The sequence below is a fragment of the Bufo bufo genome, chromosome 3 (assembly GCF_905171765.1).
Source record: "Bufo bufo chromosome 3, aBufBuf1.1, whole genome shotgun sequence".
Taxonomy (NCBI): Eukaryota; Metazoa; Chordata; class Amphibia; order Anura; family Bufonidae; genus Bufo; species Bufo bufo.
Genome location: NC_053391.1, coordinates 649,456,275 through 649,600,453, shown reverse-complemented (window position 1 = coordinate 649,600,453; position 144,179 = coordinate 649,456,275). Strand labels below are relative to the sequence as shown.

The window sequence follows — 144,179 nt, the reverse complement described above, 5'->3', positions numbered from 1 at the left end:
TTTTTCCTGCATATCTATACACAATAGTTTTCTCTTACGAAATAGCGCCAAAAAAATCTGAATATAGAAATTTCAAAAATCCCAACTGCATCAAATAATGAAATAATATACAAGATGGTGCTCAAATATACATGGAGGAACCAGACAAGCACTTTCTGGGTCAAAATTGTATTGTGATTGTCCATATTGCCTCCTTTTCTGGCTGGATCCATCACATTATACACTGCTCATTTCAAGAGGTTATGACTTCCCTGCAATCCATCAGTGATGGTCATGCTTGCACACTATAGGAAAAAGTACTGGCCTCTCTGGTGGCCGGGACCATGGGAGCGCACATAGGCCAGCTTTTTTTTCGTATAGTGTGCCAACACGACCACTGCTGCTGGATTGCAGGATGGTCATAACTAGACATGAGCGAATTTCATATTTTGAAATTCGTTCACGCTTCGTTTACTGGTAAAAGGTGAATTGCATTATGGATTCAGTTACCACGGACCATAACGCAATTCTATGTCGGAAAGCATAACGGAATGCCTTTAGAGGCATTCCGTTATTCATTCTGTTATAATAGAAGTCTATAGGCTGGAAAATGGATCCGTCCCGTTTCCGTTATGCAGGGGAGTCCTTTTTGGGGTAGAGTTTTTTTGGAGAAAAAACAGACCCTCTTTTTTTTCTAACCCTGGACAACTGCCTTAAAGAGGTTGTCCCCCCAAAATATTTTACATTATTCAAACCAGCACCTGGATATGAATACTTTTGTAATTGCATGTAATTAAAGCGAACCTTTCACCAGGATTTCACTTAATAAACTATCACCAGTACCTTATAGATCATCCTCATTGTGTTTCCATACAGTCTTGTGCCGCTTTCCTGCGATGTATATTCATGAAAAAAACAACTTATAAAGTCCTCGTCTCCAGCTCCTGAAGTCACGGTAGAAGTCAAGGGGGTAGCCCTTCCCTCACTCCAGGCTGTAACTCCCCTGCCCTAACCCTGCCTCTAAGCAGTGTAATTGACACCCGGCTCAGTCGCCGGGACCGCGCTTGTACAGGCGGCGCATGCGCCGTCGGCCTCAGTAGCAGCGCGATCCCGTCTATCGCGCGGACTCAAGCGTGATCCTGTAACTGAATCGCGCATGCGCCGTCCGTCCCCGATGCCTGCCTGTCTTCTGTTCCTCAGGCGCCACAGGCAGGCATCGGGGACGAACGGCGCATGCGCGATTCAGGATTTCAACTTGTATAGGAACCTCAAAGTTGTAGGGTGCACCCCTGGTTTTCACTCAATAAACAAAGACCATCAAAAAGTGACCATGTGGAAACAAGTGCCGATCAGAGCTCGTTACCTGAATATATATGCAGCAGCCATTGTTAGTATGGGAATGAAAGATCAATAATATGATGGTTGTCCCCATACAGTTTTAATCTGTTGGCAGCATATCCCCTATTTACTCAGGGCTTAATGCTGACGACAAATCAACATTCATAATTCCACTTGTTTGTCGGATTATCAGTGGCATGTTCACACGAGGCAATCATGTTTGTACGAACGTTCATTCCCAATCATCTGCCCAAATAAAAAGGCCTTTGATCCTCATTGACAACAAATGCATGCTCGGCAGAACTAAGCATGTATGTGTACAGGGGTTCAGGAGGTTTAGCTGAAAAGACCATTTGGACGACAGCTGTATCAAGTTGTATGGGCACCTTTAGACCAGAATTGCAGGTTGCTAACTATTGATGAACCACATGGCAAATATATAACTGGTCTCCTCCAACATCTGTAGTACAAACAAGTAAAACACCTCTAGAATTAGACTGTCTACAAGAATAGGGACGCCCCATCTGTTTGGTGACTTGTGTATATTGTTACAGCAGTGGCTGTGGAACCGCTGTGTCAACCAACAGATTTGGCTTTGGGCTGTTCCTAAAGGCCCTGAGGGATCAAGCAAAGCCGTAATCAGGGACAGACCGAGGTCAGAAAAGGCAGAATATGAGCAATCCGATAAACAGTCCGAGGTCAAGGCAGGCAGCGAAGGGTCCTCATGAAGGTCAGGCAGGGGTGAGTCAGTATCCAGTAAACGAGCAGAAGTCGGTACACGTGGCAGACAAATGAATACTGCAAACCTTCGCAAGGAACTAGTAAGCTAGACAAACTATTGCTGAAAAAAATAAACACCAATCATATATTGTGGGCTAAACCGTTGGTCCGGCACATGCCCTAATATAAACACCAAAAATAGCTGCCGGAGTCTCAAAATCATATACGCAAAATTCTTTATTATAATACAATATTAAAATATACATAAAACACAATAGTTAATGGTGGTGAAGAAAATCAAGGATAAGATGCCCTGACAGGTCACATGGATCAATTATAAGGGTAATCACATATTACAGGCTACACATAGTGAAAACATAGCGTATATACATATATACTGGATATAAAGTGCTTAGTGCAAACAGATAATAACCCCAATGGCTATGTCATCCCAGCAGCAGCCGTATCAGTAACAAGAGTAACAGCATATAAACGTATCATACCAGCCACGTGTCCTGTGCCCCGACGCAGGTTTCGCTCAAAGCTTCTTCAGGGGGTGAATGACCATCACCTGATGGTCATTCATGACAGTGATGGTGGGGGCCATGACCCCCGCCGCTCAGCTGTTTCGGTTTAGCGCCAGAGCCGGAAGCCACAACCAGAGCTACTGCAGAACAGCGGATCAGAGGAGGTGCGAAGTGTTGTACTATCTGATATTTATGACCTATCCTGAGTATACAGGTAGGCGTTGAATAGTAAAATTCTGGACAACTCCTTTAATAACCAGGATTCCCACAGTAGGTGAATAGATGCTAAAAACCAAAAAAGCTGACGTCACATAAGATCACTATAGGCGGTAGAGAAGGCAAGAAGAGAAGGACCCACAACTCAGGAAATAGACAAAGGAAGGCTAGGAAGAGAAACTGGCAAGATCTGGGCAAACTAGAATGATGACAGAAATGGGAACTAAGCCAAGAGCAGATATCTGTTTGGATACCAAGGAAGCGGCAGGTCTGGAGAAGAAAGACATGCTCTGTACCCACAGATGTAGTTACTTGTAGAGAGGTGTAAGACATCTTCGGTCCATATTCCATTTAAAGAGATGGGATGGAGGGAGCTCTGAAGCTTAAAGAGACTCTGTCACCAGGACATGCACTGTGAGGGTATGTTCACACAGAGGTTTTTCGACACTCCCAAAAACTGCTCTGAAAATGCTTGCAGTTTTAAAAACTGAGCCGCCTCAGGCAGCACCAGGTAGGGGAAAGGGGGTGTGGGGGCAGAAGAAGGGCCATGGACAATAAGCGCTTTCATTGTGGCAAAGGGTTAGGTTAATAAATTGGCATTGGGGGGCAAGGCGCCGTTTCAGTTTTCACCTCAGGCAGCAGAAAGGCTAGGTGCTCCACTGTTCTGCTCACACAGCTGGCTTTTGATGGGGACCGTTTATAATTATGGTTTTTCTTAGAAAGCATCCTTTAAAAACTGGCCTTAAAAACAGTCTTTTTGTCTTTTTTAACAGCTGTTTTTTTTTATTATCGTATGAATGTACCCTAACCATACAGCTTTCCGCTATTACCCAACTTTAAAGTAATTACAGTAATAATAGCACATTAGGGAACAGTTATTAATGCAAATCTGTAGTATATAAGCAATGGTCGTTAAGTGCGCTATAGTCATAAAGAAAATAGGTCTTTTAAATTGGTTAACATTTAACTGGGGGGAAATTGGCTCTGGATCTTATCTGCTGCAGAGAAACCTCAGAAGTAACACTGGTAGCTTCCTCCAAGGAAGCAAATTCCTTACAAAGTCAGATAGCAGAGTCCGGCTTTCTATAGGACAAGCAGTGTAATCTAAACATGAAGTGACAGGAAGAGCTTAAATGGCTGTGGATTCACAGAATCATCTCCAGATGTTACAAAAGTCAAGAGCCAAGAGCAGAGGAAGTAGTGGAAGGATGGGGCTCACGTATAAAAGGATCTAATGTCGAGCTACTGTGCGAGTATATAAAGGATAATGTGCAAATTATAGGAATATTACAAGCCACCGGAGTTTTGTGATCATATAAAAGTAGGAGGCTGCGGCTGAGCACATTTATGCAGCTCAAGGAACTCTTAAAAGGGTTCTCCTGGCTTTTTTTATATTGATGACCAATCCTCAGGATAGGTCATCAATATCAGATCGGGGGGGGGGGGGGTCCGACACCCGGCACCCCCACCGATTAGCTGTATGAGGAGATGGTGTGTGCAGTGTGCATGTGCCGTCTCCCTTCTCTCTCGCTGCTGCTTTGCCATAGACATACAGCAGCAGGAAGAGAGACGAGAGACGGCATGTGCACACTGAGCGCTCCTTCTCCTCACACAGCTGATCGGCGAGGTGTCAGACCCCGATGATCTATTGATGACCTATCCTCTGGATAGGTCATCAATATGAAAACGCCCGGAGAACCCCTTTAAGAGGCTATCTACTGTTCTTAAAGTGAGCATTCCCATCTCAGACATTGATGGTATATCGCTAAGTTTTACCATCAATGTCAGGTAGGTGTGGCATAAATGTCAGGTAGGTAGGTGTGACCTGCTCCTATCTCCAGAAAGGGACCCCCAAAGTGAAGGTTGAGCGCACTGTACGAGCACCGCCACCCTCACTGGTTTGGCTATTTCCGGCAGTTCCATAGTATCTGACATTGATGACATATCGTTGCAATGTACCATCAAAGTCTGAGATAGGTATTAGGGTACATTTGCATCTGCAGTAAGTCTGATCTGGCACAAATGCCGGCAGTTGAGCAGACAAAATTCTTTGCATACAATGGTTTTTGTCAGGCCAAAACCCATCATTTATGTTGGAAAGTGGCCGGATAACCACCGGAAACCATTGCAGTTAATTGTGGAATCTGGCAATGCCGGATGCAGCGAAATCCAGCAGGCTGCTCTGTGCTCGAACAGCCTGCCGAATCTGCTGCCGCAGATGCAAACGTACCTTACCCCTTTAATAAGTTACAGTGGGTACTTCATTGGGGTACATTTGTGGTACCCCAGACCTGGGGGTACTACTATTCTGAATATAGTTATTGTTTTATATTGCTATTTATTGTGTTGTAATTTGTATGATATGGCCATAACTACCAGTAAGGTTATGGACGGCAAGGTTTTAACTAGGAAGAGGGCTAACCACCCTGGTCCTCCCCTCTTGGTAGGCGTGGGCTGGCCCTTCTTCCTGCCAGGAGGGGGAGTTCTTGTTAAGCGACGGTGTAGAGAGGAAGCACTAGTCGGAGCTCCTGCTCCTAAAGAGCATTAACTTGACCAAGTACTCAAGTGAATTTTTAAGAAGAGATACAGCTCGGTGAACAGCTAAATCCAGTATTTAAAGACACTGCTGTGAGGTGAGGGACCAGGGTTAAGACACCCATCACCCAGAACATGAATAGGCCAGTACTACCTAAGTGCTAAATTGCAGTCATCCAACTGGTGCAAGGAGACTGCACTTAAAATCTGCTGCTATTGAATGTATTTGAAGTTCTACTCTTAGGGCTCATTCAGACAACCATAGTCTTTTGCGGATCAGCAAAACACGGATGTCGGCCAGTGTGCATTCAGCAATTTGCAGATCGCATATGGCCGGCACTATCATAGAAAATACCTATTCTTGTGTGCAATTGGAGACAAGAATAGGACATGCTCTATCTTTTTGTGTGGGGCTGTCGAACAGAACTACGTTTGCGGACAGCACACAGTGTGCGGACCCATTCATATGGCTGTGTGAATGGGCCCTTAGTCTTAGTCAAAAGACTTTGTTACATTTAATTCTGGGCTCATTTTTCAATACTACCTTTTCACTGCACCACTCCCCAGGGAGCAACGGCCTGAGGGAGTACACCCTGACACAACGCTTCAACAGTGCTGCTACCACTCCTATCCTCTCACCGGCTCTTTCGGGGCTCGCTGCGCATTATTCCATATAATGCACCTGAGCTGCTGCAGAACCTGTTTTTGAAGAACCATCTTTGATGGATTGTTATGAAACTCCCTCATCTATCTCATTAAGAAGATCTGCAACATCTGTGGCATGTATTATTATGTTGTGTTGCAGCAGTTGGAGAACGGGATTATATAATACACACTGCAGCTGCTGAAGAACCTCTTATTAAAGAGAGAGCATGACATGCCAAGCGGTTGCACGAGAGAAGGAGCTTCCTGCAAATGTAATTGTCACGGTACCTTCTGTGACAGAGGTTAGAAGATTGGAGAGACTGACTGCACGTGAGGTTAACTGACAGTCTCTTGATTCTCAGTGTTGTGGTTTTGTAATTACCATACCTCTTGGCAGGTGCAGCCCATGGTCATTACTGCATTCCCTACTTATTTTGGTCTCACACTTCATACCATGCGGTTGATATTCTCTGCTTGGATTTGGAAGAGTTGGTGTGTGGACCTTACCTGAGTTCCTGCTCATCCATTTTCTATAAGATAAGTTGTACTGCTCTTTGTATTTGGTTGTTCCCGTTCTTGTTACTAGGCCTCAGGGAGACGCTGGTTTGTTCACCCGGGAAGGAACTAGTAGTCTCATTCCCTGCCACTACCTAGGGCATTTTAGGGCTCCTAGGGTCTAGGTTCCGGCGTATGTATTTTCCCACCCTTAGGGTCTCTACATACTGACAGGAGTCAGGGCCAGGTTTAGGGGCTTCCTAGGAGATGACCTTTTCCCTCTCCCTAGCCTTAAGGCCTAGTTCTGTGTCCCTCCCCTCCCCTGTATTCGTGACAGTAATCTATGAAGCAGCACATGTAAGATGCCGCTCGTCGCTGTATCGAGGTCAGGTTTTCGTGTTTATATAAATATTTTTTTCAGAAGTGCAACATTTCTATTGATCTGTATTATATAAAATCAGCATCCTGTCCTGTGGAGACAGGGAACATTCTGTGAATACAGATCAATGAGTGTCCTCTTTCAAGGAGGTTTCTGCACATTGATACCGCTGGAATGCTTTACATGATCCACGTACTTTGGTCTATGCAACTAAATCTGAGTAGTCTCCAGGAGAGGCATTCATCACCGTCCAGGTCCCTTCTAAGGTTAAGTAAATGCAGGAATTCAGGTGACATTAGAGTGTATTACACATCACACATCCAAGACAGTGAGGAGCTAATATCAACTCTGCTGCATGTAATCCACTCAGTAAGGTTACTTTCACACTGGCGTTTTGGCTCTCCGTATGTGAGATCCGTTCAGAGCTCTCACAAGCAGTCCAAAACGGATCAGTTTTGCCCTAATGCATTCTGAATGGAAAAGGATTCGCTCAGAATGCATCAGTTTGCTTCCGTTCAGTCACCATTCCGCTTTGGAGGCTGCTTGCAGCGTTTTGGTGTCCGTCCAACGAAACTGAGCCAAACGGATCCTTCCTGACACACAATGTAAGTTAATGGGGACGGATCAGTTTTCTATGACACAATCTGGCACAATAGAAAACTGATCCGTCTCCCATTGACTTTTAATGGAGTTCATGATGGATCCGCCTTGGCTATGTTAAAGATAATACAAACGGATCCGTTCATAACAGATGCATGCGGTTGTATTATTGTAACAGATCCGTTTTTGCAGATCCATGACGGATCCGCTCAAAACGCGAGTGTGAAAGTAGCCAAACAAAAAGTAACACACCCAGATAGAACTTTTTGATTGCTGCCAAACTTAGGATGCACTTATGTCTCAGGGAGATATGTAAATGATTACAGGTGTGGTCCAATTAGACACTGAGTCTTGCCACAAGAAGGCATAAAAGTGCTTCCCCTGCTGCCCTATCAAAAGGTAGTGTACCACTTGGTGAGAGATCGTTGGCTGGTAGACATGTCTCTACGTCCAGTTGACAGACTTTAAGATAGAGCGCTTTATTGGACTGAGAGAAGCAGGATGATTGTTTCGACTCGGCTACTTTGATTTAGCTGTTAGGAGGTAACACATGGCAAACAGGCTCTGGAGGACCAAGACAGTTCACCAGTACAGAGGATCATTTGATCCGCTAATGAGCACGAGCAGCAACGACAGTTTTGTTTTCAACCATCCAGACACAAGTCTCTGCCCGGACCATTTCCAGGCACTTGGCAGAAGGAAATTTGGTGTCATGGTGCCCATGACATTTCCTGCCATTGACCAGCCACCATCATCTTCATTTGCAGTGGTGTCAAGAACAAAATACCTGGACTGCTATGTAGAGGAACAGTATCATCCTTAGGCTACTTTCACACCTGCGTTAGGTGCGGATCCGTCTGGTATCTGCACAGACGGATCCGCACCTATAAATGCAAACGATGGTATCCGTTCAGTACGGATCCGTCTGCATACACTTAGTCAAAAAAAGTCTAAGTCAAACTGGCGGTGCGGAGCCAAACGGATTCGTCCTGACTTACAATGTAAGTCAATGGGGACGGATCCGTTTACATTGACACAATATTGGTGCAATTGTAAACTGATCCGTCCCCCATTGACTTTCAATGTAAAGTCAGGACGGATCCGTTTACAATTGCACCAATATTGTGTCAATGTAAACGGATCCGTCCTCATTGACTTACATTGTAAGTCAGGACAAATCCGTGTGGCTCCGCACCGCCAGGAGGACACCAAAATGCTGCAAGCAGCGTTTTAGTGTCCGCCTCCAGAGCGGAATGGAGGCGGAACGGAGCCAAACTGATGCATTCTGAATGGATCCGCATCCATTCAGAATGCATTGGGGCTAAACTGATCCGTTTGGGGCCGCTTGTGAGAGCCTTCAAACGGATCTCACAGGCGGACCCTGAAACGGCAGTGTGAAAGTAGCCTTATGCATATGACTGTATGTTTAATCCGCATTTTTTGTAGATCGGATGTGGACCAATTCATTCCAACTGGGCTGCAAAAGAGGTGGACAGCACAGTCCGCATTCGTATGTCTGCTCCATGACACTATTCCTGTCTGTTTTGCGGATAAGGATAGTACATTTCTACAGGAGTAAAAAGTTGTAGTCATGCACACAGCCGGGATCCATGTTTTGTGGATCTGTGATTTGCAGACTGAAAAACATACTGTTGTGTGCATTAGGGCCTTAGTGACCAATCCAGGTTCTGTTTGGGATCCCACGACAGTCGGGTTCGAGTATGAAAGCCTCGTGGTGAGTACTTCAATCCTGCCTTTGCTGTGGAGCGACACACTGCCCCAGCTGCTGGTGTGATGATCTGGGGAGCCATCCCATACAACAGTCAATCTCCACTAGTAGTGATACGAGGGACAACAGCTCAGCATTTTTTTGTGGGATGATGTTCGTCCACACAAGAATGTCTCTGTCAGATTGCAACACTTCTTTGGCCTGCCCGGTCACCAGATTTATCACTAATTCAGCATTCATGGGACCAGCTGGCAGATGGCACCAGCTTCAGCAACATAAGAGTGTGCAGAATCTGCAGGCCCAGTTGCAACATCTGTGGACAAATGTGCCTTTAGGATACACATAAATCTGCTTGGAAATTCGTACGGATCTTATGTGCCTAAGGGTACGGCCGCGGTGTATTGGGCCAAAAAAGTCTGCAATGTTTGCATGTGGCCGTACCCCAAGGCTAGGCCTTCATGCCGAATTTGGTTGTGCAACGTCATAAGAACAATGATCGCAGTATCATAATAGCTACATCACAACATGATTAGGCCTCATGCGCACGACAGTATTTTTTCACGGTCCGCAAAACGGGGTTCCGATGTTCCATTTTTTCTTCCGTGTGTCCGTTTTTTTGCGGACAGTCAGAAAACAAGGAATGGTGAAAAAAAAGGAATTTTCATAACTCCACCCAGTATACTGGTATATATGCAGGTCACCAGAGTGTGGTTTTGTGGCCATTTTCTGTAGTCTTTACAGGGTACAGAGGTTCTTTTGGTTGTCTTTGCTGTTTCACCATGGCGGATGACTCTGAGGAAGACGTCTTACTGCATTGGCTTGTTTCTCAGCGATGGGGACAGTGCACTCCTTTGTTGGATAAGGAACCTAGTAGAAGGCGGCGATTTTGGGTCCATCCGATAGTTTCACAATGCTACCGGAAAGGACACTTTCATACCCTCTACAAAGATCTGCGCCAGCATCCTGAGAAGTTTTTTTCCTTCTGTCGGATGTCAGTGGCTACATTTGATCGCTTGCCGTCGTCTCTACGTACTGTCCTTACCTTCATGGACACCAATATGAGGCGCAGCATTTCTCCAGAGGAAAGGCTCATTGTCACGTTGAGGTAAGCAATATTTTAAGTTTATAGTTTGAACAGTAATGTGCAGTGCTTCTGTCAGGAGGAACATGTGTTAGAAAATGGCTGCTGTTAGACATGTGCTTTTGTTTGCTGAAGTAACCTTTCTTTGCCCATAATGTTTTGCGAAAATTGTTATGTTCTTTTTTTTTTTTTAAACTTTAATCCCTGACACATTACCTGGCAATATTTAAGCTTGTCATTTCTTTTTAGGAGGTTTGCAATTTGTGTTCAGCTATCTTCATCATCATGCATAATGTTCACATCATTCTTAAGGCGCCCATAACCTTCAGCATGTCAAGGGTCTAAACACAGTTGTCGTAACTTAGTTGTGGTAGTACTGCCCACACCCCAATAGCTGGTAGTGTTTGGTTCATACACCCAAAATCACTTTTTTAAATTAGGTTTAGTCGACAATGGACATAGTTTTAAATCATGTCTTGTATACAGCATTATAGGCGCATAAAGTATCTGATGTTCCCTTTTAGTTTCTGGTTACTGTTTTTTTTTTCCTACAAATTCCTTGCAACTGGGAACTCTTTTGCATCCCTGCATTTTGAGTTTCTTTTAGGAACCTCGACGATTTTTCGGATTGTACGTCACACTTGCCAGGTCATCTGACAGCAACTCAGCCCAAGACGTACAATTGGATTCACATCGCTGAGGGCTTTAATATTTCAGCACAGTTTCCAAACTGGCAAGCACATCCGTGTGAAGAAGCCTCCTCACTCAGGGTCCTGATTCTTCAATTATAAACATTATTTTTCGGTACTGCTGATGGCTGTTGCTGACAGTAACTACCGGTTTATAATGGTTGATATCGAGGCCTATGGAAGCACTGCGGATGCTTGCATCTTTAGTGCTTCTAGAATGGATGAGCGGCTTCGTGCCAACCAGCTTGCCCTGCCCGAGTCCAGAAGACTGCCCGGATATGCAGGTCCGCCAGCTCCATTTGTCATCGTGGCGGATGAAGGGTTTGCATTGACTACCCATGTTATGCGGCCCTTTCCAAAGCGTGGTTTGGATGTCCGAAGGTGTATTTTCAACTACTGGTTGACTCGTGCCCGTCGGTATGTTGAGTGCGCTTTTGGGATACTCTCTAGCAAGTGGAGGGTGTTTTTGTCATCCATACAAATGGATCCAGAAAATGCTACCCTGGTGATTCAAGCTTGTGTTGTTCTACACAACTTCACCAGGATTCACGAGGCTTCCTCTTCTGTTGACCTGGAAGATCTTCCTACTTCATCAGATTTGGGTTTGGAAAGGACCCTGCATAGACGACCTGGGACTGTAGGCATTGCAGTTCGGGAACTCTATGCAGACTACTTTTACAGCCCAGAGGGGTCCTTGCCATGGCAGAGGGATGCTATTCATGGCAGTTTTTGAAATCTTCTGGGCTCTTTAGTTGTTTATTATTTTGCAGATAGATTTTTTTAATTTATTGTGGTAGTTGAGTGTAGGGACTCGCAAGAGACTGAGGACCCTTGACGTGGGCTTGCGGGCTGAGTTTTTTTGGCCAGAATATTTTTAAAAGTACATATCCATACCAACAATAACATCATTAGTATTTTATGTAATGGTCCAAAAAATCTTCTAATACCTCATGTTCACATAAAAGCAAAAACAGATTCTGTCCCTCCCAATTAAAAATTATGTACATTGTGAACTGGTGTGCGTGTATATGTGTTTTTGAAATGTATTTATGAACTTTGTTTGTTGAATAAAAAATCATACAAGGAAATATACATTTTCAATACCAAATTTTTTTATGGCAAATTATATTAAAATAAATAATATTCAAAGAAGAACAAATAAAATATATAAATTTTTCAACAACATAATACATTTAAAGGTCAAAAAGGTCTTGTGTAAACGAGCCAGGCTGCAAAGCAGTTTGTGGCCGTACCTGGCCAGGATCTGTTGCCCGAGTTGCCATCCTTTGTGGAAAACTGGTTGGGGTCGGGTCTTGGAAGCGTTGGTAAGTGGTATGGGGGAAGGGGGGGGGGTGAAAGATGGCCCTTGAGGTGGGGCTTGAGGCTGGTAATAGCCGGGGACAGGTACATGTGGGGGGATATTTAAAATCTGCTTGCGCAGTTCATTGATTTGAGAGTGTATGTCTCCCTGGTAATTGGAGGCATACATTTGAATAACCAATGCAATGGAAGCTACGCATTCCGGATGTTTGCCAACGGGAACTTGTTTTAATAAACTGGCAAGGCCCCTCAGCGTCGACTCCTCAATGCCGTCACTCCTCCTCTGGGCAAGGAATTCAATGACTCGGGCATCTATAGCCTCCCGAGTTGCTTGCCCAGAGGAAGATTGAGGGACATTGCGGCTACGCCTGGGCTACGGCTGGTGGACAGGTGAAGGACTCCTCGGAGATCGTGAGGCCTCAGCCTGGGATGGCTGGTCCGGCTCCTCAGCGGGCGTTGGGGCAGGACTAGTAGTTGGGGAGAAAACTGCAGACGATTCACTTAATGCCCCCTCTGACTCTTCAGGCTCATCCAGACTGTCCACAGTACTGTATAGGAAAATGACATGAAAACATATATTACATCATTTGTCTACAACAGTTCAAAAGTAGATAATGTTTTTTAAAAAAACACAACTGTGTGTAAACTACATATACGTTGTGCATGCATACATCACAGATTTTTTCAGAATTGACAATTTTTTCAATAGATGATTGTGAAATTGTTAAATTTGACTAAATATATTTTTCAAGGTCAATTAGCTCAGAACGCAAAATATAAAACTACTTAAAAATATGATTGCCTTTTGAATCTGTGAAGCACAAAAGGAGGTATACACATTCATGGACCAAAAGCAGTGCTGAAATTTTGTCCGTCTCTTCTACATCTGGACTGCTTTTAACTTCCTACCAGCCATATGTAATGTAAACCAAAAATAACATCAATTACTAAAAAATAACATGGTGCACGCATCACAAGGCCATGTTGGTAGTAGTAGTTACTATTCAGCTGTACGGACACTGTTGGAGCATCAGTATACTCTATTTAATAAAGCGTATTATGTATGTGTCATTTTTTAAAATAAAATAGATTTTAGAGGACTCTATGTTGAGGTTTATAAATAATCATTTAAATTAGAGAAGAGGTACCGAAGAGGTACCGAAACCTAAAACCACCATAATAAAATTAGCGTGTATGTTCCAACAATTATGAACTTAACCAAACTTTCCAAAATGGGTATGCTAATTCAGGGCCACAAAAAGGAAACAGGCTTTTCTAGAAATTTTCTCATTTTTTACCTATACCCAGGATAAGTACACAAGATCATATTGGCCGAGGAACAACAGCCAACCACCATGACGAACAACTGTATGAGGAGACAATGCGTGCAGTGCGCAGGGGCCATCTCCCTTCTCGATTCCTGCTCTAATTGCTGAGATCTATGTGACTTGTTTATGAAAATAGTGCCAATCAGGGAATAAAAATATACAGGAGGCGGCATGTGCGCTCTGCACGTGTCGTGTCATCATACTGCTCCTCATCGGTGGTGGCCGGTGTTACTAACCAACAAAAATGATTTGGTTCACCGACACAAAGGATAGGTCAACAATTGTTCAACGCCCATGGGTGTAGCTCTAGGGGGTGCAGAGGTAGCAGTCGCTACCGGGCCCAGGAGCCTGAGGGGGCCCAAAGACCCTTGTGCCACAGAAGACACACAATGCACTGAGGGAAGGGGGGCCCAAGCTGAACTCTTGCATCAGGGCCCATGAGCCGTTAGCTACGCCCCTGGCAACGCCACACAACTCGTTTCATTGTAGACCACTATGGCATAATCTAAAATTTGGAAGTAATAATTACCATGAAAAATAATTATTAAAACATCAAAAAAACTTACGGCCTCAAATCCATGACCGGACGCAGAAACTGCAATTGCGCAGTGTATATGTAAGGGCGTTTTTTGGAGCTGCCTTCCCCACTCCGGCCTTGTGCATTCAGCTCCCGCCGAAATTGGTCCCTGCAGCTATTCCACCTTGTTTTTGTCTGCTTGACTGAAAAAAAAATGAAATTTGTCATTTATTGTAAACAAATGTCAGTCTAAACAATAAAAATATATCAGTAGAAATAGTAAAGGGGAAAAAAAATACAAAATCAAGTTGCCAAGATAAATGTATGAATAGGCCGGATTATACAGCACATGGTACAGAACTGCAGGTGTGGGGATACTAATGTACAATAAGTTCAGGAAGGAGGAGATTAGTCGTGCAAGCCATTTGGCCTTAATGAATTTAGAATATGACATGGAGACAACTATATAGGATGCTTAATTACAAAAGGGACACGTGTGAGGAAATAACAAGTGCACATACAGGTTTGTGACATGAGTACTGTTTGCTGGAGCAAAGTGAGGCTCCCCCATTTTTCAAAAAACAAATGGGGTCTAGTATTTAGTGCACGACTGTTCCCAAAACCATATGCAGGTTTTTTGGCAAATGAAGCTGGACCACTAAATATACATTCTTCAGACCGCATTGAATTTATAGCTACATCATTTTATAGGGACAGACTAGGCAAGGACAGTACAACGACATTGATGGCACTTACCTAAAGCTGCACGGCCACGTCCATCAGCTTTGGCCCATGCTTGCCGCCTCAGATTACGGGCCACTTGCTCCCAAGCTGCATCTTTGCGGACACGGTCCTGATAATTCCTGGACCGGGTGTCCCACAGTTCGGGCCTCTCCTGCACCAAACATATCAATTTGTCCACATTCCAGCGTGGCATATTTGTGGCCTCCAAACAGAATATATCCTGAGAAAAATCTGAATAGCCAGACAGTAATGGCTCACCACTCTGGAATTTCACCACAGGTGCCTTGCAATTTGCATATCCTGTGACATTAAACTTCCTGTATCTGATTTTATTGGCACAAGTTCTGGCAGACAGTTTTGCCATGGCAAATAAGAGAAATAAAACGGACGAGGACGATAATCGGATGTGCTTCCGCGTTTTTTCGCGGACCCATTGACTTGAATGGAATAGGACAGGTTATATTTTTTTGACGGACTGGAACCACGGACGACAAACGGTGCATTAACCGAGTTTTCAACGGACGCATTGAAAGTCAATGGGTCCGCAGAAAATCACGGAAAATGGACACGGATGCACACAACCGTCGCGTGCATGAGGCCTTAAGGTGAAAGTGGTCACGTTGCGATTTGCAGCTTGCTGCAGAGCAGGCCATGATGTTTTGCGTAATCCGTCATGCAATGGAACCAAGCAGACCCTGACAGACCCCACTGGTGGCACTGAGGTCTGTCGTGGTTCTGTCATTTTGATGGCAAGAAGAGATGTCTGCTGCGCTAATCTTGCTGTCAAAAGTGACAGACAGAAACCTTAATGGAACCCCCGAATAGAGTTCTGCAATGCAGATGATGGATTACACTGCTTCAAGGCAGATATTCTTCAGACATTTGGGAAGGCTTGTTGATATGCTCAGGGAGGGGGGCATCATAGAGCGGATTGCCCGTGTGCGGCTAGCCAGAGAGCGCTGATCTTAAGACTGGCTGCCCTCCTGAAGGTGACCATCTAGACCAGCGGTTCTCAACCTAGGGGTCGCGACCCCTTTGGGGGTCGATCGGCCCTTTCCGGGGGGTCGCCTGAGGCTTCCTATTAGGGCTGCACGATTGTAGCGTTACATTACCCTACTTCGTGAGATTTCCCTACCTCCTGACTTCCCGTCGCACTGCTAATGACGTGAGGAGGCGTTCCTGAGTTTTGACGATCTGCGCATGCGCAAACCGACAGTTTAAGGAAAATCTCAGCGGAGTTCAGCTTCACACCGGGACACTGCGCATGCGCCGGCCGGAGTTAGCCGCGCTTGCGCACTGGGCCGTAATATTTCCCTACTAAGGCTCTCCTGTGCATGCGCAGTGTCCCGGTGAAAAGCTGAACTCCACTGAGATTTTCCATAAACTGTCGGTTTGCGCATGCACAGATCGTCAAAACTCAGGAGGTAGGGAAATCTCACGAGGTAGGGTAGTATAGCACTACAAATAGGAGATTGTTTCACACAGGAGTAACATACTTTACACGCAAAGACAGTTATGTGCGCAGTTTAGGACACATGAGATTCCCCATAACTGTGTCATACCCAGCAGCGTCAGCGGCTCATATGGGAAAATGTAATAGTTGGGGGTCACCACAACATGAGGAACTGTATTAAGGGGTCACGGCTTTAGAAAGGTTGAGAACCACTGATCTAGACCATGGTTGCTCATTAACTTCACTGGAGGCCGAGCAAGCACATCTGAGTTTTGGATTCTGTTTGGCGCCTCCGTCAGTAGTTTTAGCACTTCTGATGGCAAAAACATTGCAGCAGGTAATGGAAACTTTAACCGAACAGTCAGCCCCTTTGACTTAGGCCTCTTGCCCACAACCGTATGCCCCCAACGTCCACAGCATCATTGTAATCTATGATGCTGTGCACTCCCATGCGCACGATCAATGCCGCTCCGGGACAGATGGCTTGCTCACGGACCGTATATCTCGAAGGGCATACGGTTGTGGGCAAGAGGCCTTATAGATGTGCTTGGAATCAGAAGGCTCTGTGCCCTGTGTAGTTTCCGGTGCAGGCGTACGGAGGCTCAGCTCCCATTCATTTGAATAGGAGCTGAGCTTGGCCATTACACAGCCTTCTGCCTCCAGCTCCGTAGCAGCCCAAAAAAAACAGTTGATCAGCGGGGTACTGGGTGTCGGACCCCCACTAATCTAATACCGATTATCTATCCTGAGGATAGGTCATCAATATCTGTAGCCCAGAGAACTGTGGTTGCAATTTTCTGCATGGAAGACTATAGAGCACTAAACCATAATCCGCAGTGGATCTGTGGGTATTCCGCAGTCACATGTGGCTGTAACCGATGGGCATGTTCACACAAAAATTTAGATACATCATTTGTACCATATTTCCATGCATTTTCTGTGCTGTTTTTTCTTACAGGGGTTCTCCGGTCTCTTATATTGATGACCTATCGCAGTGATAGGCAAACTGCGGCTCTCCAGCTGTTGCAAAACTACAACTCCCACCATGCCCTGCTGTAGGCTGAAAGCTGTAGGCAGTCTTTGCATGCTGGGAGTTGTAGTTCTGCAACAGCTGGAGAGCCGCAGTTTGCCTATCACTGAGTCAGGTCGGTGGGCGTCTGACACCCGGCACCCCAGCTGTATAATGAGACCAATCCAGAGGATAGGTCAATATTAAAAGCCTGGAAAACAACTTTAAAGTAGAGTTGGTTTTAAGTGGTTTTTGGTGAGAATTGTGTCGTTTTTAGGCCTCCCATTGTTTCCAGTAGGAATTTCCACCCAGAATCTCTCATTTGTGTATTGCTGTTGCGGAATCTGCCAGGTCTGAACATGGCCTAACACTGTATTTCTCTATAGGAGATGCACAGGATCTAAGTGGACGTTCTGGATACACAGGACTGACGGGCAGGAAGCAGCACCTTTTTTTTTTTGAGCGATGCCAAATATATTTTTCCTCGCTGCCGCATGCGAGAATGTGACCTTGTGGACACGTCACAGGAGAGCAGTGCTGGGTGGGAGGGGGTCCACGGCTCTCTCCTCAGCAGATCTGACAGCCCCGTCCTGTGGATGCGGGCCCCTTCACATCACAAGTGACAGGTTTTCTTTATGGGATCCCCACAGTTAATATGAGCTGACACCTCCGAATGATTGTCTCTGTTAGGTCGGGTTCAGACACTGCGCGGGTCACACAATGTGGCGTCCTTTCAGTGCCCGTGGATAAGACGGGTGCTTCTGGTTACAACTGTAAGTTTTCCATGTGTCTGTTGTACATGATAAGGACAGGTGTTTATCCTCTATTAGCTTCCAGTCACAAACAGCAAGCAGAGATCTTGAAAACGGCCAGGAACTGAAACACAGAAAGGGATGGATCAAGCCTGTAGACCAGGCATATAAAAGTCACAAATTACTGCGCACGTGGAATTTTGAATAAAAATGTGTGACTTTTGGAATTTTCCTGCTGCTCTACAGTGACGTAGGAAATGCAAATCCTAAAAATGTTGCCCCAAATTATATTACAAATTTGCTGACCTCTGCACTATAGAAAGGACTTATCGCCTCTCCGGACACGTCTGAGTCAGTAATCACTTGTATTCCAGTGAAGTAGCAATTCAGCATCTCTGCAATGTGATGTTCCTGCATGGTGGGAGTTGTGGTTTTACAACAGCTGGAGAGCCGCAGGTTGGCCAGCCTTGTCCTAGCAACTGAGGTCAGACAACCCCTTTAAGGCCTCTTGCACACGAACGTTTATTTTTTCCGTTTCCGTGGTCCACATGCGGAACCATTCATTTCAATTGTTCCACAAAAAAAAACTAAATGTACTCCGTATGCATTCCGTTTCCGTATTTCTGTTCCGCTAAAAGATAGAACTTGTCCTATTATTGTCCGCAAATAACGTTCCGTCGCTCCATTCAAGTCAATGGGTCCGGAAAAAATAAATAAAAAATGCATACGGATCACATCCGTATGTCATGCGTATTTTGCGTATCCATGCCCACGTGTTTACTGATTACAAACATTACAGCAATGATTACAAATTTTCTGTTTCCATTTGCGATCCGCAAAAAACGGATCGCATACGGAAACCATACGAAGATGTTTTTGCGGAAATACAGAACAGATACATCAAACAGATCCGTGAAAAACGGGCCCCAAAATACAGAAAAAGCCATACGGTCGTGTGCAAGAGGCCTAATCGAAATGCCAGTATATATGGACATGGCAGGGCCGACACCTCTATTAGGCCCCTTTCAGACGAGCGAGTTTTCCGCGCGGGTGCAATGCATGATGCAAACACATTGCGCCCGCACTGAATCCAGACCCATTCATTTCACTATGTCGGTGCACATGAGCGTTGTTTTTCACGCATCACTTGTGTGTTGCGTGAAAATCGCAGCATGTTCTATATTTAGCGTTTTTCACGCAGCACTGGCCCCATAGAAGTGAATGGTGCTGCGTGAAAATCGCATCCGCAAGCAATGCGATTTTCACGGATGGTTGCTAAGAGATGTTGTTTGTAAACATTCAGTTTTCTATCACGCGCGTGAAAAACGCATCAATGCGCATTTCACCCGAGCGATAAAAACTGAACAACTGATCGCAATCATAATAGACTGAACTTGCTTGCGAACTGGTGCGAGTTTTCCTCCGGACCTAATCCATATCGTTCGCGCGCAAGAGGCCTTAGGCTGCAGGATCATGTAGCGCACAACCATTGTTTTTGTCCTCATCCGAGCCGCATTTTTTGCCGGTTGGATGTGGAACCGTTCACTTCAATGGGGTCACAAAACATGCTGACAGTGCGCTGTGTATAGTCTGCATCCGTATGTCCGTTCTGCAGCCCCACAAAAAAAAACAGAACGTAATATTCTTGTCAGTATTACAGACAAGGACAGGACTGTTCTATTATGGCCTGGACATTCCTCAAAATGCGGAACACACATGGCTGGCATCCGTGTTTTATGGATCCGCAGTTTGCGGACAACAAAAACGGCTACGGCAGTGTGCATGAGCCCTAAGGCACACAAACTATATGGATTATGTCAGGGTGCGTTCAGTGAAACTCGCACCATATTGCAAGCAAGTTCAGTCAGTTTTGTCTGCGATTGCGTTCAGTTTTTTCCTCGCAGGTGCAATCAGCTTTGATGCGTTTTTCACGCGCTTTAAAAAACAACATCTCTTAGCAACCATCAATGAAAAACGCAGAATATAGAACATGCTGCGATTCTCACACAACGCAGAAATGATGCATGAGAAAAAACGCTCATGTGCACAGCGACCTATTGAAATGAATGGGTCAGGATTCACTGCGGGTGCTGTGCGTTCACGCCACGCATCGCACCCGCGTGGAAAAACTCGATCAAGTAAAAGGAGCCTTAGGCCTCATGCACACGAACGTATTTTCTTTCTGTGTCCGTTCGGCAAAAAAAAAAACTGAAGTTACTCCGTGTGCATTCCGTTTCCATATGTCCGCAAAAAAAATAGAGCAAGTCCTATTATTGTCCGCATTACGGACAAGGATATTACTGTTTTAGCAGGGACCAGCTGTTCCGTACGTATTTTTTGCAAATCAGTTTTTTGCATACAGCAAAATACATATGGTCGTGTGCATGAGCCCTTATACCGTAGAAGCAGAGCAGATGAGACAATCTACACTGTGGAAATGTCAAAACGCACAGAAAGTCCATGTTATTATAGTGTTTTGCGCCTGTTTGTCTAGTTTTTCCTATTTTAAATGTGGGAGATTCAGTCAGCACAACCCTGTATGCAGGTGCACATCGCTATGGCGAAATACACATACAAACGCAAAAACACAAATGCAATAGCACTCTGCAACCAGCACTCTGCCCTGCCTCTATGCTGGATGAGGCATTGGTGTACATTTTGGCCAAAGCGTAATAAGCCACTCACCACGTCATGGTCGCCTCCATGAGTGGTCCCTAACACTAGTACCTACCTGTTATGGGCCATGATAGCCACACAAAGTCCAGGGAGCGCAGGTACAGCATGCACGCCAAGCACACTCTGCTTTTAACCCCGTCCGGTGCCATTACAGCTTTCATCGGATCCAGGGATGCAAGTACCAACATGCATGCTGAGCCCACTATATACTTCTACCTGCGCTCCCTGGACTTTGTGTGGCTATCATGGCCCATAAACAGGTAGGATCTAGTGTTAGGGACCACTCCATAGAGGCGACCTTGACGTGGTGAGTGGCTTATTACGCTTTGGCCAAAACGTACACCAATGCCTCATTCAACATCCAGCATAGAGACAGGGCAGAGTGCTTATTACGCTTACTGTTCTATCAGGGACCAGCTGTTCCGTTCCGCAAAATACGGAATACATACGGACAGCATACGTATTTTTTGCAAATCTGTTTTTTGCATACAGCAAAATACATATGGTCGTGTGCATGAGCCCTTATACTGTAGAAGCAGAGCAGATGAGAAGAGACAATCTACACTCTGTGGAAATGTCAAAACGCACAGAAAGTCCATGTTATTATAGTGTTTTGCGCCTGTTTTAGTCTAGTTTTTCCTATTTTAAATGTGGGGGATTCAGTCAGCACAACCCTGTATGCAGGTGCACATCGCTATGGCAAAATACACATACAAACGCAAAAACACAAATGTGATAGCACTCTACATCCAGCACTCTGCCCTGCCTCCATGCTGGATGAGGCTTTGGTGTACATTTTGGCCAAAGCGTAATAAGCCACTCACCACGTCAAGGTCGCCTCTATTGAGTGGTCCCTAACACTAGTACCTACCTGTTTATGGGCCATGACAGCCACACAAAGTCCAGGGAATGCAGGTCAGCGTGCACGCCAAGCACACTCTGCTTTTAACCCCGTCCGGTGCCGTGACAGCTTTCAATGGATCCAGGGATGCATGTGTTTTTTCCTATTTTAGCCTAATTTTTTTTTAGTTATTATAGTGTTTTGCCCGTTTTAGCCTAATTTTTTTGAGTTATTATAGTGTTTTGCGCCTGTTTGTCTATTTTTTCCTATTTTAGCCTAATTTTTTTTGAGGCTCATTTACTATTGAAAGTGAGCCTGTTTTTGAAGCATGGTACATCTTTTTCGGCCAATTTATGTAGGTGTATGTCTTTTTTATGTATGTCTGTAGTTCTGTTCGTCTGCTTTGCGTCGGGCCATGCCACAATTTCGTTAAAACAGTCGAATCGGGGGGTAAACATTGGTTTAAATGACGAAACGTCTCTCCACCTGCTAGTACTTCCCTTCTGCATCATGTCATGTGCTTAGGGTATGTTCACATGGAGCTTTTTTTTCTGTTACAAAAAAAATAAACAGATTCTACTTCAGGATTCCTCGCGTTCTTTTAGCAGTAGTAGTTTTAACACGTTTTTCGATCCTACCCATGTCAATGCGAAATTTGGAAGTGAATTCGACTCAGCATTCGCACCAAGAAAGAATCCGTCACTTCTTTCCTCCCCCCCCCCCCGCAGCAGTTTTAAAAAAACGAGTGCTGAAAACCCCCCAAAACACTTTGTGACGATTGGTCAGAATCCTCTGTGAACACCCTCTCGTCCGCCACTATATTTGTCTCCACGGTCGAGCGACAACCCCTGTACAAGGGCTCATGCACACGACCGTATAACAAACAGATGAGATCCGCGTTACATCCGTGTTTTTTTTTTTTTTGCTGCCCCATTGTAACAATGCGCGTCCTTGTACACAATACGGACAATAGGACATGTTCTATTCCTTGCAGACATACGATACAAAGTCATTTCCGTTATTTGCCCCCCATTGAAATGAATGGCTCCGTATACGGGCCACAAAAAAAAAATAAAAACAGACTGGACACAGACAAAAAATAAGTTTGTGTGCTGAGCCCTAAGCCCAAACGGCGGCCATGTTGCCATTAACCAGCTTTCCCCGTAAGGAATAATTCGGTTCTGTTGACCGATTTTACATTATTTTCCCACTTTTTAGCCCTAAATTCTGCCCAGACAGGCGACATTTGCACTTTTTAGGCCGCTCTGGATGCTCAGGGCGGAGAAGACGCACTTTTTCCTCACAAGCAACAAGTGTCGCCCTCTCTTTTCAGTCAGGATGTGGGCGCCGCCATTACGCCCGGCGCCACAGAGAAGGCGCAGCCCCGGCTATTAGACGTGAAGGGTCCTCCATCTTTCTAGAGCTAATATATAATCTGTCCGCCGGCTGTGACCTCCCCTCAGAAGCGGCCATATTGTGCAGCCCTCCCTCCTCTCTCCTCCTTCTCGTCTTCCTCCCCAGGGAGACTGCGCGGCCTCAGCCCACACAGCAGCAGCAGCAGCATCGCCGACATCCTCCGGAGCCGCCCGAGTAACGGAGCCTGCAGGAGGGAGGAGGCGGCGGCGGTAACGGGGGAGCCCGGGGCCCTCACACAGGTACGGGGAGCGCCCTTCTCGGGAAGTTTAGCGCCTTTTTCAGACACGACGTTGCGCTTTGACGCTGAGGAGTGAAGAAGTCAGAGGGGGGGGGATGAAGTTTACTCGGCGCTGGTCATTATAATCCTGGGGAGGGGGGCAAGTACATGATGGCGGCCGGAGGCTGAGGACTGTTACTTTATGTGTGTGTCACACAGAGGCCTCAGTGTCACTCTCCTGAAGTAGCAGAGCCGAGTGTGTGGTCACCTATATTCGGTGTAACACTCCGCGCTGACAAACTCCTCGCTGCTACATCACAGGTCCTGGTGAGGTGACATCACCCCCAGACTCCTCCATGGTATTCCTGCACTTCTTCTTATAAACTTTCTTGGACTCCTCTCTGAAGTTTGTCTTTTGGGGTGTAAAGGATTCAGTTTGTGGTGGTGGTGGGGGGGCACATCCAAAAATTGGGGTTAGTTTCTGCTGCCTCCTGTGTTATTACCTGTGCACAGTCCTGTCACGTCTGTGTGTGTGTGTGTAATATATATATATATATATATATATATATATATCTATCTCTATCTATCTATCTATCCATCCATATCCCCCGGGGGGGGGGGGGGGACGACTTGCTAAATTTGGTGCATTCCGACGTTCCCGCTGCCAATGCGCTCTATACGTATTTTGGGGCGTGGGCGCTGGCGGGCAGATCTCAGTAAGTTGCGGGTGATGCTACATTTGGGGCTGCACCCCCACGGTGTACGTTTGCTGCGTCAATGGGAGTCGACATGTGATGACCTGTTAACTCATTGTGGCCTGGAGGGTCCCTTGTGCCCCGGATGCGGGGGGTGCTGTCTTGCCTGGCGCCTATTTACATTTCTTGACTCCAGATGGGGTTTCCTGAAATCCCATGTGCTGTAACCATAACTTTTTTATTCTGCGCCATGAAAATATCCCCGAAAAGTTCCTGCACCAACCGCGGTGCCGGAGGGCGGCAGAGTGCGGTCTGCTGCAGGGCGGTGAGGGCTCGGGAGCGGTGACATGTTTTCACATTTATATTGCCACTGAGCAAAAGCCCGAAGTGGGGTTCAAAAAGGAACAGGAAATGTAAGGACTAGTTCACACAGGCGATTTTGCCTTTGTCAGAATCTGCCACGTATTAGGGCGCACTCGCATGACTGTGTGTTTTGCCGTCTGCAAAACATAGATCCGCCAAAAATACGCATGACGTCCATGTGACCTCTGTGTTGCACCCGTCAATGCCTGTCCTTGTCCGCAGAGGGGACAAGAATAGGACAAAGTTATATCTTTTTTTTTTTGTGGGGTTACGGAACAGACACACGGGCTGTCTGCGTTTTTTGCGGACCTGTTGAAATGAATGGGTCCGCATCCTATCCGCAAAAAATGTGGGCCAAAAATACAGTATTGTGACTGCACTGTTATGCGCGTGGTTTTTCAGTTTGAATGTAGCGGACCCTCTCGCAGTATAAACCAGGGGCCACATGAGCGCCGCGTCCTCCTATCCTGCAGCCCCCCCCCCCTGCTTTATGTTTTCTTTTTTGCACAGAATCTGCAAATAATTCTGCAGACGACAAACCCTCCCTGTGATCTCGTCCTAAGGCTGCCTTCACTCACTGCTTTAATGTGGCAGTTTGTTTTTGAACTATTAAAAAAAAAAGTGAATTATTTTGGTTATACGTTTTTGACATCTGGTTTCACAGATCCCCCCCCCCATTTAGAGAAGTGTATGGGAAACCACCTGAGAAGAGAGGCTGCAATGAGGGCATGCTGCTGCATTATTCCCTATAGAGAGGATGTCAAAACGCCAGGAAAGAAAAGCCTACCGCATGCTGGGTTTTTAAACACTGGAGGACCAAAATAATGCCACCTTATTAACGCAAACTCCAGCAGCAGAACATACCGTACTTGTGCGCCCCGCATTTCACGTTTCCCATAGACTTTCAGGTAATATTTGTAGCGGTCATCTTCACTGCAAAAAAAGCGTTAAAAACAACCTACGAGTGAGGCCGTGTATTCAGATGTCGTGGGTCGGTGTAGTTCATACTACATGCAGTTTTTCCATGGTTTTTTGAGCTGAACATATTAAATGAATGCGTTAGAACCGCAACATTGAGAACCACGGCTTTTTCTTGATGATTATTATATATATATATATATATATATATATATATATATATATATATATATATATATATATATATATATATATATATATATTTTTTTTAACTGCACCATTGAATACAGCCATGTATGTCCCCCCCCCCCCCCCCCCGGCAGGGCGCGCCCTCGCCCCATATCCCCCTGATCTCTGCCGGTACAGATCTCCTCACGGCCTGTGTGAGGTTCTGCAGTGATCTGTCAGTGATGGGTTTGCAGATTTCTTGCCCCCTATATTGTGGCAGGGATACTGCCTGGGCGTTTTTTAGTTTAAGGCTACGTTCACACTTGCGTTTACATTTTCCAGTATTGAGATCCGTCATAAGGTCTCAATACCTAAAAACAATGCTTCCATTTTGTCCCCATTCATTGTCAATGGGGACAAAACTGAACAGAACGGAATTCTCCAAAATGCATTCAGTTCCGTTTAGTTGCGATCCCATACCGGAGAGCAAACCGCAGCATGCTACAGTTTTCTTTCCGTCCTGGGTTGAGGTGCAAGACGGATCCGTCATGACCCACAATGTAAGTCAAGGGTGACGGATCCGTTTTCTCTGCCACAATAGAAAACTAATCCATCCCCCATTTACTGTCAATAGAGTTCATGACGGAACAGTCTTGGCAATGTTAAAGATAATACAACCGGATCCGTTCATAACTAATGCAGACGGTTGTATTATCAGTAACGGAAGTGTTTTTGCTGAACCCTGCCGGATCCAGTAAAAACGCTAGTGTGAAAGAGGCCTTAGGCCCCTTGCAGACGAGCGTATCCGGATGCGTCCCGGTGCATTGCGGCAAACCCGCTCGAGTAGGTATGCAATTGCAGTCAGTTTTGACTGCGATTGCGTTCCGTTGTTAAGTTTTTTATCGCGCGGGTGCAATGCGTTTTGCACGCGCGGGATAAGAAACTGAATGTGGTACCCAGACCCGAACTTCTTCACAGAAGTTTGGGTTCAAGGTTGTGTACATTGTATTATTTTCCCTTATAACATGGTTATAAGGGAAAATAATAGCATTCTGAATATAGGCCTGGAGGGGTTAAAAATAAATTTAACTCGCCGTAATCCACTTGTTTGCGCAGCCGGCATCTCTTCTGTCTTCTTTTGTGAGGAATAGGACCTTTGATGATGTCACTACGCTCATCACATGGTCCGTCACATGATCCATCACCAGCTGCGGACAAGAATAGGACATGTTCTATTTTTTTTGCGGAGCCGCAGAACGGAAGTGCGGATGCAGACAGCACACTGTGTGCTGTCCGCATCTTTTCCATCCCCATTGAAAATGAATGGGTCCGCACCCGTTCCGCATAATTGTGGAACGGATCTAGACCCAAAGTGCGGTCGTGTGAATGGACCCTAACTCTGCTCCAGCCGAGGAATAGACTTCGAGAGTTTACCTTATGTGGCATAGCCGGATGCTGCCGGATCCCCATTCACTATGGGGATCTGGACGCACGAATACCGCTGCGTAGATTTACGCCAGAAGGCAATCGGATACCATTGTAGTGAATGGGGATCCGGCTATGCCAGATATGGTAAGCTCCGGTAGTCTGTTCCTCTGCCGCAGATGTGACCGTCGCCTAAGATTTCATCCACTATGACTGCTAGCTTCGGGTTTTCCACCCACAAAGTCTGGAGGCCTCGTCGAAACTTTTGAGTTTATTTGTTCTTAGGGCCATTTATTTGTGGTGTTGTCACGGGTCTTTACCAGGATTGTCTCAGTTGCAACCAAAAAGGCTGCAGTTTCCAGAAAATAACTGCAAAATAAATCTGAACACATATGCAAAAACCGCAGCGGTGTTGATGTTTCTGCTGGTCATCTGTATGGTGGGTGTCAGTACACAGGGCCGTGCTGCTCTGTGTACACAGGGCTTTATGGCTGTGGAGCGAGTTATGCCGACACTCGAGCAGATGTTTGCTTTTCATCGATAGTGTTTGGATAAAGCCCGAGCGCCGGTCACTGATCATCTCTGAAGGTGTTCATGTATGCAGCCGGGGCGTCTCACGTACTCCAGCGGTATTATATTGCTGGGTGGTCAGGTCTATAGGTGCTGTCTGTTATATCCTGGGCTAGCGGAAATAAAGGGATAATCATTGACAGCAGAGTATAAAGATCACATTTAGATACACTACTGTATACTGATCAGCAGTTTTGCATATTTCAGTGAACTTGTCTGTGGTTTTAGGTAGGGATCGACCAGATAATCTGGGAACTTCCAGCCCGATAGCCGATAATTCATACCGTTATTCTGTGAATATTCTGTGCTTTGTGCACACAGCAGCATGGAGCTGAACATGGCAGCCAGGGCTTCAGTAGCGTCCTGGTTGCCATGGTAACCCATCAGAGCCCCAGGCTTACACTGCTGGGGCTCTGATGGGAACTGCCACTGAGGAGGAGGGGGAGAGGGGATCCTGTGGCCACTGCCACCAATGATTAATACTGGGGGGGGCTTAGGTGGGGGGTGCACTGCGCCACCAATGAAGATAACTCTCTAATTCATATACAGGAGGCGGGAGCTGGCTGCAGAATCTCATAGCCGGCTCCCGACCTCTATGAGCGGTAGCTGCGATCCGCGGCAGTTAACCCCTCAGGTGCGGCATCTGAGGGGTTAACTGCCGCAGATCGCAGCTACTTGTCATAAAGGTCGGGAGCCTCCTGTATATGAATGAATGCGAGAGTTAACTTAATTGGTGGTGCAGTGGCCAGAGCCCCTCCCCTCCTTCTCCCTCCTCTCATTGGTGGCAGCGGCACAGGGGGAGGAGACACGGCTTCCTTCTCCCCTGTGCTGCTGAGGGAACACGGAGAGCGCTGTCAGCAGCGCGTTCTGTGTTCCCCATACGTTATCGGAATATCGGCAAAATAGATGCCGATACCGATAACGGTCAAAATCCTGAATATCGTCCGATAATATCTGTAAAACCGATAATCTGTCGATCCCTAGTTTTAGGCTTAGTCAGGGCAGATTAAGCAGAGCCGAGACTGTTCCCCAAACTTCCAACCAGTGCCTACATCTCTAGCAACAAATGTCAGCCCCTCCATTAATTCACACCCCAGGCAGTACCCCTGAATTAATGTAGATCCAAGCTACCTATTTAGTGCAGAAGTGATGTGACAAACAGTAACGTTCCCCCTCCTGTGTTGCAGCTGGTTCGTTTATTTTTTGTCCCCCTTCCAAGAGCCTTAAAAGGGGTTTTTATATAATTTTTTATTTTTTTACTGATGACCTATCCTCTCATCAGTGGGCGTCTGACACCCGGGACCCCCGCTGATCAGCAGTTTGAGAAGGCACCGGCGCTCTCAGTAGTGCCACGGCCTTCTCTCAGCTCACCAAGCACAGCGCCGTACATTATATAGTGGCTATGCTTGGTGTTGCAGTTCAGCTCCATTTACTTCTATGGGGCTGAGCAGCTCCTAGGTCATGTGACAGAAAATACTGCAGATTGAGAAATTGTGCAGACAACTAATATTTGTGTATCACTTGTTTTCCTTTAAGGGATTAAAGAGCACCTGTCCTCTCTCCTGACGTGGAAAAAAACGCAGCGTAAGGGTGCATTCACGCGAACGTGGTTTGGTTCCGCATCAGAGCCGCGTTTTCTTTGGGTCCGCATCCGAGCCACTTCACATCAACGGGGCCGCAAAAGTTGCGGACAGCACTCCGTGTGATGTCTGCATCCGTTGCTCCTTTCTGTGGCCCCGTAAAAATTATAGATAATGTCCGTTTTGCTGGCAAGAATAGGCATTTCTATAATGGGCCGCCTGTTATGCAAATTGCGGAACGCAAACGGGCGGCATCTGTGTTTAGCGGATCTGCAATTTGTGGGCTGCAAAACACGGCACGTGCATGTGCAGCATGAGCCCTAATGCAGTTTCTGCAAAATGTATGAGATTAGACAAATCTCGTACAGTTTAATTTTTTGTTCTGTGTGGTTTTGAAATCCTCGGCATGTCAATTATTTTTGTGGATTTCACCCTATTCAGAACAAGGATGACATCTGCGGCAAAACTGCATTCAATCCGCACTAATAACCGCGAGTAACACATGTTGTTTTTGGTGTGGAATTTCCAGTGCAAGTAGCCTTAACGGGATTGTGCAGACTGTAAACCGCGACCGCTTTCTTCCGGTGCCATACCGGTCTGCAGGGTTTTATTGCTGTTGGTTTAGTTGCTTGTATTATGATTATTATTCTATTTCCTGGGTTTTTAGGCTGAATGTGGGTCACGTGTTTATCGCTCGCCGTTCACACGTACTGACGGGATATAGCGTGAAGCCGCGGGGGATAGTAGCATTCCTGTGTATAAATAGAGACGTGGACCTCTGCCATGTCGGGACTATTTACAGCCGCAGCTATAACGGGCGGCCTGTGAATCTCAGGGCCATGCCCTTTCTCTGCAGGAAAGGCCTGTCTGCCAAAGTTATCGTTTTCAGGTTTCATTTCCCATATCCACCACTATTTTATTCTAGGTGTACTTATATTTAGGTGACTCGGTTAGAGAGGCGCGGTAACCCTGCGATTTGTGTTCCCTTCACATTTTTAGAATGGAAATATTTAGAGCAATAGGGGGAGATTTATCATAACTGGTGCAAATGAAACCAGACTTGGTTGCCCCTAGCAACCAATCTGATTCATTTTCCAAAGGAGATCTGAAAAATGAAAGGTGGAATCTGGTTGCCAAGTCAGTTTTCCTTGGCACCCCCAAGTGTCCAAGCTTATAGATGTCTTGTGTGCTCCAACACTTTAAAACAGATTGCACAACCTGTGGCCCAGGGGGGCCACATGCGGCTCCGGGTACCATTCTGTGCGGCCCCCAACCATCTGGTAACAGCCATATGTCTTGTGGCTGCTCTCATGTATTTTTCATCCAACTGGATGGGAGTCCTGGGATTGTAGCGGACATTTATGGTATATACTGCATGTACAGTATCCCAAAAGTAAAGTATTTGAGTTGGAAATAAAGTTTTACTTTTGGCCCTTGTGATTGCTTCGGTCTGACAATGTGTCCTTCAAACAGAAAAGGTTGTGCACCCCCTGCTTTAAAGGGACCCTCCCGTTCAGGAAAATATGGGGAATGAACAGAACACGTACACAGTGACCCCCTTTTCATCTTCTCGGTGGCTGAGCCACCGGGTTTCAGACTCCTCTTCTGTCAACCAAGATGGCGGCACAACTTCTCAGACTGCCTGATGTGTGGTGTGCGTCGGTAGCCCGAGACACGCCCTGCTCTAGGATTGGCCAGCACTGCTCACATGAGCAGCATGAAGGATAGTCTGGGAAGCAGTGCGGCCATCTTGGATGGGAGAAGAAGAGCCCAGGAATTGTCGGATCTGCAGCTGGAAAGATGAAGAGGTCGGGTAAGTGTTCTGTTCATGTGAATTGAACGGTCACTTTAAAAAGCTGTGGATGTAGAAAGCAATGTATTTTCAGTGGACACCACAGCCAGTGAGGCATCTCCCATATAATATTACATGGAGGCCACTTAGATGCATGACTGGACATGTGATAAAAGGATGATGGGAGTCTGCCAAAACAGGAGCGGAGTGGGATCCCCCTTTATGTCCATATGCCATAACTGTGCGGAGGTGTCTTCGTGAGTCAACCCCTTGAGGCAATCACCGATTATAAATGGAGGTTTGTGGCAGAATATTTTTGTGACCAAGCCAAGATAAGCAGATTTCACAATAATAGAAAAGGATCGGTCATCGTTATTTAAACCCCCCCCCCCCCCCAAAAAAAAAAAAGCCCTTTACTCCTTCCACACATTCCTGTGGTCTTCACGTGAGGCCGATAAGTTACAAAATTTGGTTTAGGACTTGGGCCTCCTGCACACCGACCATGGGGCAGCCGCAGCGGATCACTGACCCATTCACTTTAATGGGTCCGCGATCCGCCTGTTCCGCAAAAAGATAGGACATGTTCTATCTTTTTGCGGAACGGAAGTACGGGACGAAACCCCACGGAAGCACTCTGTAGTGCTTCTGTAGGGTACCGTTTCGTGCTTCTGTTCCACCGCATCTCTGGATTTGCGGACCCCATGAAGTGATGCGGAATGCCCACGGAACGGCGCCCGTGTATTGCGGATCTGCATATGTGGTCCGAGCACGGGACACCTACGGTCGTGCGCAATAGGCCTTATGCACACGGCCGCAGCCATTTTTGCGGTCTGCAAATTGCAGATCCACAAAACATGTATTTTTTTTTCACTCCTTAAGATATGTCTTATCCTTCTCCGCAAAACGGACATAAATAGGACATGTTCTATTCTTTTTTTGCTGGCTGCAGGTGTGCTGTCCACATCTGTTGCGGCCCTATAGAAGTGAATGGGTCCGTATATGATCCGCAACAAATGTGGATCACATGCATGAGGCCTCATTCGGGAGCCTGGCAGAAAATCTCACGTCATGTAGTTCGGAAGGTTTTATTTTTTTTTCTCTAGTAACGGCGCCTCTCTTGTCCTTGGGCCGTGTATGGTACTGCAGCTCAGCCCTATTACCTTGAGGCTTTAGCTAAATATAATTTTGGGAGGGAAGAAGCTTTGAGTAAGCACAGTGGGGAGCCACTGGAAGTTATTCTGCTTCTTCCTTTTGTGTTCTTGTCCGCATCCGCCGCCTCCTGATGGAGGAGGATGGGAGGGTAAAGAATTGTGTGATTAGAGATGGGGGGAGCCCTCCCCTTCCATCCAGTACATGGGGGCGCCCCGCACTGTGCGCTGACATGACTGAGGACAATGGGAAGGAACAGGTGGGGCATCCTGAGGACCCCTGTGGCTTCAGGACGTCTATATCCTCGCTGTTCTATGATGAAATGAGCCCTGAACTATTACATTGTATGTATATAGTTAATTGTGGAGGGCTTTACACGGACTGTGATTGCTGACATCACCCCCTCTGACCATTACAGCTCGTGATGGCATTTCCTTACTTCATCATCCACACGCCCTAAAGCCTATGTTATAGGAAGCCAGTTGTATCTGCTTAAAGGGTGGGAGAAAATCAGAGTATCTTAAAGGCACTGTCTCACTTGAGCAAATAACATTTATCATGTAGAGAAAGTTAATACAGGCCACTTACTAATGTATTGTGATTGTCCATATTCGTTGGCTTGATTTCGTTTTTTCATCACGTTATACACTGCTCATTTCCATGGTTACGAGCACCCTGGAATCCAGCAGCTGTGGTCGTGCTTGCACACTAGAGAAAAAAGTGCCGGCCTCTCTGGTGGCGGAGACAGCGGAAGCACACATAGGCTGGTGCTTTTTCCGATAGATGGATTGCTGGGTTTCAGGGTGGTCGTAACCATGGAAACTAACAGTGTATAGTTTAATGGAAAAATGAATCCAGCCAGCAAAGGAGGCAATATGGACAATCACACTACATTAATAAGTGCCTTTAATTAACTTTCTCTTAATAAATGCTATTTGCTAAAGTGACACAACCTCTTTAAAGAAATTCATTCTGATGGGAGTAGTGTGAGCTCATTTAGCATCTGTGTAACGTCCATTATATGCAGACTGGACCCCCCCCCCAGTTCAAAAGTTAAAGCGGTGGGGGTTTGCCTCTCTGGACCTCCTGATTAAAGCATCGATGGCCCTTCAGCCAGCACCAATTCCCTAGAATGAAACGGAGCTGCAGTACTTGGCTCAGCCACTGCTAAAATTATGGCGCTGTGCTGGGTAAAGAATGAAGGGAATCCAGACAGTTCCATAAAAGGTTGGTAATATCCTTTGTCTTTGAGTACACAACTCCTGGGCATATTTAAGATGGCCATACATCATCCATAGCTGTCAACTGAATGCTCATTCTGGTGGCAGCTATTCCTCACAACCCTTCCCCCATACACATGCACACTAGGCTCGGCCAAGCGTGCACAGGTTCTCAATAGGGAGTGGAGAATAAGCTGCTTGCAGACACTTCTGACTGCAGCTTACTCTTGAGAACAAAGGATATAATTTGTGGGTTGTGAAAAGAGTGGGGGGGGGGGGGGGCAAAGGCCAAACATTTATGCTCCATTCTGTGGATCAGTGGGGGGTGCATAATCCAGTGGAACTGCCATAAAACTTCTGTGGGTATAACTGTGGTCAGCATCAGGGCTGTCTCCAGGTTCATGTGGGCCCTTGGGCGATAAAGGCTCAGTTGGGCCCCTTGTGGTATTTTGCACAGCGCTTACAGCAATGAAACTGCATGTATTATAGATTAAATACCGTACACAGAGTATGCTATAGAGCGGATATATGGGAATCAGTCCTTATGTGCCTACCTTTATTTTCTACCCAGTGTTTCGGTCCCTTAGGTCTACTCAGATATGTGCCCCCTCACAGTAGATATGTCAACATATACCCCCTTCACCATAGATATGCCAAGATATGTGCCCTGTCCCCCCTTACCAGTAAGTGAAAAAAACAAGCCATAAATCCTCCTCTCCTCAGTCACCTGGCTCCTCCCATGATCCGTGTTCCCCATCAGCAGCAGCAGGATACTGTGACACATCGCACTGCTGTGTAGGAGGAGCAGAGGCTGATTCTCAGCCTGCCCCGCTCTCCACCTACACAGATCAGCAGGACCATGTGTGAGGACATCGTGCTGCTGCTGTGGAGCGCTGGCGGCTCAATGGTGGAGCAGAGAGCAAATAGTTCCCCGCTTCAGTGGCGTGCCTTCGGTGTTTGGCACCTGGGGGGGCCTTTTCTCTAGCAAACACCCCCTACATCCCCCAATACTTAATAAAAATGGTACCCCCTCACAGTAGTATTGCCCTCATTGTACAACCTTCACAGTAGTTATGCCCACACTGTGCCCTCACAGTAGTTATGCCCTCTGTGCCCATTTCATAGTAATAATGCCCACTGTACCCCTTCACAGTAATGCCCTCTCATAGTAGAAATGCCCATTGTGCCCCTTCACATTAGTAATAGCCCTCTGTTCCCCCTCCATAGTAATAAAGTCCTCTGTGCCCCCCTCCATAGTAATAAAGTTCTCTGTGACCCCTCTGTATTAAAAACAAAAAAACACAGTAACTAGTCACCTTGTCCCGTCCCTGAAGCTCGGTCCTCTTCCCTGCAGGCACAGATCGCTATGCAGCACTGTGGGCGGAGCTTATGCAGATTTTTGGGCTGCAGGCTCTGCCCACACAGGCCGGCAGCACGATCTGTGTCTGCAGGCTGAATGATGGAGCGGGGAGAAGTCTTCCTGCTTCACCATTCAGAGTGCCGCCGGCCTGAAGGAGGGGAGGACCTCCCTCTGTATTGATGGAAGCGCTCATTGCTTCTGGCAGCTGTCTGTGGGCCCCTGCAGGTGCTGTTGCCCCTAGCACTTGCCCGGGTATGCCGGGTGCTGACACCGGCCTCGGTCAGCATGTTCTAACCAACACAAGCCAGTGGTGCACCATACAGTGTGTTTTTATTGTGGTCCCACTACATGAGGTTTCTGAGGACTTCTTGCTCTTTGGGCTCTAAGGGGCTCATTGAATAGAGTCCTCCAGTGGTTTTACAGTTTTTATTGGCTATGAACACCTTTTGGGGCAATTTGTTTACGATTTACTCATTTTGGGCTAAAAATTAAATTTCCAATCACTGTTTATTAAATTTTTTCTGCAGTTTTTGTACTACAGGTTTAAGTTTGAGTATATGTGCAGACTGTCAGTTTCTGTTTACCCTGAGTCCCGTCATCCAGCAGATTTGAGGGCTCAAACACTCAGTTAGATTCTTCTCAAATTTATAATGTCCTAAATGAGTTTAGTATAAGCAGAAGCTGACAGTCGACAGATAGTAGTACAAAAAACTGCTGAAAATGTTTAACCCTTTAGTGATGGCCAATACACCTTTTACGGCGGTCATAAACAGGCCTTAATGTAGGCAGCCACCTTTTTACAGCGGTCTAGTTTAAGCAGCGGAGAGCAGGAGCTCTGCTGTTGCATGACAGCGCTCCTGCTCTAAAGCCAAATACGAGCTGCTGCTGCTGCAGTCCATATGTGATGGGGGAGGGGCTCACTCTGTCTGCACCTCTGTGAATGAGATGGCAGGAGCCAGGGGCTGCCTGTCAATGTAATGCACTGTGCTACATAAAGTAGTACAGTGTATTATAGCAGTGATCAGAAGATCGGATGTTAAAGTCCCCTTGTGGGACTAATAAATTAGTAAAAATAAGAGTTGAATAAAGTTTTACTAAATTTTAAAAACTCAAATAAAAAAAATACAGCTTTTTCCATTGTAAAAAAAAAAAGCTTTTCAGTGGATAAAAATTGTAAAGTTAAATCCCCTCCACATATTTGGTATCGCTGCATCTCTAATGACCCGCACTACAGTTATCATATAATTTATCCTGTATGTTGAATACGTAAAAAAATAAAACTGCCAGAATTGCAATTTTTTTGCTTATTTTCCACCAAAAAAACACAAACTGCAATCAAAAAGTGTTATGTACCCTAAAAAACCAATGAAAAGTACAAGTTGTCCCTCAAAAATCAAGCCCTTGCACAGCTCCGCAGGAAGAAAAATAAGTTATGGGTCTTAGGATGTGGCGATGCAAAAAAACTTTTAAAATAATTAAAATATATATTTTGTATTTGGTATTGCTGTAATCACACTGATCCAAAGAGTAATCGTATCATGTTATTTATGCCAAAAAATGAACGCCACAAAATTTATAACTCTGTGGCGGAATTGAAGTCCTCCCTCCCAGAAAAGTTAATCAGTAAAAATGGCCCCATTTAAAAGCTACAACTTGTCCCACAAAAAACAAGCCCTCATACAGCTTGTTCTCTAAGCCCAAAACAGGTTGGTGCCCAAATTGCCCCCAAAGGTGTTCATAGCCTTAAAATGACTTGCAAACCTGACCGAGGGCCCACGGTAAGTGTTCAGTGGCCCCACAAGGGACATCAAGACTCGCGTGGGTCCTGCTGAAATCTTTGTTCCAGTGGTGGTTCTGAACCAGGGACCCCTGTAGTTTATCAGAATGGCTTTAGATTAGGCCATCAAGATCAGATTGGTGGGGGCCTGGCACTCGGCACCCCCATAGGTTAGCTGCTTGGGCAGGAGCTGCTGCCGTCTGATTAGTGTGCAGAGTATTGCAGGGTTGTCCCATTCATGTGAAAAGCTGAAATACCCTGCAGCCCCTCAAGCAGCTGTTTGGGGGCGGGGGGGTGTTGCTGAGAGTCAGATCCCTCCGCTTAGATATTAATAGGCCATCAATATTGTAAAAATCGAAAACCCCTTTAATATGGCGTCCGGTGAGCCCGAGTTATTGTAGTAGATAATCCACTATGTGGAAAATGTGGATTTCCTGAGAGCCCAAGCGCTGACGGATCATGTCACTGTGCTTCTATTGGGATGAGAGATGAGACTGTCCTGACGCTTCCCAGAATCCTCTTTCATCCTCACATCAAAGCTGCAGTTCATTTTAATACATTTTCCATAATCCATGTGGCGGTCTGTATTGTTTGTACATGCTGCAGGGGAAGAATAGCCCTATTTCATCAATCTGCGACTCGCTTTCTTCTGGAGCCCATCTAATAGCAATCGCCAAGAACTCCGCATCCTGGTCTCCCCTCAGTGAATCAGAAAAGGACTCTTCAAGAATGACTACTCCATAAGAATCCCTTTCCCTTCACTGTTCTCCTTCTCTGAACATGTTGAACTCTGCCATTTAAAGGGGTTCCGCCATGACTGATGTAAAATATGAAATGGTTTGGCCCTTTATAAAGCGGGATGCATGGCAACTTGCATGACTTAAAAGTGCTGTCCGCATCTTTTGCAGGCCCATTGAAATGAATGGTTCCGTATACGGAATGAAAATACGGCCCGTATACGCAACGCAAAAAAACGTTTGTGTGCATGAGCCCTTAAGGAGAGGCCGCAGCACTTGCCCCAAGTGCTGTGGCTTTCCAGCAGCTGGTTGTTGGGGGTGCTGGTAGTCTAACCCCGACTAGATATTGATGACTTGTGCTGAGTATAGGCCATCAATGTTTAACCCTTTCAGTACCTGGCCAGTTTTCATCTTAAACCCCAGGCCGATTTTTCGTCACTTTGTGGTAATAACTTTGGAACGCTTTTACTTATACAAGCCATTCTGAGATTATTTTCTCGTGACACATAGTGGTAAATTTGAGTCAATATATTTAACCTTTATTTATGAAGTAAGCCAACATTTTTTTTTAAATTCACAATTTTCAAAATTCTTAATCAACATTCCCCATATGTCTGCTTTATGTTGGCATAATTTTGTAAATGTCATTTTATTTTTTTAGGACGTTTAGGCTTCGAATTTTAGAAGCAATCTTTAAAATTTTCACCAAAATTTCCAAAACCATTTTTTTAAGCACCAATTCAGTTATAAAGTGATTTTGAGGGGCTTACGTAATGGAAACCAACCATTAATGACCCTATTTTAGAAACTACACCCCTCAAATTATTCAAAACTGTTTAACCCTTGAGGTGTTTCACAAGAATTAAAGGAAAATGGAGGTGAAATTTCAAAATTTTACTTTTTGGTAGATTTTTTAATATTAGTCAATTTTGTCTTGCAACACAGCAAGTGTTAACAGCAAAATAAACCTCAATATATATTACTCTGATTCTGCAGTTTACAGAAATACCCCTTATGTGGTGGTAAACTGCTCTATGGGCACGTGGCAGTGGTCAGAAGGAAGCGCCATATGGATTTTGGAGGCAGATTTCGCTAGAATTGTTTTTAGGCACCATTTTGTAATTGAAGAGACCCTGGTATACCCCTAAAGTGGAAGCCCTCAAAAGTGATCCAATTTTGAAAATTACACCTCTTAAAGAATATATTGGGGGGGAAAGGGGGGTACTGAGCACTTTGACCCCCCCCCCCTAAGCGTTTTATGGAATTTGGAAACCCGTGACTGTGAAAATGAAAAGTTTAATTTTTCCCTTTCATCCTCCATGACGGCTTACCATGAGAGATGACCCACCTCTAACCAGGTAGGGACAGGAAGAATAAATTTGACTCTCCTTCGGCTCCTCCTCAGTGTCTTCCTGTCCCTCCAGGTGGGAGGCGGGTTATTCCTCACAGCACTTGCTGTGGGTCCACTTCTGTAAAGGAAAGGCAGACTTCTTAAAGAGGACCTTTCACTATATCAGTAGGCAGAGCGGCGCCCAGGGCTCCCCCTGCACTTACTAGTATATCTGGGCGCCGCTCCGTTCGCCCGGTATAGGCTCCGGTGTCTGCAGCTCCCTCTTTTGTACAGGGCGGAGTTTTTGTATTAGGGTTGTCCCTTGCTGCAGCGCTGGCCAATCGTAGCGCACAGCTCATAGCCTGGGACGGTAAGAGCAGTCTCACTGCTCTTACCGTAAAGAATCCTCTTCTATGTTTGTGTACAAACCTTCTTTCCTCCAGACGCAGAGGATGTCCCCTCGTCACAGTCCTGGGGATAAATAGATGATGGGATAGATCTCTGTACTGACCCCTGATATATTTATACATAGTAATTAGATCTCCCCTCAGTCGTCTTTTTTCTAAAGTGAATAACCCTAATTTGGATAATCTTTCAGGGTACTGTAGTTGCCCCATTCCAGTTATTACTTTAGTTGCCCTCCTCTGGACCCTCTCCAGCTCTGTCTGCCTTGTTTACAGGAGCCCAGAACTGTACACAGTACTCCATGTGTGGTCTGACTAGTGATGTGTAAAGTGGTAGGACTATGTTCTTATCACGGGCATCTTTACTGTTTCCTGACAGACTTGTTTAGGTTAGACAATTCCTTTCTTCCTAACGTTGTTACTAATTTTCACAGGCAGGAGGAAATTACAGTTCCCTCTTTCTGTTCTAATCCAAAATCGGAAGGGGAAGTTTAATTTCACAAGCTAGATGTGCGGAGAGCCATCCTGGCTTTTTTAGAGGCCACAAAACCCTTCAGGAAGTCAAACTAATTGTTTGTGCAGTTCCTAGGGACTTATAAGGGTCATAAAGCCACAAAAAAATTCCTTGTCCAGATGGATAAAAATGGCTATATCTGAGTCCTATAATACCTTGGGTGTGACCCCCACCAAAAAACCTAAAGGTCCATTCCACAAGATCAGTATCAACATCCTGGGCGGAAAAAGCAAATGCTTCCATAGAACAAATTTGTAGGGCAGCAGCATGGTCAAGCCCTCATACATTTACCAAAAATTACCTGTTTCGGAAGGAAAGTTTTACAGGCCATAGTCCCTCCCTAAGCAAGAAGTAATCTGTTAGATCTCATGGTATGCCGTCATGGAGGATGAAAGGGAAAAAACATATTACAGGTCATTTCCTTTTCATGAATCCTCCATGACGGCATGGGATTCCCCCCCCCCCCCCCCCCCCCCCCCAAAAAATATAAACAAAAAAAACAACTAATATTTGTATATATAGGTGTTGGATAAATGTTGGTGTGAGTGGAAAAAAAAGGGGAAAACTCTCTAGGCTGTCGGTTCAGAAAGACACTGAGAAGGAGCTGGAGGGGGTCAAATTTATTCTTCCTGTCCCTACCTGTTTGGTGGCGGGTCATCTCTCATGTTATGCAGTCATGGAGGATTCATGAAAAGGAAATTACCGGTAAGGCTACTTTCACACTTGCAGCAGAGTGATCCGGCAAGCAGTTCTGTTGTCGGAACTGCCTGCAGGATCAGGCAATCTGCATGCAAATGGCCAGCTTTTGTAGACTGATCCGGATCTGTCTCACAAATGCATTGCAAGAACAGATCCGTCTCTCCGTTTGTCATGCGCAGACCGGAAGGACGGATCCGACATCCCGGTATTTTTAATACATTTCAATGTAAATTAATCCTGGACCTGGCATTCTGGCAACTTATCTGGAATTTTGGACGGAGAGAATACCGCAGCATGCTGTGGTATTTCCTCCGTCCAAAACGCCGTTCAGTGACTGAACTGAAGACACCCTGAACGAATTTCTCTCTATTCAGAATGCATGGGGATCAAACTAATCAGTTCTTTTTCGGTATTGAGCCCCTAGGATGGCACTCGGAAAAGAAAAACGCAAGTGTGAAAGTTCCCTAAGTAATATGGTTTTCTTGCAATAAAATGTTGCTTTAGCCACAAATTTTTCATTTTCACAAGGGGTAACAGGAGAAAAAGCATCCCATAATTTGTTACTCCTTTTCTCCTGAATACGGCAACACCCCATATGTGGTGGTAAACTGCTGTGGGGGCTCATGCAGGACTCAGAACGGAAGGAGTGCCATATGGCTTTTGCAGCACAGATTTTGATGGATTAGTTTACGGATGCCATTGGTTTTCATTTTTTTTGTGATTATCTTATGTGGGGGCTCATTTTTTGCGGGATGAGGTGATGTTTTCATTGGTACCATTTTAGGGTACATGAGACTTTTTGATCGCTTGGTGTTACACTTTTTGTGAGGCAAGGAAAAAAAATGGCTGTTTTGGCATGGTTTAAAAAAAAAAAATGTTTAAAGCATTCACCTGAGGTGCCATCTAATGTGATATTTTTATAGAGCAGGTTGTTAAAGAGGCAGTGATACCCAATGTGTCTATTTTATTTATTTATTTTTACGGCGTGGATCATGTGATATTTTTATAGAGCCGGTCGATAGACGCAGTGATACCTAATGTCTACTTTTCTATTTTTCCCTTTTAACAACTTTTTTTTTTGTAAAACTCTCTATTTTTTTTTATTACTTTTTTTTTTTTTGCATAATTTTTTGTCCCACTCGATCTTCAACTTTTGGGGGTTTGATCCCCTGTACAATGCATTACAATACTTCTGTATTGTAATGCATTGGCTGTAAGTGTATTACACACTGTAATACAGGGGTCTGGATCTCGCAGGCTCTCATGGAAGGCAGCCACGATGCCTAAAGAACGCATCGGGCTGCCTTCCAAGCCATCAGGTACCCGTCACAGCAGCGCGGGGACCCGATGACAGCTCCCTCCCCATACATCGCATGTGCCGCGGTCAGCACTGACCGCAGCATCTCTAGGGTTAATGCGTCAGCATCAGTGTTTTCACCGAGCATCTCTAGGGTTAATGCGTCAGCATCAGTGTTTTCACCGATGCTGGCTCATCAGTCACAGCCGGACCACTGTAGCTAATTGGGCGGGTGGAGCTCCTGCTTAATGTCAGGCCGCATGTCGCTGGATAAGTCTAGCCTTAGGCCTCATTCACATGTGTCCGTGACGACGCAATTCGTTCTTTATCTGAGACACTGTCCGTGTTTGATCCGTGCTTCTGTGATCTTCAGTTGCTAACAACAATCTGTGAAAACCGCAGACTGAACTTGGGTGGCCTACGTGTCATCTCTGTGGTTTTCATGGACCCGTAGACTTTAATGTGCGTGAGGCATCTGAAATCATGAACAAAATGGGGTGCGCTTCTTTGGTGTCACCACTGACCCATGGTCCATGGAAAACCACTGGATGTGTGAATACACACACTAAAGTCAATGGTTACATGTGCAGAGACCATGAACAGCACACATCCTTAAAGAGGACCTTTCACCGATTCTTACCCTATGAACTAAGTATACAGACATGTAGAGCGGCGCCCGGGGATCTCTCTGCACTTACTATTATCCCCGGGCGCCGCTCCGTTCTCCTGCTATGCCCTCCGGTATCTCCGTTCCCTAAGTTATGGTAGGCGGAGTCTGCCCTAGCGCTGGCCAATCGCATTGCAGAGCTCACAGCCTGGGAGAAAATAACCTCCCAGGCTGTGAGCTCTGCGCTACGATTGGCCAGCGCTAGGGCAGACTCCGCCTACCATAACTTAGGGACTGGTATCTCCGCCTACTATAACTTAGTGAGCGGAGATACCGGAGGGCATAGCAGGAGAACGGAGCGGCGCCCGGGGATAATAGTAAGTGCAGTGAGATCCCCGGGCGCCGCTCTCTATGTCTGTATAGTTAGTTCATAGGGTAAGAATCGGTGAAAGGTCCTCTTTAACGCTGACATCTGACCCTGGCTTAGGCTAGGTCTACACGACGACATTTGTCGCGCGACATTAAGTCACGCAACAGATGGGGCACAACTACACTGCAACATTTTGTTGCACCCTGCACGACAATTTTTATAATGGCAGTCTATGGTGTCACACTGCAACATGCGACATACTGCGGCGCGACAGTCGCAGAAAAATACATCTCGAATGGATTTTCTGTGACAGTTGCGTCGCAGTCGCAGCATGTTGCAGTGCGACACCATAGACTGCCATTAAAAAAAATTGTCGCGCGACAAATGTCGTCATGTAGACCTAGCCTTATAGAGGTATTCTTCTGGACAAAAATTGCTATGTGGCAGTACACACAGTTTGTACAGATCAGTAATACATGGATGGAAAAACACATAAGAATTGTCTAATATTATACACTTTGCTGGTACTATATTACTCTGCAATTTTTCCACGCGAAAATCAGCCTGAAAAAAAAGTGTGTAATCTGCAGGTAGTCTTAAAGGCTACAGGTGAAACTCGCAAAATTAGAATATCGTGCAAAAGTTCATTTATGTCAGTAATGCAACCTAAAATTTGAATATTGTAAAAAGGTTTTAATATTCTAGGCTCAAAGTGTCACACTCTAGTCAGCTAATTAATCCATACCACCTGAGTAAAGGGTACCTCAAAATTGAGACTTTGGTGTTTTATAAGGTGTAAGCCATAATCATCCAAATTATAACTAATAAAGGCTTGAAATATCTCGCTTTGCATGTAGTCTGTCTCATGTTAGTTTCACCTTTTAAGTTGCATTACTGAAATATACTTTACACAATATTCTAATTTTTCGAGTTTCACCTGTTTGTACACCTTTGGAGGTGATTTTTATTTACAATTGCATTTTACTCATTTTTGGCTAAAAAATCATTTTCAATTGGCCTTTATTAAAAATATTGAGCTGTTCTGTCACAAAGGGTTAACAGTTTTTCTAACTGAAACCTTATCTCTAAACTACTACACTTATTTAACCATATTCTTATCAGTAAGATTGAGCTTTAATGAGCGATTATAAGGTCAGAGATAAGGAGTCTGTCTGCTCTCCAAATGACGGAAAAGCTACTAGAGCATCACAGCTCTGTACAGAAAAAAGGACTCCATATTTTTAATAAAGACCAATTGAAAAAAAAGATTTTTAGCTCAAAATGAGTACAATGCAATAATAAAGAAAATTGCCCCCAAAGGTGTGCATTTTACTGTAGTTTGCAGACATGCACTGAAAACCTCTAACAAATCTGCCATGTGTAAACCCGCCTCATAAGGGTACCTGCGCAGCGGTGCGGGTGAACACACAGAAGATCCATGCATTTCTGCACCAAAAACTGAATTTGCAGTTTTTGGTGCGGTTTTGATCTCGCCCTTCATCTAAAACAGCGGACATAATCCACACAGCAGGTCAGTTTCTGTGTAGAAAAAAAATCTGCAAAGTGTACCTGAGACTTATCTATTCTCATACACTTTGCTGGTTTTTCCACACAGGAATCTGCGCTGGAAAGCCCCTACTCTACTCTCATAGGCTATGTTCACACGTCACAGATCTATTCCATATCTCCGATATCTGCCAAAATCCATTCACTTTCTATAGGAAACGGATGTAATGTGTGGGATAGATTTACAGTTCGAGAGATTTCTGCAGCAAATCTACCACATGTGAGCGTACCCAGCGGGTCAATTTATAGGAGACCGTTTTTCCAAAATCTTAGAATAAAATGTGACAAAACCACAAAAGAGAGAATCTACGTCATGACGGGATCAGGCGCCACGGAGATGCAGTGGCTCTTTAATGAAGATTAGCCGCAGCTTCTTTTTAATGAGTTAAGAAGTGTTTTTTGTTTTTTTTGTGTTTTTCTACAATGCAGTTTACAAATGCGCCGGACTTGTCTCTGTGCTTCCTACGTCATGGTGAGAGGTTGGCCATTTCTACGCTGTGTTACTGTGTCGTTAGCCAGGTGTCTGGTGTTGGGCACAGATGTGGGTATCTCTGGCATGTTGTACCCACACACGGTAATGAGTGCACCATGAACATAAACACCAGGGCCTTGTGTAGCGGCAGCATTCAGCTCCTCATTGTCTGCCTGCCCCACGGGGAACAGATCTGATTGAATGTGGAGTGAATGGAGCATATGTTTGTGATTTACAAGGCATTTTGTTTAATGGGGGAGTTTTAATGACTTGTGTTTCGTGGAATTAGAAAGTCATCGCATGGATATTAACGGAAAATAATTGGTCGCGTACAATAAAGTGCATGTAAATGTTTCCAAAGCTCGAAACTTGCAAGACCTCTCCAAGATTTCCTTAAAAGTGGGTCCCCCACCATTTACACTGGATTCAGGGTTGGCCCACTTTGATGCTGCCGTTCTTGCATAGACCTCTGAGCGCTGAACAGTCTGTTCTGCAGCTTTGATGTGACTACGACGAGTCACCGACCATGAAGAAGAGCTATGTTATGTCTATGGTCAAGGCTGGGGTGCTACCATTTTATAAAACTGAGGCCTTATCGCTAGGATCATCACTATATGGTCGTTGGGGGTCTGACTTCTGGATCCTGAGAATAAAGGGGACTCTTAGTGCTGGTTTAGGCCTTATTCACACATCCGTGATTAGATGGCAGTGGTTCATCCGTGAAGAATCTGTGTTTAGTTTTGCTCTCGGTGTATAATCTGTGATCCACGGACACTGCTAGGCTGAAAACTTACTTTTCAGAGCATCTTCTATAAATGGTCTGTGAAACACGGATGGCTTCTGTGTTGGGTCTTTGGATCCGTAAATGCAGATAAAATAGGGTATCTTTCTGAGCTAAAACCTCAAACCCATGGTCCGTACTAAAACACAGATGTGTAAATACACATATTAAAATGAATAGGTACGTGTGCTGTACGTGGAGACCACCGACGTGTGACTAACGCCTTCGGCCGCCTACCCTTCTAAGTTTTCCCCACACAGCAGCTTTTCCGGCCACCCACCTGTGCAGGAAACTGCACCCGACTCCGCTTAAATGGGCCACAATGCAGTTCCAGAAACAGAGCAGACGGCGCCTCTGAGCAGGGTGACGGCCGGGGCCGCTCTGGGGGCGTTTTGTATACCCTGTGCACTGCAGGGTTTGGGATTTTATAAAAAAAAAACAAACTATGAAATTCATCAGTTTTTCCAAAATCTTGGAATAAAATGTGACAAAACCACAAAAGAAACAATCTACGTCATGACTGGATCAGGCGCCACGGAGATGCAGTGGCTCTTTAATGAAGAAAGAAAATGGATGCACAGGCGCGTGTGTCCTTTTTTTAATGGGCTTTTTTCCCCCACTGTTGTGTGCACGTAGCCCTATTCACACACACCAGTAAATCAGACGTGTGCAGTTCATGTTCTGCAGACATCACATGGGTCCATTGATTCTTGTATGGTTATGCACACCCCATGGAAGCATGCGCTACTGTTCTGTGTTGCAGACCAGACATGCACATTGAAGTCTATGGGTCTGTGAAAAGTGGTTGGCTCACCAGTAAATATTATATATTTTTTCCCCCCAAATCAAGAAAAATTGACAATATTTACCATTTATCAGTCGTCACAGCAAATGATCCTATAAAGCATGGTGCCCCCTGGTGTTCAGTGTGCATCATTGTGCACGTCCACTTACAAGAGTGCTGGAGGACAAGCATGCAGAGTTATTCTCCCCGCTGCTGGATCTTCATTCCTGTTCCTCTCTAGTAAGGCCTCATTCACACGACCATATTATTATTTTTGTCTGTGTCCCATTCAAGGGGATAGGATGTAGTCGCCCCATTGAAGTGAATGAGACGAAGGAGCTGTAATTACACTGCTTGCCGCTGCAATATCGACAGCGAGCAGATAAACGGAGAACACTGCGCCGGCTTTATACAGCCCATCGGTTGGGGTGGCGGAACCCCGCCGATCTGATATTAATGACCTATCCTGAGGATCGGTCATCCATATAAGAAATGCAGTGTGCCCTTAAAAATAACTACTTTGATAAGCCCTAATTAGGCTATATGAATGAAAAAAGTTATGCATCTTAAAAGTCGGGGAGGAAAAGAATATAAATTGTCCCGGTCTTTGAGGGGTTAACAGCCCTTGACTCCTGGATTAACCCCTTTTAGAGCTGCCCTAGTCCACCTCATACATGTAGCGAACATGGTGGTCACCTAGACAGGAAGTAATATCTGTCTCCGCAGAACGCACTCTATTACGGGAAGGTGTGTAACACTAGGCCCCTACCTCCGTCCTGCGCTGCCATAGGGTGACGGTGGTGCAGAGCAGATTTCGGTGTCTCGTCATTTATATTTCAGCATGTGGTTTTTACCAGCTGAATGGAGTGCAGGAGCCGTCACTGTTTCTTCCTGCACAGAAAACTGATGAATCTTTGAAGCAGTAGCTGTCGTGTGTGGCCGGGGCCCTGGCGGGCGATGAAGCGGGATGAGCAGGATGTATATCCTGTATGCCGAGCTCTGAGCAGCTGCCAACCGCTCCCTCTGGGCTGATGTATAATAAGTGTCCCTGGTGGCAAAGTTATATTCTGGCAATACCAGTGAAGGCTGTGGTTTTCATTTCAGATGGTCTTTTAGGTCGGTCCCGGTACACGTCATGGAGTGTGTATGAGCGAGTCCACAGATGTTGGACTAAAGCGTTTGGATGTTTTATGAAGGACATTTTCCCGCTAGATTCATTTTATTGCAGCAGTCATGTGCAGTGTAACCCGTACTACTGGTGATTTATAGCTGATTGCCAGACTGCATCGGGGCATGTAGCCTGAAACAGTGGAAAGTCCAGGTGTAGCTGCACTTACTGGTAAATTGCCGGCGCTGCGGATTTTGTTGCGTTTTTTTTTCTTTCCCCGCAACGGAATAGGATGGGTATTTGTTTGTAAATTATGTTGGGAATTTCTGCGCTGGTTAAATCTCTATTGAAATGGAGACCTTGAGCTACAATAATACTCAACAGAACATTATTTGCATTCAGTTCCGTTGCTGATTTAACCCGTTCCCAACCGCGTAATAAATATATACATAGGCAGTCCGGTACCTAAAGATGGTTCCCACTTGCGGGTACCATAGCCACAGGGTGCATTTGGTTTTAAACAGATGTTGACCACTGCACCTGGGAGGTCAAAAATGCAACGGCTTCCCCTAGCGAGGATCGGGGGAGCCAGTGGATGGTGGTTGTGGCAGCCTCAGTCGTCTTGAATGAGCCGAGGCTGCTCACATGGGTCTCTATGGAGCCGCAAAGAGCACCATAGGAACAGAGTGAAATTCTCAGACTCCAATGCTGATGCCTATAAGGGAAGCAATGATTCCAATCTAATGATTGCTTGTTCGAGTTTCCTAGGGAACTATTAAATTATGTAAAAAATAAATAAATATATATTTCGACAGATATTTTTATTTATTTTTTGTTTTTTTTAAGAGACATAACCTGTAAACTTTCAGGCCGATAACTTATACCGATGTTCTGTGCATTTTCATCACATAAATTTTTATTTTATTTTTTTAAATATTTTAATAGTTTGGACTTTTCGAATTTGGCAATATGTGATATGTTTATTTATTGTTTATATATTTTATATGTAAAATTGGGAAAGAGGGTGATTTATACTTAATATTTTTTATATTTTTTTTTTACTGTGTTTTTTTTAATTTTTTTTTATTTTTTATAACTATTCCCCCCCCCCCCCCCTTAGGCCCTTTCACATGGGCGAGAATTCCACGCAGGTGCAGTGCATGAGGTGAATGCATTGCACCCGCACTGAATCCGGACCTATTCACTTCTATGGGGCTGTGCAGATGAGCGGTGATTTTCACGCATCACTTGTGCTTTGCGTGAAAACAGCAGCATGTTCTATAGGCCTCATGCACACGACAGTGTTTTTTCACTGTCAGTGATTTGGCTTCAGTGGTCCGTGTCCGATTTTGCTTCAGTTGTGTTTCCTTGTGTCTTCCTTTTTTTTTCCCCCCTGTCAGACAAAAAAAAAGGAAGGTTAATGGAAAGTGTAATTTTATTGCACCAAGGTCTTGTAGAAAAAAAACGGACACGGATGACATACAAGTTGTGCATCCGTTTTTTTTGACGGACCCATTGACTTGAATGGATCCGTCCTCCGTTTTCCACTGACAAGAATAGGACAGGTTATATTTTTTGGACTGACTGGGATCACGGACATTAAAGTCTATTCACTGCATTATTTTCCCTTACAACATGGTTATAATGGAAAATAATAGCATTCTTAATACAGAATGTGAAGTATAATGTTGCTTGAGGGGTTAAAAAATCTAAAAAAATAACTCTCCTCATCCACTTGATCGCACAGCCGGCATAGTCTTCTTAGCCGGCATCTTACCTTTCAGATGCCGTGGTCAAATGTGACCACAGTATTTGCGCAGACCGGAAGTGCGCGACTTATGGTTCCGGTCTGTGCGTTCCCTGGCTGATATCGGGGAACCTGTTATTTTGAGCTAATTGACCGAAGCCTCAAGCAGGCTTCAGAGTCAATAAGATGTATATACCAATACAGGCCACTAGGTGGCAGCATTGTATTGATATAGTGCAAATAAAGTCTTCAATGATGGCTATTTAGCCATCACTGAATACTATGGGCAATCAAACGATTGCCAGTTATTGTCACCCAAGGTGACTTAAAAAAAAGTTTCAAAAAAAGTTATCTTTTTTTATATTTGTAAAAAAAAAAAAGTAAGTTCAAATCACCCCCTTTTCCTTAAAATGAATATACTTAACCAATAAAAAAAATAAACATCATGGTCATCGTCACGTGTGAAAATGCCCATACTATTAAAATAGAACTGTTAATGGCATACAGCAAATGGCGTATGAAAGTACAACTTGTCCCGCAAAAAATGAGCCCTCATAAGGGAAAAATAAGTTAGGACTATGGGAAGGCGGTGAGGTAAAAACGAAAACGCTAAAATGGAAAATCCCAGGGTCCTTAAAGGGAACCCGCATCACCATTAAACCAGCTGACAAGGGTGGGGCGGTGGTAGTCATGGATACTGCGATGTATGTCTGTGAAATAAATAGACAACTACAAGACTTTGAAGTCTATATGCAATTACCTGGGGATCCCAAGTGGGACATTATGCGAGACATCGGCGTGATATTAGGTGAAGCACTACAAAACTCAATCATTGATGATGGGTTGTGTCAATATCTTACGGTGCCTCACCCTGTCACCCCGATGTTATACGTACTCCCCAAAATACATAAGAGGTTAAATGACCCACCGGGCCGACCGATCGTTTCCGGTAGGGACTCTGTTTTCAATCCATTGTCCATCTTTCTCGACAGATTATTGCAGATCCGGGTGACCTCCGCCCCATCCTATGTCAAGGACACTTTTTATCCAAGCTACATGAGTTACAACTGCCTGCCCAATTTTTATTGGTCAGCTTTGATGTCGTGTCCTTGTACACATCCATTGATCATACATATGGTCTTGGTGTCGTCGATGTGGCCCTGGCCGACATGGGACTCTCCCCTGGGGTGTGCCAGTTTGTCCTCCGCCTCTTGGAGGTGGTCCTGAGGAGGAGTTATTTCCTCTTCGGGGACACCTATCAGCAACAGCGGGGTGTGGCCATGGGGTCCAATGTGGCCCCAACTTACGCTAACATCTTCATGGCCGAGGTGGAGGACAGGCTGGTGTATCATTCCCCATTTTACGGGAGGGTCCTATGTTGGTGGCGCTACTGATCTGGACTCGTACAACGAATGAGTTGGATGAGTTCCACTCACATTTGAATGCGGGTGTACCAGGATTACAATTCAGTTACATCTTCAACTAGTGAGTTGCAGTTATTGGATGTACGGGTTTATGTGATGGAGGGTCAAATTGCTACGGACCTCTATCAGAAACCCACTGACAGAAATACCCTTCTTATGCATGATGGCTATCGCCCACGTAAAATGCTTGACTCCATTCCTTGGAGTCAACTATTAAGGGTCAGAAGAATTGTCTCTGACCATGTGTACACAGAGAGTGGATGCCATGTGTAAACGTTTTGTTGAACGTGGCTACCCGAAGACCTTACTTAATAGGACTAAACACAAAGTGAAGTTGATTGATAGAGACTCTGCACTTCAGAAATATAGAGCTGAGGACATGGGTTGTTAGATGGCCGCTAGCACATCCGCAATATCCAGTCCCCATAGCTCTGTGTGCTTTTATTGTGTATAAAAACCGATTTGATACATATGCAAATTAACTGGCAATGAGTCAGAACTTGAAAATATGACTCTTTGGTCACACAAGTAAGATATGACACTTATGTTAATTTGCATATGTATCAAATCGTTTTTTTGACACAATAAAAGCACACAGAGCTATGGGGACTGGATATTGTGGATCTGCTAGCGGCCATCTAGCAACCCATGTCCTCAGCTCTATACCCAAAATCCCGGTGACAGGTTCCCTTTAAAGGGTTAAAAGGGGGGTCTGTCTGCAGTTTTGCCTCTGTGTAGGACTGATGACAGCCCTAAGGTGAGGTGCAAACATACATGTTAGCAGGGGCGGACTGGGAGCTTAAGGTAGCCCTGGTAAAAAAAACTGACGGTGGCCCCTTGTTGTAGGCAAGTCCAACAAAAGTAGGCGCTGGGCAGCAGTGCCTTAGTGCAGCACAAAATATTACTGTCCGCACCGTAGTATTGATGGAGGGTAAAACCGTTGAATTCAGGAGGGCACCTGTGGATGCCAAGCAGGTACCTGATGGTCCTAGTATTAATGCTTACAGCATCAGATCATTAGGCACCCAGCCAGCTACGTAAGGAGGGCTCAGGTGGCCACTTGGGCATTGGCCCACTGGGAAATTTCCATGTAGTGTCTATGGCCAGTCTGCCCATCCATGTTGGCTTAAATTATTGGCAGGATTGACAAAATGAACTTTTATATTGCTCCACCCCGCTCTTACAAGTGCCCAGGAGGCGGAGCTTCACTGCATTGTGCTGTTCTACAGCCCCTCCCTTCTGCCCTGCCTGACAGCTGTGGAGGTCCCCTGTTTGGATGCTATAGCTGTCACTGAGGGGCTTATGATTGATTATCTGCCACATTTTGGCCCTAGCTCTGTCAGCAGCTGCTGACAGACTCCCTTTCACCCCTTAATGACCGGACCTGAAACTCCTTTAACCCCTTAAGGACTTATGATGTGTTTTGCAGATCTGCAAAACACACACGGATGTGTGAATGGACCCATACTTATACAGCCAATGCATTCCAATACAGAAATATTGCAATGCATTGTAAAGGATTAGACCCCCAAAAGTTCAAGTCCCAAAGTGGGACAAAAAATAAAGTGAAAAAAAAAAAGTTTAAAAAATGAAACTTAATTTTTTGGGGGAAAAACTTTAAGTAAAAATAAACAAAAACATAATTTTCCCAAAAACATAATGCATACATATTAGGTATCGACCGGCTCTATAAACATATCACATGACCTAACCCCTCAGATGAACACCGTAAAAAATAAACTGTGCTAAATAAACCATTTTTTTGTCACCTTAAATCACAAAAAGTACAACAGCAAGCGATCAAAAAGGCATTTGCCCACCAAAATAGTACCAATCTAACCATCGCCTCATCCCGCAAAAAATGAGCCCTTACCTGAGACAATCACCCAAAAAAAAAAAAGTCTCAGAATATGGAGACACTAAAACATAATAATTTATTTATTTTTGTTTCAAAAATTAAATCATTGTGTAAAACGTACATAAATAAAAAAAGTATACATATTTGGTATCGCCGCGTTCATATCGACCGGCTCTATAAAAATATCACATGAACTAACCCCTCAGATGAACACAATAAAAACTGTGCTAAACATTTTTTTTGTCACCTTGCATCACAAAAAGTGTAATGGCAAGCGATCAAAAAGTCACACGCACCCCAAAATAGTGCCAATAAAACCATCTCATCCCGCAAAAATCATACCCTACCCAAGGTAATCGCCCAAAAACTGAAAAAACTATAGCTCTCAGACTACGGAAACACTAAACATGATGATTTTTTTTTTTGCTTCAAAAAAGAAATCCTTGTGTAAAACTTGCGTAAATAAAAAAAAAAGTATACATATTAGGTATCGCTGCGTCCGTGACAACCTGGTCTATAAAAATACCACATGATCTAACCCCTCAGATGAATGTTGTAAATAACAGAAAATAAAAACTGTGCCAAAACAGCTATTTCTTGTTATCTTGCCTCACAAAAAGTGTAATCTAGAGCAACCAAAAATCATATGTACCCTAAACTAGTACCGACAATACTGCCACCCAGTCCCGTAGTTTCTAAATTGGGGCCACTTTTTATGGGGTTTCTACTCTAGGGGTGCATCAGGGGGGCTTCAAATGGGACATGGTGTCAAAAAAAACAGTCCAGCAAAATCTGCCTTCCAAAAACCGTATGGCATTCCTTTCCTTCTGCGCCCTGCCGTGTGCCCGTAGAGTGGTTTACGACCACATATGGGGTGTTTCTGTAAACTACAGAATCAGGGCCATAAATATTGAGTTTGGTTTGGCTGTTAACCCTTGCTTTGTAACTGGAAAAAAATTATTAAAATGGAAAATCTACCAAAAAAGTGAAATCTGGATATTGTATCTCTTATTTTCCATGAATTCTTGTGGAACACCTAAAGGGTTAACGATGTTTGTAAAATCAGTTTTGAATACCTTGAGGGGTGTAGTTTATAGAATGGGGTAATTTTTGGGTGGTTTCTATTATGTAAGCCTCGCAAAGTGACTTCAGACCCAAAAAATTGGGTTTTTGAAATTTTCAGAATTTAAAGATTTGCTTCTAAACTTCTAAGCCTTGTAACATCCCCAAAAAATAAAATATCATTCCCAAAATGATCCAAACATGAAGTAGACATATGGGGAATGTAAAGTAATAACTATTTTTGGAGGTATTACTATGTATTATAGAAGTAGAGAAATAGAAACTTGGAAATTTGCAATTTTTTTTTTACAAATTTTGGGTAAATTTGGTTTTTTTTATAAATAAAAATTCATTTTTTTGACTTCATGTTACCAGTGTCATGAAGTACAATATGAGACGAAAAAACAATCTCAGAATAGCCTGGATAAGTCAGTGTTTTTAAAGTTATCAGCACTTAAGCTGACACTGGTCAGATTTGCAAAAAAGTCCTTAAGGGGTTAAGGGGCTCTGTCACTAGGATCAACCCTATTTAAACCAGGCATATAGCCTGGTAGGGTTGATTTAGCCAAGTTAAAGCGATACCTGTATTTTATAATTTTTTTTGTAGGTGCCGACATTGTGGAGAAATTTACACAAGTGAACCATTTGAGCACCAAGCGGCAGGCTTATATAGTTTGAGCAACGCCCTTGCTGCTCCAAACACGTCCCCCTCCCCTTAGAGTAGGAAGTGGTCATAGTGCTGTGACTTGACTGTGGATAATATCTTTTATAATGGTGTCTTTCGCTTTTGCCTTAGTCCCTTATTTGCTGCTACACCTTCTGTAGATTACAAGATAGGACCGATGTAAGGGAGCGTGATTGCAGGATCAGACTACTCGGGGGTTATTTGCAGTCTGTTACCACGGAAACACAATTGACATTTTGCAGAATTGCTTCATTTGTATAAACATTTGAGCAATACAAAAGAAATACTTGAAAAGGTGGAAATGTCTTTTAATGCCCAGGGATGGGCCTATTACCTGGCTACTAAAGACTACAGCAGTGGTGTAGTGTATACATGTAGTACGTAAGGAGGAGGGATAAACCCAGTTTGTAGCTGGTCTTATGGTGTTCGGCTGCCTTTTTGTAGATATACAGTTTGGGCTGCAGTTCGTGTCTTCTCTCTCAGGCTCTCGTTCTTGCTGATGTTTCATTACAATAAACAATAAACCATTTTATGTTGTAGTTGATTTTTTGTTTTTTGCTGCAGATCCTTCTGTCCAGGCCTGATAGCCAAAAATAAGGTTTGAATTGTTTAGAGAGAGATGCTGCCAGGTTGTAATAAGCGGCTCCCACGGCCATTTATATATAGATTTACACGTCTCTGGTCTCTCCTAGCTCTGTAAGCTTTCATAGTAATGGAGGCAAAAGGTTGTGTCTGCCACATGTTAACTGTATGGTTAAAATATTTATTTACAAAAAGGTGCTAATTTACACATTGCTTGTGCTTCATGTAGTGGAGAAGAAAATGAATCTGTTGTGTCCTGGAAACAGTCAGCAAGCTATATCTTTAAAAGCTATTTTTATTTATTTTTTATTTTTTAATGATTGCATTTTACTCACTTTGGGGTAAAAATTATTTATTAAATTGTTATTTATTAAAAATATTGATCCGTTCTGTCACAAAGAGCTAACTGTTTTTCTAGCGGTGAGAATGGTACTTTCACTTTGTGCCGGTCATCTAATAACTCGGAAGGCTACTTTCACACTAGCGTTTTTACTGGATCCGGCGGGGTTGAGTAAAAACTCTTCCATTACTGATGATACAACCATCTGCATCCATTATGAACGGATCTGGTTGTATTATCTTTAACATACCCAAGACGGATCCGTCATGAACTCTATTGAAAGACAATGGGGGACGGATCTGTTTTCTATTGTGGCAGATTGTCAGAGAAAACAGACTTGCATTGTGTGTCATGACTTTTTGCTCCGCATCCCAGGACAGAAAGCAAACCGCAGCATACTGCTCTCTGGTATGAGAACGGAATGCGTTTTGAATGGGGACAAAACAGAAGCGTTTTTTTCCTGTATTGAGACCCTGTGACAGATCTCAATACCGGAAAATAGAAACGTTTGTGTGAAAGTAGCCTTAATTTCTAAAAGGTCAAACACTTATTTAAGCCACACTGAGTAAGACTGAGTTTTAATTAGTGTTTATAAGGTCAGAGATCACAGATAAGGAGCCCGTCAGCTCCCTGCCTGTCGGAACAGAGAGAAAATACAGATCCTGGAAGTAGATAAACTCAAGACTGTGCAGGGAAAACTGCTCATCATTTTTAATTAAGACCAATTGAAAACAGATTTTTAGCTCGCAATGAGATAATAATAATCATAATCATAATAATCATCTGAAGGTGTACATATCCTTCAACTCTCATCTTCTCAATTCTGTCCAGACCACCATGATGACTTCTTTCAGCCACGTCCTATCTCTGCAGAGTTTGCCACACAGACATCTTGGGATCCTACTTTTCCATCATCCTCCCCACCTTCTAAACACCCCATCCTGCCACCTCCAGTACTATACTGTAAAAAAGCAAACAAAAAAAAACAGATGGTCCCCCTGAAAATACTAGTACCTCACAGATGGTTTCTCTTTGAATCATTATTGCCACACAATGCTATCCAAAATAATTGTGCGCGGCAAGAAGTGCTGAAACAATGTTCCCCAAAAATAATTGTGCTGTGATGATACTGTACCAGGGTGCCCACAGCAATAGTGCTCCCAAAAGTCCCATCAATGGTAATAATTCTCTCCCAGAGTGCACTTAGTAATAATGATTTCCACCTAGTGCCCATAAAAGTTGTTCCCTGTACTCCCCCAGTAGTAATAAAGCCCATCTTAAAGCTGGCAAGTAGTATTACTCATCCTATTGTGCCCCCAGTAGTAGTAGAGGCTGCCATAATGCCCCCAGTAGTAAAATGCCTGCCTATAGCCCCCCCCCCCCAGTACTAACTAATGCCTTCTATAAAAAACAATCAGACTGGCTCACAGTATTTTTGCATTTATTAAAATTAATTTATTGACCCAATACAATGTTACACATTTCCTAGTTAATTGTCAACATAACAGCATATATAGATAGGTACTTTAAATGCGGAGCTCTCGCATATATCTAAATGACAGGAGTACTCCAAATATGACCCCTGGTTTTGCTATGTGGTGTCCGTCTGCTACGTATTGAGATAAACTATCTGAACATTAGAGATATTCTATCTGTTGATTTGCCTTGATCTAAACATAAATTGTTCAGCCACTATTCCGTTAGCGGTCGCTGATAGTCTCTGCAACTAATGTTGCTTAATATTGCGGTTAGTTTCCTACCTCCTGCCACGCGGTAGTCACTCTGCTCGTGCTTCGCGGCGTCTCACGTGATCCGACCAAAGAGTGGTTTGCTGGTCGGTGATGTTATCCACCTGCGCCGATCGAAGTAGCGGAAGTTGTAGCAGAGCCGCGCCGGTATATTCGGCAAAGACGTCAATATTAACGCACCAATAGGTCAGTCCACTATAATGGTATTATACCGCTTGAGGTTATGGCTGATATTGTGCTCACCCCTTTTCAAACTGCATCCAGATGAGATGGTCAAGGCAAAAAAATCTTTAGAAGAAGATGAAAGCAGAAGCAAAAATAACGCACCACTAGCTGGGTCAGGTTCGCACTAGACTCGTTTCGGAACCGTAGTTCCTTCCTCAGTAGGCAAATGTGTAATGCTGAATGTGGACAAACTAGACACGTCCTTTATATCCCCTTATTGGGTCAATTAGAAAATATGGTCTGGATTCTGGATTTTGCAGCTGCCGGTCATTTTTATAGATTTTGTATTTTATATGTAATTTTATATATATTTTTGTATTATATATTGTTTATATCCATGATTCATTAAATTATTATATATTTATATAAGCACTTTTGGTCTAAAGAGGGATTCAGGAGAGTGCAGTCTGCTAATGACCGGCAGCTGCAAAATCCAGAATCCAGACCATATTTTCTAATTGACCCAATAAGGGGATATAAAGGACGTGTCTAGTTTGTCCACATTCAGCATTACACATTTGCCTACTGAGGAAGGAACTACGGTTCCGAAACGCGTCTAGTGCAAACTAGTGTGAACCTGACCCAGCTAGTGGTGCGTTATTTTTGCTTCTGCTTTCATCTTCTTCTAAAAAGATTTTTTTGCCTTGACCATCTCATCTGGATGCAGTTTGAAAAGGGGTGAGCACAATATCAGCCATAACCTCAAGAGGTATAATACCATTATAGTGGACTGACCTATTGGTGCATTAATATTGACGTCTTTGCTGAATATACCGGCGCGGCTCTGCTACATCAACTTCCGCTACGTCGATCGGCGCAGGTGGATAACATCACCGACCAGCAAACCACTCTTTGGTCGGATCACGTGAGACGCCGCGAAGCACGAGCAGAGTGACTACCTCGTGGCAGGAGGTAGGAAACTAACCGCAATATTAAGCAACATTAGTTGCAGAGACTATCAGCGACCGCTAACGGAATAGTGGCTGAACAATTTATGTTTAGATCAAGGCAAATCAACAGATAGTTTATCTCAATACGTAGCAGACGGACACCACATAGCAAAACCAGGGGTCATATTTGGAGTACTCCTGTCATTTAGATATATGCGAGAGCTCCGCATTTAAAGTACCTATCTATATATGCTGTTATGTTGACAATTAACTAGGAAATGTGTAACATTGTATTGGGTCAATAAATAAATTTTAATAAATGCAAAAATACTGTGAGCCAGTCTGATTGTTTTTTTTACAGATTTACTTTGTTTTCAGTTGGTAACTGAAAGACTAGGCTCCAGTAGGTTGCTGGTGCAGCTTCTCTATATTGTTATATAATGCCTTCTATAGTTCCCCAGTAGTAATAAAGCCAAGCACAATGCCCTTCAGTAGTTATAGCACACCCAGTAGTATGAGCCCCCACAGTGTGTCCCAGTAGTAAATATGCCCCCTTATAGTGTCCCCAGTAGTACTAATGCTCACCAAAGTGCCCCCTTAGTAGTAATGATATCCACCAATTCCCCCCAGTAGCAATAAAGCCACCATGGTATGAAAACCCCTGGAGTAATAATGCTGCCTGCCTATAGTTTGCCCAGTAGTTCCAATACCCCCCCCGTTCTCTAGGTATAATCGTAATAAGGGGTATTGCACCTAGCGGCACTTCTCTCTGTGCAACTGCCTTGCCCTCTGCACTTTGAGAGGACCATGCAGTGAAGAGGGCGCAGCAGTTGCGGAGAGCCGAGCCTCTAGGTGTAATGGTAACGCCCCCGTTGCTCCTAGAGGCTCATTTGCATGTAATACAACACCATATTTCTCAGCAATATATGAACATGGGACCAACACAGATGTCTTCAGCTGCCAAGTGCACATGTAACGGGTCAGCCGGTGTCATAGGTACAAAACTGCTGACAGATGCCCTTTAATATTTGGTAGATTTTCAGCACATGGGACGGTCGCACGTATGACTTGAACACATGCTGCTTGCTGTTTGTGGTTTTATTAAATGGTCTGACTTGCATGTATTAATTCAAATATTCTTTTCCACAGGAAAGGACAATCCTTTTGCTGTCTGTTAGAGCGCGCAGACAAGATGCCGAAGCCGGTGAGTCCATAACCTCTGTCTGTCCGTGATCTTACTGTGGAAATCCTGGCGGTGAAATAGCTTGTACTGATTCATGAATGGATATTAACGTTGCTCTTGCATACTGAGTTGTGACAATACAAGTCTTCACAAGAGCACGGACCTCTGACTTTGTCACCCACTGGCTATAACTTCTATCGCTAGGCAACAGCCAAACATAGATGCCGTGTGACAACCCATGTACATACAAAATAAGGGAGATTGAATTCTTATGCGTCTGATGTCACCAATGGCTTTAGAACGTTTTTAAAGTGGTTGTACACTTTGGCCAAGTTGTGTGTTTTTTTTTTTTTTTTTTTTGCAAGAGATTAACTTTAACCCCTTATTAATCAGATTTATTTTGCCCTTAAAGGGGTATTCCAAGACTTTGTTATTAATGACCTATATTCAGGATAGACCATCAGTATATGACCAGTAGGGGGGTCTAACATCCGACGTGAGCAGTTGTTCTGCAGTAGCTCTGTAATTACACCGCTCCGTCCATTGTATAGTGACTGGAATGGGAGCAGCACCTTGTAGTTACCAGCTCTCTCCACTATGCAATCAGATATTGTTGGTCTGTCCTGAGAATTGACCGCCAGCAACTAAATGCTGGAATACACCTTCAAAGGGGCACTTTTATGTTGTGAAATACTCAGAAAAGTATAAAAAGAAAACAGAATTTATACTCTCCCTCGCCAGTTTACCTCCACGGTTTCGAAGCTTACTGGGTTCGCCAAATAAGTATAGATTTTTATGTGTTTAAAGGGAGTCTGTCACCACAAATGATGCTGTTCTTGGTGCCCTGTAGTTAACATACATAGTATCCCAAACATACCTTTATGTCCGTTTGCTGATATTTTGAGCCCCCAAAAAACATCTTTTGACTCTTGTGCAAGTTAGTTGAAAAGATCCCTAGGGGTTGTCCCCATTGCTAACTGTGCCCAAGTCCTTCCAACTGAATCGAGCCTCATTCCTTCCCTCAGTGGCTCATCTCCGCCTGTTCTGGTCCCAACGTGATGGGGACTGGCCCTTGGGCTCTTTTTAACTAATTTGCATACGTATCAGATGTTTATCGGGGCTCAGAATGTCAATAAACTGATATTGTGAGGTGAGATCTTGGCCTAAAAGTGGCGCTGACAACTCCCCAACGTCACACTACTATTTGGAGTGGAAAGGTTGTCGGTGACTATTTCTTACATCATATATTGTATCTCCTTAAAGGGGTTTGCCAAGATTTTGACACTGATGACCTATCCTCTGGATAGGTCATCAGTATCTTATCGGTGGGGGTCCATCACCCGGGACCACTGCCAATCGGCTATTAGAAAAGGCATCGACGCTCTGCTTTTCCCAGGCCAGTGGCGTCACGTTCATTGGTCTTGTGGCCTAGGAGCAGCTCGGCCCCATTCAAGTGAACGGGGCTGAGCTGTGATATCAAGCACAACCGCTATACAATGTGCAGCGCTGTGCTTGGTGAGCTCGCAGGAGCGCCGGAGCCTTCTCCCAAACAGCTGATCGGCGGGGGATCTGGTTGTCAGATCCCCACTGATCAGATACGGATAACCTATCCTGAGGACAGGTCATCATAAAAAAAAAAAAAAAAAAAAATTCTAAGTTTAGGGATAAGATGCTAGGGCGAATCTCTACATATGTGCACGCCATGCTCTTGTTCTGGACCACGGACAGAAAGCTCAGGTCTGGATAGCGGCCTCTTCTCTACCCTTTATGCTGTGTTCACATGCAGCAGATTTGTGGCAGAAATGTCTGCGAATATTCATTACAAACATCTGAATTAAGTTGTTTTGGCAACAAGAATGTGGTTTTCGGCAAGTCCCATACAGATGATTTGGACAGTGACACAAATCTGCCATGTCTGAATATACCCTTAAAACAGAGGGGCATGGACTGTCCCTCTGTGTAGGTGCTGGCTGCTAGTGATCTGTGTGGTGAGGAGGCTGGCGAGCATAGCCTGGCACGGGTGACGAGACAATGACTCTGCCTTCACTGTTGTCACCTCTATTTATTTTTGTTCTGCTGGGATGGAAAAACACAAGTAATGCAGGCGGGAGCAGCCTGAGAACATGTAATTAGGGGCGTTTAGCTGAGCGAGGTTTTTATTTATTTTTTCCTTCCAAAATTAACCATTTACCAGTGTCTGATAGTCAGAGGAGCAGCTTAAAGGGGTTTCAATACAGCAAATGGCATTTATCAGGTAGGGAAAGTGAATACAAGGCACTTACTAATGTATTGGTATTATCCATATTGCTTCCTTTGCTGGCTGGATTCATTTTTCCATCACATTATACACAGCTTGTTTCCATGGTTATGACCACCCTGTAATCCAGCAAAGGTGGTTGTGCTTGCATATTATAGGAAAAAGCGCCGACCTCACTGGTGGCCGGTACAATGGGAGTGCGCATAGGATAGCACTTTTTGCCTACAATGTGCAAGCATGGCCTCCGTTGCTGGACTTGTAGGGTGGTCGTAACCTGTACTTGTCTGTCTCCGGAATTCCCATAGAAATTAATGGAGCAGCCGCACTCATGCTTCGTTCATTTCAGGGCGCGGCAGGGGGTACAGGATCCCAGTTTGCATGAACGGCGGGGGTCCCAGCCGTAAGACCCTCACCAATCTAATGTAACAGGAATACCCCTTTAAGTATGAAGGCACAGTGATGTTTAGCTGTTATTCATACTCTGACACATGCCACAATAGGAGTAGGAGTTTTATATGGATATGGTGCAGAGTACGATCGTATGGAAACTCCACCAAGTGCACATATGCTTAGCAGGTAGAAGAGTCGGTGTAATCTGCCGGGGGGGATGCTGTGGATAATGCTTGTAAACTGAGTGAAGATGAGGATGAGTCTCTTCTCTTACCTCTGATGTCATGCATAGCCTGAATCTGTATGTACATTCCCGGCATTCTGCTGACAGTGTGTCCGCCGGGGACTTGCAGCAGTAAACACAAGACTCCACCATGAGCTCATCACATTTGCAAGTGCAATATCTATTCAAAGCACAGACATACAACTCTGTAAAATACGTAACCTAATGGCCGGGCACTTGTGGACCTGGTGACGTCATACATGGGGATAGGGTTATTAGAATTGTTCTCTTAAAGGGGCTGTGTGAGATTCTAAAAACATGGCTGCTTTCTTCCAGAAACAGCGCATTATTATACCCGGGCTGTGTCTGGGATTGCACCTCGCCTATTGTTCAGTGGTGCTGTTTCTGGAAGAAGCAAACCCCCTTTGAAGTGATAGTCCTACTACTAACACTTATCCCCCATTCACAGGATAAAGGATAAGGGTCTGATTGTTGGGGTCCCTGCTAGTCCTGACAGCCCATGTTCCCCAGTTTGAATGGAGCGGTAGACACGGAGCGTCTTCTGCTCCATTTAGCTCTATGGGGCTGCTGGAGATAATCCAGAAGTGTTATGCTATCTCCAGCAACCCTATAGAGGTGACTGGAGCAACAGCACGCATATATGACCGCTCATCCATTTAAATGAGGGAACACGGGCCCACTTTCTAGTAATTGGCTGGGGCTCCATCGGTCGGACCCCCATGATCAGTAGATGGGGATGGGACAGGCCCTTTAGTGTGGTGTTGTTTTTACGCAATTTTTTTAATTCTTTTATTTATGGCATTTCGAGCAGGCAGCTTGCTGATTCTTCTCCCCCCTTTCTTGACCACTGTCTTTCTCCATAGGAAGGTGCCTGAGAAAAAAGGTTCTAGTTTGCAAGGTTCCTTCAAAAGGTGTGCTGTTTCTATCTGCCCGTGTATCGACTTCTGTTTGTTTCCCGAATTTGACCCTTTACTGCCCACCCTGAGCTCGGCTGTTTTTTGGGTCACACAAACTGTGCCTTACCTTGGCCTTTCCCTGACTATGAACAAAGTCCAGATCCCTGTATAGGGGTTAAAGGGTGAAGACCAAGGGGGGGGGGGGGGGTTACTTAGATAATGCCCTTAGGAGTAGCCCCAAGTCAAATCTGTTTAGTGACACAGCGGATGCACATCATCTACGTAACAGTCAATAATCATAGTACTAGAAAGATATCCGTGAATGCAGTGTAATAACAGGGTCTGTTCATAAATCGTGGTCAGATCGGCAATTTTCACAATATGTGAATAGACTCTTGGGATACAAATTCCCCACTCACATGAGTATTCCATGGACTGTGCTTCATGCAGACTCTTGTGGATAAGTACTTATTACTTCAGATTGTAAATGCTGTGTTTAGAGCATTTATACAAGCAGCAGTGTCATCCCTATTACAAGAATCGACCGTATCTGCTGCTATGGTGGCCGCTAGAGATGAGCGAATTTCCGCTAATGAAATTCGTTCACACTTAGTTTGTTAGTAAAAGGTGAATTGCGTTATGGATTCCGTTACCACGGACCATAACGCAATTCTATGAATCCCCTGCATAACGGAAATGGGGCGGATCCGTTTTGCAGCCCATAAACTTCTATTACGATGGAATGAATAACGGAATGCCTCTAAAGGCATTCTGTCATAGAATTGAGTTATGGTCCGTGGTGACGGAATCCATAAACGCAATTCACCTTTTACCAACAAACTAAGTGTGAACGAATTTCAAAACATGAAATTCGCTCATCTCTAGTGGCCACAGTACAAATTGTGCGCTGATCCAGTGCCATCCTGCGGTTTATAGGTAACTTAATACCAAGGAATGTCCATTATTGACTCAGTTTAGTGTCTGAGCCACATGTCTGCTCACCCCCTGCAGATTATTCCTTATTCAGATGGAAAAAAGAATGAGGCTCCTGCATTGCTGAACATTTCACAACCAGAGGCTTAACTTTCTATAAAATGATCGTTTGTACAGGTACTTTGCATGTTAATACAAGTGAATATGCTATATTCTGTGTAATATACCTGTATTAAAAAACAAAGGCGCTGCTTCCTCCTCTCTGATCATTCACTGATCGATGAGAGGTTATCAGCTGAGTTTACAAACTGACCGTAGAAGTCCATAGGGATGTGAGCTGCTGGAGGAAGACAGAGGCACAGAGACCCTGCTAGCTTTAGTAAGTTGTCTATCTCACCCCAGAGCTGGATTCACAGCTACACTGCTAAGTACAGTTAGATATCCTCCGTGCTGCTTCAGAGGGTTTCTACAAAGGGGTAGGGGAGCAGGATCTCTTTTATTTATTTTCTGCGTTTTGTCCTCATAGCAGCTGATCTCCACCCACTGGCTCAGGAAAAACTGAGCATTAGGTCTCATGCCCACGAACATAAAGGCTCTGTGCCCATATTGCGGACTGCAAATGGCTGGTCCGCAATATACTAGCACGTGATGTGGATGCGGACCCATTGACCTGAATGGGTCCATGACGGCCGAAGATAGGACATGTTCTCTTTTGCGCAGCGGAGGCACGGATCAAAGGCCCATGGAAAGACTATAAAGCACATCCGTGGGTTTTCGGGTCAATGTCTTGTGAATCGCAGACCCATTAAAGTCAATGGGTTCCCATCCGCAAACAGGGTGCACACGGCCAGTGCCCGTGCACTGTGGACCACTGTTTGTTCTTCCACTTTTGCCGGCATGAGCCCTTAGAAGATATAGAACCTGCATAGGGGAAAACTAATAACTATAAGGCCCCTTTCACACGGGCGAGTATTCTGCGCGGATGCGATGCGTGAGTGGAACGCATTGCACCCGCACTGAATCCTGACCCATTCATTTCTATGGGGCTGTGCACACGAGCGGTGATTTTCACGCATCACTTGTGCGTTGCGTGAAAATCGCAGCATGCTCCTCTGTGCGTTTTTCACTTAACGCAGGCCCTATAGAAATGAATGGGGTTGCGTGAAAATCGCAAGCAAGTGCGGATGCGGTGCGATTTTCACGCACTGTTGCTAGGAGACGATCGGGATGGGGATCCGATCATTATTATTTCCCCTTATAACATGGTTATAAGGGAAAATAATAGCATTCTGAATACAGAATGCATAGTAGAATAGGGCTGGAGGGGTTAAAAAAAAATAAAAAATTATTTAACTCTCCTTAATCCACTTGTTCGCGCAGCCGGCATCTTTTCTGTCTTTATCTGTGAGCAATAGGACCTTTGATTTCACTACGCTCATCACATGATTCATCACCATGGTGATGAATGCAGTGACGTCATCAAAGGTCCTATTGCTCACAGATAAAGACAGAAAAGATGCCGGCTGCGCGAACAAGTGGATTAAGGAGAGTTAAATAATTTTAATTTTTTTTTAACCCCTCCAGCCCTATTGTACTATGCATTCTGTATTCAGAATGCTATTATTTTCCCTTATAACCATGTTATAAGGGGAAATAATACAATCTACACTACAACTAACCCAAACCTGAACTTCTGTGAAGAAGTTTGGATCTGGGTACCACAGTCGGTTTTTTATCACGCTCGTGCAAAACACATTGCACCTGCGCTATAAAAACTGAACATCGGAACGCAATCGCAGACAAAACTGACTGCAATTGCGTTCCTACTCGCGCGGGTTTGCCGCAATGCACCCCGACCTAATCCGGTCACGCCCGTGTGAAAGAGGCCTAAGTCCTATAATGGCCGTATACTGTGATTCTTCATGTACGCACATCACCTGAATTGAAAGGTACACTTTAGAAATGTGTTTAATGTTACATTGAGATTCTTATTTCATTGAAATATCACTTCAACTCACAGGTCATAAACTCCTTAGGCTAGTTCCACACTGCCATTTTGAGATCTGACAGGGATCATCCTGCTGGATCTCTCTGCATTCTCAGAAGCTACCGTGTCTCCATCCGGCCCCATTCACTATTAAGGGCACCGGCGGGGATCTGTCCGCAACCCGGCAAACGTGCTGAAAATCGGCCGGCCGATTCTCGCCATGTTTGCCGGGTTGTGGACGGATCTCTGCCAGTCCTCATGATGACGAATCGGGTCGGCGGGTGTCGGGTAGCGTCCAGTAATGCCGGATCCAGACATCTCCGGCAGGCTACTGAAGTCTTAACGCTAGACTTGCATGTCTACATACAAAGGTAGAAGCAAGGCTGTATTCACAGTCTTCCACAGTGCTGGATCCATTCGATGCCACACCACCTGCAGCTGATAATTGGTACCCCCATAGTATTCATTGTTTTGATGCACAATAGTGCTACATGCTGTGCTAATCTACCTGTCCAACCAATGGGACCCCCGACTGAAGACTGACAGTGCAAGCAGAGCCCAATTCTGCAAAACATTGTGTCGCTGACCATACACCAAATCTGTCCCCCGACCTCCCCACTAAAAATGCACAGAACATCCCCTTCAGGTTCAGCGGGGAAATCCAAAGGAAGTGTACTGCACTTATGCATAAAGAATACATTTTTATTTTATTTTTTCTCTTGGGAACACCACAACCGCATTTTTGCAAGGCAACCACAGAGTATGCGTTCTTTAATAGGGTTGATCCTGCTGACGGGTGCTCAATAAGATCAATAGTGGTGGCTGCAGATACAGCAGCATGTTATACATTTGTATACTGATGCCTGTGCAGGGGATTTGCAACTCTTGAGCCGCTATAAAGCTATATTAATATCGGTGAATAGTGAACCTATTTAGACAAAAAAAAAAAACATTAGCCTTTGAGTTTTTTTTTTAAACTGGCACGTAAGGGTGGAAGAACCTCCAGGAATAAAATTCATTCCAGATGACAGCTCATGTGGAGTGTAACATGTTGTCCATTATGTGAAGGCACAGGGAGGTGCGTACTCGTGTTGATTTCAATGGAGCGAGAGCAACAAACTCAGCCCTTTCTCAAGGTAAACTGCAACTAGAGCCCCGTCATCTCCTGATTAGTGCAAGATCTCCACTCTTCTGCTGCGTTCTCCCATATGCTCCTTTATAGGATTTAATAGAAGCCATAAAATTTTTAAAAAAATGCTTGTAAAGATTGAAAAACTTGCCTTTTTCATTTATACAATCATTTTAAAATGCTAAACAATTGTGAAGGAAGAGTTAAATTCACATACAAAGCTGATATAATGTAGTGCAGACGGGGGCAGTACTCTATAGTCGGCCATGATGATACAGCTTTAGGATGCATTCACACGACCATAATTCTGGGTCTGCATCCGTTTCGCAATTTTGCGGAACGGGTGTAGACCCATTTGTTTCAATGGGGACAGCACACGGTGTTCTGTTCGCATCCTTTGTTCCACTGCCTCCAAAAAAGATATAGCATGTCCTATTCTTGTCCGCAATCGTGACAATAGGCGTTTTCTATATAGCGCCAGCCATGTGTGGTCGCAAAATGCGGAACCCTCACGGCCGGTATCCGTGTTTTATGTCCTGAAAACTATGAATAAAGTTAATACAACTTCAAACGGGCTGATGCATATGAAACACCATGGATGTGCACAGATTGACTGACTGAAAAAAACCTGCCAGTCAAAAGGACCCACAGCAAGTCTTAAATCCAAACAAAGTTCGGTAAATGTGGTGCGGTAATAACCCACACGCCGAGGCGTCCCACGGCTGTGCGAGACCAACACCACTTGTTTGTTATCTGTCCCGAGGTCTTCAGATGGAAATACCGTCCTCACAGTAAGTAAGTAATGCGTCCTGCTGTTATGGACCCAAACGAAAGCCACACCAAACGAAGGTAGGGAATGCTGGCTTCTCACGTGATGTCGGCAGGAAGTGCTGGCTGGTCACGTGATGTATCACGTGGTCATGATGATCCTGATATCCTCAATTGAATATGGAGGAAGTAAATCCAATGAAATAACCATCCAATGGTAGTCAGGTCCATAAATATTGGGACATCACCACAACATTTTTGGCTCTATACACCACCACAATGGATTTGAAATGAAACTAACAAGATGTGCTTTACCTGCAGACTGTCAGCTTTAACCACCTCAGCCCCCAGTGCTTAAACACCCTGAAAGACCAGGCCACTTTTTACACTTCTGACCTACACTACTTTCACCGTTTATTGCTCGGTCATGCAACTTACCACCCAAATGAATTTTACCTCCTTTTCTTCTCACTAATAGAGCTTTCATTTGGTGGTATTTCATTGCTGCTGACATTTTTACTTTTTTTTTTTGTTATTAATCGAAATTTAACAATTTTTTTGCAAAAAATGACATTTTTCACTTTCAGTTGTAAAATTTTGCAAAAAAAAGACATCCATATATAAATTTTGCTCTAAATTTATTGTTCTACATGTCTTTGATAAAAAAAATAATGTTTGGGTAAAAAAAAAAATGGTTTGGGTAAAAGTTATAGCGTTTACAAACTATGGTACAAAAATGTGAATTTCCGCTTTTTGAAGCAGCTCTGACTTTCTGAGCACCTGTCATGTTTCCTGAGGTTCTACAATGCCCAGACAGTACAAACACCCCACAAATGACCCCATTTCTAAAAGTAGACACCCTAAGGTATTCGCTGATGGGCATAGTGAGTTCATAGAACTTTTTATTTTTTGTCACAAGTTAGTGGAAAATGATTATTTTTTATTTTTAATTTTTTTCCTTACAAAGTCTCATATTCCACTAACTTGTGACAAAAAATAAAAACTTCCATGCACTCACTATGCCCATCAGCGAATACCTTGGGGTGTCTTCTTTCCAAAATGGGGTCACTTGTGGGGTAGTTATACTGCCCTGGCATTCTAGGGGCCCAAATGTGTGGTAAGGAGTTTGAAATCAAATTCTGTAAAAAATGACCAGTGAAATCCGAAAGGTGCTCTTTGGAATATGGGCCCCTTTGCCCACCTAGGCTGCAAAAAAAGTGTCACACATGTGGTATCTCCGTACTCAGGAGAAGTTGGGGAATGTGTTTTGGGGTGTCATTTTACATATACCCATGCTGGGTGAGATAAATATCTTGGTCAAATGCCAACTTTGTATAAAAAAATGGGAAAAGTTGTCTTTTGCCAAGATATTTCTCTCACCCAGCATGGGTATATGTAAAATGACACCCCAAAACACATTCCCCAACTTCTCCTGAATACGGAGATACCACATGTGTGGCACTTTTTTGCAGCCTAGGTGGGCAAAGGGGCCCACATTCCAAAGAGCACCTTTCGGATTTCACTGGTCATTTTTTACAGAATTTGATTTCAAACTCCTTACCACACATTTGGGCCCCTAGAATGCCAGGGCAGTATAACTACCCCACAAGTGACCCCATTTTGGAAAGAAGACACCCCAAGGTATTCGCTGATGGGCATAGTGAGTTCATGGAAGTTTTTATTTTTTGTCACAAGTTAGTGGAATATGAGACTTTGTAAGAAAAAAAAAAAAAAAAAAACATCATCATTTTCCACTAACTTGTGACAAAAAATAAAAAATTCTATGAACTCGCTATGCCCAACAGCGAATACCTTGGGTGTCTTCTTTCCAAAATGGGGTCACTTGTGGGGTAGTTATACTGCCCTGGCATTCTAGGGGCCCAAATGTGTGGTAAGTAGGTAAATGACCTGTGAAATCCGAAAGGTGCTCTTTGGAATGTGGGCCCCTTTGCCCACCTAGGCTGCAAAAGTGTCTTACATGTGGTATCTCCGTACTCAGGAGAAGGTGGGGAATGTGTTTTGGGGTGTCATTTTACATATACCCATGCTGGGTGAGAGAAATATCTTGGCAAAAGACAACTTTTCCCATTTTTTTATACAAAGTTGGCATTTGACCAAGATATTTATCTCACCCAGCATGGGTATATGTAAAATGACACCCCAAAACACATTCCCCAACTTCTCCTGAATACGGAGATATCACATGTGTGACACTTTTTTGCAGCCTAGGTGGGCAAAGGTGCCCAAATTCCTTTTAGGAGGGCATTTTTAGACATTTGGATACCAGACTTCTTCTCACGCTTTGGGGCCCCTAAAATGCCAGGGCAGTATAAATACCCCACATGTGACCCCATTTTGGAAAGAAGACACCCCAAGGTATTCAATGAGGGGCATGGCGAGTTCATAGAAAAAAAATAATTTTGGCACAAGTTAGCGGAAATTAATTTTTTTGATTTTTTTTTTTTTTCCCTCAGTCTCCCTTTCCGCTAACTTGGGACAAAAATTTCAATCTTTCATGGACTCAATATGCCCCTCAGCGAATACCATGGGGTGTCTCCTTTCCAAAATGGTGTTATTTGTGGGGTGTTTGTACTGCCCTGGCATTTGAGGGTCTCCGCAATCATTACATGTATGCCCAGCATTAGGAGTTTCTGCTATTCTCCTTATATTGAGCATACAGGTAATGAGAGTTTTTTTTTTGCCGTTCAGCCTCTGGGCTGAAAGAAAAAAATGAACGGCACAGATTTCTTCATTCGCATCGATCAATGTGGATGAAAAAATCTCTGCCAAAAAAAGAAAAAGGAGGGGAAAGGCGTCTGCCAGGACATAGGAGCTCCGCCCAACATCCATACCCACTTCAGCTCGTATGCCCTGGCAAACCAGATTTCTCCATTCACATCAATCGATGTGGATGAATAAATCATTGCCGGGATTTTTTTTTTTATATATACAAAGTGTTTGCCAAAGTATATGAACACCGCCACCTCCTCAGCTCATATGCCTCGGCAAACGTATCTTTTACTGCAGAGGAGAAATCTCGTCTTGCATCGCCGCATACACCGACTTGCGTGTAATCTGACAGCAGCACAATGCTTCTGTCCGAATGCACATCAGTGCTGCAGCTAGTCGATCGGTTGGTCCACCTGGAAGGTAAAAAAAACAAAAAAGAAAAAACCAGGCCGCAACGCAATAAATTTATTAACTTTTGAACAGAACATATAAACTTTTTTTTAACTTTTTTAACTGAACGTTAACTTTTTTACTTACCGGTATATATTTTTTTTGTTTAGTTTTTTTTACCTTTATAGAACAAACCTCTCCTTCCCCATGGGACAATGTGCAAAGCGCAAATCGCCCAAAGATTTGGCGAAGTACGTTATGCACTTTATCCCAGGTGAAAGGAGAGGTTTGCAGCAGCTGTGAGTGAATGGGCTCTAATAGCCCTGTGTGCCTGTCCTGTGAGATGCAATCCCTATGCTAAGTGTACCTGGGTGTGGTACTTCCGGAAACACTCTCCAAAGCATAGGGCAGGGTGGTCAGGACAGTCAGGACAGAAATAGCGGGTGTCACGCCTTATTCCACTCCTGCTACAGACACGACATCTTTTTCGGGGTGACGGTTGGGTTGAGGTACCAGGAACGACACTGGGGAAATGTCGCTCGTGTAGACTGCTAACTACACTGGTGGATGGGGCCACGGAACCTCCTGGATAAAGGAGGTTCTCGATGATCTCTTCCTGGAATTTGAGGAAGGATCGTGTTCTCCCAGCCTTACTGTAGAGAACAAAACTATTATACAGCGCCAATTTATACAGACACCTTCTTATACCAGCGTCTGGTTCTGCGGGAAACTAAATACGGAGACAACATCTGGTCATTGAAGTCCACCCCTCCCATGAGCGCATTATAGTCGTGGACACAGAGGGGCTTTTCAATGACACGGGTTGCTCGCTCAATTTGTATTGTCGTGTCTGCGTGAATGGAGGAGAGCATGTAAACGTCACGCTTGTCTCTCCATTTCACCGCGAGCAGTTCTTCGTTACACAAGGAAGCCCTCTCCCCCCTTGCAAGACGGGTGGTTACAAGCCGTTGGGGGAAGCCCACGCGACTAGTTCGCGCGGTGCCACAGGCGCAAATCCGTTCTAGAAACAAATGCCTAAAGAGGGCCACCCTTGTGTAGAAATTGTCCACATAAAGATGGTACCCCTTGCCGAATAAGGGTGACACCAAGTCCCAGACTGTCTTCCCACTGCTCCCCAGGTAGTCAGGGCAACCGACCGGCTCCAGGGTCTGATCTTTTCCCTCATAGATCCGAAATTGTGGGTATAGCCTGTGGCCCTTTCACAGAGCTTATACAATTTGACCCCATACCGGGCACGCTTGCTTGGGATGTATTGTTTGAAGCCAAGGCGCCCGGTAAAATGTATTAGGGACTCGTCTACGCTAGAGTTGTTGCGATACCAAATTTTTGATTCGGTTTCGATACCATGAAAAAGTATTGCGATACTCGATACCATTCGATACCACGCGAAAAAAATAAACAAAAAAAGCCACGTGCATTCCTCATTTTTAAAAAATGGCGAATCGCGCAGTTTTTATTTTATTTTTTCTGTTCCGGCATTCACCACCTAGATTTTTTTTTTATATTTTAATAGTTTGGACTTTTCTGACGTGGCGATGTAATATGTTTATTTATATATTTTATATGTGAAATTGGGAAAAGGGGGGTGATTTATTCTTCATATTTTAGTGTTTTTTTTTTTTTCACTTTTTATTTAATAACTATTTCCCCCCTTAGGGGCTAGAACCTGGGATCTTTCATCCCTTTTCCTATTCACCCTGATAGATCTCTATCAGGGTGAATAGGACTCCACACTGTCCCTGCTGCTCTGTGCTTTGTGCACACAGCATCAGGGATGTTACCATGGCAACCAGGGCTTCTGTAGCGTCCTGGCTGCCATGGTAACCGATCGGAGCCCCAGGCTTACACAGCTGGGGCTCCGATCAGAAGCTGCCACTGCACCACCAATGAGGGGGAGTGGAGAGGTCCCTGTGGCCACTGCCACCAATGATTTTAATACTGGAGGGTTGAGAGGGGCCGGCGCACTGTGCCACCAATGATTTTAATGGGATGGGGGGATTGAGGGGGGGGGGGGCACACTGCACCACCAATGATTTTACCCCTTTATACAGGAGGCGGGTACTAGCAGATCAGCGGCAGTTAACTGCCGCTGATCGCAGCTCCCTGTCAGGGGCAGGGTGCCGGCAATGCGATTCTGCTGCCGGCACCCGCCTCCTGTATGTGTTAAAGACTGACTACTGTATATGAGTCGGAACTTTCACTATTAGGCCACACAGAGCGGCGCCCAGCGATGTCTCAGCACTCACCATTTAGTCCTGGGCGCCGCTCCGTTCGCCCGCAGTGCCCCATTACTGTCTCCTCTCCTGCTCCACATGCTGCTGATTACTATCGGAGCGATGGGAGGAGACATCAGCTTCACTAGTGGGCGTTCCTTCTCCCTGACTGTAGCGCTGTCCAATCGCAGCGCAGGGAAAAGGAACGCCCACTAGTGAAGCTGATGTCTCCTCCCATCGCTCCGATAGTAATCCTATCATTGGGGGCGCAGTGCGCCCGCCCCTCCTCCGCCCCTCTCTTCTCATTGCCGCCCCTCCTCCACCCCCTCTCTTCTCATTGCCGCCCCTCCTCCACCCCCTCTCTTCTCATTGCCGCCCCTCCTCCGCCCCTCTCTTCTCATTGGTGGCAGCGGCAGCAGCACAGGGGGAGGGAGGACAGCTTCCTTCTCCCCGTGCTGCTGAGAGAGAACATGAGCGCGCCGATAGCAGCGCGCTCATGTTCAGAGATACTAGACTGCGCAGAAGCGCAGCCCAGTATCGAAAAAACGGAAATCCCGGTATCGTATCGATACCGGGACAAAAGTATCGATTGGGTATCGAAATTTCGATACCCGCAACAACCCTAGTCTACGCAGATGTTTTGCTCGGGGGTATACAAATCTGCAAGTTTCTGGTTGAAGTGGTCTATGAGGGGCCGAATTTTGTGGAGCCGGTCAAAAGCTGGGTGGCCTCTGGGATGGGAGGTGGTGTTGTCGCTAAAATGCAGGAAACGGAGGATGGCCTCAAATCGTGCCCTGGACATAGCAGCAGAGAACATGGGCATGTGATGAATCGGGTTCGTGGACCAATATGACCGCAATTCATGCTTTTTTGTCAGGCCCATGTTGAGGAGAAGGCCCAAAAAAAAAATTATTTCGGAAACTTGGACTGGTTTCCACCGTAAAGGCTGGGCATAAAAGCTTCCCGGGTTGGCGGATATAAATTGTGTGGCATACCGGTTTGTCTCTGCCACGACTAAGTCCAAGAGCTCCGCAGTCAAGAACAGCTCAAAAAATCCCAGGGCCGAACCGATTTGAGCCGTCTCAACCCGAACTCCAGACTGGGCGGTGAAAGGGTGAACTAATGGTGCGGCTGAAGTTGGTGACTGCCAATCAGGGTTTGCCAGCACCTCAGGGATTCTAGGGGCTCTACGGGCCTGTCTGTGCGGTGGCTGCGACGGGGTAACTACTGCACGTGCCACCGTACCAGCTTCAACTGCCCTTCTGGTGCTCGCCACGTCACCATGTTGTACGGCAGTGCTGGTACTAGGTCCAGGGAGGGCTGCGCTGCTGGTGTATGCCTCACCACGTGATCCGGCAGCGACAGCCCCACTCTGCTGCTCTTGAAGCGGATCCTGCATAACCTGTGGTCTAGCGACACGGGGCCTGGTACGCCTGGTGCTATCAGGGACCTCCACCTCCTCGTCCGAACTTTGGGTCAGAGAGCCACTGCTTTCTACAGGTTCATATTCTGACCCGCTAGATTCGTCAGATGAGGGTTCCCACTCCTCATCCGACTGGGTCAGAATCCTGTAGGCCTCTTCAGAAGAATACCCCCTGTTTGACGTTTTGGACTACTAAATTTAGGGGTATTCCCTGAGACTACCCAAGAAAAAAAGCAAGCCTGTCTTACAAAGGGGAGGCTAGCGAAGTACCGGAGGCCGCTGCGGTTGATAAAAAATATCAAAACTGATTTTTTTTTATCGCCGCAGTGCGTGTAAAATGAATGTGCAGTGATCAAAAAAATATATATTTTTTGTCACTGCGGTGGGGCGGGCGTGGGTGAACGCACGTGTGGGCGACCGATCAGGCCTGAACGGGCAAACACTGCGTTTTGGGTGGAGGGCGAACTAAGGTGACACTAATACAATTATAGATCTGACCGTGATCAGTTTTGATCACTTACAGATACTATAAAAGTACAAATGCTGATTAGCGATACGCTAAACAGCGAATAAGTGACTGCGGTGGGCTGGGCGCTAACTGACGCTAAACTACCTAACCAAGGGGCCTAAACTATCCCTAAAACCTAACAGCCAATACTAGTGAAAAAAAAAAAGTGACAGTTTACACTGATCACTTTTTTTCCTTTCACTAGTGATCGACAGGGGCGATCAAAGGGGTGATCAAAGGGTTAATTGGGGTGCAGGGGGGTGATCTGGGGCTAAGGTGTAGTGTTTGGTGCTACTCACAGTTCAGTCTGCTCCTCTGCTGGATCCAACCGACGAAAAGGACCAGCACAGGAGCAGACAAGCCATATAACAGATCATATTTACTAATATGATCTGTTATATGACTTGTGATTGGATTTTTTGAAAATCGCCAGCCTGCCAGCCAATGATCGTTGCTGGCAGGCTGGTGACGAACTTCTTTAACTTTTGCCGGCCCGCGATGCGCATGCGCGGGCCGGCTTTGAGCGAAATCTCGCGTCTCGAGAGATGACGCGTATATGCGTGACTGTGCGCAGCGCTGCCACCTCCGGAACGCGAATCTGCGTTAGGCGGTCCGGAGGTGGTTAATTTGAGGGTATTTACATCCAAATCAGGTGAACAGTGTAGGAATTACAACAGTTTGCATATGTGCCTCCCACTTGTTAAGGGACCAAAAGTAATGGGACATAATAATAATCATAAATCAAACTTTACTTTTTAATACTTGGTTGCAAATCCTTTGCAGTCAATTACAGCCTGAAGTCTGGAACGCATAGACATCACCAGACGTTGTGTTTCATCCCTGGTGATGCTCTGCCAGGCCTCTACTGCAACTGTCTTCCGTTCCTGCTTGTTCTTGGGGCATTTTCCCTTCAGTTTTGTCTTCAGTAAGTGAAATGCATGCTCAATCGGATTCAGGTCAGGTGATTGACTTGGCCACTGCATAACATTCCACTTCTTTCCGTTAAACTCTTTGGTTGCTTTTGCAGTATGCTTTGGGTCATTGTCCATCTGCACTGTGAATATGAGCAGATAATATTGCCCGAAACACTTCAGAATTCATCCTGCTGCTTTTGTCAGCAGTCACATCATCAATAAATACAAGAGAACCAGTTCCATTGGCAGCCATACATGCCCACGCCATGACACTACCACCACCATGCTTCACTGATGAGGTGGTATGCTTAGGATCATGAGCAGTTCCTTTCCTTCTCCATACTCTTCTCTTCCCATAACTCTGGTACAAGTTGATCTTGGTCTCATCTGTCCATAGGATGTTGTTCCAGAACTGTGAAGGCTTTTTTAGATGTCGTTTGGCAAACTCTAATCTGGTCTTCCTGTTTTTGAGGCTCACCAATGGTTTACATCTTGTGGTGAACCGTCTGTATTCACTCTGTTGAAGTCTTCTCTTGATTGTTGACTTTGACACACATACACCTACCTCCTGGAGAGTGTTCTTGATCTGGCCAACTGTTGTGAAGGGTGTTTTCTTCAACAGGGAAAGAATTCTTCAGTCACCCACCAGTTGTTTTCCATGGTCTTCCGGGTCTTTTGGTGTTGCTGAGCTCATCGGTGCGTTTCTTCTTTATAAGAATGTTCCAAACAGTTGTTTTGGCCAGGCCTAATGTTTTTGCCATCTCTCTGATGGGTTTGTTGTGTTTTTCAGCCTAATGATGGCTTGCTTCACTGATAGTGACAGCTCTTTGGATCTCATCTTGAGAGTTGACAGCAACAGATTCCAAATGCAAATAGCAGACGTGAAATGAACTCTGGACCTTTTATCTGCTCATTGTAATTGGGATAATGAGGGAATAACACACACCTGGCCATGGAACAGCTGAGAAGCCAATTGTCCCATTACTTTTGGTCCCTTAACAAGTGGGAGGCACATATGCAAACTGTTGTAATTCCTACACCGTTCACCTGATTTGGATGTAAATACCCTCAAATTAAAGCTGACAGTCTGCAGTTAAAGCAAATCTTGTTCGTTTCATTTCAAATCCATTGTGGTGGTGTATAGAGCAAGAAATGTTAGAATTGTGTCGATGTCCCAATATTTATGGACCTGACTGTATATAAAAATAGCACAAAGTTCTGATTCATCCAGGGAATCTCAAACTGACCTGTCAGGATGGGTCTTAGAGATTTGTCAGCAGATTTCCATCTGAAGACCTCGGGACAGGTAAAAAGTGGTGTTGGTCTCGCACAGCCGTGGGACGCCTCGGCATGTGGGTTATCCTTACCGCACCACATTTACCGAACTTTGTTTGGATTTAACACTTGCTGTGGGTCCTTTTGACTGGCAGGTTTTTTCAGAGTCAATCTGTGCACATCCATGGTGTTTCATATGCATCAGCCCGTTTGAAGTTGTATTGACTTTATTCATCGTTTTCAGGACGTTTTATTCTCTTAGGAAATACACTCTCCGGCACAAGCACTTTATATAGAGTATATTTCCAACCGAGCACTTTATATAGATAACTAGCTAACGGCTGGGGGTCCCAATGCTGGAACCCATACTGATCTCAAAAACGAGGTTCCCGTTCCCCTGTTCTGGTGAAGTGGCAGGTCATGCGTGCACACTGCTGCTCCATTCATTCTCTGTGAGCGCTGGAGATGGAATACAGCGCTCAGCTGTTTCCGGTTCTCCCATAGAGAATGAATGGAGCAGCAGTGTGCAAGCTCGACCTGTCACTCAATCACAACAGGGGAATGGGACCCCCATTCTCAGGATCAGTGGGGGTCCAAATGCTGGGGCTCCCAGCAATCGGCTAGTTATCCCCTATCCTGTGCATAGTGGATAATATGAACTTCACACATCAACTGGTAACACCCATCTGGACCTTCATTGCAGACTGCTGTCAATTCATTCATAACTTCTAGCAGGAATAATAAAGGATTGACACAACCTAGTCATAAGAATAGATGTTCAAGGATGGTCATTACTTGGGGATGCAAGTAGTTACTTAAACAGACATGTCAGGAGATGGGACCGGTCTTCTGTAAGTGAACAGTGAAGTCCTTCCTCTGGCCGGAAGCCCACATCCATTATTTATGGCACAATCCTGCCAGCTACTGCAGGCAATTAGTTCACTACGTTTGGTTACCTGAAACACTCTGGGTAAGGGCTCATGCCCACGACCGTATGCCCTCCGAGACATATACGGTCCGTGAGCGGGCCATATGTCCCGGAGCGGCATACATTTTGCGCACTAGAGCGCACAGCATATTATATGAGTGCGGGACAATAGTCCTGCGGGCAGCCCTATGCGCACAGCATTATAGTAACTTATGATGCTGTGCGCACAACGTATGCCGCTCCGGGACATAGGGCCCGCTCACGGACCGTATATGTCTCGGAGGGCATACGGTCGTGTGCATGAGCCCTAATGCTGTATCTCTGGGTTTCTGGGTAATGCTGTATATTAAAGGGATTTTTTGGGAAGAATTAAAATACATGACAAAATAACGTGGTCTTAAGAGGCAGGAAATGCTCAACCCCATATGCAGTTGTGCATCTATAGCTGGGGAAGCAAATCCTGCACATGTGGTCCGTTGCTAATGGCGATCCCCAGCAAAAAATGCTTGCAATGGAGGATGCCTGCAGCGGACCAAGTCCCACAAGAACATCCTACACCAGATAGCAAAATGTGTGGATGTAATTGACTATATGAAATAAACGTTTACAAGAATAGGTGGTGCACTGCTGTGATGGATGCAATCAACCAAATCTGACTAAACCCTCACACTGATGTTAAAATCAGACTTTAGCCAGTATATCCTTAGGCCTCATGCACACGACCGTTGTTGGGTTCTGTGTCCGTTGTTCCGTTTTCCGTGGACCCATTGACTTTCAATGGGTCCGTTGAAAACTCGGAAAATGCACCGTTTGTCATCCGCGTCCGTGATCCGTGTTTCCAGTCCGTCCAAAAAATATGACCTGTCCTATTTTTTTCACGGACAACGGTTCGCAGACCCATTCAAGTCAATGGGTCTGTGAAAAAACACGGAGGCACGCAAGATTGTCATCCGCGTCCGTGATCTGTGTCAGTTTTTTCTTATTTTCAAGGCTTGACTTAGATTATTATTTTTTTTTTACTTTTCATGTCTGGTGATCCTCCAAAAATCAAGGAAGACACACGGGAAAAAAAAAAACGGAAACGGAACCCCGTTTTGCGGACCGTGAAAAAATACTGTTGTGTGCATGAGGCCTTATATTAAGGACATCCCAGCCATATACCTTGGGGCAGGTCTAGCGAGCCACTTTTATGGCATAAAAAAGGTAGCAAATTCTGACTCTTATCTTCTGATACCATATGAGCTCGAGTCCTCCAGAGAGGGAGCTGCTTGTACAGAGTATCTCTCCCTGTTCGTAGAGCGGGATCTCAAGTCCTGGACTTCCCTATCGGGGCATATACCCAGGTCATCGTAATGTGACGGTGGACAGGCGGCAGTGAATGGGAGGAAGCTTTGAGCAGGTCCATGTTTATCCATTGGTTAAAGGGTAACGTCCTTCCTGGACTCACCGCCTATAAATAATCATTCTCACTAAACAAATGACTAACACCTTGTAAAATCACCAAGTGGATAAGCTGGCGGTGCCGAGGCTATTTCTGTCACTCGCTCAAATCCCTTTGCTTTGTGTCAGTAGTACGGTTCCTGTCAGCGCTGAGAACGTTCTGGACAAAAGTTTTTTTTAAAGGCTTTAACTCCTTCTTGACGCAGCAGTTTTCCCATTTTTGCATTTTCATTTTTTACTTCCAGACTTACCAGAGCCGTAACTTTATTTTTTTTTTTTTATTTATTTATTTTTTTTTAATAGGACAAGGAGATGGAATTGGGGGGGAAAAAAGCATTCCTTAGGGTACTTTCACACTCCTACCTAGGGGCTCAATACCGGGAAAAAACTGATCAGTTTTAGTCTACATGCATACGACCATATGTGTTTTGCGGTCCACAAAAAAAATAAACGGATGACATCAATCTTCTTTTTTTTGCCTAAAACGGACAAGAATAGGACAGGTTATATTTTTTTTTGCGGAGCTACGGAACGGACATACGGATGCGGGATAGCACACGGTGTGCTGTCCGCATTTTTGGCAGACGCATTGAAATAAATTGGTCTCCACCCTATCCGCAAAAAAAAACAAAAAACGGAACGTACACTGAAACAACGTTCGTGTGCATGTAGCTTTATCCTTATGCGTTCTGAATGGAGAGCAATCCATTCAGGATGTCTTCAGTTCAGTCACTGTACAGTTTTTGGACTGAGAAAATACCGCAGCATACTGCAGTATTTTCTCTGTCCAAAATTCCGGAACACTTGCCGGCATTATTTTCCATTGAAATGCATTAATGCCGGATCGGCCTCAAGTGTTCTTGAAAAACGGATCCGGTTTTGCGGTCTGCTCAGGCCTTTAAAAATGTGAAAAAGATAAATACTGGATCCGTTTTTCCGGATGACAACTGGAGAGACGGATCCGGTATTGCAATGCATTTGTGAGACGGATCTGCATTTTTTTCTTTATTTTTTTTTCTTCACCATGCTGGATAGCTATTTATACATTTTAGGGCTCTTTCACACCTGCGTTCTTTTCTTCCGGCATAGAGTTCCGTCGTCGGGGCTCTATGCCGGAAGAATCCTGATCAGTTTTATCCTAATGCATTCTGAATGGAGAGAAATCCGTTCAGGATGCATCAGGATGTCTTCAGTTCCGGAACGGAACGTTTTTTGGCCGGAGAAAATACCGCAGCACGCTGCGCTTTTTGCTCCGGCCAAAAATCCTGAAGACTTGCCGCAAGGCCGGATCCGGAATTAATGCCCATTGAAAGGCATTGATCCGGATCTGGCCTTAAGCTAAACGTCGTTTCGGCACATTGCCGGACTCGACATTTAGCTTTTTCAGAGTGGTTACCATGGCTGCCGGGATGCTAAAGTCCTGGCAGCCATGATAAAGTGTAGCGGGGAGCGGGGGAGCAGCATACTTACCGTCCGTGCGGCTCCCCGGGCGCTCCAGAGTGACGTCAGGGCGCCCTAAGCGCATGGATCACGTCATCCATGCGCATGGGGCGCTCTGACGTCATTCTGGAGCGCCCCGGGAGCAGCACGGACTGTAAGTATACCGCTCCCCGCTCCTACTATGGCAGCCAGGACTTTAATAGCGTCCTGGCTGCCATAGTAACACTGAACGCATTTTGAAGACGGCTCCGTCTTCAAATGCTTTCAGTACACTTGCGCTTTTCCGTATCCGGCGTGTAATTCCGGCAAGTGGAGTACACGCCGGATCCGGACAACGCAAGTGTGAAAGAGGCCTTAATAGTTCAGGTGTTTTGGGATTTGGCAATACCTATGATGTTTGTTTCTTTATTTTTAATATGAGGAAATGAGAGATACATTTTTTTTTTTTTTATATATTTATATTATTTTTTTAACCTTACCCTTCCCCCCCCTCCTTCTCTGATATTTATATATTTTAAAGCCCGTTAGCAGCCACGCACATGTGCGACTGTTTGCTCCATTCATTTCAGGAAGGCTAAAGGGGGTACGGGGTCCCCGTTCTCATGATCAGTGGAGGTCCCGGCATTAGGACCCCCACCAATCTAATAGTTATCCCCCATCTTGTGAAGGATAGGAGTTAGGGTGCATTCACACGTCAGTATTTTTAGCTTTCCAGATAAACGTTCCTGTTTTTTGCGGATCCGAAAATCTGGATGACATGAGGATGCTTTTAGCATGTCATCCGCATTTTTGACGGATCCATTGACTAGAATGGGATGATGGAACGCAAAATCGGACAAATAGGACAGGGTATATTTTTTTTTCCAGGATCCGAATAACGGAACCCACGGAACGGAATCACGAAATCGGAGAGCACCATGAGTGCTGTCCGATTATTTGCGGATTCCATTGAAAATGAATGGATCCGCATAACGTTCCGTTTTTTAATCGGAACGGATGCGGAACACCAAAACGGACGTGTGAATGGACCCTAAGACTTGCCGCATCTTTTGGTAGTCTGTGTGCCAGAAAAGCAAATTTTGCATTTGTGCCATAATTTGTACACTGCCATAAATTATAGTAAATTTGATGGGCCACTGAAGGGCCCACTCACTCGAATGGTATAAAACTGTAACAAGCCATACATTTTTGTACAAAACCAGATTGTGCCAAAACATGTGACTTTATTCTACACCAGAAAAGTGGTCACGTAATAAATTGCCTCTTATATCTTTTCTGCATAAAACTGTTTAGGGGAAAAGGAAAAATGAGCCAGTCGGGTTATATATTTTTTTTTATACAGGGGTATGAGAAAATTGGGTTTGCTAAACTGAAGATCTCCTTAAAGGGGTTTGTCCTACAAAAATATTCTACAGTTTTCAAACCAGCCCCTGGATCTGAATACTTTTGTAATTGCGGGTAGTTAAAAATTTATGGATGAAATATGGTACCGTGGCTCTGACCCCTTGTATCAACTAGGTATGGTGCACACCCCTTACGACCTACCCCTGGTCGAAATATAGCGGAAATAACAAGTGAGTGAATTGGTAGGGGGCACTCAACTATCTGGTACCAGATGGACAAGGATGTAGCGGACAAGATTCTGGCATATAGTATTTATTAGGATAAAAATATGATGCTGTGGTGCACTTCAGTGGGTCGCTAATACAGACAAAACATGGAGGACAATAGATACAATGGATAAAATGTAACAATGAAATACACAATATGGCGCCAAAATAAATGGTAGAATGAAAAGCTAAATATAAACGCTCCTAATGATCGGTGATAAATAATGAGAACCTGATCGTTGGAGCTCTGTAGACTCTTGATTGGGACATAGGAGTCCGTGAAACAAAAGACTTGATTATCGTTCGTTTGCAATATTCAGATGATCAAGATATACAAATAAATCAGATATCTCTTGGGTGAGATAGGGTGCTGTATATCAGAGGTGGTTAGTGCAGCATTATTTCCTATATACTATTGAGATATGAGATATAATGTACAATGGATAGTAACTGGAAAACGGCATTTGCATCAGTACGTAAACCATATGTACTTTACCCCTCCTGAAGACGTTTGGTCGGTAGTGGTTCACTTAGATAGTCCAGTCGGCGTGCGATCAGACGCCCGCTGTGTGTCTAGGACCTTCCGCCTTGTTCCACGTGATTCACCAGGTCATGTGATGGGAATAGATCCACGTGATCGGAGGGGTGAGTTTAGGAGGCCGGACTGCCTCAGATGTGGTCACTGCTTAAGGCGCGCGCCTGTTAACTTGAAAGTGAAGCGAAAATGATAATATTTATATCCACAGATGCATTAGTGTGGAATCCATTGAATAGTAATAGCTGCTGAAACCAAACGCTGAAAACCGTCTGACCACTGAGGAAGGGGCAAGTTCAGACCCTGAAACGCGTTTGGTTTCAGCAGCTATTACTATTCAATGGATTCCACACTAATGCATCTGTGGATATAAATATTATCATTTTCGCTTCACTTTCAAGTTAACAGGCGCGCGCCTTAAGCAGTGACCTCATCTGAGGCAGTCCGGCCTCCTAAACTCACCCCTCCGATCACGTGGATCTATTCCCATCACATGACCTGGTGAATCACGTGGAACAAGGCGGAAGGTCCTAGACACACAGCCGGCGTCTGATCGCAAAAATAAAATAATAAAAATGTATCATAACCAGTGAGCTTTTCAATAAAATGTATCTGTATAGCGCCACCTGCTGTTTTATAATTTTTTTTTTTTTTTTCTCATTTCTTTGGCTCACTGAGATGGTCGCACATGCTCAGTTTCATCCTTCAGCTAACTGCCTCCTGAGCTGTGATAGGGAGAGCATGGACACGCCCCCTTAGCTGCAGTAGATAAGACACGCCCCTTGAGCTTCCAGCTTTAAAGAGAACCTGTCACCTGGACTTCATCTATCTAAATAATCATTCCAAAATCTTTAGTGCGTCTCCCCAATCACAAATATCTTAGTTACATTTAAATCTGCCGCCTGTATAACTATTAAATCATTTATTTATTTCCCGCCACATATGTAAATGCGCTCAAGAGTCATATCTTACTACTAGCAGCCGCAAGGAGTCATATCTTTCGGGAGTCACGTTCCTGTACTCCGCCTTGAAAAGGCCCAGGGTTCAGAAATCTCGGGCATGCGCAGTAATTACAAACCTGAAAACGAGGCTGCGTTTGTTTTGGAACGCAACGACATTTACGTTGAACCCAGCGTAACAGTTGATCGCAGTGAGGTGGGAACTCTCGTGCCGGATGTACTATGGCTGAGGAACAGGATTGTTGGGGACTTTCTAGGGTGTTGTGGCGTGAGGGGGAGGATACAGAAAAGGAAACGATATGATTGGTTACAGAAAAATTCAGGAGAGGGCATGCGCGAGACTTAGGAAGAAAGAACGAGAACTAATGCAGGTTATTTGCATAAGGGGGCGGGGAATAGGCGCTGACGTGGCTGTGAAAACGAAAGTGGTATTATGATGAGGCTAAAGGCGGGAAAGCGTTCAGGGGGGCGAAATATTGGGAACTAGGGCGGGCTGTTACAATTATGGACTCATCAATTGAAAGAGTAAGAGAAGAAAAGTTTTAAGGTAACTTTACTTTTATATGTATAAACAGGGTGACAGGTTCCCTTTACGATAAATCCAGCAGAGCAATTAATGGGGAGATCTCTGGATCCATGGGAGGTACAGGGCTGGTTCCAGCTTTGTTAGAAAAATTTTCATGTACTATAGGATGTCTGATTTTCGTCTTTTACATTAGTCATGATACAACCCCCTTTAAGAGAAACTGGATGACCACCCCTGTAGGGGCTCTTACGGTGGTCATATTGGTTGTCATTTAGCTTTCCCAGGAAGAGTTTGTCATAAGCACTAGATATGTAGCAGGTAAACAGTATGTTAGTGCCGCAGTCTCCTTTAGTAGCTTTAGGTCTGGTGCGGGGATGAACTAAACTTTTGGGATTTGTGAAGTCCGTCTACCTATACCCGTGTTCTGTGCACTCCTTCTGTAGTCAGGCAGATATTTGCAGCTTGTAGCTGTTCCTGAGCGGCATACGGACCTCAAAGCTACACCCGTTCTGGTTTCACCCGGTGCTGCTGCTGAACAGCCCCACAGCACCGAGCACATGCTGTGAGCGGGTGGTTCTCGGTGACAGATCCCAATTTCATGTGACAACTGATTATGCCGCATCAATCACACCCTGTCATTTCCCTTGTCTGCAAGCGGCAGAGTCCTGGTGTGGACACGACAGGAGCTTGTTCATGGGGACCTGAAGGCATCAGTGTCTGGTCCCTTTCTCTGCCTCTGGCTGATACATTCCTCTCATTATTCATGGCTGACCTGTATCAACTGAAATTCATCTCTTTTCTTTCTATTTAAAGATCAATGTACGGGTCACCACCATGGACGCCGAGCTGGAGTTTGCCATCCAGCCGAATACAACTGGGAAACAGCTCTTCGACCAGGTAAGCTGGATGCACACGCCGCCATTCAGTGACTCTTTAACCTGAGCTGGGTTTGAGAGCCATGCTGCCTCCAGGCAGACGGACGTCTCAGTAATTATGGGGATGTCGGTCTGAGAGATTTTAATTTTACAAGGGTTTGTTTCCGAACTACAAGACAAAGCCCTGCTGTTCTCAGATTGTAGGTTTCTGTTAGTTTAGTGCAATCATGACAATAACAGATTCTAAAGATTGTATGTAGGTCTGATAATGACCAGATGCAGTCGTCCTATTCGCTGACTACAATAAGACGTTCCACTTCTGGTTGGTGCAGTTATTGGTCCCTATAAGCCTAGCACCAGTCACACATAGAGTGGAGAGGTCCGTATTTCATTTGCGCCGCCCCCCCCTTCCCCCAAAAAAATAATTCACTGGAGATTCTAAGTTAGACAGGTGCGCAGCCCATTTTTATGGGGTTGCTTCATGTCCTACAATTAGCTGATCATTTGGAATCTGGTTGGTAGGTCCTGATGGACAGCTGTCATGTCTGGGATGCTGCACACGTCCACAGTCGGCAGCCATTGTTAACCTATTACCTATTAAGAGATAACCTGAGTGGACATCTCGGCATAGACATTGATGACATCCTGGTAGAACATTTTACTAGGGGTAGAGGTCCAAGCATTATGACCCTCATTGATTCCTAAAACTAGGTGTCAGTGGCGGTAATGTAAACTCTTGGTGGTCGAGGGCAGTCAAATAGCTAAATTTGAGATTCCTGGTGGGGGTGCTGCATGTCTGAGGTCCAGCTGGTAATTCGCCTCTCCAGGTACCAGTGTGGTTGTGGCTGTAACGGGGAGCCGAACCCTGATATTTAGCAGTACTGATCCTAGAGTTGAGTGCAGGCAGGGGATACAGAAGAAGGAGCAGCTGTCGGCTGCATGGTTCTTTCTATGATTGGGCGGAGTGATTCAGGTGTGCTCTGTCCGATCATCCAGGAGCTCGGAGAGTCTCAGCTGGACCAGACGCCCTCTGAGTAGGGACAGTTTCTGAGACGTGAACTCAAGCATAGCACGTCTTGGAGGGAACATTGATTGTGAAACTACAACTCTCAGCTGCAAGCTGTCAGCATCCTGGGAGTTGTAGCAAGACGTTGGAGTCCACTGCTGTCAGGTCTAAGATGCAGCAGATAGAATATCAATTCATGTGTATAAGTACCGCGTCGATTATGATTATGAATTTTGACTCCTGGTGTTAATTAGAAAAGTTATTTTAAAATGAACACCGATATCTTTAGATTGAATGCCGCCCCCCTGGTCATATGGATGTCCTCTGAGGCAGTGTTCCTCAACTCCAGTCCTCAGGGCCCACCTACCGGTCAGGATTTGAGAATATCCCACAGAATAAACACCTGTGGTAAGTCCTGATGCACTGACACTAATTATATCAACTGCTGAATGCTAAGGAAATCCTGAAAACATGTCAGTCAGGTGGGCCCCGAGGACTGGAGTTGAGGAACCCTGCTCTGAGACATTCTTAGGTTAATTAACATCCTGTGAGGCCCTAATTTTTGAACCTTCACTTTATTATATTTCTATTGCTGCCTTCCTGTTTAGTGTGTGTATCTGATTCTTCTCGTGCTCATCCTTTTTATGTTCCTTTCCAGGTGGTGAAAACTGTGGGTCTACGAGAGGTTTGGTTCTTTGGGCTGCAGTACGTGGACAGCAAGGGTTACTCTACATGGCTGAAGCTCAATAAAAAGGTTTGTTCGCCTCTTCAGTTCCTTTTTATCTGTCTAACCCTTTGTTCTGAAATGTCCTTTCATTCAGAGCGTTCGGTCTTCGTTACTTTTTTTTTTTTTCCATTTCAAGTGTAATAGATTTATTTTTGGAGCAGCAGCAGGTGGGCACATGTGAGGCGTTGGTAACCTGGCTGCTCACAATGTATTTTCGGATCTGTAGTAAGAAAACCAAATGCTACTAATGTGACCTGATAATTTGGTGTTACACCTAAGTATGGATTTAAAACTTTGAAAGAGCCTCGTACGTGCATATCTCATTATCTATAACATTGTTGGTCATCAAAGGTACGGGATGAAGGCAGAACAATTATACAGGTTGTAGACCCCTGTATGTTATCTATCAGCACCAGTAGAGAATCCTGTTAGAAACTGTTCAGCCCCCTAAAATGTTAGAAACTGTTCAGCCCCCTAAAATGGGACCACTACCCGACCGTGCCACTCCTGTCATTTCTAAATGTATTCTTAGTAGCCCAAGCAAATGTCTCATTTTAATGGGGGAAAAAAGCCTCATGCCTGCATAGAAATTGCCCATTTGCAGTCAAGGCGGTGTAGATGCTGGACTGTCAGGTCACCCTGAAATCCTACACTTGTGCAGTCTTCTACTTCAGTGCATGTGCAGTGATGCAGAGTATAGGTGTCCTGGCTTCAGATGCACAGGAAACTGGGGGCGTGCACTGAAAGTAGAAGGATTTCTTCTGGGCATGCATTGACAGCTTGTCCTGACAGTCCAGCATCTCCACCTCCTTGACTGCAATATAGGCAATTTCCGTGCAGGCGACTTTATTAATTTATTTTTGTCAAAGGAGGAGCAGCTCGGCCTCATTCAAGTGAATGGGGCTGAGCTGTGATACCAAGCACAACCACTATACAATGTACAACACTGTGCTTGGTTAGCAAGGAGAAGGCAGCGGCACTCGCAGGAGCACCTGTGCCTTCTCAAAACAGCTGATCGCGGGGGTGTCGGACCCCCACAGAGCAGATACTGATGACCTATCCAGAGGTTAGGTCATCAGTAAAAAGAAAATCTCAGAAAACCCTTGTGTAATGGTCATATGATGGTGGTTTGGGGGAGCAAAAAGCTTCTGCAGGTTCCCTTTAATCTTGCACTCCAGTATAAATTAGTGGCCTCCATTCATGTCATATGTATAGCGCCATAGGAAGGGTGCTTGAAACGTGGCCAATCCATGTAATTAACACATCACGGGGGTGATGGAATATGCAACTTTAATGTGCACCATATGCAACTTTAAAGGGTTATCTAAATGTAAAAAAAAAGACCTGACAATCTCTTTCTAACAAAGCGAGAACCAGTCCTGTACCTCACATGGGTCCAGAGATCTCCACATTCATTGTTCCAGTTGGTCTGCTAGATTTATATCAATAAAGGGGGGGGGGGGGGGGGCGCGTGTCCTGCTAGGGGGCGTGTCCTTTCTCATGGAGCGCTCTCCCTATCACAGCTCAGAAGGCAGTTCAAGGATAGAACCGAGCTTGTGTGTCCACCGCAGTAAGGTGGTCAGAGAAATAAGAAAAGAAAGCAAACAGCAGGTGGCGCTATACAGATACATTGTATTGAATAGCTCATTGCCTAAACTATTAGGCAATTACAAAAGTATTCAGATGCAGATGCTGGTTTGAAAACTGCTAAATATTTTTCATGCGACATCCGCTTTTAAGTGGCCCTTGCCTTGAATGTCTTCCTCCAAATACACAATTCTAATTAATATAGTTGTAATAGATGTGAATGAGTGGAGTGAATTCTGCCAAACCCTTGTGGGCACTTGTTCAGTGCCAGTTTCACCTTGAGATGGTTGCTGGGGACCAACGTAAGAGGCTGTGGTTGTAAGACACTATCTTTAGTAGCCAGCCTGTCTCACCATACCACGTCATTGTCCATTTCCTACCTTCAGTTTGAGAGCCTCATAAAGTCATGCAAACCTGGGTATAACAGTTGTTACACAAGTTCCCCTAATGGTAACTGAAAAAAGCAAAACATTAAAGTGGTTATCAAAGTTAATTTTATTGATGACAGGTCATCAATATCCGATCGGTGGGGGTCCGACACTGACATCCCCACTGATCAGCTGTTTGAAGAGGAGGTGCCCTCCACGCAGCCTTCCCTTCATTGTTTACCTGCTCGCACCTTATGATGTCTGATTTTAATTTTTTATAATCATTTTATAATAATCATCTCCTTCACTGGCCTCTGCGATGCTTGCACCAATGTTTACAAACCAGCTTATTGTAGGTGGGACTGCAGCTCTGTGACGAGGAACTGATAAGACCGTATGAGATCCACCTTACACAGGGCTCCTCTACGGGCAAACGTTATTGTAAGATCCCACTTGCTAAGAATTTCTTATGACGACCTGAACTTGGTTTTTCAGGTGACTCAGCAGGATGTCCGAAAAGAAAACCCTCTGCAATTTAAGTTCCGCGCCAAGTTTTTCCCAGAGGATGTTTCCGAAGAATTAATTCAGGAGATAACCCAGAGACTGTTCTTTCTGCAAGTTAAAGAAGCAATATTAAATGATGAAATCTACTGTCCCCCCGAGACGGCGGTCCTGCTGGGATCCTATGCTGTGCAGTCAAAGTATGGCGATTACAGCAAAGATGCCCACAAGCCGGGTTACCTGGCCAATGACCGCCTGCTGCCTCAACGGTAAGTGAGGGGAAGCGCCAACCTACATAATGCTGTCACCGGAAGCCGCCATTTACTACCATTCTTGTAAAGAATGGGATGGCCTGGCATTTTTCTTGCCCTGGAGTATCGATTCCCATGTTTTCAGAGAATGGACCTCAAATGGAATCTGTAAATAAATGTCCTCCTTCTGCCAAATAAGTGCTTTGTGCTGCGAACAATAACTTGAAGTAACTAGCACAGATATGAAAGTGCAGTCGGTGAACCAGTTTAGCTGCAAAGATGTCATTCCCTCCCTTTGTCCCTTTATTATTTTCCTTTCCTTTTAGTTTGTTTTTTCCGCTGTTGCATTATAACTGCTTTTTTTTTTTTTTTATTATTTTTGTTTACAAGGAGCCTTTCAGATTCTGAAAATGCAGTCTTTTATCTTGTAATAGACCATTTGCATATATAGTTGTATAGTATTAAAGGAACAGAAAAACTTAAAAGTAAGCAGGAGATAATCTTGCCCTCACTCTTTCATTTTGAGGGATTTTCTGCAAGATTCTGTAACGGGTAGAAATCCTCCAGAGAATACAGAATAGGTCATCAGTATCTGATCAGTGGGGGTCCGACCACCGCAAGCACCCCACCAGTCAGCTGTTTGAGAAGGCACCAGTGCTCTCAGTAGCGCTGCTGACTTCTTGCAGCTTTCCCTAGGCCATGTGATGTCCTGTTCATCGGTCACATGGCCTAGGTGCAGCACAGCTCCCCAGCCGTTATCCAATGTACGGCGCTATGCCTGAAGGCCATGGTGCTATTGAGAGCCAGGTGACTGTCCCCCACTAATCAGATACTTATGACCTATCCAAAGGATAGGTCATCGGTCTATGTCTGTGAAAACCCCTTTAAGCCATCATTTTTGGGGTTGAACTTGAAATTGAAAAATGTTATCACTTACCCATATAGATATTGCTTTCAGAAGTATTCAGCTCTGGTAATAGGTGGGTGGGAGAACTTTCTTACTGGGGCTTAGCCCAGAGGATGGATTTTCAGTCTTTTTGTTCTACTGTAGACAGGGCAGAGGTGAGGCTCCTGCTGCAGCCAGTTATCTTACAGCCAGATACAGGACAGGGAGAAGAGGGATATGGCTGGGCTACTGGCATACATAGAGAAGATTTATTTCGTGAAATTGGCAGGGTGGCAGACTAACACAACTTACTCACATTTTTGGCGCAAGTGGTGTTATAGGTACAAACACAGTGTTAGCAACTTTTTTTTTTATGCCAGAAAACTGGTGTGGAGGGAATAAATTCCCCCTGTGAGTTCATGCATGACAGCTGTGAACCTGACGTAATTGGGGGACCCCCACCTGCACTTTACATTGAGCCAGGACTGGATCAGGAGGTAAATAGAATTCTGCAAACTTGCTGTAGAGGTCCCCAAAGATTACAGCAGATCTCTGGGGGTCCCAGCAGCGTGGCACCTTGTGATCAACTTATCGTTGCGGTACCTTTTTAACAAACTTCAAAGGGGTCTGAATACCTGTGCATTGATAAAATGTGCTAGTTGGAAGTAAAACATCATTTTTGGGGGTTTAAAAAAAATATATACAAAAATTATCCATGTCCATAGATATTTTTTTTTTCTTAAATATCCTGCACTGTATCGGTGGTGGAGAACTTTTTCTTGCTGGAGCAGATCAGTCGCTGTACTTACCTATGCATAAATGATATACTTTTACATTGACTTATATCGCCATGCCCTCTACTTGAACTCTGCTAACATTTGTCCTCCAGTTATTTATTGCTATAAAGAATGCTCCCCCTTTTATCATTGTTTAATTTAATATCTTCAGGGTTTTGGAACAACATAAATTGACGAAAGAACAATGGGAAGAAAGAATACAAACCTGGCACGAAGAACACAGGAGCATGTTGAGGTACTGCACCCAGATCACCCGTTTTACTGTGTGTATATTTGTAACCAGGTTCTGAATCTTTCTATACAATGTGCGATTCCTTCTTTGTACCTGGATACAGGTTCTGTGAGACATCGGCCTGTGGGCAGCATATTATTCAGGAGGAGCTGAGCAGATTGATGTATAGCTTTTGTGGGAAAAGATTCGGTATAGCTTGTAATTTATTCATTAGAATTTCTATGTTTAGAAGCCCAATGGGTGGTCCTGTCAGTGATTGACAGACTTCCCTGTGCAGAGATGGCTGTCCAACAATACCGCCCACTGGACTTCTAAGCATAGAAAGACCAGAGACATAAACTAATGAAATGCAAGTTTTAAGGAATCTTTTCCTGCAAAACTATATATTTATCTGCTCATAGATAGGACTGCATGTACAATGTGCCATTCACTTTAACCCTTGAAGTCCGGTCTCCAAACACGGCGCCCGTTCGCGTCTGCAGCGGGCACCATAGCCGCCGTGTTTCTGCTATTTTAAATGGCAGAGACCCGCGGCACATGTATGTGATCAGCCATAAGGCTGATCGCATACATTTTACCTTTCAGATGCTGTGGTCAAATGTTACAACGGCATCTGCGCAGTCCAGAAGTGGAAGTCGCACACTTCCGCTCCGGTAACAGCGTTCCCCGGCTGAGATCGGGGAAACCTGTTAGATTGATCTAATAGGCTAAAGCCTCAAGCAGGCTTTGGTGCCTATTAGATGACTACCAATACAAGCCACTAGGTGGCAGCATTGTATTGGTATAGTGCAGTGATGGTGAACCTTTTAGAGACCGAGTGCCCAAAACTGCAACCAAATACCCACTTATTTATCGTAAAGTGCCGACACGGCAATTTAACCTAAATACCAATATAATATATCTTTCATGTCCTTTATCATTTATCTATAATAGATTAATAGCCTACATTTAATGCGCTGCCTGTGCTGTTTATAGTGTGTCCTGGGGATGATGAATGGCAGGAAAAGTCTAAAAGCATATTGCTATGCCCATAGACTTTTTCCAGGGCGTGGGTGCCCACATAGAGGGCTCTGTGTGCTGCCTCTGGCACCTGTGCCCATAGGTTCGCCATCACTGGTATAGTGCAAATGAAGTGTTCAATGGTGTCTATATAGACACCCTCAATGAACACAATAGGCAATCTATGATTGCCAGTTATTGTCACCCAAGGTGACTAAACAAAAGTAAAAAAAAGTTTTTGCAAATATATAAAAAAAAAATTCAAATCACCCCCCTTTCCTTAAAGATAAAATACGTAAACAATAAAAACAATAAACCTCATGGGCATCGCCTCATGCAAAATGCCAATACCTATAAAAATATAACAATATTAATGGCATACGGCAAATGGCGTAACGGGGGGGGGGGGGGGGGGGGAATAAACAGCTAATTTGTCATTTTTGTCACTTCAACTACCCAATAAATTATTTTTAATAAAGTGATCAAAAAGTCGCACACACTTCAAATTGGTATCGCTGAAAAGAACAGGTCGTCACACAGCCCCGTACACATAGCTACAAAAAAGTTATAGGGGTCAGAATATGGTTAAAAATTATACAAGTGTGGTATCGTTGTAACCGTACTGACCTGGACAATAAAGATAACAGGTCAATTTTACCGCATAGTGTACAGTGTAAATTTTTTAAAATAAAAATAAACCCCATTTGGAATTTTTTTCCCCCCGCTTCCTACTACATGGTATGCAACTGTAAAATGGTGCCATTAGAAAAGTACAACTTGTCCTGCAATAAATAATCCCTCCATACGGCTATGTGAATGAAAAAATAAAAATGTTAGGACTATGGGAAGGGGGGAGTGAAAAACGAGAAAACTTAAAAAATGGAAAATCCCAGGGTCCTTAAGGGGTTAAGGTGGCCATACACATTAGACTAATGTCTACATGCAGGGATCAGCAAACCTTCGGCATTCCTGCTGCTGTGAAACTACAATTCCCAGCATGCACACTTTCTTGGCTGTTCATATAACTCCCATGGAAGTGAAATGAGGATTCTGGGAGTTGTAGTTTGAGAACAGCTGGAGTGCCGGAGGTTAATGATCCCTGGTGTACAGAATCGGCTGAACTATCTAATGTGTATTACATGTTGATGTGACATGGCTTAGTTTTAGTTTTTGCCGGACAGTGGGGGAGATTTTATAAAAACTGTAAAGAAAAACTGACTTGGTATCGACCAATCGTATTCAGCTTAATTGTTAGGAGCAACTTTAATAAATGAAAGGAGGAATCTGGCTGCCATGGTCAGCTAAGGCAGTTTTCCTTTGCACCAGTTTTGATAAATTTCCCCAAGATTGGCCTTACTTATGAAAACTGTCTTGCAGAAAGTCTCTTTGATGCCCTCAGTAACCAATCCTTTTTCTTGAGCAGTTGAAGAAATTAAAGCTGAGCTGTGATTACTAGTTGCTATGGGAAACAGACTATTTTACTTTTAGACAGTTCTGATAAGTAATGCCTAGTGGGGGAGATTCATTATCTTCCTAATCCTTTTGGTATAAAAAATAAAACAACGTTGTTGCAATCAACGTGTTTGTAACTTTTTAAACGCCACTGCAACAACATCTTGTCACAAGTGGCGTCCCCACTTACCAAAAAAGGGGTGTGGTGGGGGAGGGGCAGGCCAGACACATTTGTTGTCTTTTACGCCAGCAACTCCGAGCTCTGTTTTCTAATTTGTTTCCTTATCCTGGGTTCCTCTCCATTATGAGTGCACTCTCAACAGTCCTCTTAATATATTGCACTGCAATCTGAGGCCAGCGGCAGCAGAACCTTTCTATGTAGTGCTTGTAGGGACTTGACAGATTCCCATGGAGTTTCAGAAGTTTGTATAAATGGAATCTTATCTCTTTGTCTCTGCAGGGAAGACTCTATGATGGAATACCTGAAGATTGCCCAGGATCTGGAGATGTACGGTGTCAATTACTTTGAAATAAAAAATAAAAAAGGAACTGAACTTTGGCTTGGTGTGGACGCATTAGGTCTTAATATTTATGAACATGATGACAAGTAAGTGTGGTGTTTTTACTTTGCTTCTGGCATGCAAGTCTGTACATGTGAGGCCTAGTGACACCTTTGAGTACATGTGCCTATTGAAATTATCTACATGAACAGTATGGGTCCTCCTGACAGGTTTTGGGGGAGATGAGGCTCAGGCAGATGGGGTTCAACAGCCCAATCCTTTTGTTTTAGGGGCAGCTTTCTGCTATCTCCCTGGTTTGCTCAACGGGACTTAGCTTGCATGAGTTTGGAAGGGGGGTTAGGAGAGGGAGCTGTTTGGCTGACATATAATATGGCCAGCATTGCTGTGTATATTTCAATGCAGAGCCACAGTCCTCATTGCGGCACCTGAGGGGTTAATTGTGCGGATCACAGCCCCCTGTAAGAGATCGGGTGCTGCCAGGCAGCAGGGGGCAGTTATGTGCACAGTTCTTAGTACACTGCTCAAAAAAATAAAGGTAACACAAAAATAACACATCCTAGATCTGAATTAATTAAATATTCTTCTGAAATACTTTGTTCTTTACATAGTTGAATGTGCTGACAACAAAATCACACAAAAATAAAAAAATGGAAATCAAATTTTTCAACCCTTGGAGGTCTGGATTTGGTGTCACACTCAAAATTAAAATGGAAAAACACACTACAGGCTGATCCAACTTTGATGTAATGTCCTTAAAACAAGTCAAAATGAGGCTCAGTAGTGTGTGTGGCCTCCACGTGCCTGTATGACCTCCCTACAACGCCTGTGCATGCTCCTGATGAGGTGGCGGACGGTCTCCTGAGGGATCTCTTCCCAGACCTGGACTAAAGCATCTGCCAACTCCTGGACAGTCTGTGGTGCAACGTGACGTTGGTGGATAGAGCGAGACATGATGTCCCAGATGTGCTCAATTGGATTCAGGTCTGGGGAAAGGGCGGGCCATTCCATAGCATCAATGCCTTCGTCTTGCAGCAACTGCTGTCACACTCCAGCCACATGAGGTCTAGCATTGTCTTGCATTAGGAGGAACCCAGGGCCAACCGCACCAGCATATGGTCTCACAAGGGGTCTGAGGATCTCTTCTCGGTACCTAATGGCAGTCAGGCTACCTCTGGCGAGCACATGGAGGGCTGTGCGGCCCTCCAAAGAAATGCCACCCCACACCATTACTGACCCAATGCCAAACCGGTCATGCTGGAGGATGTTGCAGGCAGCAGAACGTTCTCCACGGTGTCTCCAGACTCTGTCACGTCTGTCACATGTGCTCAGTGTGAACCTGCTTTCATCTGTGAAGAGCACAGGGTGCCAGTGGCAAATTTGCCAATCTTGGTGTTCTCTGGCAAATGCCAAACGTCCTACACAGTGTTGGGCCGTAAGCCCAACCCCCACCTGTGGACGTCGGGCCCTCATATCACCCTCATGGAGTCTGTTTCTGACCGTTTGAGCAGACACATGCACATTTGTGGCCTGCTGGAGGTCATTTTGCAGGGCTCTGGCAGTGCTCCTTCTGTTCCTCCTTGCACAAAGGCGGAGGTAGCGGTCCTGCTGCTGGGTTGTTGCCCTCCTACGGCCTCCTCCACGTCTCCTGATGTACTGGCCTGTCTCCTGGTAGCGCCTCCATGCTCTGGACACTACGCTGACAGACACAGCAAACCTTCTTGCCACAGCTTGCATTGATGTGCCATCCTGGATAAGCTGCACTACCTGAGCCACTTGTGTGGGTTGTAGACTCCGTCTCATGCTACCACTAGAGAGAAAGCACCGCCAGCATTCAAAAGTGACCAAAACATCAGCCAGGAAGCATAGGAACTGAGAAGTGGTCTGTGGTCACCACCTGCAGAACCACTCCTTTATTGGGGGTGTCTTGCTAATTGCCTATAATTTCCACCTGTTGTCTATCCCATTTGCACAACAGCATGTGAAATTGATTGTCACTCAGTGTTGCTTCCTAAGTGGACAGTTTGATTTCACAGAAGTGTGATTGACTTGGAGTTACATTGTGTTGTGTAAGTGTTCCCTTATTTTTTTTGAGCAGGGTTATATTCTAACTTGAAGCGTCCCCATCACTATGGAACGCCTCTGTGTTAGAATATACTGTCGGTTCTGAGTTTCACAATCTAACTCAAATCCGATGGTATATTCTAACAGAGGTGTTCCCATGGTGATGGGGATGCTTCAAGTTAAATATTACCATCGGATTGGAGAAAACTCAGATCCGTCCGTGGATCCTCCATAAATCAAAAAACCCACAGAAGAAAAAGCGGACCGGAACTACGGCACCCGTTTTTGCGGACCGCAAAAAAAAAAGGTCGTGTGCATGAGGCCTTATGGAAAGTAAAATGTAACCTTTTATAGAATCTGATGTTAAACGGTTTTCCAGGATTTTAGATATTGATGACCTATGTAACCGAAGTCATCCACATAAGATCAGTAAGGGTCTGACACCTGGCACTCCCACCGATCAGCTGTTTGGGCAGGTGGAGGAAACCTAGAAAGTGGACGGAGCTAGAAGAAGGCGGCTCAGTCGACTGTAGTGTCCAATCCACCATACTGCAGCTCCGCTTCCATTCAAGTAAATAGCAGTTTGCTGGTGTGAGAAGCTACACAGTAAACAGAGGCTTCTTTATCTGGCTCCATCCACTGTATAGTTTCCGATGGATGCCTGATTGGCGGAGGTGTCTGATAATGATCTATTCTGAGAATAGGTCATCAATATCTAAAACTCCTTTTAAAAAAAATGAATTTTTTTTATCTCCCTGCAAGTAGAACATAGGAACTCACAGAGAATATAAATATAAATATAAATATAAATATATATATATATATATATATATATATATATATATATATATTTCACAGATTTTCTATGCTGGAATGAAAGTGTCCAAAAGACACATTCACAGATTTTGGCCTTTAACTCCCCTGTTTTTATTTTTATTTTTATTGAAATGCTTGACAGGTCGGCTGCTATCGCACATTTACAATTCCCTTTACCCACCTGTTTCTGTGTAATTTACTTGGCTTCATGTTCCCTGTTATTTTTCTGGGCAGCCACGGAAATGTTATGTCATATTGCAGTAAATATCTCCTTTTCTTTCCTTTTTTCTTAGGTTGACACCGAAAATTGGATTTCCTTGGAGCGAAATCAGAAACATCTCATTTAACGACAAAAAGTTTGTTATAAAACCAATCGACAAAAAGGCTCCGGTAAGAGCTGCTGTTGTGGAACTTTTATCATTGCTAACACTTTTGTTACACAGCGCGGCGGTGATTAATCTGCCAGCGCTGGGTGTTTCAGGACATCTTGTTCCCTTTTCATCCTCTGCTTATTAAGTCTGCTGTGGTGCATTGAATGACTGTCACATAAAAAATGTATGCGAAATTGTATTCTTCAGCCTGTCTAGATATAACATAAGGAAGAGAGATGGTAAATGCAGAATAAGACCCCATTCACACTACCTATTCATTTCAATAGGGCCACAAAAAAATGCAGACAGCACATTGTGTGCTGTCCGTTCTGTAGCTTGCAAAAAAGATAGAACATGTCCTATTATCTGTTTTGCGGACAAGGACAGGCATTGTTACAATGGATCCGGGGCAAAAAGGATGCAGCACTGACGTCATCCATATGTTTTGCAGACCGCAAAATACATGCAGTCATGTGAATGTACCCTAATTCAGTGATTCCTCTGCTTCATAACCAGAAAAGTCCCAAACTGCATTTAAAGAAAAAAAATTAAAAATGTATAGCCTGAGTTCATTGAGATCCTAAAAATAAAGTTCATGTCTTTATAAAAAATTTTTTTAATATTGATATTTGACACAACATATAACCGCTACAGCTGGCGATTGACTGCAGTGGTCATATGTCGTGTCAATTCATCATCGCTGGAATTGGGTGAACAGAGACTGACGGGGGGCCTGTTGAAGGGCTGCATGACTTGGTAAAGTGAGTATTACTACTTTTATTATTTTGTAGCATTTAAAGTTTATAGAAAATGTTATGTGACTGGAAGGCACCTTTCAATAAAGGATTTCAAGGCAAGCTATAGAGAGACACTTCATGGTAGTGTAAAAAATGCTTCACATACAATAAAATTAAAGGGCTTATCCAGGTATAATTTTTTTTCTCTTTCGCCTATGACGGCACCCCTGGAGAGACTGCCTCCACCTTCTCAGGACAGGAAACCAGAATCTGAACAGCCTTTTAAAAGAGGGACCATCCCTCTCCTTCCAGTTCTGTTTCCTGTCCTAAGGGACCGGTAAGAATCGGATCCACTGGTTAAGAGTTAACATGGAGCTGCGGGGGCCCCCGCTATGTAATGGTGTGAGGAGGGTTACCCTGTGCCGCATAAGCCTCCTTTAGGAGCTGCTGCAGAAGACTGGGTTCCCTTCTCTCTCCTTCTCCTTTCCGTTCTCCTTCCTGTGGCCTGGGGGGTTCGCCCTTTCTCGGCTTCTGCGGCCATATTTGGCCGCCTACCCGCATTATAGAATCCTTTACTTCCGGGTTGCTTTGGTGGGAGGAAGCTGACGCTGCAGATCGGAAGGGGGGGGGGGGGGGGCGGCATGTGCGTACCGAGGAGAGGACCTCCAGAACAAAAAGAAGCTACATTCTGCCTGGGCAAAACCCCTATGCCAGTGTGTGTTAAAGCAAGTTAATGGAGGAGGATTAGGCTCCGTCTCTGATGGGCAGCATTAAACAGATGATCCGTGAAGAAGTCAGAGAGGCTTGATTAAAAGCCGCCCCAGTACTTTTGCGACTAAAGATTCCCGCTTCAGTGACAGTGATGTACTTTCTGGTTTGGAAGAAGAATGGTTGTCATCAAATGAGTCCTCTGAGGTTGAGTCTGCAGGGAAGCCACTGTTTCATGTTGAGAACACTAGCTCCCTAGTCAATGGATGATCAAAATCCAACGCAGTCAGTCCAGGACTCTGTTTGAAGGTTTAGGTCCCAGAAGAAAGGTGTTTAATGTGCATAAAAAGATTCAAGAGGTTATTGCCAGAGAGTGGAAGAAACCTGATGGGACGTTTTTGTTCCTTCTTCTGTGAAGCGGAAATATCCTTTTGATGAGGAGATATCCACTCCTTGGGATAGTTCCCCAAAGCTTGACGCTCCGATGGCAAAGATGTCCAGAAAAACAGCACTTCCTTTTGAAGATATGTGTTCGCTTAAGGAACCAATGGAAAAAAGAGCAGAGGTTTATTTAAAAAATAATTGGGAAGCCTCTGCGGTGACTTTTAAACATGCTATTACCGCTACTTCGGTTGCTAGGTCCCTAAAAGTGTGGATGGGGGAATTAGAGGCTCACATTACTGGAGGTACCCCTAGGGAGCAGTTACTTAATTCTTTTAATACTATAAATAATGCTTTTATATTTTTTAGCCAATGCTTCTGCAGACTCTTCAAGATTTTCCGCTGGAGCTTCTGCCTTATCTAACTCTGCCCGTAGAGCAATTTGGCTAAAGGGCTGCAATGGGGATGCTAGTTCCAAGGCTAAGCTTTGTGCTATTCCTTGTCAAGGTGAATTTTTATTTGGGCCGGTCCTTGACCATTTTCCTTGACCAAAGCCTCAGACGAGAAAAAAGGCAAGGACGCAGAGGCAGTTTACAGGAGCTGCTAGGAAGTCTAAGGGGATTAATTTTTCCAGGTCTGATGCCTCAAAAAAGCAGTCCCAATGACGCTGGGACCCCAGTTGGAGGTAGTCTGTCTCTCTTTTCTCATCAGTGGCAGAAGATCTCCATCAGCCGTTGGATAAATTCTGTAAAAAGGGAGGGCTTAAAACTAAAGTTTCAATGTATTCCAGGAGAGAGATTTGTGATTGCTTTGTGTTATCTGAACGGTAATCTGTAGTCAGCCATCATCTCAGAGGTTTTTTCCCTATTGGAGAAAAAGGTGTTGGTAAAGGTTCCAGAGCAGGAAGTGACCAAAGGGGTTTTACTCAACCCTTTTAGGTTTTCCTGGCTTGGCAGGATGTCGATAGCAACCCGCTGGGTGCTTCCAAAATCTCAGGAGCTTCTGTCTCGGGGTCCTATCTTTCACCCAGAGGTGAAGAATCTGCACCCGACTGCCTGGTTGTTGAAAGGGAGATTTTAATGAAGAGGTATCTCTGAGGATGTGGTTAACACTGTTGGCCAGTCGTAAGAAGGTCACTTCTGATACAGGGCTCCAGATGGCGACCAAAATGGTCGCCAATGCGACTTAGAATTTACAAATGGCGACAAGACTTTTTAGTCTTGTCGCCATTTGTGACTAGACCCGCCGCCGCAGCTCTGCTCAATACAGCGGCGGGGCACAGGAGCTGATCGTTCTCAGCAGCGCAGTGGAGGAGTCTCTCCCTCCCCCCTGTGCTGCTGCTGCCTCCGCCAATAAGAGACGGGAGGAGGAGGAGGGGAGGGGCTGTGGCCACTCCTCCACCAATGAAGAAAACTGACCTGTAATACAAATACAGGAGGCGGGTGCCGGAATCAAATAGCCGACACCCGACCTTTGTGACAGGGAGCTGCGATCAGCGGCAGTTGAGTTAACCCTTCAGGTGCGGTACCTGAGGGGTTAACTGCCGCTGATCGCAGCTCCCTGTCACAAAGCTCGGGTGTCGGCTATTTGATTCCGCCTCCAGTATTTGTAAAACATTGGTGGCACAGTGCGCCCCCCCCCAACACCCCAGTATAAGAAACATTGGAGGCTCAGTGGGAAGTGCCAATGAGGGTTAAAAAAAATTTAAAAAAATTAACTCGCCTTCTCCAGTTGATCGCGTAGCTGCCAGTCTCCTGTTCTTTCTTCAGGACCTGTGGTGACGTCACTGAGCTCATCACATGGTCCATTACCATGGTGATGGATCATGTGATGTATCCAGTGATGTCACCACAGGTCCTTTGACAGGTCCTGAAGAAAGAACAGGAGACGATCAATTGGAGGAGGTGAGTTAATAATTTTATTTTTTAACCCTCATTGGCACTGCCCACTGCGCCACCAATGTTTATTATATTGAGGGGAGGGGGCGCACTGCGCCACCAAAGTTTATTATATTGACCTTCTACTATGCATTCTGTATTCAGAATGCTATTATTTTCCCTTATAACCATGTTGTTATAAGGGAAATTAATACAGTGAATAGACTGTCATCCTAGCAACCATGCGTGAAAATAGCACCGCATCCGCACTTGCTTGCGATTTTCACGCAGCCCCATTCACTTCTATGGGGCCTGCGTTGCGTGAAAAACGCACAACATAGAGCATGCTGCGATTTTCACGCAACGCACAAGTGATGTGTGAAAATCACCGCTCATGTGCACAGCCCCATAGAAATGAATGGGTCAGGATTCAGTGCGGGTGCATTCCGGTATTTTGAATGCCGGATCCGGCACTAATACATTCCTATGGGGAAAAATGCTGGATCCGGCATTCAGGCAAATCTTCAGTTTTTTTCGCCGGAGATAAAACCGTAGCATGCTGCGGTTTTATCTTTTGCCTGATCAGTCAAAATGACTGAACTGAAGACATTCTGATGCATCCTGAACGGATTACTCTCCATTCAGAATGCATGGGGATATGCCTGATCAGTTCTTTTCCGGTATAGAGCCCCTAGAACGGAACTCTATGGAAAAGAAAACCGCTAGTGTGAAAGTACTCTAAGGGCTCTTTCACACCTGCGTTCTTTTCTTCCGGCATAGAGTTCCGTCGTCGGGGCATTGCCGGATCCGACGTTTAGCTTTTTCTGAATGGTTACCATGGCTGCCGGGACGCTAAAGTCCTGGCAGCCATGGTAAAGTGTAGTGGGGAGTGGGGGAGCAGTATACTTACCGTCCGTGCGGCTCCCCGGGCGCTCCAGAGTGACGTCAGGGCGCCCAGGCGCATGGATGACGTGATCACATGGCACGTCATCCATGCGCATGGGGCGCTCTGACGTCATTCTGGAGCGCCCCGGGATCCGCACGGACTGTAAGTATACTGCTCCCCCGCTCCCCACTACTACTATGGCAACCAGGACTTTAATAGCGTCCTGGGTGCCATAGTAACACTGAACGCATTTGGAAGACGGATCCGTCTTCAAATGCTTTCAGTTCACTTGCGTTTTTCCGGATCCGGCGTGTAATTCCGGCAAGTGGAGTACACGCCGGATCCGGACAACGCAAGTGTGAAAGGGCCCTAAAATATTAAGTTTAAATCCCCCTTTCCCAATTTTGCATATAAAATATATAAACAATAAATAAATAAACATATTACACAGCGCTGTCCAAACTATTAAATTCTTAAATATCTCCTATGCGGTGAGCATTCGCCATTTTTTAGTCACCTTGTCACCCCAAAAAATAGCATAGGACTGTTCTATTATGGGCCGAATGTTTCATAAAATGCGAAATGCACGCAGCTTTTTTTTTTTTTTGCGTGGTATTGTAATACTTTTTTATGGTGAAGAAAGCGAATCAAAATTTTGGCTTCAAAACAACCCTATGCCGATCTGATCGGCGTAGCGTTGTCACGATACCAAAATTTTGATTCGGTTTCGATTTGGCGACTAAAAATTTGATTTGGCTCCTAAATTTTTCAGTTCAGGAGCCAATGGCTACTAGGTATTTTTTTATTTTTTTGTCTGGAGCACTGTGATATCTATCTGAGAGTTTGGAAGGCCTTTTACAGATTCGCCAATAGACCTGTAGATGTGCTAGATGTTCCTGACATTCTGCTTGTTTTAGATTTTTTTTAGAGGGATGGAAGAAAAAGCTTAGACCTAGTACTTTAAAAGTTCAGATTTCAGCTTTAAGAGCTTTATTTGACTTTAGGTTAGCCGAACATCCTTGGGTTAAGAGGTTTGTGACAGCAGTATCAAAGTTGTCCCCGGTCTGTAAAAGTAGGGTTCTTCTTTCTCTCTCAGATTTAAATTTGGTGATCTCGGCTCTCCCTTCTGATCCTTTTGAGCCTATTGATAAGATCTCCCCAAAGATCTCCCTTTAAACTTGCATTCCTTCTGACCATTACCTCTGCTAGGAGGGTGAGGTTGCTGCACTCTCCGTTGACCCGCCCTACTTGGTAATCTTGGAGGATCGGGTGGTGATTTCTCCTGATCCTTCTTTTTTTCCAAAGGTCTCTTACCATTTTCACTGTTCCCAAGAGATAGTGTTATCTTCCTTCTTTGCCTCTCCTAAAAATAAGAAGGAATCGAAATTCCATTGTTTAGATGTTAGGAGGTGTATTATGCAATATCTACAGGTCACTCCTTGGAGGTCCTCCTCACCTCTGCTGCATTTGTTTCAGGGAGCAAAGAGGATCCGCAGTTTCTTCTCAGACTATTGCTAGGTGGATTAGGCAGGCTATCTCCTTAGCTTACTCTTCTAGGGGGGTTGTTCCGCCCTCGGGATTTGGGGCTCACTGTACTAGATCGGTCTCCACTTCATGGGCAGAGAGAGCTTCAGCTTCCATAGAGCAGATTTGTAGAGCGGCCACCTGGAGCTCTCCATACTTTTTTTTTTTTTTTTTTTTTTTTTTTTTAAGGCACTATAGACTTCAGATACCTTCTACAGAGGGCCTTACTTTTGGCCGTAAGGTGCTTGATGCTGTTGTCTCGCCCTAGAGTATCTTGCCTATTCTCCAGGGGTGCGGTCATAGGCGAAAGAGAAATATTGGATTACACTCACTGGTAATCGGTTTTCTTTGAGCCTATGACAGCACCCGATTTTATTCACTTCCCAAAAAAAAAAAAGACAAATATATAATGTTTAGGTTTATTAAGATGTTTTATTTCTTAGTTTTTAAAAAAGGACTGGAGGTAGAGGGGATGGTCCCTCTTTTAAAAGACGGTTCTGATTCTAGTTTCCTGTCCTGAGGAGGTGGAGGCAGTCTCTCTAGGGGTGCTGTCATAGGCTCAAAGAAAACGATTACCGGTAAGTGTAATCCAATATTTTCTGCTAGGCCCTGCAATTTCCTGAATACTTGTACTTATTTCTCCCAATCTCTGGAGCAAGACAGAGTGGTCACGTGACTGCACCATCTGTGGAGGCTGTATTTCCTCTTGCCTCACAACCAGGTGTCCCATTAACCCCCTCTGTCAGAAACCCTGCCCGATTGGTCGTGGTGTCAGACGCATAATCTTGGCTTGGGCTGGTCGATACTTTCAATCCACAAGCAGTGTCAGCGGAGTCCACTGCTTGTCGTATGGAAGCTGTGTTGGCGGAAACATTAGGAGACTGCAAGGAGATGATGGAGGGTGTAGTGGACGGAGTGGCTGAGATATGGTTGGACTCTTCGCATGACTGGGCTGTTAATATTGAGGGTTTTACACTATTTAGGAAAGACGGGGTCAATAGAAAAGGAGGTGGCGTGTGTCTGTATGTGAGGAGTGATCTGAAGACAAGTGTGAAAGAAGCAATTGTGGGTGAGGATGTGGAAACCTTATGGGTGGAAGATCAAATTGATATAAACACAGAGAAAATACTTGGTGTAATCTATAGACCACCTAACATCACAGAGGAGATAGAAACACAACTGTATAACCAAATAGAGCGGGCTGGCACAGTGGTCATAATGGGAGATTTTAAACTTCCCAGACATTGACTGGGGTCATGGTTGTGCCTCAACCGCAAAGGGGAAAAGATTCCTCAACTTGCTGCAGGACCCCTTTATGGGCCAGTTTGTAGAAGCTCCCACTAGGGGCGATGCTCTGTTGGATCTGGTAATTTCTAATGATGCAGAGCTTGTTGGAAATGGTACTGTTCGAGAAACACTAGGTAATGGTGACCACAATATAATTATATTCCCCCTGAACTATAAGGAGCAAACTCTGTCCGGCAGAGCAAAACCACAGAATTTTAAAAAGTCTATTTTCCCTGGGTTGAGGGAAGTATTTTAGGGCATAGACTGGGACCAACTACTGTCACATAATAATCCTGAGAATAAATGGGAGAGCTTTAAATCCACATTGAGTAATTGCACAAAAAAATGTATTCCTTTAGGTAACAAGTATAAACTGCTAAAATTAAACACCCATGGCTTACAGCTACTGTAAAAAGGGCAATAAAATACAAATCTGAAGGGTCCGCTGTAGCGTTTGAAGGTTACAAACAGCTTAATAAAATCTGTAGGTGGCAAAAGTTAGCAAAACAAATCCCCAAAAATTATTTAAATATATAAATGCAAAAAAAAAAAAAAGTGAGCAGGTAGGTTCCCTATCTTCCTAATCAGTGAAGATGAGGAAAAGGCCGAGTTACTAAATTAGTTTTTTAGCTCTGTATATACAGAAGGAGAGAGGAGCTGATATGTGGTGCTGGGGCTGTTAGCCAACTGAGTATATTACGGGATGTACTAACTGTAGATATGGTCCAAGATAAGTTAAATAGGGTAAATGTGAACAAGGCTGGATTACACCCAAGAGTTCTTAAACAGCTCAGTTCAGTTCAGTCATTGCTGTGCCCCTGTTTATAATTTTTAAAGATTCTCTAGGTACTGGTACAGTGCCAAGTTATTGGAGCAAGGCAAATGTGGTGCTCATATTCAAAAAAGGATCAAGGTCCTCCCCAGGTAATTATAGACCAGTTAGTTAAACTTCTGTTGTGGGAGAAATGTTTGAAGGACTCTTAAGGGATTATATAAAGTAGTATGTGACTGTAAATAATATTATAAGTGATAACCAGCATGTGTTTACCAAGGACAGAAGTTGTCAGACTAACCTGATTTGTTTTCATGAGGAGGTGAGTAGTAGCTTGGACAGAGGGGTGGTTGTGGATGAAGTGTTTCTGGATTTTGCAAAGGCTTTTGATACTGTCCCTCATAGACGTTTAATAAGTAAAGTAAGGTCTATTGGCCTAGAAAGTATAGTTTGTAATTGGATTGAAAACTGGCTGAAGGACCGTGTCCAGAGAGTTGTGGTCAATGATTCCTATTCAGAATGGTCCCGGGTTATATAAGTGGTGTGTACCCCAAGATTCAGTGTTGGATCCTCTATTATTTTATTTATTAATATCGAGGACGGGATTAATAGCACTATATCTATTTTTGCAGATGGAACTAAGTTGTGTAGAACTGTACAGTCTATGGAAGATGTCCATAAACTACAAACTGACTTGAACACTTTGAGTGATTGGGCATCAACTTGGCAAATGAGGTTCAATGTAGATAAGTGTAAAGTTATTCATCTTGGTAGTAACAATCTCTGTGCTTCATATGTCCTAGGTGATGTAACACTGGGAGAGTCACTTATAGAGAAGGATTTGGGTGTCCTTGTAGATGGTAGATTAAATTACAGCACACAATGTCAATCAGCTGCTTCTAAGGCCACCAGGATACTGTCATGCATTAAACGAGGCATGGACTCGTGGGGCAGGGATGTAATATCACCACTGTACAAAGCGTTGGTGCGGCCTCATCTGGAATATGCAGTTCAGTTCTGGGCACCAGTCCATAGAAAGGACGCTCTGCAGCTGGAAAAAGTACAGAGGAGAGCGACTAAACTGATGAGGGGCACGGAGGGTCTTAGTTATAAAGAAAGATTAAAAGAATAGAATTTTAGTCTTAAGAGACATCTAAGGGGGGACATGATTAACCTGTACAAATATATAAATGGGCCACACAAAAAATCTGTAGAAAAACTGTTCCATGTAAAATGTCCTCAAAAGACAAGGGGGCACTGCCTCCGACTGGAGAGGAAAAAGTTCAGTCTCCAGAAGGGTCAAAGCTTCTTTACTGTAAGAACTGTGAAGCTGTGGAATAGACTTCCTCAGGACGTGGTCACAGCAGGAACAGTGGACAGATTTAAAAAGGGTTTAGATGAATTCTTAAAAGTAAATGACATTAATGCTTATAAAAAAATGTTTAGAAATCGGAGTCTCAAGTCCTTCTGGGATTCGCGTCCCCACCCATCCTTTGGCTGAACTTGATGGACTTATGTCTTTTTTTTTTTTTTTTCCTCAACCGTATTAACTATGTAACTATGAGAACGGATCCCCGAAAGTGGTGGAGGGTGCACTCCGCCTGCGCAGCCGCCCTCCATTCATTTTCTATGGGGCAGCTGAAAATAGCCGAATGCTGGCTTGGTTATTTCCGTCGGGCCAATAAAAGTGAGTGGGAGCAGTGGCTGGCCATGCGTGGTGCGCTGCCATTCACTTCTGCGGGGAGCGCGCTTGGTGGCTGAATCAGAGTCCTCCAGCCACAACCTTGCAGGGCTCTGTTCTTGATATAGGTGCGTTGGGACTCGCACCTATAAGACAATGGGTACATAACTTAGCGATATGCCTTCATTGTCTGTGAGACAACCCCTTTAAGCTGTTTATTTTCTATGATCGGATGAGTGCAGGTACATTCAGCTTAGAATAACCATCGGCGCACCATTGGGTGCACTTTCTATCAATTTTTGCAATAAGAGGAGATTCCTAAATGGGGGATTTGAAAAGGAGTTGCCAGATGCTTCTTGCGAATGATTGTTCCTTTGTATATGGTCAAAGTGACAGTAATTTATTGCTCTGATTATTTTGTTCCAGGATTTTGTCTTTTATGCTCCCCGATTAAGAATAAATAAACGGATCTTGGCCTTGTGTATGGGCAACCACGAGCTCTATATGAGGCGAAGGAAACCAGACACAATTGAAGTTCAGCAAATGAAGGCTCAGGCCAGAGAAGAGAAGCATCAGAAGCAGCTGGAGAGGTACGATTGGGTTTGTGCTTTCTAATATCATGAAAAGTAACAGAAGAGTGTAAAATATAACTTCACTTTTTTGCTACTTTGGAAAAAACAAACAAACCTTCATTATTGTGACATGAGAATCCCTCTTGTTAGGGGCCGTTCACATCATGTTTCCACTCCCCATTGAGCTATCCACCAGGAGTAATAATTTGTATAACCAGAAACGTAATTCAGATGTACCTCTCAGCAGATCGGTTCACTTTAATGAGGAAAATGGATTCCAAGAGTAAATTTTGGAGTCTGACCTGTTTTTTTTTTTTTATCTGCTTTTTTTTTTTCTGCTTTTTTGCAGGATATAATAGTGCAGGGATGGCCAACCTGAGGCTCTCCAGCTGTTGCAAAACTACAACTCCCAGCATGCCCAGACTGCCTACAGCTACCAGAATACAGCAGGGCATGGTGGGAGTTGTAGTTTTACAACAGCTGGAGAGCCACAGGTTGGCCATCCCTGCAATAGTGTGTGTACACTATTGCATAAAAAAAAACCTGAAAGCACAATAGATCTGCTAAGGGATACATTCAGATAGTCAAGCGTATCCACTGTACTCCGCCCCAATCCCAGCAGAAGGCTCAGCAAAGTACTAAGACGCTATGATGTGAATGTCCCCTTAGCACCTGTTATCCCCTGCCATCCAGCCACTGCAGGCAGTCATTGACCTTAGTGATTCCAGTATGTACGCGTGTAACTGCTGAGGGCTGTAATAAGCTTCAGTGGCCTTCATTGAATGTACCTCTGGGGTCTGTGCACCCCACCCGTCTCCCGAACCCCTGACCTGCCTGGTTAGGTGGCAGAGAGTGAATGGAGCGGTGGCCGTGGCTCTCACCATTCACTTCCATGGAAGCCGTGGCTCGGCTGAATCAGTGACTGTTACCAGTGAATAGAGGGATATCCGCACATGCATGACCACTTCCTTCTCCTCTCAGATGTGGCGCCAAGAGACGCTTCACCAGACTGAATTGGGATTGGGGGACCCCATTTTGGAGATAAGTTATAACCAGAGAGATGTATCTCTCTCTGTGTCCTTTGACTACTCCCTGAATATCTTAACCCTTTTAGTTCGAGTAAATCCTTTAAATATTTAAATCTCAACGTTAATGTGTTGCACGTTCAGATTTTCCCTCCCAGTGCAATGAATAGAAGGGATAGATCTGCCTCTGTTCTTTTTATTACCTGACCAGTTATCACTCGCACAGTCTTTGTACCATCCTTTTCATTAGAACGGCCTGTCTTGACTGTCCTCGTCACTCTCATCCTGGTCCTGTGCAGCTGAAATACAAGGGGAGGGGGGGGGGGGGGGGGGTCACGCGTGTGATGACAGGATTTATTGAATTAGGGCAGGGGTGGAGACCCAGGTCAAGCTTGCAGTCCATATACCGAAGACCTCAAAGTCCTTCCTCTTCTAAAGGATGAAGACTGGTATAAAATGGCTTTCATTTGTCCTAGCTTGTTCTGCCGATGCTTTAATGTCTGCCAGCTGCGGCTGAATGTAGCTGTACGACTACATTTTAGCACCGTGTAGATAGATACCATGTCAGTTGATGAGAAGATTAGACTAGATTATGTTATAGAGATTTACATTGACTGCTTTTAGTAATCTGCCAGGTTATGTGCTGGACTTCTGTGTAGTGCGGGCAGGTTTTATCCTGCACGTAGTATTCGCCCTCCTGCGTACAGCTGCTTCATTATTGCTTGTGTATTGTGAAGTAGTTAGATCAGTGTTCTGCAGCTTGTGGCATGCTGGAAGATGTAGTGTCAATACAGGTGTCACAGGTTGCAGACCTTTGGTGTAGAGGTATATTGACTGTGAAATGATTTTCTAACAAAGACGAACTGAATGTAACTGACTATTTCTATCGTTGTGTGCTGGTTATACATAAATTTTTGTGGAGTACGTTCATCTCTGGCATACAGCATAAGCCCATATGTGAGGAACGTCCTATATATGATGCCACTTGCAGCATATACTTGTTTCAGACACTTTGCCGTTTGTGTAAATTTAGTAGAATGGTTGGTGCTTGTGTCGCACAGTAACCAAAAAGTCCATAGGCTTATGCACACAATCCAATGACTGCTCCATACACCCTGCAGGTTATATGGGACTGTAATACTGCACCCATACAAGTCTATTGTGCGGCTCTGCAGCTGTATCGCCGGTGAGAGAACCAGCACCCATTGTGGGCAGACACCAATAGATATTGCCTACAATAATACATATAGCCCTAATGGAAAATGATTTATCTGTTTATCTGATGCATATTGGGGGTCATTTATTATAGACTGGCTTTTTACGCCGGTCTTTCATGGCCGCTGCTGGAGGAAGCGCCTATTTAATGATGTGCAGCTCTAGTCATAAATTGGGTGCAAATCTGTCAGTCCGTGCGCCTGGAGTGAAAACTATTCAAGCCCCTGACTGTAGTAGTTTTCACTTTTATTTTACGCCTGTAAATTTGCAACTGATAGCCCGGCACCAGCCATACCCAAGTGTCGAAGGGTGCGAAAAATGCCTGCGTGTCTAAATTTAGTTTCATGGATGTATAAAACATTGCAATACTGGGTCATGTAACTTTTTTTTTTTTTTTTAACACCAAAAACTGGCATAAGATTTTTAATAATTGAGCCCAATAGTGACTTTGATTAACTTAGCATGGCACCAGCTGGTTTCAGAGTGTGCCCTTCCACACTTTCTAGTGGTCACACATGCTCAGTCACACTCTCCATAGCCAGGTCTCTCCAGGCAATAGAAGTAGCATCCAGCCCTGCTTGTTAGGAAAAGAGCAGAGCCCCTGCAAGACTGCTTCTGCAGGGGAAGTATGAAGGGACTATAGGGTCAGCTGCCAGAAGGGGAAGGAGACTGAGATTGATTCTCTGCAGAGTTTAACAGCAGCACCAAGTAGGGGACACATGGAAACAAAAAAATTCTGAAATGTATTTTTTATTCTAGAAACTGTAAGTTACTTTAAAACGCCCATCACTAGCCTTCCAGTACTTTTCATATGAAAATTGGGGGATAACAGCTTTAAATGCTGCAATGTGTAGAAGAGTGCGTGATGAGCTTTTTATTGTGCAAACCCGGTGCACAAAGTAATTATTGTAAGTTGAGTGTTTCTCTTAGCACCTACATGAGGAGCTTTCCTCGGACGTGACTGCTCAGCAAATTCTCCTGTGCATCATTAATGTTGGTTCTTACAATTATTCACGACATGTTTCTTCTCGTCTAGAGCTCAGCTAGAAAATGAAAAGAAGAAAAGGGAGATAGCAGAGAAAGAAAAAGAAAGAATAGAACGGGAAAAGGACGAACTGATCGAACGCCTACGGCAAATTGAGGAACAGACACTAAAGGCACAGAAAGGTATAAAAGAAATAAAATGCACTGTGTATCAGTCATGTTTTGCGGACAAAAGCAGGCACTTGTTAGGCTACTTTCACACTTGCATTTTTGCTGGATCCGGCAGGGTTCAGCAAATACACTTCAGTTACTGATAATACAGTCCTGATCAAAAGTTTAAAACCACTTGAAAAAATTGCAAAAAATCCTATTTAGCATGGCTGGATCTTAACAAGGTTCCAAGTAGAGCTTCAACATGCAACAAGAAGAAATGGTAGTGAGACAAAATATTTTTTGAGCATTCAATTTAAAGAAAACAACAAATAAACTGAAACAGGCTGTTTTTTTTCAGCTGATCCAAAAATTTTAAAAAGGCCAAATCTGTGCAAAGATGGGGATTCATTGTCATTTTGTGTCAGGTAGTCACACGTTGTGATGGCAAAGGCAAAAAAACTCTCCCTTTTTGAATGTGGTCGGGTTGTTGAACTGTAGAAGCAGGGTCTCTCACAGCGCGCCATCGCTGCTGAGGTGGGACGCAGGAAGACAGTCATTTGGAATTTCTTAAATGATCCTGAGGGTTATGGAACAAAAAAGTCAAGAGCCGGAGGATCCAATTGGCTGTCCGTCAAGACACAGGACGATCCTCGACCCAAATTAAGGCCCTTACTGGTGCTGACTGCAGCCCCATAACCATCAGATGGCATCTGAGACTGAAGGGCTTCAAAAACAAAAAACGTCTTCAAAGACCTCGTCTCCTTGAACGCCACAGAACTGCTCGTTTGGACTTTGCAAGAGAGCACCAAACATGGGACATTCAAAGGTGGAAGAAAGTTTTATTCTCTGAGAAAAAATTTAACCTTGATGGTCCTGATGGTTTCCAACGTTACTGGCATGACAAGCAGATCCCACCTGAGATGTTTTCTACGCGCCACAGTGGAGGGGGCGCCATAATGGTCTGGGGTGCTTTTTCCTTCAGTGGAACAATGGAGCTTCAGGAAGTGCAGGGGCGTCAAACGGCCGCTGGCTATGTCCAGATGTTGCAGAGAGCATTCCTCATGACTGAGGGCCCTCGCCTGTGTGGTAACAACTGGGTTTTTCAACAGGACAAGGCTACAGTACACCATGCCCGCAGGACAAGGGACTTCTTCCAGGAGAATAACATCACTCTTTTAGCCTATCCTGCGTATTCCCCTGATCTAAATCCAATTGAGAACCTTTGGGGATGGATGGCAAGGGAAGTTTACAAAAATGGACAACAGTTCCAGACAGTAGATGGCCTTCGTGCGGCCGTCTTCACCACTTGGAGAAATGTTCCCACTCACCTCATGGAAACGCTTGCATCAAGCATGCCGAAACGAATTTTGGAAGTGATAAACAATAACGGCGGAGCTACTCATTACTGAGTTCATGTTTGGAAGTTGAATTTCAGTTTTGGGGGGCTTTAGTTTTTTTTTGGAGGTGTGGTCCTAAACTTTTGATCAGCTGAAAAACAGCCTGTTTCAGTTTATTCGTTGCTTTTATTAAATTGAATGCTCCAAAAATGTTTTGTCTCACTCCCATTTCTTCTTGTTGCATGTTGAAGCTCTACTTGGAACCTTGTTAAGATCCAGCCATGCTAAATATGATTTGTTGCCATTTTTCAAGTGGTCTTAAACTTTTGATCAGGACTGTACAACTATCTGCATCTGTTATGAACGGATCCGGTTGTATTATCTTTAACATTGCCAATACAGATCAGTCATGAACTCCATTGAAAGTGAATGGGGGATGGATCTGTTTTCTATTGTCAGAGAAAACCGATCCGTCCCCATTGACTTGCATTTGTGGGTCATGACTGATCAGTCTTGCTCCGCAAACTGCAGCATGCTGCGGTTTGCTCTCCGGTATGAGAACAGAACGGAATGCATTTTGGAGCACTCCTTTCTGTTCAGTTACGTTTTGTCCCCATTGACAGTGAATTGGGACAAAACGGAAGCGTTTTTTTTTTTTTCGGTATTGAGACCCTATGACGGATCTCAGTACTGGAAAATATTAATGCTAGTGTGAAAGTAGCCTTAGGAAAATGCAGCCTGCGCAGGCCAGTATCTATATTTTGCGGACCGTGAAATGCATACTGTCCTGTGCATGTGGCCTTTTGGCTAATTGCCTCACATTATAATGCCAGTCTGTAATGACCTTTTGTGTGCTTCATGTTCACTAGTATATAATAAAAGAACAATATTACTGAAAGGGATGATAAATCCTATGGTGATAGATCGTTGAAGCATTGTTACTATTCCAGCTACTTCACCAAAGGAATAGATTCACAGCACAACAAGTACTTAACAATAAAACTTTTATTATTATTCTCAATAACCTGTATACATGACTGCTGCTATTTTATTATAATGTTATTAAGAAGAATAATAAAGGATTTATTGTTAAGTACTTGTTTGGCTGTGTATATATTCCTTTGATGTGGTAGATTTAGGCCTTATTCACACAACCGTTTTTTTTTCTCGTTTTGCGGGCCGTTTTTTGCGTTCCGTATACGGAACCATTCATTTCAATGGTTCCGCAAAAAAAACTGAATGTACTCCGTATGCATTCCGTTTCCGTTCCGTTAAAAGATAGAACATGTCCTATTATTGCCCGCAAATCACGTTCCATGGGTCCGCAAAAAAAATGCATCCGTATGTCTTCCGTATCCGTTCCGTTTTTTGCGGAGCCATCTATTGAAAATGTTATGCCCAGCCCAATTTTTTCTATGAAATTACTGTATGCTGTATATGCCATACGGAAAAACGAAACGGAAACACAACGGAAACGGAACAACGGATCCGTTTAAAACGGACCGCAAAACACTGAAAAAGCCATACGGTCGTGTGAAAGAGGCCTTACTCTAATATACACAGCATTGACCCAGATGGGAGTAATTTCTGTATATTGGTGTGCTTATTCCAGCTACTTCTGATTACTGCAGTTGAGGATCGTACGCCGGCTGCTTTTCCACCTGTCAGCTGCTCTGCCTGTAGATCAGTAATGGAGTTACTTTCCACTCTGTGTTTTACTGTAGACGCGATCAGTAAATGGCATTAGGTAAATACACAAAGAGGAAAGTATTCACCTACAGAATCATAGTCTAAATGATAGTCCGTAGAAGAAGGGTATCGAACTGCTCCGGCAGTCAAGACTCAAATCTAAGGGTCCATTCACACGTCTGTAGTGTATTGGTGATCTGCAATACACCCGGCCGGCACCCCCATAGAACTGCCTATTCTTGTCCACAATTGCAGACAAGAATAGGACTTTTTTTTTTTTTTTCTTTCTTTCTTTTCAGGAGCCATGGACTGGAAGATCAGGGGGCGCGCTCTGGAAATGCGGACAGCACACTGTGTGCTGTCCACATCCATTCCTGCCCCATAGAGAATAAATAGGTCTGCACCCGTTCCACAATTTGCGGAACGGATGCGGACCCATTCTACGGAAGTGTGAATGGATCCTAAATGTCACCCCCTGGTTTTCCAATAACATAAATTATGCAATTTAAAAATGCATCTTGTCCTGCAAGTCATCATATGACACTGAACGAAAAAATTGAAGTTATTGCTATTGGAACAAGGGGAGGAAAAAACAAAAATACAAAACCAAAAATGGGCCTGGTACTTAAGGAGTTAAAGCTGGTAGCATCAGGTAATTATGCACCTTCCCTCAGGACAGTGATATAGTTGAATACTGCGATGATTGCGGCACTATTTAGTGCTGCACTGTGGTATTTGGTTGTGCTGAAGCAGTATTTGTGCTGCACATTTTCGTTTCTGCTTGGGCAGTATTTTGTGCTGCACTCTGGTATTGTGGGCCATGCCTACTTTTTTTTGCCCCGTCTTCTGTTAGTTTGGACCCGCCTAAAACATGGGGCCACTTTTACCATTTTTTCCAGGGCCACTTTCAATTCCCAATCTGCCCCTGTCCACATATACTCGTATCATACTATAAATGATTGCATGATTGGTGCAGATCCTGCATCTGAAATGTGTGACAATTGTGCCTTGTATGAACATGGCCTTAACCTGCATTATATGAATTGTCTTGCTTTGTGTTCTTGTGTTAATAGAATTAGAAGAGCAGACTCGCAGAGCTTTAGAGTTGGAGCAAGAGAGGAAAAGGTCAAAAGAAGAGGCAGAGCGACTGGAGAATGAGCGACGGTCTGCAGAAGAAGCGAAGGCTGCACTGGCCAAACAAGCTGCAGACCAGATGAAAAACCAAGAACAGCTGGTAAGACGTGGTCAGTGAAGGCAAAGCTGTCCTGTGCTACTAGGTCAAGGATGCCCTGCATGTTATCTGAGCACTTGGGGAATTGCCATTTTTAGAATTTTTTACTGTTATTTTATACTCATTTTATTAAACAAAAATTTCCATATGCCCTATATAAACGTCATAGAAGTCAAGTCCTTCAGTCAGCAGAGTGCCACTCAGTCAGCACCTCTGGTGTGCCTGGCCCATCTATGTATCACGTGAGGGTGAGTTGGATAACACCCCGTCTTTGTGGCGAAGGCTTCCCTTCAATCTTGAGCTATTATCTGTAATAATATGTGAGGAGCACTGCAGATAAGGAGTCCAGATCACTATTTTTTATTTTGTCTACTCTTCCCCCACTGTCAGCAATTTTAAAGCTATGCTGAAACACATTGTTAGGACTGTTGAGTCCTATATGTTTTAGCATTTCACATAAGTCCAGAATGTATTTCGGTGATGACAGCGGGGAAACCAGGGGCAGTAGGAAAATATAAAATGGTGACCTTGCGCAGTAGTATTCGTGTATTACTAGAGAGAAGTCCAAAGAAAAAAATGTTGTGTTTCAGCTCACCACATAATGCTTATGAGCACGGGACTCCGGTCAGGGAGAAACCCCAGACCAGCCACTGGTGATTGCAATCCAGAAAATTCTCCTGCAGTCAAAAATATAAAAACACTTTATTGAAACATGTTAAAATAGAAATAAAATGCACATCACTTCAGATCCTTACATGTTTCGGGGCGCAGTCCAGTTTATAATAGTGGTGACAGATTCCTTTTCAAGGAAACCAGAGATTGAAACAAATACAAGTTGTACTGAATCTTCTCCCATAAAACTATACATCAATCTGCTCAGCTCCTCCTGCTCTATAACCTGCTGTGTGCAGGTCAGACCACAGAAGCTGGGCCCAATGTGATCAGGCTGGAAATGTGGTGGTTTCTTACTTTGAATTATTCTCTCTCATCGCAGGCAGCTGAACTTGCCGAATTTACTGCTAAGATTTCTTTACTTGAAGAGGCGAAGAAGAAAAAGGAAGAAGAAGCGTCAGAGTGGCAGCAAAAGGTAATCAGAGTGTTGTCACATTGTGTATCTACTGCTTATAGAAATGGATTGCACCAAGTCCAGCACCTTCTATAAACCAAAAATCCGAATACACAGCGAGTCATTGTGTATAGCCAGTGCAGCGGCTTGCTTAAAATGCCTCGCAATAATGCAAGAAGTAAAATCAGATTACAGCTCTGGCCATATTATAAGGGCCGTCCGATGCCAGAGTTGTAATTTGTTAATGTGTAAACTTATAATTAGCAAACTATGTATGATTTAAAGGGAACCTGTCATTGGTTTCATGCTACCCGAACCAAGGGCAACATGAAATCCTGAACAGGGATCCTTAATGACAGAGAGCCATCTTAACTCAAATGCTGCTACATTCCAGGCAAATCAAAAGGAGCTGGAGGCAAGGGATGAGTCCGATGTGTGGCTTCTGTCTTCCGTGCTTGACTTTATTGACCAATCTATGTCCTTTTGCATATAGGGAGAGACCGGTATATCGAGCCTTGCAGGGTGAGGAGAAGCCGCACAGTATTCCCTGTAGCCGAAACTTTGTTCCCAGCTTGTTTTACAGCTAGATTTTCTCTAAAACATAGCACTTTGTAATAAGTGAGCCATGCTGCAACCTGATAGCAGGTTGTCTTTAGAGATTCACATCCTCACCTATCCCGTTGTTGAACTTAATACTTACCGTATGTCTGACACCTACAACAACACAAAGGTCACAGTTCTCAAGCTTTGCCTTTTAGGCTAGCGTACAAATGACTGATCAGTCTGCATTTTGAATTGTAGACTAGGTAGAGTTTAGGTATGTTCATGCCTGTCGTCATGGGGTGCAGGAGTATTAGAGATTGAGAGTACTGTATTCACTGCATTATGTGAGCACAGCACAGTAGACCCGCAGTCAGGAAGGAACACACAGCATCATAGATAATTTTGAAGCTGGAATAGGAAAATAGTGGGGGGGGGGGGAATTCAAATGTATTTATTTTTTCCATATAGCAGATTGATTGCTGGACCACCAATGTCACAATGCACCAGTAGAGAGGAGGGGGGAGTGTAATGAGCACTACGGGCGTAGCTGTAGCAGTGCTCGAAGCTCCACAGCCTGCCCCTTAAAGGGGTTGTCCGAGTTATATTTATTGATGATAGGTTATCAATATCAGATCGGCGGGAGTCAGACACCCGGCACCCCCGCTGATCAGCTGTATGAAGAGGAGGTGCGCGCCATGCCAGCGCTGCCTCCTCTTTACTGTTCACCTTCTTGCCGTTGCATCTGCAGTGGTGAGCAGGTGTAATTACACCCAAGCCGTCCCATTGAAATGAATAAAGATTAAAAAAATCCTCATATCTCCATAACGTTGCAACTAGAGATGAGCGAATTTCAGATTTTGAAATTCGTTCACACTTCTAGAACTGGTAAAAGGTGAATTGCGCTATGGATTCCGTTACCACGGACCATAACTTAATTCTATTCCAGAATGCCTTTTGAAGGCATTCCGTTATTCATTCCGTCAAAATAGAAGTCTATGGCCTGCATAACGGATCCGTCCCGTTTCCGTTATGCAGGGGAGTCCTCTCCTGCATAACGGAAATGGGACAGATCCATTTTTCAGGCCATATACTTCTATTTTGACAGAATGAATAACGGTATGCCTTTTGAAGGCATTCTGTCATAGAATTGCGTTCTGGTCCGTGGTAACTGAATCCATAGCGCAATTCACCTTTTACCAGTTAACGAAGTGTGAACGAATTTTATAACTGGAAATTTGCTCATCTCTAGTTGCAACCTACAAAGGTAAATAAGGTACCATTTTAATCTGCATGATCAACCCTACCAGGTAATATGCATGTTTTAATAGGGTTGATCATGCTGACAGGATTTTTCAGTAGCTGGTTGTTGTATAGTGCCTTATTGCATCTTGTTAAAGATAATGCCTCCAGTGATCTAACCATACAGGGCACAGATCCGTCTTCTCCGAAGATATGATTCAGAGTTACAGCTAATTTCATCTCCTCTAGAAGTGTAATTACCAATCAGCCCTCTCTGCAGCAGTCTGATTGTGCAGCACAGAGTGCAATTTTCTTCACAGTCCGTCTTCCTCTGGGGGAGAGCCGTTAGGATTATGGAAGTATGTGATGAACATTTCATACTTAATCCTAAGTGTAGCAAAGGAAATCATGGTCATTAAAGGGGTCTTCCAGTGAATTGTGTGTTTATTTTTTATTTATTTTTTAAATCCACTTCATTAGTGATTAGGAGTCTGATAGAAATAAGCAATGGGTTATCCTAAAGACTCTTTAACCTCTTCCGGACACGGGGTGTACAGGTACGCCCTGATGTCCTGGTACTTAAGGACACAGGTCGTACCTGTACGCCCTGTGTATTTCCGATCACCGCCCGCCGGAACCCAGTGCCTGCTCAAATCATTGAGCAGGCACCTGGGGACAATGCGCCGGGTGGTCCTGTGACCCCCCCTGTGTAGGCGATCGCAGCAAACCGCAGGTCAATTCCAGACCTGCGGTTTGCTGCGTTTTCCGGGTTATTCGGGTCTCTGAGGACCCAATAACCCGGAACAGGATGTGATCGGTGGTGTGATAATACACCACCAATCACAATCATGAGATCATAGCACGCTCCTCTCCTCCTCCTTTTGTGTCCGGGGAGCAGAGGAGAGAGGAGTGCTGCACGTCGTCGGATCTCAGCACCCCCCCCATCTGTCCAGGCATCACCCCATCTGTGCCCAGCACCCGATTTGTGCCCTAGCAGCCCCCATCTGTTCAATCAGGTACTTAGGGAAAGGTTGGGTTAGGCAGGGATATAAAAGGGAAAGTTAGTGTAAGTAAAAAAAAAAAATTAAAAAGTTTGTGATTGCATCACCCTAAATCGGGTGTCTGGGGTCCACAGCACTGTGTGACCCTAGACCCCCCGGGGTGCTGCAGCTTACCCCCCTCCCCACAACTTTTTGGGGGCGCAGGCTTTTTTATTTTGTGCGCACGCTGACAGTGGCCAGCACTCTTTAGCGTCCGGCCACTGTTAGCGCATCGCACAACCCACCGCTGATCAACTTCGGATTGTTGATCAGCGGTTTTGAATTTATTTATTTTTCCACATTTTTTGCCCTTTTTTTAGTTAGACCTTTTTTTTTTTTTTGTCTGTTAGGTTTAGGGTGAGTTCGTGAACACCCGGGCCCCCTCACACACGTACACTGAATAAAGATTTACACGCAGACACACACTCCCCTATGGCCCGCCGGATGTTCTCGGCCGAGGAGGCATACGCCCAGCTTGCCTCAGGGTCCGAGAGTCCTAGTGAGGACTAGGATGACCCCACTTTCCTGTTATCCGCGTCCTCCTCATCTAGCGATGATGATGAGCCCCCAAGGCGGCGGAGACGCCGCCAGGCGGATCAAGGGGACCGCCATGCTAGGGACCCTGTGGCCCACCCTAGTACGAACAGCTCTGGGGCTCGTACTAGTTTTCCGGCCCACCAGTTAAATCCAACGGAGCCCCCTGCCGGTGAACTTGTCTGGTATACCCCAGAGCGTTTTGAGCCCGTGATTCCTGATTTTGTAGGCCAACCAGGAATCCAGATTTCCACAGTGGGCTTCACTGAATACGACTACTTTTGGTCTTTTTTTCAGTGACCACTTTGTAAACCTGATGGTGGAGAAAACTAACCTTTTACGCCCAACAGTTTGTTGCTCAACACCCAGGCTCCTTTTTGGCTGGACCCCGGTCAGTGCAGCCGAGATGAGGACATTTTGGGTCCTTGTGCTGTACATGGGCCTAGTCAAGAAACCTAGTGTCAGGCATTACTGGAGTGGGGACGTCCTCTACCAGACCCCACTTTACAGTACGGCCATGACACGCTCCCGGTTTGAGGCCATCTGGAAATGCCTGCATTATTCAGATAATGCAGCATTCCCTTCCCCTCCTCCCCCCCCCTCAAGGTGATCCTGCCTATGACCGCCTGTACAAAATCAGGCCCGTCATCGATTACTTTTGGGCCCAATTTTGTACAGGCCTATGTACCTGGCAGGGAGGTCGCGGTTGATGACTCTCTCATTGCGTTCAAGGGGAGACTCATTTTCCGCCAGTATGTTCCCTCAAAGCGGGCGAGGTATGGCGTGAAGCTGTAAAAACTTTGTGAGAAACCTCAGGGTACACTTACAAGTTTTGTGTGTACGAGGGGCGAGATTCCCGTATTCAACCCCCAGATTGACCCCCCACTCTGGGTGTTAGCGGGAAACTTGTGTGGGACCTTATGCACCCACTGCTAGATAAGGGTTACCACCTGTACGTGGATAACTTTTATACTAGTATCCCCCTTGTTCCAGTCCCTCGCTGCCAGATTTACGTCCGCTTGTGGGACCGTGTGGAAAAATCAACGCGGCCTCCCTGCCCACCCGAAACCTGTTGCTGGTCAGATATAAGGACAAGAGGGATGTTCTTGTACTGTCCACAGTTCACGGTAACGGCATCACCCCTGTCCCTGTGCGAGGTACCAAGGCAACGGTCCTCAAGCCCGATTGTATCGTCAACTACAATCTGTATATGGGAGGAGTTGATCTCTCTGATCAAGTCCTTAAGCCATATAACGCCATGCGCGAAACCCGGGCATGGTACAAAACAGTTGCGGTCTACTTGGTGCAGGTTGCCTTGTACAACTCTTTTGTGCTGTCCCGGAGCGCTGGCAACACAGGGACATTCCTTCACTTCTATGAGGCAGTCCTCAAGGCCCTGATCTTTTCTGACCTGGAAAGAGCAGGCCGGAGTACCTCGGGAACTGTAGGCGCCCGGATCGTCCCTGGCCAACACTTTCCAGGTGTGGTCCCCCATACTGGAAAGAAGAGACGGACCCAAAAAAGGTGCAGAGTGTGTCACAGGAGGGGGATACGGAAGGACACCACCACTCAGTGTGACACGTGCCCCGATCATCCGTAAAAACTCCATAAAAGCGTCCCCCATCTAAGAAACTACACCCCTCAAGGAATCTAAAACTGATTTTACAAACGTCGTTAACCCTTAAGGTGTTCCACAAGAGTTATAGGCAAATGTAGATGAAATTTCAGAATTTCTATTTCTGGTAACCTTGCCTCACAAAAATTTTATATAGATAACCAAAAATTATATGTACCCTAAAAATAGTCCCAACAAAACTGCGTCCTTATCCCGTAGTTTCCAAAATGGGGTCCCTTTTATGGAGTTTCTACTCTAGGGGTGCATCAGGGGGGCTTCAAATGGGACATGGTGTAAATAAACCAGTCCAGCAAAATCTGTCTTCCAAAAACCACACGGCGCACCTTTCCCTCTACGCCCTACCGTGTGCCCGTACAGTAGTTTACGGCCACATATGGGGTGTTTCTGCAAACTACAGAATCGGGGCAATAAATATAGCATTTTGTTTGGCTGTTAACCCTTGCTTTGTTACTGGAAAAAATGGATTAAAATGGAAAATTTGCCCAAAAATTGAAATTCTCAAATTTCAATCCTATTTGCCAATAACTCTTGTGCAACACCTAAAGGGTTAACGACGCTTGTAAAATCAGTTTTGAATACCTTGAGGGGTGTAGTTTCTAGAATAGGGTCAATTTTGCGTGGGTTCTATTATGTAAGCCTCACAAAGTGACTTCAGACCTGAACTGGTCCCTACAAATTGGGTTTTTGAAAATTTCTGAAAAATTTCAAGATTTGCTTCTAAACTTCTAAGCCTTGTAACATCCCCAAAAAATAAAATTATCGTTCCCAAAATGATCCAAACATGAAGTAGACATATGGGGAATGTAAAGTAATAACTATTTTTGGAGGTATTACTATGTATTATAGAAGTAGAGAAATTGAAACTTGGAAATTTGCAATTTTTTTATTTTTTTGGGTAAATTTCGTATTTCTTTATAAATAAAAATGATTTTTTTTTTTTACTTCATTTTACCAGTGTCATGAAGTACAAAATGTGACGAAAAAACACTCTCAGAATGGCCTGGATAAGTCAAAGCATTTTAAAGTTATCACCACTTAAAGTGACACTGGTCAGATTTGCAAAAAATGACCTGGTCCTTAAGGTGAAATAAGGCTGTGGCCTTAAGGAGTTAACTCCTTAAAGGGAATGTGTCCTATTGTTTACTTTAACCACTTGCCGCACACCTAACGCCGAAAGGCGTCATTGCGGCGGCTCTCCCAGGCTACGCTAACGCTGATTGGCGTCATCTCGCGTGAGCCGAGATTTCCTGTGAACGCGCGCACACAGGATCGGAAGGTAAGCGAGTGGATCTCCAGCCTGCCAGCGGCGATCGTTCGCTGGCAGGCTGGAGATGCGATTTTTTTTAACCCCTAACGGGTATATTAGACACTGCTTTGATAACAGCGTCTAATATACCTGCTACCTGGTCCTCTGGTGGTCCCTTTTGTTTGGATCGACCACCCACCAGAGGACACAGGCAGCTCAGTAAAGTAGCACCAAACACCACTACACTACACCCCCCCCTGTCACTTATTAACCCCTTATGAACCACTGATCACCCCTGATCACCCCATATAGACTCCCTGATCACCCCCCTGTCATTGATCACCCCCCTGTCATTGATCACCCCCCTGTCATTGATCACCCCCCTGTCATTGATCACCCCCCTGTAAGGCTCCATTCAGACGTCCGCATGATTTTTACGGATTCACTGATACGTGGATCGTATCCGCAAAACACATACAGACGTCTGAATGGAGCCTTACAGGGGGGTGATCAATGATGGGGGTGATCACCCCATATAGACTCCCTGATCACCCCCCTGTCATTGATCACCCCCTGTCATTGATCACCCCCTGTAAGGCTGCATTCAGATGTCCGTATGTTTTTTACGGATCCACGGATACATGGATCGGATCCGCAAAACACATACGGACATCTGAATGGAGCCTTATAGGGGGGTGATCAATGACAGGGGGGTGATCACCCCATATAGACTCCCTGATCACCCCCCTGTCATTGATCACCCCCTGTAAGGCTCCATTCAGATGTCCGTATGTTTTTTTACGGATACATGGATCGGATCCGCAAAACACATACGGACATCTGAATGGAGCCTGACAGGGGGGTGATCAATGACAGGGGGGTGATCACCCCCCTGTCATTGATCACCCCCCTGTCATTGATCACCCCCCTGTCAGGCTCCATTCACACATTTTTTTTGGCCCAAGTTAGCGGAAATTATTATTTTTTTTCTTACAAAGTCTCATATTTCACTAACTTGTGTCAAAAAATAAAATCTCACATGAACTCACCATACCCCTCACAGAATCCAAATGCGTAAAATTTTTTAGACTTCTTCTCACGTTTTAGGGCCCCTAAAATGCCAGGGCAGTATAAATACCCCACATGTGACCCCATTTTGGAAAGAAGACACCCCAAGGTAATTTCCGCTAACTTGTGCCAAAAAAAAATAAATTCTATGAACTCTCCATGCCCCTCATTGAATACCTTGGGGTGTCTTCTTTCCAAAATGGGGTTACATGTGGGGTATTTATACTGCCCTGGCATTTTAGGGGCCCTAAAGCGTGAGAAGAAGTCTGGGATCCAAATGTCTAAAAATGCCCTCATAAAATGAATGTGGGCCCCTTTGCGCATCTAGGCTGCAAAAAAGTGTCACACATCTGGTATCGCCGTACTCAGGAGAAGTTGGGCAATGTGTTTTGGGGTGTCATTTTACATATACCCATGCTGGGTGAGATAAATATCTTGGTCAAATGCCAACTTTGTATAAAAAATGGGAAAAGTTGTTTTTTGCCGAGATATTTCTCTCACCCAGCATGAGTATATGTAGAAAGACACCCCAAAACACATTCCCCAACTTCTCCTGAATACGGCGATACCACATGTGTGACACTTTTTTGCAGCCTAGGTGGGCAAAGGGGCCCACATTCCAAAAAGCACCTTTAGGATTTCACAGGTCATTTACCTACTTACCACACATTAGGGCCCCTAGAATGCCAGGGCAGTATAACTACCCCACAAGTGACCCCATTTTGAAAAGAAGACACCCCAAGGTATTCCATGAGGGGCATGGCGAGTTCCTAGAATTATTATTTTTTTTGTCACAAGTTGATTTTTTCTTTTTTTTTCTTACAAAGTCTCATATTCCACTAACTTGTGACAAAAAATAAAAACTTCCATGAACTCACTATGCCCATCACGAAATACCTTGGGGTGTCTTCTTTCCAAAATGGGGTCACTTGTGGGGTAGTTATACTGCCCTGGCATTTTAGGAGCCCGAATGCGTGAGAAGTGGTTTGAAATCAAAATCTGTAAAAAATGGCCGGTGAAATCCGAAAGGTGCTCTTTGGAATGTGGGCCCCTTTGCCCACCTAGGCTGCAAAAAAGTGTCACACATCTGGTATCACCGTACTCAGGAGAAGTTGGGCAATGTGTTTTGGGGTGTCATTTTACATATACCCATGCTGGGTGAGAGAAATATCTTGGCAAAAGAAAACTTTTCCCATTTTTTTTTTTTTATCCAAAGTTGGCATTTGACCGAGATATTTATCTCACCCAGCATGGGTATATGTAAAATGACACCCCAAAACACATTGCCCAACTTCTCCTGAATACGGCGATACCACATGTGTGACACTTTTTTGCAGCCTAGGTGGGCAAAGGGGCCCACATTCCAAAGAGCACCTTTCGGATTTCACCGGCCATTTTTTACAGATTTTGATTTCAAACTACTTTGCACGCATTTGGGCCCCTAAAATGCCAGGGCAGTATAACTACCCCACAAGTGACCCCATTTTGGAAAGAAGACACCCCAAGGTATTTCGTGATGGGCATAGTGAGTTCATGGAAGTTTTTATTTTTTGTCACAAGTTAGTGGAATATGAGACTTTGTAAGAAAAGAAAATAAAATAAAAAAAATCATCATTTTCCGCTAACTTGTGACAAAAAATATAAAGTTCTTTGAACTCACTATGCCCATCAGCGAATACCTTAGGGTGTCTACTTTCCGAAATGGGGTCATTTGTGGGGTGTTTGTACTGTCTGGCCATTGTAGAACCTCAGGAAACATGACAGGTGCTCAGAAAGTCAGAGCTGCTTTAAAAAGCAGAAATTCACATTTTTGTACCATAGTTTGTAAATGCTATAACTTTTACCCAAACAATTTTTTTTTTTTACCCAAACATTTTTTTTTTATCAAAGACATGTAGAACAATAAATTTAGAGAAAAATTTATATATGGATGTCGTTTTTTTTGCAAAATTTTACAACTGAAAGTGGAAAATGTCATTTTTTTGCAAAAAAATCGTTAAATTTCGATTAATAACAAAAAAGTAAAAATGTCAGCAGCAATGAAATACCACCAAATGAAAGCTCTATTAGTGAGAAGAAAAGGAGGTAAAATTCATTTGGGTGTTAAGTTGCATGACCGAGCAATAAACCGCTAAAGTTGTGGAGTGCTGATTTGGGAAAAAAGGGCCTGGTCACTAGGGGGGTATAAACCTGTGGTCCTTAAGTGGTTAAATCAAATTTTTATGTTAAACATATTTTCACTTTTTTTTTTTTTTTTTTTTTACAAATACTAAGTCATGCAGTTTTTGCACTGACCAGTAAGCCTAATAATATGCCAATGTAACTTTTAGTAGCTGTAGTATTGTCATCACAAGCAGGATTACCATGACAGATCACCTCTTTATAGATGACGGTGTCCACGAATCTCAGCTTCTCCACTCCCTCCTGACCTCGCGCACAGGTCACAGAGCATGCCTAAAAAAAATTCTTATAGAAATCACTGGCGGTCCTCTCCTGTCCATTGTGTCTATGGCCCATGAAGGAGACACCCGTAGCTTTTTGGTTTTACTATTGGTGCCTATGGGAGTTTTGACTATCTGGCTTCCTCGTGTTAATGAAATCCAATTAATGGACCTTTTATTCCATTGGATGTCAGATTAGGAATTTTTTTTTTTTTTTTTTAATAGTGATAACAAACCCTCAAGAAATTAGTCACCGCTTTACCCCTTGATGCTTTCGGCCTTGGTCAAATCTGTATCCATCTTTGTTTTGAGAAAATCATCTTTCCAAACTGTCAGTCACTTGGCTTCATTTCAGGTTCTGGCTCCATGTTGTCGCTGATGGTGAAGATGTTATTATGTTGGCGCTTGCGTTTCCTTGTCTCTGGGAGTCGCATCTTTTTTTTTACCCTTTAACTGCAATGACTTGTTCTTCATCTTCCATATTTCAAGGCCATGTAACGTGATTTAAAATGAACAGTGAAATCATGGAGGTCTGTACAGTATGGATAACATTTTATGGTGGACCTTGAGCTGATATGTCCACTGCCGTGCTTCAGCCTTGTCCGTAAACATTACATTGCTGCAAATACACAACATTTATACATAGAATGTGACAACTTTTTGTCCTGGCCAGGCATTTTCTGCACAAGAAGATTTGGAAAAAACCAAAGAAGAGCTAAAAACCGTGATGTCTGCTCCACCACCCCCTCCACCTCCTCTCCCTCCACCACCTGCCGCACCCGCAGAAAATGAACACGATGAGCATGATGAGAACAGCGCAGAGGCCAGTGCAGAACTGTCCTCTGAGGGGGTGATGAATCATCGGAGTGAGGAGGAGAGACTGACCGAAACGCAAAAGAACGAGCGTGTAAAGAAGCAGCTTCAGGTAACCACTGATATGCATCGCAAAATGGCTACTTAGTCAGCTCACACAATGTACATTCCTGAAGGCTGCCAATGTGTATCCTTGGGTTGCCATGTTAATGCAAAAAAAAATTATTCTTCACTATGTGAGGTTTTATTGCAGGATATACCAAAATACCAGAGGCCAAAAGGACACTCTTTTGACCCGTGTTGGGTCAGTGGGGCCTATGGATACATTTGACATACATGCCAGGGACATTCCTGGTGCATACTGCAAATGGACACTACACACTCGGTTTATATGTAGCCTTACCATTTGGCTGCCTGTGACTTGACATCCATCAAATGTATGCTGCTAATTTCATTGTCCCTACTTTTTGCTAAAATACATTTGGTATAGGGAACAGAGAAGGGAGCATGGCTGCAGGATCAGACTACACACGGTTTTTGTAGTCTGTAACTATGGCAACACACGCAGTAAGTCTGTATAGGGGTTGTAGAAACTGCAAAACTTGGAATAGTAAAAGGGTTTGTCCAGGATTTGAAAAACATGGCTGCTTTCTTTCAAGAATGGCACCAACCCTGTCCATGGGTTGTCAGCTTAGGCAGCTCAGCTCCATTGGATTTGATGGGGCAGAGCTGCAATACCACACACAACCTGTGGATGGGGTAGTGGTGTTTCTAGAAGAATGAAGCAGTGTTTTTCTAATCCTAGACAACCCTTTAATTCCGTTTTCATTCCAGCTGCATTGGAACAAAAAATGGTTGCAAGTGGCAACATAACCTCTAAGGCATGTGAATTTTAAATCTCTTTGATTTAAATCCCAGGCTCTAAGTTCTGAGTTGGCACAAGCAAGAGATGAAACCAAGAAAACTCAGAATGACGTTCTTCACGCTGAAAACGTAAAAGCAGGCCGCGACAAGTACAAGACACTCCGCCAGATACGACAAGGAAACACGAAACAGCGCATCGATGAGTTTGAATCCATGTGAAGAGGCCTCGCCCCTAACGCCGTTCTACACTATGCTGAATCATCAACATAGAAGTAGGCCTTTGAAGAATCGATGACGAAGCGTGCCCCACCCCTTGCCAAAGCACCTGTACCAGTCTGACTGTGGAGGATAGACGATCACAAATGGGTTTTATCTGCAGGGCTGAAGATATCGCATCTCATTTCAGTTCATAACACCAGCATATCAATGTTACTAATTCATATTGTCACAGTTAGTGTTTCCTGAAAGTTAGTCGTTAGCTGCTAATAAAGATTTGAGATTTGAAAGGACAGCTCAAGTATGAGTCCAGAACTGACAAGAGTTTAGCGAGTTGTTTTTTTTTTTTGTTTTTTTTTTATAATTTGGGATTATTTGTAATTTTATGTCCCATCATGATGTTGCTTAAAATGTTCTGGAACAGAGTAAAGTCCATGTCCTGACAATTGGTTTAGCATATTGGCAATAACATGACATTATATATAAATATATATATATTATTTTTTTCTTTTATAATAAGAGGTTAGTGTTAGGGAGTGAGCTTTATAATACTACCTCACGTACACAGGATGACTGGTCCTCGTAAAACCAACAACATGTTTTATTTACTAAGATTTACCCTAGTTTGACTTCTTTTTTTTTTTCTTTAACTTTATTTGATTGCTTTCACTGTCTGTATTAGTTTGTAAAGTAGTAACAAGCATATTATTTTATAGGAGACCGGTAACCATACAAATACTAACATCCTAGGCATGACAAACGCTATATACAATCCGTTATTCATATAATGCGCCTTTTCTGTCAGGGCCCACCCTCCAGTCCGGAATGGTGATTGTGTCTAAGGACTAAGCAGCCTCTAAACTACTTCTCCCATCATGCTATGGTAGTTGCAGGCTGCTCAGTCCTTGAGTCGATATGTGAATTTTTTTATTTTTTTTCTGTTTGATAAATGTGAAATTATTAGTGAGAAGCGATTCTCAAGAAATGCTTTATAAGCGTCCGCCATTGCATTGTATTGTCCGATTAACTAAACGTTAGCGGTATTCACATCTATGTAAGCAGCCTTCAGTGTAATTGTACGGCATTCAGTTTCCACTGCTTTGGATAGTACAACCTTCATCAACCCCGGCAGGTGCCATTTGAACTCTTGGTACCCACTGGGGTCGAGCGTTATTAAATGCAGTCTACAGACACATCCTGTGGACGTGTATGGCTCCTTTTAAGGTGTTCATTATGGACTCCCTTGCCCCACATAAGTCAAGCACATAGAGCGGACATCCACGTTGGTCTGCGACATTGCTATTTAAATTTCATTATTTTAGAGGCTTATTGTGTAAAAAACTAAATCTGCTGCCAAACCCCTGGACGTCCTAACGCATCGGCTGTCGGATTGGAGGCAGAACATAGCCAAAGTATCCACCAGCCCGCCATGGGTATCCTCCATGGGTTCTAGTGCAAAATGAAGCTGCTGTCATTACATTTCATACGTATATATATGTACGCAGATATAGCACAGGCCTTAAGGCACAGCAGTATCAGCTGGCATTTGTTTGCATTGCACAGAGAATTTAGGTAGTGTTTCCAGGCGTATGGTCCTTCCTATAGTTACTTTATATTATAGCCGCTCCTGAATGGACGAGCATATCCGACAGGCTTTAACTCTACCATATCATTATCAGTGTTGGAATGCCAATCGCTCACTGGTGAGTAGTTCATGGCGAGCAAACGTCTAGATTTGTAGTGCAAGGTATAGGATGTTGGAATTATGGACAAGTTTGATAACTCACTTGAGGTTTTGATTCAAGTGAATGGCCCCAAGTATATGTGGCCATGATCTAAAAAGGGAATTTATCAGGCACTTAAGTCTGTTTGTTTTTTTTTGGTTTTTTTTCCCCGGATATAATATCCTTATAATTAATCCTGCTAAGGAACTAATGAGCTGACCAAGCAGCAGTCAGTATACTGAGGTAAGGGATTATATACCGAGCATAGGTAATACCACAAGAGCATGAACATGGCTTCAAAGAGTTCTTTACTTTCTTGAAGAGTTTTGGTCAGACGCTCTGAACATCAGGTATTGATCATTTCATGACAGTAAATTTAGGATTATTTTTCCCTTTTACGAAAATCTTTTGTTGTACATGAAAGTTGCAATTATTTTCAACCAGGTTGTTTAACAATAAAGATATAATGGACGTTTCTTCTGGTTTTGTGCTTGCATTCATTACTTTTTGTATTCCACCGGATTGCAGTCGAAAGAATAATCTGATGTTGATGAAACTGTGTAGATTTAAAGGGTTTGCCCCCGAATTTTTATTTTTTATGATTGCTCTTTAAGTGTCAAAAGAGCTTTTTTGGTGGAGGCATATAATGGTCAGTCAATTTTCAACTACCAATGATGTAACCAGACTTGCACTGTAATTATCATTTGAAATAGATAGAATAGACTCTGTTCATGTCACATTTGGAGCCGATGTTTGGTATATACGCTTGGAAAAAGCTCCCAGCATATTCTCCAAATTTATCGATAGGGCTTCATTCACCCAGTGGAGGCCAATAGTGTCCTTTTGGCTTCTATTTGGGCAGTGTAAGTCAGTATAGTTTCATCCTTTTCATCCCCCATGATGGCATACTAGGAGAATGACCCTTGACCTATGTAGGGGCAGGAACAGATTAAATTGTCCTCTCCCACCACCTCCCTCCCGTGTTTCCTTTTCCTACATTGTCCAGGGCAGTGAGAGCCTTCCCTGAAGAAGTCACAGAAGTGAAGAATGAATATATATATAATTTATTTATTTATTTTTATTTTATTTTTTTCCTTGTCCAGGTAAGACATCGGGGGCGTTGGGCTTTCCTTTCACCTTACCCTTTACACTTGGACTCCTCTGCTTGCCTTTGTTTCCATACTAATGTTTGGCAGAAGGATTAGGTACTTCTTTTTTGGAGCCTGTTCCCACTCAGAGCTGGGGGCTCTGTTGCATCAGTGTCGTCCTACAGGATTGGGCACGTTACTAGCGTTTGACATCAGATTCGGGGGCACCATATGTGTCACACCGGAAGTACTTGGTCACTCTCTGGAAGTGACGACAGATGCTGTCCCAGGATCACATATGAGAGGGGCAGCCACGGGGGATGTGGCTGATCTGAGGTCTGAACTCCTGCATCATATCAGGTCCAGGATCTGAGACTCTGGTGGCTCGTATGGATGGCCCAGACCCTCCCTCTGCAACACAGTCTGTCAGTTCCCCAAGTGGGAGAAATAATGGCAGTTGTATATATGGGCAGGAGAGTATTATACATAATACATATATATTTGGTTGCTGTCTCTTTTGGTAGGGGTGCAAAGAGACCTGGGTGAAATCCAGAATTAGGAAGTGTGCAACTTGTTTCAAAACGTACTAGAAAATTACAGGAAGAAATTATGTAAAGTCTGCATATCTAACCTTATGAGAGAAGCAACCATCTATCGTAGAATAATTTAAATTTGTGATGCATGAAGAGGTAAAGTCTTCCCTGGCTCTGATCTGGATGAGGAAGCATCCACTTCCAGACATTATATGGAAGAGAATCAGTTTTCAGAAGGTGAAATAATTGAGGGAAAGAAAAAATATTTTCTTTTGAGGAAATGGACAATTTATTAAAAAAATTCAGAACCTTTATAGGTATTGAGGACATGCAGAAACCACGTACGGGCCAGGACGGAATGTTCGGAGATTTAAGAGTTTAAAGGTCCAGAGTCACAAAAAATGTGCAAGACATGGTTTTAGAGGAGTGGTTAAACCCAGAGCGTCTCTACAGAATTTGACCTTGCTGAATTAAAAAGTTTTTTTAAGGTCCCAAAAATTGATGTGCAGGTGGCAAAGGTAGTGAAGAAAACCTCCGTACCATTTGAAGACTCCTCTCAATTATGCAATCCTATGGAAAGGAAGATTGATTGTTTATTGAGGAAATCTTGGGAAGCGGTGATGTACGGGTTAAAAACCAATATAGCAGCAACTTGTTGGAGGGCCATGTATCGTTGGCTCAGTAAACTGGGGAATCACCTTAAAAATAAAACTCCAAGGGAGAACATAATTTAGTCCATTCCCCTCTTAATATCTGCGACAGCCTTTCTAGCAGACGGTTCGGCATGATCTGTAAGGTTTGCTGCTAGAGCTGCAGCTTTATCTAATTCAGCTAGGAGGGTTTTATGGATGAAATCCTGGTCAGGGGATAAAACCTCTAAAGCTAAATTATGCTCTATTGCATTTTCTGGTGAAATATGTAGTTGTACCCGGTTTTGATAAAAATCCATATGAATGCAGCCTATCAAAAGCAGTGGTTTCCTGGGGAAAAAGGAAATGGCCCTTTCGCTCCTATAATACCTGAAGCAGAATATTTAGACAGAAAGGTAAATCAGGCCGTTGGAGTTACCCAAAGTGGGGAGGAGGGAAAGGTTTCCTACTTAACCCCCTCTTAGTTTTTTTTTTTTTTTCCAGGGCCACTTTAAGTTCCCAGTGTGCCCTGGATTCCAGATTACCACTCGCATCTCGGAAATTTTTCAGTACAAAACATGGCATGGAGTTCAGGATTTGGTAAGGTTAGGAGTAGCAGTTCTGGTTCCTGTAGCCCTGCAAGGTTAAGGTTATTACTCCAGACTTTTCTTATAAAAAAAACAAAACCTGATGGTTCTTTCCATACTATAATAAACAATAATTCTGAACAAGTGGATCAAAATGTAATCTGTAGCTTCTACAGCCCCATTAATAGAGAAGGGGGCATTCTTGTGCTCAGTAGATCTAAAAGACTCTTACGATCATGTGCCAATACACATAAATTCCCCAAAACATCTGAGATTTGCCATCAAAAAACATTTTCAATTTGTAGCTCTTCCATTTGGTATCTAGTTGGGCCCCAAGGATCTTCACCGAGCTACTGGTGGAAATGGTAGAGCATAATAATCTTCCCATACCTAGACCAAAGACCAAATCCTCTGGGATATGGATTACTTCCTAGAGCTCCTGACAGATCTAGGGTGTATAGTACACATGAAGAAATCCTGTCTGCAACCACCAACACTGAAGATTTCTAGGGATCCTGTTAGACCCCAGATCATAAACCTCTTCTTGTCCCTCTGGAGGAGAAAAGAATATCCTTTAAAGAAAATATGAGAATTTCAGTTACACAAATCGTGCACAATCAGAAGCCATGAGAATTCTGAGTCTTCTGACCTCATGCATCACTTCAGTAGCCTGGAGTCAAGTACACTTCGGGACTCTACAGGCATGGATTTCAAAAAAAAAAAAAAGGAACAAAAAACTCTGCCCTGGGCTGGTGGCAGAAGACCTCAAATCTGGTCCATGGTGTTTTCTGGCAAAGAAATCCAGCAGTCCAAATGCAGATAAATGCAAGCAAGACAGGTTGGGGAGCAAAAGTAGAGGGACACTTTTATCAAGGCATCCTTTCTCGGGATATTAGCAGCAGCTCCTCCAACTATTTTTTTATTTTTTTTAAATCAAAAATCATTTTTATTGATTGAGTCAGTCATTTACATGGACATAAACTTGATGCAATGACATTACAGAGTAATGCAAAGATTTTGTTAGATAACGAATTTAACTTTCATTCAATGTAAGACTAGGAGTTAAAGCCAGGAAGTCATTCCATTGGTCTGGAGATATTGCTCCAACATCCTTTTCCCACTTCCCCTTTACCACCAGGGGGGTTGAGGGGGTATTAGCGTCAAGAATATATTTATATAGTTGGGATATCAGGCCTTTGGTAACCCCAGCTTCCAGTAATTGTTTCACCACAGGAGGAGAGGCGGCAATTACTATGTTTCTTGGAAATTGCATTTGGTATGCATGTCTTAATAAAGGAATTGGAAGAATGCCGTTTTGGGTAGTCCAAACTCTTCCTGGAGTTGAGTAAAAGATTTAAACACTCCATGCAATTGAATTGAATTTGGTCCAAAAAGAGTATGCCCCTCTCCTCCCATGTGGAAAAGCCTTCCAGCCTGAATATCTCTGGCAGTTGGGGGTTTCATAATGTCATTGAATTCTGTCAGATTTGTTAATTCTTAAAATTTTGCCCAGACCTTGGCCAAAAGGGAAAATGGGGGAAGTTTTTTACCCAGGGGTTGATGCCTACTTATTTCCAACGAGGCAATAGGTGCTTTTTGTTTCATAGTGTGGGCAACAATATCAGCTGAAGGGTCTAGATTAGTTGTATTAATCCATCCCCTGACATGTTGTCATTGTGCAGCTATGTAATAGGACCATGGGTTCGGGAGAGATAATCCGCCCTCTTCCTTACTTTTTTGGAGTGTTTCTATGCGGATTCCCTGTTGTTTCTTTTTCCATATCAGTGATCTAAAAATCCCCTGAATCTTATAGAAAATCCTTTGTGGGATCCATACCGGTGAATTGTGTAATATATATATATATATATATATATTAGCTGTGGCATGAATATCATTTTAAGTTACAACGGCCAATTACCGTAAGGGGTAGTTTGCACCAAATATTAGTTTTGACTACAAATTTAGCAATTAATGGCTCTAGATTCAGTTTTATGTATTCAGCTGGTATCTGTGTTATCACCCCTAAGTATTTGAATTGAGTGGTTAGCTGCAAGGGAATACGAGTGAGGTCCAATTGTGGTGGGGTAGGATCCAATGGGAGAATTGTGGCTTTGTCCCAGTTTATTCTTAGTCCAGAGTATTTCCCAAAATTGGTAATTTCGTGCATTATGGGGTCTATAGACTCCAGTAGATCTCCCACATACAATAATAAATAGTCTGCGTATAACGAGACTCTTCCTGGGGCCCTATTGGAAATCCCTTCCAGTCTGGGGAGGTACGTGAAAGACAAGCTAGGGGCTCAATTGCTATTGCAAATAGGGGAGATAAGGGGCAACCCTGCCGTGTGCCCCTATGTAATGGAAATTGATTTAGAAAGTATCCCGCTTGCCCTAATCCTTGCTAGCGGGGAGTTGTACAGCAATTTGACCCAAGAGACAAATCCCGGGCCAAAGCCCATGACCTCCAAAACTTCCCATAGGTATTCCCATTCTACGCTGTCAAAAGCCTTGGCAGAGTCTAAGGAAATTATTGCACGGCAACCCCCGGTATTTAATGGCCTCTGGATATTCAGGAATAATCGACGAAGATTACTGGCCGTGCTCCTATCTGGCATGAAGCCCGCCTGATCCTTATGTATTAAAGGAGTAATTACTTTATTAAGCCGATTGGCCAATACTTTGGCTAAAAGTTTTACATCATTTGATAGGAGAGAAATGGGTCTATAGGAGTCAGGTCTTATTGGGTCCTTATTGGGGTTTGGAATAATCACCATTATCGCTTCCGTCATAGATGTAGGTAATATCCCAGTTCGCAGCGCATCATTAAAGGTCTCTAAAAGATGTGGGAGGAGACAGTCTCGATACCGTTTAAAAAAAATTCCCCGGGCAACCCATCTGAACCTGGGGCCTTTTCATTAGGGAAGGAGCTCAAGGCTACTTCCAGTTCCTCCAAAGTAAGGGGTTCATCCAGGTATGCAGCAGATTCTAAGGACAATTTAGGGATTGATATTCGCCCAAGATACTCCTTTATATCATCTCCTCCCATGGTCATTTTAGAAGAATAGAATTCCTTATAATATTTATGGAATGTATCAAGGATTACTGAATTTTCCACCGAGAGTGCCCCATCCATGGTTCTAATTGCTGCTATTCTGGAGGCACCCGCTTGTGACCGGACAACTCTGGCCAGTAGACTACCCGTACTCTCCCCTGCCTCAAAATATTTTTTGGGATGAAAAAACTTTGTCTGCTATATGCAATAAATGGTCAGTAAGTTTAGATTGTGCATTTTTCCATACCGTTTCAGATTGCTAGTAGGGTGTACTGATATACAATTGCTCACTTCTTGTCACTTCCTGCTGTATAGCTTTAGTGAGTTCCCTAGTTTTAATTTTGCGTCTATAAATTTTCTGGATATAGAGGCCTCTTACATATGCTTTCATAGCGTCCCATATTGTCCCTATAGCTGCTGATCCTTTATTGAGATTGAAAAATTCATTTATTTGGTTCGTTAGGGGGTCTTCCTCGTCTAATAGCTGTATCCAGAAGGGATTGAGCTCCCAGAGCACTGAACCACAGTGCCCTCTATCATTTCCAAACCTCAATTCTATATGGATAGGTGAATGATCAGAGAGGCAGCGCGGTAGGTATTCTATAACAGAGGTATGGGACAGTGCTTCTAGAGACCCAATGGGCAAATCTATTCTGTATAGGGACCCATGAGACGCAGAAAAACAGGAGTACTGTCGTTCCTGGGGGTATCTAATTCTCCACAAGTCATGCAGATCCAGTTCTCTGAGTAACTTTGCCATTTAAGTCTCACCAGAATTTGTTAGGTTAAGAGGCAGCGGAAATTTATCCATAGAAGGATCTAAATATTTGTTAAAATCACCCAACATTAGGAGTGGCACCTGTGGCCCCTGAGATACCCATGACATTACCTCCCTTATGGCGCCGCTGGAATATGGTGGCGGGATATATATGGCAATTAGGAAAAATTGTACCTCAAATATTGAGCATTGCAGGCATACATATTGACCTTTCCGTGTCAATTTTGCTTGAGTGGCATTCAAAGGGGATAGCTCTGTGAATTAGGACACTAACTACCCTAGCGTGTGTAAAAAAGGGCCTGTGAGATCCATGGCTTATGAAGCAACCCATAGGATTGTTTAGTCAAGTGAGTCTCAGTGAGGCATATTATGGCTGGCTGATACTTTTGAACGGCCATAAAAACCGCTTGGCGTTTAGTAGGATCTCCCAGGCCTCTAACATTCCACACTATAGTGTGAGTTTTATCCGCCATCGTCCCATTGGAGACATAAAAGGAAGGAAGATCTAGGCAACAAGATAAGACATTTACCAGGCAATGAAAGAATAATTGCGTGTGTCATCTCTCTGCAGGCTCTGAGACTAAGTGAACAATAAACATAATATTCCCAACAAAATGATCTTGTGATGGTCCCAGAACAGGACATGAGGCACAGGAAAGGTTCCTGTAACCCGCAGCATAGAAGGCAACAACATATCCGCATTCACGGAACAGGTCTCAGTAGTAGAGACCTGGGCAGCAATAAAACAATATGACAGATGGCATTTTGGTACAGTTAACTCTTGGCGTTTCACCTAAACAAATGACCAGCACAAGTATGGCTATTAAAGTCATTGCCAGAAGATGGCACCAAATTACTACTCTGGAGCATTGTGGCGGTAGTATAAACATGAACTCTCAACAAATATGGAACATTATACTTATCCGCCCATCCCCAGAGTTCTCTAGATTGTCCTCAGTGAAGACCCAGGTACAGCAATTTCCACTTTTCTATCAGTCGTTGTCATAACTTTCGGATGGATAGGATTCCATTTGTTCAATCCACCGGTTGGCGTCCTCCGGGGATTTGAAGAAGTGGGTTTTCCCTTTAAACACTACTCGGAGCTTTGAGGGATATAGCATGGCATACTGTATATTCTGCGATCGTAGTCGCTTTTTAACATCTAGAAATCGTGCACGTCGTCTCTGCACCTCCACTGAAAAGTCAGGAAAGATAGAAACGTTATGTCCAGCCATAGATGAATTCTGGTGCTCTTTTGCTTTGCGGAGAATAGTATCTCTATCTTGAAAATGTTAAATCCTCATTAGCATTGGTCTAGGAGGGCCGCCCGGTGGTGGTGGGCGAAACGGCACTCTGTGCGCCCTCTCTATGGGAAAGAAGGGAGACAAAGAGTCTTTTCCAAAAATCTTTCTAAATCAATCCTCAAAGAATTGGACATCATGGGGCCCTTCAGGTTTTTCAGGGACCCCCAAAATGCGAAGGTTATTTTGTCGCGATCTGTTTTCAAAGTCCTCCGTTTTACTTATCAGGAGAGTGACGTTGTGTATTACTTTAGCCAGATCACGTCTTCCAGTTGGCTTACTCGCCTCTCCGCTACAGTAATTCTTTCATTAGCCTTCCTTATATCCTGTCTAATAAAAGACACATTTTCTTGGAGGGACCTAATAGATGCGTTGAGGGTCATCAGAGCTGCACTCCATTGGTGCACGGCCGCAAATATGTCCTTGATAGTAGGATCGGCCAGTGGTGGCAATGTGGGAATAGAGGGGGTAGAGGGTTGTACACTGACATTTTGCAGTGAGCCAGACTCAGCAGCAGGGCCCCCCCCTCCACTTGCCTCCAGCTCCTCCACGTGGGATCCGCCATCTTGGGAGCATGCGCCTCGCTTCACCAGGTAATCGGCCGAAGCTGCTGCATGTTCTGTTATCACTTCCGACAGAGCGCCCTCATGTACAGGGTCCTCTTTTGTTGGGGGGAGTCGGGCGTATTGTTCCGGGCGCGCTGCGACCTCCGCCGCTTTAGACTATGCGGCCGCACCATGTTGCTTTGCCGGAGTCGGTCCCGCCGCTTCCTTTTCTTTTCTGGCCGAGCGGGTCATACTGGCCTGGGGTCCAGAGAGGTTCCTCAGCAAGTAGCAGTGGTGCCAGGCTGTTTTAGTGTATCAGCCCCAGAATGACGGAGGATTCTGTTAGCGCTGCCCGGGAGCTCAAGCGCACACGTCCTTCTACATTGCCGGCAAGGCCACGCAACCCCCAGTTCCTCCAACTATTGAGAACTATAGAGAACTCAAAGCGGTCTTGGAAACATACAGAACATCATCTAAAAAGGAAAGTATCGGAGGATCTTTTCGGACAACAGTGGATTAACTTAAACACCAATGAGGAACAAGATCAGAGGCCCTATGAAAGCTAGCTGTCAGAATATTTTGCTGGGCAGAGGCAAACGTTTGCTGTATCTCAGCAGTTCATCTCAAGGGGTCGCAAAAGCAAATGGCAAATTTTCCTGATTATACCTGTATAATTCTTCCCAGGAGAACATATTATCTCAAGTACCTATCCTTCATCCAAATTTTCACACTGACTGCTTGGATCCTGGGGGTTCGATACTAAAACAACAGGGTCTGTCTGAAAGGCTGTTGAGAAGGCTAGCCGGAAAAAAGTTACATCAGCCATATACAGTTGCAAGAAAAAGTATGTGAACCCTTTGGAATGATATGGATTTCTGTACAAATTGGTCATAAAATGGGATCTGATCTTCATTTAAGTCACAACAATAGACAATCACAGTCTGCTTAAACTAATAACACACAAAGAATTAAATGTTACCATGTTTTTATTGAACACACCATGTAAGCATTCACAGTGCAGGTGGAAAAAGTATGTGAACCCCTAGACTGACATCTCCAAGAGCTAATTGGAGTGAGGTGTCAGCCAACTGGAGTCCAATCAATGAGATGAGATTGGAGGTGTTGGTTACAGCTGCCCTGCCCTATAAAAAACACACCAGTTCTGGGTTTGCTTTTCAAGAAGCATTGCCTGATGTGAATGATGCCTCGCACAAAAGAGCTCTTAGAAGACCTACGATTAAGAATTGGTGACTTGCATAAAGCCAGAAAGGGTTATAAAAGTATCTCCAAAAGCCTTGCTGTTCATCAGTCCAAGCGAAGACAAATTGTCTATAAATGGAGAAAGTTCAGCACTGCTGCTACTCTCCCTAGGAGTGGCCGTCCTGTAAAGATGACTGCAAGAGCACAGAGCAGACTGCTCAATGAGGTGAAGAAGAAGTCTAGTGTCAGCTAAAGACTTACTTACAAAAGTCTCTGGCATATGCTAACATCCCTGTTAGCGAATCTACGATACGTAAAACACTAAACAAGAATAGATTTCATGGGAGGATACCACAGAGGAAGCCACTGCTGTCCAAAAAAACATTGCTGCACATTTACAGTTTGCACAAGAGCACCTGGATGTTCTACAGCAGTACTGGCAAAATATTCTGTGGACAGATGAAACCAAAGTAGAGTTGTTTGGAAGAAACACACAACACTACACTGCGTGCAGAATTATTAGGCAAATGAGTATTTTGACCACATCATCCTCTTTATGCATGTTGTCTTACTCCAAGCTGTATAGGCTCGAAAGCCTACTACCAATTAAGCATATTAGGTGATGTGCATCTCTGTAATGAGAAGGGGTGTGGTCTAATGACATCAACACCCTATATTAGGTGTGCATAATTATTAGGCAACTTCCTTTCCTTTGGCAAAATGGGTCAAAAGAAGGACTTGACAGGCTCAGAAAAGTCAAAAATAGTGAGATATCTTGCAGAGGGATGCAGCACTCTTAAAATTGCAAAGCTTCTGAAGCGTGATCATTGAACACTCAAGCGTTTCATTCAAAATAGTCAACAGGGTCACAAGAAGCGTGTGGAAAAACCAAGGTGCAAAATAACTGCCCATGAACTGAGAAAAGTCAAGCGTGCAGCTGCCAAGATGCCACTTGCCACCAGTTTGGCCATATTTCAGAGCTGCAACATCACTGGAGTGCCCAAAAGCACAAGGTGTGCAATACTCAGAGACATGGCCAAGGTAAGAAAGGCTGAAAGACGACCACCACTGAACAAGACACACAAGCTGAAACGTCAAGACTGGGCCAAGAAATATCTCAAGACTGATTTTTCTAAGGTTTTATGGACTGATGAAATGAGAGTGAGTCTTGATGGGCCAGATGGATGGGCCCGTGGCTGGATTGGTAAAGGGCAGAGAGCTCCAGTCCGACTCAGACGCCAGCAAGGTGGAGGTGGAGTACTGGTTTGGGCTGGTATCATCAAAGATGAGCTTGTGGGGCCTTTTCGGCATGAGGATGGAGTCAAGCTCAACTCCCAGTCCTACTGCCAGTTTCTGGAAGACACCTTCTTCAAGCAGTGGTACAGGAAGAAGTCTGCATCCTTCAAGAAAAACATGATTTTCATGCAGGACAATGCTCCATCACACGCGTCCAAGTACTCCACAGCGTGGCTGGCAAGAAAGGGTATAAAAGAAGAAAATCTAATGACATGGCCTCCTTGTTCACCTGATCTGAACCCCATTGAGAACCTGTGGTCCATCATCAAATGTGAGATTTACAAGGAGGGAAAACAGTACACCTCTCTGAACAGTGTCTGGGAGGCTGTGGTTGCTGCTGCACGCAATGTTGATGGTGAACAGATCAAAACACTGACAGAATCCATGGATGGCAGGCTTTTGAGTGTCCTTGCAAAGAAAGGTGGCTATATTGGTCACTGATTTGTTTTTGTTTTGTTTTTGAATGTCAGAAATGTATATTTGTGAATTTTGAGATGTTATATTGGTTTCACCGGTAAAAATAAATAATTGAAATGGGTATATATTTGTTTTTTGCTAAGTTGCCTAATAATTATGCACAGTAATAGTCACCTGCACACACAGATATCCCCCTAAAATAGCTAAAACTAAAAACAAACTAAAAACTACTTCCAAAAATATTCAGCTTTGATATTAATGAGTTTTTTGGGTTCATTGAGAACATGGTTGTTGTTCAATAATAAAATTAATCCTCAAAAATACAACTTGCCTAATAATTCTGCACTCCCTGTATATGTGGAGAAAAAGAGGCACAGCACACCAACATCAAAACCTCTTCCCAACTGTGAAGTATGGTGGTGGAGGCATTGTGGTTTGGGGCGGCTTTGCTGCGTCAGGGCCTGCACGGATTGCTATCATCGAAGGAAAAATGAATTCCCAAGTTTATCAAGACATTTTGCAGGAGAAAAGGCCATCTGTCCACCAGCTGAAGCTCAACAGAAGATGGGTGTTGCAACAGCACAACGACCCAAAGCATAGAAGTAAATAAACAACAGAATGGCTTAAACAGAAGAAAATACGCCTCCTGGGGTGGCCCAGTCAGAGTCCTGACCTCAACCCGATTGAGATGCTGTGGCATGACCTCAAGAAAGCGATTTACACCAGACATCCCAAGAATATTGCTGAACTGAAACAGTTCTGTAAAGAGGAATGGTCAAGAATTACTCCTGACCGTTGTGCACGTCTGATCTGCAACTACAGGAAACGTTTGGTTGAAGTTATTGCTGCCAAAGGAGGTTCAACCAGTTATTAAATCCAAGGGTTCACATACTTTTTCCACCTGCACTGTGAATGTTTACATGGTGTGTTCAATAAAAACAGCATTGCGGTCTGCGCATGCTCAGACCGCAAAAAAATTGAAAAAAAATAAATGCCAGATCTGTTTTTTTCCGGATGACACCGGAGACTGATCCGGCATTTCAATGCATTTGTCATACGAATTATGATCCTGATCTGTCTGACAAATGCCATCAGCTTGGCAGGCAGGATCCGGCAGGCAGTTCCAGCAACGGAACTGCCTGCCGGAATCCTCTGCCGCAAGTGTGAAAGTACCCTAAGAATAACTATTCTACAATATTTGAAAGTCACTAAAGACTTTAGAAAAGTCGATAATCTAATTCAGTTCTCTGGCCAAAACAAGGGGAAGAAATTATCTAAAGCATCTATTGCTAGATGGATTAAAACCATTATAGCTTTTTGTTAGGCTCGTCAGGGTCTTTCCTGCCCAAAAAGAATCAAGACACATTCAACCAGGGCAGTAGCTTTATCTTGGGCAGAAAAAGCAGGTGCTTCATTGAATCAAATTTGCAAAGCGGCTACTTGGTCCATATTAACACATTTGTTAGACTCTATACAGTAGGTAAGACTTATCGGCTACTGCAGATCTTGCCTTTGGTTGTAAGGTACTGCAGACCGTTAACCCCATAGTTATTTATCTGTTCTCCTAGCATGCCGTCATAGGGGATAAAATGGAAAAATCGGAATTAGTCTTACATCTAATTCTGTTTCCTTGAATCCACCATGATGGCACTTATATTCCTTCCCTTTAAATTTAATTTTGGGTATGAAGTCGATACTCATTCACCTTAAATCCAGTTTACTGTAGTAATTTAGAAAACCTTGGAGGGAGGGGGTCAAAGGGACAATTTAATCTCTGTTCTGCCCCTACAAAGATCCAAGGTCAATCTCCTAGTATGCCTTCAAGGAAACAGAATTACTGGTGAGGCCTCTTGCACATGACCGTATAGCTTTTTCAGTATTTTGTGGTCTGCAAAAAATACGGATGACGACTGTGTGCATTCCGTTTTTTGCGGATCGGAACAGCTGGCCCCTGATAGAACAGTACTATCCTTGTCCTATTATTGTCCGCATAATGGACATGTTTTATCTTTGAAATACGGAAACGGAAGGCATGTGCGTTGTACCTTTTTTTTTTTTGCGTATCCATTGAAATGAATGGTTCCGTATACGGTCCTTATACGGAATGCAAAAAATGGAACGTAAACGCGGAAAAAAGGCCTAAGACTAATTCAGATTTTTGAAATGTAATTATTTTTTTATATTGAGTAGCATAGTAGACTTTGCTATTCTACAGTACAGACCAAAAAGTTTGGACACACCTTCTCATTCAAAGAGTTTTCTTTATTTTCATGACTATGAAGGCATCAAAACTATGAATTAACACATGTGGAATTATATACATAACAAACAAGTGTGAAACAACTGAAAATATGTCATATTCTAGGTTCTTCAAAGTAGCCACCTTTTGTTTTGATTACTGCTTTGCATACTCTTGGCATTCTCTTGATGAGCTTCAAGAGGTAGTCCCCTGAAATGGTTTTCACTTCACAGGTGTGCCCTGTCAGGTTTAATAAGTGGGATTTCTTGCCTTATAAATGGGGTTGGGACCATAAGTGCCGTTGAGAAGTCAGGTGGATACACAGCTGATAGTCCTACTGAATAGACTGTTAGCTGCTTTTTTCTTGCCATAATACAAATTCTAACAGTCTATTCAGTAGGACTATCAGCTGTGTATCCACCTG

At 44.2% G+C, this 144,179-nt stretch overlaps 1 protein-coding gene across 1 annotated transcript; it reads left to right on the top strand.

Moving 5' to 3' along the window:
• The first annotated feature begins 23,007 nt into the window (after positions 1-23,007).
• Positions 23,008-130,567, top strand: RDX (radixin). Its single transcript, XM_040426260.1, has 14 exons — positions 23,008-23,228; positions 58,603-58,657; positions 84,966-85,049; positions 86,692-86,787; positions 89,211-89,485; positions 91,302-91,385; positions 94,294-94,440; positions 97,525-97,621; positions 107,882-108,045; positions 111,304-111,434; positions 115,504-115,664; positions 116,656-116,748; positions 127,148-127,399; positions 128,206-130,567. The coding sequence occupies exons 2-14, from the start codon at positions 58,646-58,648 to the stop codon at positions 128,368-128,370; spliced, it is 1,761 nt and encodes a 586-aa protein (XP_040282194.1). The 5' UTR covers positions 23,008-23,228; positions 58,603-58,645; the 3' UTR covers positions 128,371-130,567.
• The last annotated feature ends 13,612 nt before the right edge of the window (positions 130,568-144,179 follow it).

What these genes read in the sequence shown, in the direction of transcription:
- RDX (XM_040426260.1), top strand. An exon ending in GGAAACAGCTCTTCGACCAG is followed by an intron (nt 85,050 to 86,691) that starts GTAAGCTGGATG and finishes GTTCCTTTCCAG; the next exon opens with GTGGTGAAAACTGTGGGTCT. An exon ending in GACCGCCTGCTGCCTCAACG is followed by an intron (nt 89,486 to 91,301) that starts GTAAGTGAGGGG and finishes TAATATCTTCAG; the next exon opens with GGTTTTGGAACAACATAAAT.